The sequence below is a fragment of the Pristiophorus japonicus genome, chromosome 5 (assembly GCF_044704955.1).
Source record: "Pristiophorus japonicus isolate sPriJap1 chromosome 5, sPriJap1.hap1, whole genome shotgun sequence".
NCBI classification, from domain to species: Eukaryota; Metazoa; Chordata; class Chondrichthyes; family Pristiophoridae; genus Pristiophorus; species Pristiophorus japonicus.
Window position 1 is genome coordinate 133,040,517 of NC_091981.1, and position 144,179 is coordinate 133,184,695.

Here is a 144,179-nt window from a genome sequence, read left to right on the forward strand (position 1 = left end):
GGAACCTGTAAGGTCAGATAAATCTGTCGCTGCCGAGTATGAAGTTCACGCAACGTGCTCTGTCAAAACGTTGCACTCATTGTGACCTCTGATTAATCCAGTTGCTCCTCCTTTCAAATAGCCTCCAGGTATCACCTAAAGAAGTTGGGACTGCCTGGTTTCTCTGGCGTGTTCTGCGGCAGACACTAAATGAGGTGTAGACACCTAATTTTGTGAGCGGGACGCTAGTGGGTCATTGCACGTGTACTGACGTCATGATCTGACAGAAATTACACGGCGAGGCGGTCGCGATTTGCGCGGCTGATAAACCTGAACCAAATTTCCCAGCAGGGCGCTACAGCCTGTGCAGCCAGGCAGTAAGCGTTTCGAGGTGCTACACAATCGAATTTCTCCCCTTTGATATACATTTCTTTAATGGAACCCATTTTATGTTTCCAAATTCTAATATAGAATTTTGCAACACAAACAAAAGATATGAACTTATTTTCTATATTTGCAGATAAACTTAACCACTGCTTTTCTGTTTTGAAGGGGATACCTTCTTTCTTGAATAGAACTTTCTGATCTTGTTGTAGGACTTTGACTCATTCTAGGCTGACCTTGATCTACATTTTGGACTACACTTTCAAACTGTTTGTCTGTCTGATTCAGACTCAGACTTAAATTCTGACTTTCTTTTGGACTTGTTCCTGTCCATCTGATGTAAGATTTGCTACTGGTGCTCTACTTGTACAAGCCTATCTGACTCATCAGAATAAATCGAGTCATCCCAACTTTCAACTCCTTCCACATCTGTAGGTAAAATATGATCAATGTGAACAAACCTAACCTATCCAGATCAAACATCTTGACCAAATGTGTGCAAGGGCCACATCTTCACTCCACTTCCTCCAAAGCAAGTATATCCTTTCGTAAATATGGAAACCAAAACTGCACACAGTATTCCAGGTGAGGCCACAACAATACCCTGTACACCTGTAGCAAGACTTCCCTGCTTTTATACTCCATCCCCTTTGCAATAAAGGCCAAGATTCCATTGGCCTTCCGAATATGTCGGGGGCAGAAGACACTCCAAATGATAGCTATTGAATTGATATAGGCCTAGGTCAAACATGACTGGGACTCCTCATCTTGTTCGAGTTGTAAGTTGGCTTCTGTTAGATCTAACTTTGAGTAGAACTGGCCACCTGTCAGCATTGTGAACAAATCATCTACATTTGGCAATGTATTGGGGAGATTACATTCTGGAACCTGGTTTACGGTTACTTTATAATCAACACACCATCTGACTTAGGTACAACAACAATGAGTGTAGCCCAATTACATAAACATTATGAGATAAAGTTCTCAGTCTCTAGTCTTTTGAGTTCCTGCTCAACTTTCTCCTTGAGTGCATATGGTACAGGACGTGGCTTGCAGTAACTGGTCTTACGTTCTTCCACACTCTGACACTCGCCTTGATACCTTGGATCGGACTGCATTATTTTGCAGAACACCTTTGGATATTGCTTGATGAAATCATCTTTCGATGCAAATTTCGCTTCCACACGAAAAACCTCATTTCAATCCAGCTTCAGTAATCCCAACCAATTTCAACCTATCAAGGCAGGCTTGTCTCCTGACATTGCTATGGGAGGAAGCTCTGATACTGATCCTTGTATGTCACTGGTATTGTGAAATTCCTACTACACGGTTTTGCTCTTCTAAATAGCCTCGCAGCTCTACCCTAGATTTCGATAATCACGCAATTTGTGACATAGAAACATAGAAATATAGAAAATAGGTGCAGGAGTAGGCCATTTGGCCCTTCTAGCCTGCACCGCCATTCAATGAGTTCATGGCTGAACATTCAACTTCAGTACCCCATTCCTGCTTTCTCGCCATACCCCTTGATCCCCCTAGACAATATAGTGATTCCAGTATTAGGCTCATGGATGCACCAATGTCAATTTCCATGGGGATCCTGGTTCGTGCGACGTTTACTTGGAAAACAATACTTTGCGAATCGCTGTTCGATACCATTGTGCTCCTTATGACGTGAATCTTCAGAAACTCCTTGTCCTGCTGCTTCTCTTCAACGCTATGTGTCTGGCAATTTTTACTTCTAGCATTGCCAGTCAGTTTACTCTTCAGTTTGCATGATGCCCAGTTTTTCTGCAGAAGAAACATTCTGCCTTCACATATGGACAACTTTGAGCGAGGTGCTGTCCCAGACACCGATAGCACGACTTCAATGCGCTGTTACCTTGTCCAGTTGCTGAGGCCTTGGGGCCCAACTGCCTTTTACTTTTAGTCTGCAGCCGATTCATTTCGGTTGTCTGACGACTGGAAATGGTGCAAAATTCTCGGGAGTATTGGTCGGCCATATCCATCGACATAGCTGACTGACAAGCTAAATCAAAAGTCAAGTTAGGGGTTGTCAACAACCTTCTACGGATTGCTTCATTTTTCAACCCACAAACAAAACAATCACGCAATGCTTGGTCCTGAAAGTTTCCGAAATGACAGTGAATGGATAGCTTTTTTAAAGCTACACTGATACCCTCATCACATAATTGATCGCATGTTTCAAAACGATAACTTTCAGCAATTTCCAGGGGCTCAGGACTGGAGTGCTGTGGCGTGTCCTTCAGTTTCAGTTAAGAAAATAGCTTGTTTCCTTTCTAAAACCGCCAGGTTATGATTTGCATCATCAGAGACTTTGACGATACTATTCCCGGTTAAAAACAATTTTAGCTGATCTACATATGCTCCAAACATCTCTTGGTCATGATGGAGTTCACCCAAGTGCCCTATTATTCCCATAGACATGGCCATCTGGACTCTGGCAATGTTGACAGTTAAGCCATTTGTGCTCAAAATGTACCTTGGATTTTTAGGTTTTTCTGCAAAACAAAGAACCTCTAACAGCCATTTTCTTGGCCATTTTCTTAATCAGAGATAGGAGGAGATCTCTGTTTGTCCAGATTTTGATCTGGTGGGCTGTGATGGGGGAGCCTGCGCTGTCAAAGGCATCAACGGCCATGACCATCTCAGCGCTTTGTTCTGCTCCCCCCTCGGTGGTGGCCAGTGGAAGTCTGCTGAGCGCGTCAGCGCAATTTTCGGTGCCAGGCCGGTGCCAGATGGAGTAGTCATAAGCAGCCAGCGTGAGTGCCCATCGCTGTATGCGAGCTGATGCGTTGGCATTGACAGCCTTGCTGTCTGACAACAGGGATGTTAACGGCTTGTGGTCCGTTTCTAATTCGAACCTCCTGCCAAAAAGGTACTGATGCATTTTTTTTACACCATAGACACATGCAAGTGCCTTCTTCTCAACCATCCCATATCCCCATTCTGCTTGAGAGAGCGACCTGGAAGCATAAGCCACAGGTTGTAGTTGTCCCTCAGCGTTACTCTGCTGCAACACGCACCCAACCCCATAGGTGATGCATCACATGTCAGAACCAATTTCTTACAGGGGTCGTACAGGGTCAATAACTTATTTGAACAAAGTAGGTTCCGCGCCCGATTGAAAGCCCGTTCTTGACAGTCCCCCCAAAACCAATCACAACCCTTATGCAGGAGCACGTGAAGCGGCTCCAACAACGTGCTTAAGTTCGGCAGAAAGTTCCCGAAATAGTTCAAGAGTCCCAGAAATGAACATAACTCCGATGTGTTGCCGGGCCTGGGCGCTTGTCGAATCGCCTCTGTTTTGAATTCGGTGGACCGAATCCCATCTGCAGCAACCCTCCTGCCCAGGAACTCAACCTCAGGAGCCAAAAACACACATTTAGACTTCTTGAATCGCAGGCCTACCCGGTCTAGTCGGCGTAGCACCTCCTCCAGGTTGTGGAGGTGTTCCTCGGTGCCACGACCCGTGGTGAGGATGTCGTCCTGAAATACGATTGTTCCAGGAATGGATTTGAGCAGGCTTTCCATGTTTCTTTGAAAAATCGCGGCCGCTGATCGAATGCCAAATGGGCATCTGTTGTAAACGAACAGTCACTTGTGCGTAGTGATGGTGGTCAGTAGTTTAGATCCATCGGCCAGTTCTTGGGTCATGTAGGCTGAAGTGAGATCAGGTTGGAATAGTGACTCAAATTGTTGTAGGACTTGTGAGCACGAACTTTGCTCCACAGATGACATTGCGTGCACATCCCCCCCATTTCCACTTCATTTCAGCTAACCAGCTCCTCCCCAACAGTGCGGGACCATTGCTCGGACAATCCAGAGCGGCAGCCGGTTCACTGATCCATTGTGTGTGACCGCCAACATTGCACTGCCTAGTACTGGAATGATTTATTTGGTATACATCCGTAATTGTGTCTCAATGCGTTCTAGTTTGGGTCTACTGGCTTTGAGTGGCCATAGCTTTTCGAATTGTTGAACGCTCATGAGTGACTGGCTGGCCCCCGTGTCCAGCTCCATGCCATTTAATAAAACCTTCATCATCATTGGTGGCGTTTTGGTATATGAGCTATGAATGTTTGCCACATGAACCTGCTGAACTTCAGCGTCCATTGATTTGCCCCAAGAGTCATTCTGCCTCACAGACTGTGAAGGCTCACCAGACTGATTCCTGGAATGGCGGGACCTGACATATCAAGAAAGACTGGATCAACTGGGCTTGTATTCACTTGAGTTCAGAAGAATGCGAGGGGATCTCATAGAAACGATTAAAATTCTGACGCGTTTAGACAGGTTAGATGCAGGAAGAATGTTTCCAATGTTGGGGAAGTTCAAAACCAGGGGTCACAGTTCAAAACCAGGATAAGGGGTAAGCCATTTAGGACCGAGATGAGAAGAAACTTCTTCAGCCAGAGAGTGGTGAACCTGTGGAATTCTCTACCGCAGAAAGTTGTTGAGGCCAATTCACTAAATATATTCAAAAAGGAGTTAGATGTAGTCCTTACTACTAGGGGAAGAAGGGGTATGGCGAGAAAGCAGGAATGGGGTACTGAAGTTGCATGTTCAGCCATGAACTCATTGAATGGCGGTGCAGGCTCGAAGGGCTGAATGGCCTACTCCTGCACCTATTTTCTATGTCTATGTCTATGACCCCTCTTCTGGTCCATCCGCCTCATAACTTAGCCTGGTTACAGGCTTCTTGCACATTCGAGCTAAATGGCCACTGAGGTTGCAATTTCTGCAGACAAATTGTTGAAAGCTGCATGTCCTGGCAGAGTGTTTACCCCCACACCTCCATCATGAGCTGAGATTCCCATTGTTGTGAACACAGAAGCTATGGCCCGGCATTCCTCGCTGATTATCTCTTTGACTGCTCTTGAATACCTTGTTACTGGATGTCAATGGCCCCATCCCGGACTGCATTGTCCACTGTGATGGCATAAATGTCCGTTCAGCCTGCCATTGTCTCTGTTGAAAATCTACTCTGGGGTCGATTGCTGCCTGGGGTGTGTCGAACTGTCCTTGCCTGCCTGCGGGGCTCTGAGTCGCATTTATGATATTGACTCCCTGATCCCCCGCCGTGTTGGAGGCAGAATTGCGTGCCTATATTATATTGGTTTCCTCCTCCCCCGCCATGAAAGTCTGAGCCATCAACGCCGCCGCTTCCAAGGTCAAGTCCTTGGTCTCAATTAACTTTCGGAAAATCCCTGCATGACCGATGCCCTCAATAAAGAAGTCCCTTAACATCTCCCCCCTGCAGGCGTCTGTGAACTTACAGAGGATGGCCAAATGCCGGAGGTCTGCAACGAAGTCCGGTATGCACTGTCCTTCACGATGTCGGTGGGTATAGAATATAGAATCTGTGTCGGGCCATGTGTATGCTGCTCGCCAGTTTGAGGAGCTCACCGATTAGTTTGCTGAGCTCTTCAAAGGTTTTGTCCTCCAGCTGGTGCTAGTAGGTCCTTCATGAGCGCGTAAGTCTTAGGTCCGCAGCTGGTCAGCAGATGGGCCCTTCGCTTGTCGGCCGCTGCATCTCCCAGCCATTCTTTCATGACAAAGCTTTGCTGGAGCCTCTCAATGAAATCGTCCCAGTCCTCACCAACACAGTACTGTTCCTCTGTGCTACCGATGGCCATTCTCGTGGGTCGTTGATTCCCGTTTCTCGTCACCAATGTAATGTCCTTACTCAATGGCACAAAACCCACACAAGGCACATTCTATGGGCAGGGTCACTCTATCACCTGAATCTTTATTTACAGGACCAAGAAGTGATGACCCTGCGTGGGACCTCCCTTTATATACCTGGATGACCAGGTACGGAGTGTCTCCCACAAGTTCACCCCCTATGGTCAAGGTGTGCATTGCTTAATTATATACAGTATTGCAGTGATGTTACATAGAGGTTACATACATGACATCCTGATACACAGCAAACTCAGAGCGTGGAAACAACATGGCTCCCGGTTAGAATTGTGCAGAGCACATGGCTTTATTATTATATCATAGTACTCTAGGTGACTCTACAATCAGGATATTGTTGTAACATCAGAGCAGTCCATTGTGACATCAGAGCAGTCCATTATGACAATTGTTCCACTCTTCTCTCCTTTAAAATCCTTGTTGTCTTTTGCCTTTCACCCCAGGTTTCTCACCCACAAATTCACCCTGCTTTCCTCCTTCAGCCACTGCACTCAGTAACTCCTCATCCTTGGTTATTTCAATCTCCATCTCAACTCCCCTTATCCTTTGTCCTCTGATTGTAATGCCCCGCTGTTGTCCCTTAAACACTCCTACCCATCATGGCCATCCCCTCGACTTTGCCATCTCTCCTGGCCTCACTCCTTCTATGGTCTCAATCACTGACAAAGCCATCTCTGACCTATTCATTTTAACCCCCACCACCCCATTTCCACCTGCGTCCACCCCTGCAAAAAGCTCTCTCTGACAGGAAGATAAGAACAGAAGGAGGTCATTCAGCCCCTCTGGTTTGCTCCACCATTCAATTAGATCATCGCTGAGCTGTCCTCAGCTCCATTTACCCACCTTTGCTCCATATGCCTTTGTACCCTTAGCTAACCAAAATCTATCAACCTCAGTCTGGAAATCAATTGTCCTAAAATTTACAGGGCTAGATTTGACACTTTTATGCAGATCGCCCAAAAATGGGGGTTATTTCCGGCGTGGGCGGTTTTCAGATCGCCGGCTTGTCGCCCATTCTCAAAGCCCATAGTCTCCATTTTTGAAATTGGGCGTCACCACGAGCGATATGAAATGAGCGGTAGCGTTAAATCTCTCTGACCTTCTGCAGTAAAGTGTCGCCGTCCTTAGCAATGGCATGGCAACGCTCATTTCCTGCGATTCAGGAGGTCAGGGGTCATCATTACATGTGCAAAAGAGGAGACAGAGAGAGAGGGAGCAGAGAGGGACTGAAAGCGTGTGTGGGTGTGGTATGTACTTGTTTGGCTGTTGTGGGAGGCACAAGGGAGCCAGCAGCAAAAAGCCTACTAAGCACCAAGAGCATAGTTGGCACTGAGTTTTTGTCCAACAAATAATATATAACCTGGAAGGGATGGAGGAGGCCCGGGAGCTGGTAGCCAGGAGCACTGGCGGCAGAGGGGTCCCGGAGCGCGGCACTGCACTCCAGGATGCTGCAACCCCATTGCCAATGACACACGAGAGCCAGGAGCAACATCTTGCTTCTGGCTCGGAGCACATTCCCACCTCGGGACCGTCTTCTCCCATATCCGTCCAAGCAACGGTTTGGCCGTCATTCCCCCCCTCCCCAGCAATGAAGCATCGCCCGAGGAGCTCCTCAGCCAGGCAACTTGGAGTCAGGAGGGGGAGGGGAAAGGGTAGAGGTGGGGAGGAGAAGCGGGGAGTGGGGGGGAAGGGTTGGTTTTTACAGAAATACTTATGATTTCAGGCAAATGTTTGGTTTAAATGTTTTTTATTTAACAAAACCTGGATGCGCATTGGCTCAGATAACTGCACCGTTACATGCTGGTGATTCCTTAACATCAAAGGGTATAATTATACTTAACTTCAATCAACTTAAACTTTAACTGTCACCAAGGTGATGCCCACCATTGATGTATGACCTGCACACCCAGCAGTGTGTCAGCCTTGTAAATAACACCAACGTTCTTTCAGGCAAAGAGCTCTTTTATGAGCTTCTGACGTAAGAGTCTTGCAACTATCATGCCACCACAGGCCCTTTCATGTGATCTATAGGGGGGTGGGGGCATGGCTTCAGCATCAGCCTGATTGTCTGGCCCGATGTCAGCGTCCACTTCCTTGTCCCTTTCTCTGATGAGGTGGACTGTCAGACCCTTCTGGCATTCTTGTCCCCTCCTGATAGCCAAGTTGTGTAGCATGGAGCACACCACCACGAATTGAGCTACCTGCTCAGGGTAGTATTGGAGCTTGCCTCCTGAGTGGTCCAGGCATCTAAAGCGCTGCTTCAGCACTCCAATGGTTTTCTCCATGATATTGCGAGTGGCTCTTCGGCTCTTGTTGTACCGCCTCTCTGCTTCGGTATGGGTGTCACGAAGGGGGGGGTCATCAGCCAGGTGGTGAGGCCATATCCTTTGTCACCAAGCATCCAGCATTGTCCTTGCGGCTGACTGGTAAACAAGTCAGATACAGTGCTCTCACATAGGATGTGAGCATCATAGATGCTGCCCGGAAATTTAGCATTCACTGCCATCATAATTTGCTGGTGGTCGACAACAAGTTGCACATTCAGGGAGTGGAATCGCTTGTGGTTCCTGAAAATCTCTGCATCCTGAAAAAGTGCCCGCATCGCGATGTGGGTACAGTCTATTGCTCCCTGCATCTTGGGGAAGTTAGCAATTTGATAGAATCTTAAAGCCCTCTTAGTCTGAGCCTCCCTGGCCATAGGGAAGCTGATAAAGTCCATCCTGTGTGCGCAGTGACCTATCTAATGCAGCAATGTGTGGCATGCTGAGACAGACCGCAAATGTTGCCAGCTGAGGCCTGAAAAGAGCCTGATGTGTAGAACAACAGTGCCGCAATGACTTTAACCTCATTGGACAGTACAGTACTGATGGTGCTGGTAAGTTGCAGATCTCCCCTTATGAGCTGGCATACCTCAGTGATAACCTCTTTGTGGAAGCGCAGTGTGTTATCGGACAAGTTGAGGGAAGACCGCTTCTCCCTGTACTTGCGGGGTGATGTAACGCCTGGTCCTCCTCATCAGTCTGGCATGTCTTACATTGAGCGTACCTTCTACCATCTCGAGTCTGCAGCATGTAATTGGTCATCAAGAGAGGCTGAGAAAGGATAGGCCCCATTCCAATTGCTATCTGTTTTCCACCGATTGGTCACAAAGAATGAATGTCCCGACGAAGACACCTATTAAATTCTAATCATTCACAGTATGATAAAGATGTTTGTTCAGATGTTCACATCACCTCCAAAGACCTCCAGAGTACATCCAAACTGCCTGAGGTTAAAGCAGAGCAGCCTTTTAAATGATGCGACATGTGATTTAGAACATGGCGTTCATAATGCTGTGATTAGTTCTAGTTAATTCCACTTTTTCCTGACGGTTTTTTAGGTGAGCGATATTGTGGGCGAGATGTGTGCGAGGTGATGAAAGTAACACTGGGTGATCTCCTTGGCATTAGTTTTGGCAAATGTGATCTTTACAACAAAATAAAGTAGCCGTTCGGTATTATTGAATCTCGGCGTTAATTACGTGTGGAAAGTAACGCTGGGCGATATTATGGGTGTTGGTTTCACCCATTCTGATGATTCCGCCCCAAAAAAGTGGGCAGACGGTATTATTTTTCCCAGTGTTATGCACATGGGGAAAGTAACGCTCGGCGATAAGTGTCCGAAAAATGGGCGGCAGTTTCCATTTTGTGGCTAAATGGGCGCTATCTGGGCGTTATACGTCATTTCAGCATTAAGATGTACGTTAAATGGGTGTTATGCATGCAAAAAAAGTGTAACATCTAGCCCACAGTCTTTTTAAGGAAGGAGTTCCAGATTTCTACTACCCTATGTGTTAAAAAATTATTTCTGATTTCACTCTTGAATAGCTAATACAGGACTATACCTCTCCGCTCATTGATCAATGACACATATCCCATTATGTAGCATCTATTCAGATAGAGGTCTGTACCTCTCCATTCACTCAACAACAACAACAACAACTTGTATTTATATAGCAGTTTTTAAATCGTAAAACATCCCAAAGCACTTCACAGGGGTGTTATAAAATAAAAATTGACACATAAGGAGAAATTAGGGCAGCTGACCAAAAGCTTGGTCAAAGAGTAGGTTTTAAGGGGCTTCTTAAAGGAGGAGCGAGTGGTTGAGAGGCAGAGATGCTAAGGGACGTAATTCCAGAGTGTAGGGCCTTGGCAGCTGAAGGCACCAATGATTGAGTGATTATAATCAGGGATGCTCTAGGGGCCAGAATTATAGTAGTGCAAATATCTCGGGTTGTGGAGCTGGAGGAGTTTACAGAAATAGGGAGGGGTGAAGCTGTGGATAGATTTGAAAACAAGGATGAGAATTTTAAATTGGGGCACTGCTTAACTGGGAGCCAATGTAGGTCAGCAACCACAGAGATAACGGGTGAACGGGACTTGGTGTGAGTAAGTACATAGGTAGCCGAGTTTTGGATGAGCTGAAGTTTATGTAGGGTAGAACGTGGGAGACTAACCAGGAGTGCGTTGGAATAGTCAAGTCTAGAGGTAACAAAGACATGGATGAGGGTTTCAGCAGTGGATGAGTTGAGGTAGGGGAGGATTCATGCGATGTTCCGGAGGTGGAAATAGGCGGTCTTAGTTATGGCATGGATATATGGTTGGAAGCTCATTTCTTGGTCAAATATGACACCAAGCGGGATGGAGTCAATGGCTAGGTAATGGAATTTGTAGCTGGGACCGAAGACACTGATTCCCAATATTTAGTTGGCAGAAATTTCTGCTCATCCAGAACTGAATGTCGGCGAAGCAGTCTGACAATTTAGAGACAGTGGAAGGGTCGAGAGAGGTGGTGGTGAGATAGAGAACATAAGAACATAGGAATTAGGAGCAGGAGTAGGTCATTCGGCCCCTCGAGCCTGCTCCGCCATTCAATGAGATCATTGCTGATCTTCTACCTCAACTCCACTTTGCTACACTATCCCCATATCCCTTGATTCCCTAAATATCCAAAAATCTATCAATCTCTGTCTTGAATATACGCAAAGACTGAGCCTCCAAGCCCTCTGGGGTAGAGATTCACCACCCTCGGAGTGAAGAAGTTTCTCCTCATCTCCGTCCTAAATGGCTGACGCCTGATTCTGAGACTGTGACCCCTGCTTTGAGACTCCTCAGCCAGGGGAAACATCCTCCCTACATCTATCCCGTCAAGCCCTGTAAGAATGTTGCATGTTTCAATGAGATCACCTCTCATTCTTCTAAACGCTAAAGAATATAGGCCGAGCCTACTCAATCTCTCCTCATAGGACAATCATCCCAGGAATCAGTCTGGCGAACCTTCATTGCACTCTCTCAATGGCAACTTTACCCTTCCTTAGGTAAGGAGACCAAAACTGTACACAAGACTCCAGGTGCGGTCTCACCGGGGACTTTTTTTATTGCAGTAAGATGTCTTTACTGTTATACTCAAATCCTCTTGTAATAAAGGCCAACATACCATTTGTTTTCTTAATTGCTTGCTGTACCTGCTTGTTAACTTTCAGTGATTCGTTACAAGGACACCCAGGTCCCCCTGAATACCAACATTTCCTAATATCTCACCTTTTAAAAAATACTCTGCTTTTCTATTTTTCTTACCAAAGTGGATAACTTCACAATTTCTCCACATTATGCTCCATTTGCCATGTTCTTGCCCACTCACTTAGCCTGTCTATATCCCCTTGAATTCTCTTTGCATCCTCCTCACAACTTACATTTCCACCTAGCTTTGTATCATCAGCAAACTTGGATATATTACATTTGGTCCCCACATCCAAATCATAGATTGTGAATAGCTGGGGCCTTCCGGCACCTCACTAGTTACAGCCTGTCAACTCAAAAATGACCCGTTTAACCCTACTCTCTGTTTTCTGTCCATTAGTCAATCCTCAATCCATGTGAGTATATTACCCCCAATCCCATGAGCCCTAATTTTGTTTAATAACCTCTTGTCTGGCAACTTATCTTATGTCTTCAGAAAATCCAAATAGACTATATCCACTGATCCCCCTTACCTATTCTGCTAGTTACAACCTCAAACAACTCTCATGATTTCCCTTGCATAAATCCGCCCAATCTTATTACTCTTTTCTAAGTGTCCTGTTATCACATCCTTAATAATAGATTCTAGCATTTTTCCTACTACTGATGTCAGGCTAATTGGTCTGTAGTTCCCTGTTTTCTCTCTCCCTCCTTTCTTAAATAGTGGGGATACATTAGCTATCTTCCAATCTGCGGGAACCATTCTAGAATCTATGGAATTTTGAAAGATGACAAACAATACATCCATTATCTCTATAGCCACCTCTTTCAAAACCCTAGGACGTAGGCCATTGGGTCCTGGGGATTTATCAGCTTTCAGTTCAATTAATTTCTCCAGTACTATTTTTTTACTAATACTAATTTCTTTCATAAGAACATAAGAAATAGGAGCAGGAGCAGGCCATATGGCCCAGCGAGCCTGCTCCACTTTTCAATACGATCGTGGCTGACTGATCATGGACCCAGGTCCACTCCCCTGCCCGCTCCCCATAACCCCTTATTCCCTTATCGGTTAAGAAACTGTCTATCTCTGTCTTAAATATATTCAATGTCCCAGCTTCCACAGCTTTCTGAGGCAGTGAATTCCACAGATTTACAACCCTCTGAGAGAAGAAATTCCTTCTCATCTCAGTTTTAAATGGGCGGCCCCTTATTCTAAGATTATGCCCCCTAGTTCTAGTCTCCCCTATCAGTGGAAACATCCTCTCTGCATCCATCTTGTCAAGCCCCCTCATAATCTTATACATTTCGATAAGATCATCACTCATTCTTCTGAATTCCAGTGAGTAGAAGCCCAACCTACTCAACCTTTCCTTATAAGTCAACCCCCTCATCTCCGGAATCAACCTAGTGAACCTTCCCTGAACTGCCTCCAAAGCAAGTATATCCTTTCGTAAATATGGAAACTAAAACTGCATGCAGTATTCCCGATGTGGCCTCACCAATAACCTGTATAACTGTAGCAAGACTTCCCTGCATTTATATTCCATCCCCTTTGCAATAAAGGCCAAGATTCCATTGGCCTTCCTGATCACTTGCTGTACCTGCATAATAACCTTTTGTATTTCATGCACCAGGACCCCCAGGTCCCAATATACTGCAGCACTATGCAATTTTTCTCCATTTAAATAATAATTTGTTTTTTTATTATTTCTGCCAAAGTGGATAATCTTACACTTTCCAACATTATACTCCATCTGCAAAATTTTTGCCCACTCACTTAGCAGGTTTTTTGTGTCCTCCTCGCATTGCTTTTCCTCCCATCTTTGTATTGTCAGCAAACTTGGCTATGTTACACTCGGTCCCTTGATTCAAGTCGTTACTATAGATTGTAAATAGTTGGGGTCCCAGCACTGATCCCTGCATCACCCCATTAGTTACTGATTGCTAACACAAGAATGAACCATTTATCCTGACTCTCTGCTTTCTGTTGGTTAGTCAATCCTCTATCCATGCCAATATATTACCTCCAACCTTGTGAACTTTTATCTTGTGCAGTAACCTTTTATGGCATCATCATCATAGGCATTCCCTCGGAATCGAGGAAGACTTGCTTCCACTCTTAGCATGAGTTCTTAGGTGGCTGTACAGCCCAATATGAGAACCAGTCTCTGTCACAGGTGGGTCAGACAGTGGTTGAAGGGAGGATAGGTGGGGAGAGTGGTTTGCCGCACGCTCTTTCCGCTGCCTGCGCTTGATTTCTGCATGCTCTCGGCGATGATACTTGAGGAGTTCAGTGTTGTGTATGGAGAAAGAGTTAGACTGAACACCGTGAATTCAAAGTAAAGTGTGACCTTAGTCTTTTATTGCAGGTCTCCAGAGTGCCTCTCCAACCTGTGAAGCCTTCTTAAATACCTGTGCTCCCATTACGGGTTCCCTTGGGACTCCGGGGAATGAGCCCTCTAGTGGCTGTACAGAGTATCTACAAGTCCACATATATAACAACATTTGCCCCAAAGTTAATAGTGTAACTATTTACAATGTGAGTCGATCTGGGGCCCTTCTTGCCCTGGTTGATCGTCTCGGTGTGAAAGCTGATGTTGTTGAATCATTTGTTGGGCCCTCGCTGGGCTGCTGTGCAGCTGGCCTTGCTGGGCTGCCTGATGTGTTGGGCCCTGTAGGGCTGCTGTGGATGATGGGTTCTGCTTCGTGATCAACCGTGGTGTCGGTTGCCACTGGTGTGTGTGTTGAGGGATCAAAAAAGGTAGAGTCCAAGGTGGGTTGCTCAGGATAGTCTGTGAATCTGAGTTTGATTTGGTCCAAGTGTTTCCGGTGAATGAGTCCATTTGAAAGTTTGACCCGAAACACCCTTCTTCCCTCTTTGGCCATGACAGTGCCGGGAAGCCACTTGGGACCTTGTCCATAATTAAATACAAATACAGGATCAATCTCACGTGACACATTTGCGCTCTCATGGTATGCACTTTGTTGAAGCCGCCTGCTCTCTACCTGTTCAGAGTGAACTAATGAGAGCCTTGTCTTAAGTGCTCTTTTCATGAGCAGTTCAGCAGGTGGGATCCCAATGAGTGAGTGGGGTCTCGTGCAGTGGCTAAGCAGGACTCGGGATAGGCGAGACTGCAGTGAGCCTTCAGTTACCCTCTTCAAGCCTTGCTTAATGGTCTGCACTACTCTCTCTGCCTGACCATTGGATGCTGGTTTAAACGGGGCAGATCTAACATGTTTGATCTCGCTACGGGTCATGAATTCTTTAGCCCAAACAGGTATTGATGCATTTTCTTTACCCCATAGACACACGCTAACGCTTCTTTCTCAATCATGCTGTAGGCACTCTCAGCCTTAGACAGACTCCTGGATGCATAAGCAACCGGTTTCAGTTTCCCGAAATCATTAGCTTGTTGCAATACACATCCGACGCCATATCTTGACGCATCACATGCTAGTACCAAACGCTTCCATGGATCATACAACACAAGCAATTTGTTTGAGCATAACAATTTACTCGCTTTTACAAAGGCATTTTCTTGGCTTTTGCCCCAAACTCTTTCGCCCCCTTTTCATAGTAAGACATGTAGAGGTTCTAGCAGGGTGCTGAGACCCGGTAAGAAGTTACCAAAGTAGTTCAAGAGTCCCAGAAACGACCACAGCTCCGTCACGTTCTGTGGCCTCGGTGCGTTCTAGATTGCCTCTGTCTTCGCGTTGGTGGGCCTGATGCCGTCCGCCGCAATCCTCCTTTCCAGGAACTCCATTTCAGGCGCAAGGAAAACGCACTTCGAGCATTTTAACCTGAGCCCCACACGGTTGAGTCGACTAAGAACCTCCTCCAGGTTCTGCAGGTGCTCGACTGTGTTCCGACCTGTGACCAAGATGTCGTCCTGGAAGACCACGGTGTGTGGCACCAACTTCAGTAAACTTTCCATGTTTCTCTGGAATATCGCCGCTGGTGATCGGATTCCAAATGGGCATCTGTTATAAACAAAAAGACCTTTGTGCGTGTTGATGCAGGTGAAGGCCTTCGATGATTCCTCCAATTCCTGCATCATGTAGGCTGAAGTCAGATCTTTCCTCCTGCCAACATTGCAAAGAGGTCATCAGCTTTTGGTAGTGGGTATTGGTCCTGCAGGGAGAAACGATTGATAGTTACTTGGAATCGCCACAGATTCTGATGGTGCCATCTCCTTTGAGAACTGGGACAATAGGACTGGCCCACTTGCTAATCTCGATCGGTGAGATGATGCCCTCTCTTTGTAGCCGGTCTAGCTCGATCTCTACCCTTTTTCTCATCATGTACGGTACCGCTCTCGCCTTGTGATGGATGGGTCACGCCCCTGGAATTAGGTGGATCTGCACATTTGCTCCTTGGAATTTCCCGATGCCTGGTTCGAACAGCGAAGGAAATTTGTTTAAGACCCGGGCACACGAAGTGTCGTCAACGCGCGATAGCGCTCGGATGTCGTCCCAGTTCCAGCGTATCTTTCCCAGCCAGCTCCTGCCGAGCAGCGTGGGACCATCACCCGGTACCACCCAGAGTGGTAGCTTGTGCACCGCTCCATCATAGGAGATCTTTACGGTAGCACGGCCAATTACAGGAATAAGTTATTTTGTGTAAGTTCTTAGTTTCATGCGAATTGGAGTTAAAACTGGCCTTGAGGCTTTGTTGCACCACAACCTTTCGAAAGTCTTTTTGCCCATGATGGACTGGCTCGCGTCCGTGTCCAGCTCCATTGACACCGGGAGTCCATTTACTTCAACATTCAGCATTATCGGGGGACAATTTGTGGTGAATGTGTGTATCCCATGTATCTCTGCCTCGTCTATCTGAGGCTCTGTTTCGTCGTGATCCTCCTCTGCAACATGGTGGGTTTGCACGTTTAACAGGCTTAGCAGCTCGCCTGCACACTCTTTGGAGGTGTCCCATTGTTCCACAGCCCTCGCAAATGTATCCTTTGAATCAGCATGAATGGAAACGATGATCACCCCCGCAGCGCCAACAAGGTGTTAATGGCCTTGCATTCATCACCCTTGATGGTGGACTCTGAGACATCTGCGGACATGCAGCTGCAGGTATGTGTGACCTGCCCTGTATGTTACGATTCTAAAACAACATCACTTTGTTCACAGTACTTCTGGCAGCACTTGTGTGCTGAGAGATTTGCTTCGTATTTTCACTGGTGGCAAAGAACGCCTGGGCTATCGCTATGGCCTTACTCAAAGTTGAGGTCTCTACAGTCAAAAGCTTACGAAGTATGGTTTCGTGGCCAATGCCAAGCATGAAAAAGTCTCTGAGTATGTGCTCCAAATGTCCTTCAAATTCGCAATGTCCTGCAAGGCGTCTTAGCTCGGCGACATAACTCGGCACTTCCTGGCCTTCAGATCTTTTGTAGGTGTAGAACCGGTACCTCGCCATCGGAACGCTTTACTTCGGGTTCAAATGCTCTCGGACCAGTGTGCAAAAATGATCATATAATTTCTCCGTGGGTTTTGCTGGAGTGAGCAGATTATTCATGAGGCCATATGTTGGTGTCCCACAGACGGTGAGGAGGATCGCCCTTCATTTGGCAGTGCTCTCTTCCCCATCTAGCTCGTTGGCCACGAAATATTGGTCGAGTCGCTCCACAAAAGTTTCCCAATCATTTCCCTCCGAAAATTTCTCCAGGATGCCCACTGTTCTCTGCATCTTTGGGTTCGCTATCTGTATCTCGTCGCCAGTTGTTGTGTATGGAGAAAGAGTCTGACTGAACACTGTGAGCTCAAAGTAAAGTGTGACCTTAGTCTTTTATTGCAAGTCTCCAGAGTGCCTCTCCAACCTGTGAAGTCTCCTTAAATACCTGTGCTCCCAAGGGATTATGGGGTCCTTTGGGACTCCGTGGAATGAGCCCTCTGGTGGCTGTACAGAGTAAATACAAGTCCACATATATAAGATTCAGCACCCTCCCAGATGCACTTCCTCCACTTAGGGCGATCTTTGGCCGGGGACTCCCAGGTGTCCGTGGGGATGTCGCACTTTATCAGGGAGGCTTTTATGTGGCACCTTGTCAAATGCCTTCTGGAAGTCCAAATACACCACATCCACTGGTTCCCCTTTATCCACCCTGTCCGTTACTTCTTCAAAGAATTCCAGAAAATTTATCAAACATGACTTCCCCTTCATAAATCCATGCCAACTTTGCCTGACTGAATTATGCTTTTCCAAATGTCCTGCTACTGCTTCTTTAATAATGGACTCCAACATTTTCCCAACCACAGATGTTAGGCTAACTGGTCTATAGTTTCCTGCTTTTTGTCTGTCTCGTTTTTTAAATAAGAGCGTTACATTTGCAGTTTTCCAATTTGCTGGGATCTTACCAGAATCCACGGAATTTTGGTAAATTACAACCAGTGCATCCACTATCCCTGCCACAACTTCTCTTAAGACCCTAGGATGCAAGCCATCAGGTTCAGCGGAATTATTCGCCTTTAGTCCCATTATCCTACTGAGTACCACCTCCTTAGTGATTGTGATTGTGGTAAGTTTCTCCCCCCCTATAGCCCCTTGACTATCCACTTTTGGGATATTTTTAGTGTCCTCTACCGTAATGACTGATACAAAATATTTGTTCAGAGTTTCTGCCATCTCCATGTTCCCCATTACTAATTCCATAGTTTCATCCTCTAAGGGACCAACATTTACTTTAACCACTCTTTTCCTTTTATATACCTATAGAAATTCTTGTTATCTGTTTTTATATTTCATGCTCGCTTACTTTCATAGTCTATCTTCCCTTTCTTAATCAATTTTTTAGTCGTTCTTTGCTGGCTTTTAAAAGCTTCCCAGTCTTCTGTCCTCCCAGTAGTTTTGACCACTTTGTTTGCCCTTGTTTTTAATCGGATACCATCCTTTATTTCTTTAGTTAGCTACGGATAGCTATCTTTTCTTTTACACCATTTCCTCCTCAGTGGAATATATTTTTGTTGAGAATTATGAAATAACTTCTTAAATGTACACCACTGTTCATCAACCGTCCTACACTTTAATCTATTTTCCCAGTCCACTTTAGCCAACTCTACCCTCATACCTTTGTAGTCTCCTTTATTTAAGCTTAGTATGCTGGTTTGAGATCCAACTTTCTCGCCCTCCATCTGAATTTGAAATTTCAGTTCCTGATTCTCGCTAGAACCCTGATACGCCACTATTTCCGGGAGTTTTTTTATGTCTTCTTCTGTGACGACAGACGCAAAGTATTTGTTTCATTTCTCTGCCATTTCCTTATTCCCCATTATAATTTCTCCTGTCTCAGTCTGTAGGGGACCCACATTTACTTTCACTAATCTTTTCCTTTTTAATACCTGTAGAAGCTTTTACAGTCTGTTGTTATGTCTCTCGCTAGTTTATTCTCATTCTATTTTCCCTTTCTATAGCAATTTCTTGGTCCTCCTTTGTTGAATTCTAAAATCCTCCCAATCCTCAGGCTTTCTGCTCTTTTTGGCAACATTATAAGCCTCTTCCTTTGATCTCATACTTTCTTTAACTTCTCTTGTTAACCATGGTTGGATCACGTTTCTTGTGGGTTTTTGTGCCTTAAACGATTGTATGTTTGTTGTAAATTATGTATTAATTCTTTAAATTCTAGTCATTGCTTGTCTACCATCAGACCTTTTCGTGTAGTTTCGCAATCTACATTACCCAACTCTCCCCTCATACCTACGTAATTTGCTTTATTTAGATTTAAGACCCTAGTTTTAGATTTAACTAAATCACTTGCAAACTTACCGTTAAATTTTATCATATTATGGTCACTCTTCCCTTAAGGCCCCTTTACTACAAGGTTATTAAATAACCCTTTCTCATTGCACAATACTACATCTAAAATAACCTGTTCTCTAGTTGGTTCATCAACATACTGATCTAAATAACCATCTTGTATACATTCCATGAATTCGTCCTCCACACTGTTACTGCAAATTTGGTTTGCCCAGTCTATATGCAGAGGAACGTCCCCCCTGATTATTGTATTACCTCTGTTACATGCACCTCTAATTTCCTGATTTATACTGTGCCCTACATTGCCACTACTCTTTGGGGGCCTATAAACAACTCCCACCAATGTTTTCTGCCACTTGCTGTTTCTTAGCTCCACTCAAACTGATTCTACTTCTTGATTTTCTGAGCTAAAATCCTTTCTCTCTACTGTCTTTATCCCATCCTTTATTATCAGGGCTACCCTCCTCTTTGTCCATTTTGCCGATCTCTTCTAAAAGTTAAGTATACTGGAATATTTAGTTCCAAAACTTGGTCACTTTGCAACCACGTCTCCAGAATGACTATTTGATCAAACCTATTCATTTCTATCTCCGCTATTAATTCATCTGTTTTGTTGCAAATGCTTCTTGCATTCAGATATATGTGTCTTTAGCTTTGACTTTTTTCTATTTTTCCCTAATGTCACCTTAGTCAGAAATGCCCTATTACTTTTGTTACTCCCTCTGTCCCTTCCTGACCCATTCTGCTTATTTTTACCCAAAACTCTGCTCCGTTCTAGAGCCTTGAAATTTCTCTTGCAGCTATTAAATTTACTCTTTCCTGAATACTCTCACCCCTCCCCCCCACCCCCCACATTAAAGGGTAAGATAGTAGATAAGCAGTGGCAGACATTTAAGGTGATATTTCATAACTCTCAGCAAAGATATATTCCATTGAGAAAGAAAGACTCTAAGAGAAGGATGAACCATCCATGGCTAACTAACAAAGTAAAGGATGGTATTAAATTGAAAACAAAGGCATACAATGTTACGAAGATTAGTGGTAAGCCAGAGGATTGGGAAATGTTTCGAAACCAGAAAAAGATGACTACAAAAATAATGAAGAGAGAGAATGTAGATTATGAGAGTAAACTAGCAAGAAATATAAAAACAGACAACAAGAACTCCTACAGGTATATGAAAAGGAAGAGAATAGCTAAAGTGGTGCCTTACAGGATGAGACTGGGGAATTAATAATAGGGAACAGGGAAATGGCAGAGACTTTGAACAAATATTTTGTATCGGTCTTCACTAAAAGCATCCCAATAATAGATAATCAAGGAGCTATAGGGAGGGGGAACTTAAAACAATCTATCACTAGAGAAAAAGTACTAGGAAAACTAATGGGGCTAAAGGTGGACAAGTCCCCTGGACCACATGGCCTGCATCCTAGGGTCTTAAGAGAAGCAGCTGCTGAGATAGTGGATGCATTGGTTGTAATCTACTAACATTCCCTGGATTCTGGAGAGGTCCCAATGGATTGGAAAACTGCAAATGTAACGACCCAATTTAAGAAAGAAGGGATGGAAAGCAGGAAACTATAGACCAGTTAGCCTAACATCTGTTAACAGGAAAATGCTGGAGACCATTATTCAGGAAGCAGTAGCAGGACATTTAGAAAATCATAATACAGTCAAGCAGAGTCAGTATGGTTTTATGAAAGGGAAATCATATTTGATAAATTTGCTGGAGTTCTTTGAGGATGCAACGAGCAGAGTGCATAAAGGGGAACCAGTAGATGTCGTGTATTTGGATTTCCAGAAGGCATTCGATAAGATGCAACATAAAAGGTTACTGCATAAGATAAGAGCTCAAAGAGCTGGGGGTAATATATTAGCATGGATAGCGGATTGGCTAACTAACAGAAAACAAAGAGTCAGGATAAATGGGTCATTTTCAGGTTGGCAAACTGTAACTAGTGGGGTGCCACAGGGATCAGTGCTGGGGCCTCAACTATTTACAATCTATATTAATGACTTGGCTGAAGGGACCAATTGTAATGTAGCCAAATTTTCTGATGATACAAAGGTAAGTGGGAAAGCCAATTGTGAGAAGGACGCAAATAATCTGCAAAGGGATATAGATAGCTTAAGTGAGTGGGCAAAAATTTGACAGATGGAGTATAATGTCAGAAAATGTGAGGTTATTCACTTTGGTAGGAAAAATAAAGAAGCAAATTATTATTGAAATGGATAGAGATTAAAAAATGCTGCAGTTCAGAGGAATTTGGGCATCCTTGTACATGAAACACAAAAAGTTAGCATGCAGTTACAGCAAGTAATTAGGAAGGCAAATGGAAGGTTGGCCTTTATTGCAAGGGGGATGCAAGATAAAAGTAGGGAAGTCCTGCTACAACTGTACAGGGCATTGTTGAGACCACACCTGGAGTACTGCGTACAGTTTTGGTCTCCTTATTTAAGGAGGGATATACTTGCATTGGAGGCAGTTCAGAGAAGGTTCACTAGGTTGATTCCGGAGATGAGGGGGTTTACTTATGAGGAAAGGTTGAGTTGGTTGGGCCTCTTCTCATTGAATTCAGAATAATGAGAGGTGATCTTATTGAAACGTATAAGGTTATGAGGGGGCTTGACAGGATAGATGCAGAGAGGATGTTTCCTCTCATGGGGAAATCTTGAACTAGGGGGCATAATTTCAGAATAAGGGGCCACCCAATTAAAACTGAAATGAGGAGGAATTTCTTCACGCAGAGGCTCATGAATCTGTGGAATTCACTATCCCAGAGAACGGTGGAGCCTGGGTCATTGAATAAAGTTAAGGTGGAGATAGACAGATTTTTGAACGATAGCGGAGTCAAGGGTAATGGGGAGCAGGCAGGAAAGTGGAGTTGAGGACAATATCAGATCAGCCATGATCTTATTGAATGGTGGAGCAGGCTCGAGGGGCCGAATGGCCTACTCCTGCTCCTATTTCTTATGTTCTTATGTTCTTTTTATTTTAAAGCCCTGTCTACAGCGATTTGATTCACCAGGACACTGGTTCCAGCCCTGTTCAAGTGGAGCCCATCCCAACGGAACAGCTCTCTCTTTCCCAGTACTGGTGCCAGTGCCCCACAAAGCAAAACCCTGGCCTCCCACACCACTCTTTGAGCCACACATTTAACTTTCTAATCTGCTTATCCCTATACCTATTGGCATGAGGCTCAGGTAACAATCCAGAGATTGTTACCTTTGAGGTTCTGCTTTTTAATTTTGACCCTAACTCCTCAAATTCTTTCAACAGAACCTCATTCCTAGTTCTACCTATGTATTGGTTGCTACGTGGATCACGACAACTGAATCCTCCCCTTCCCACTCCAAGTTCTTCTCCAGCTGCGAGGATGTGTGTTTAACCCTGGCACCGGACAAGCAACACAACCTTTGAAACTCCAGTTCGTGGCTGCAGTGAACAGTACTTATCCTTCTGACTATACTGTCCCTTACCACAATTATATTCCCTTTCACTCCCCCGACTTGAATGACCTCCTGCACCATGGTGCCACGGTCAGCTTGCTCATCCATTCTGCAGGCTCTTCCTTCATCCACACAGGCAGCAAAAACCTCATACCTGTTGGGTAAGGGCAAAGGCCGAGGCTCCTCCAGTATTGCAAATGGGGTCCCCGTACCTGCCTGAGTTGCAGTCACACCCTCCTGTCCCTGTCCACTAACCAGACCTGCACCACGCCCTAACCTAAGCGGTGTGACTGCCTCCTGGTTCAAAGTGTCCAGACAACTCACCCCCTCCCTGATCTTCTTCTTAGGCAGTCCCTCAGAGTCGAGGATGACTTGCTTCCATACTAAAAATGAGTTCTCAGGTGATTAACGAGTCCGATGCGAGATCTACAGTCTCTGTCACAGGTGGGTCAGACAGTGGTTGAAGGAACATTGGTTGAAGGGTTGGGCGTTTGGGGTGCTTGGGTTGCCGAGTGTTCCTTCCGCTGTTTGCACTTGGCCTCCGTTTGCTCCCGGCGAAGAGACTCGAGGTGTTCAGCGCCTTCCCGGATGCTTCTCCTTCATTTTGAGCGGTATTGGACCAGGGATTCCCAGGTGTCGATGGGGATGTTGCACTTTTTCAAGGAGGTTTTGAGGGTATCCTTGAAGAGTTTTCTCTGCTCACCTGGGGCTCGCTTGCCGTGTTGAAGCTCCGATTAGAACATTTGTTTTGGGAGTCACGTATCGGGCATGCAGATGATGTGGCCCGTCCATTGGAGCTGATCGAGCATGGTCAATGCTTCGATGCTGGGGATGTGGGCCTGATCGAGAACACTGATGTTGGTGCGCCTATCCTGCCAATGGATTTGCAGGATCTTGCAGAGGCAGCATTGGTGGTTCTTCTCCAGTGCTTTGATATGCTTGCTGTACAAGATTCATGTCTCTGAATCATATAGGAGGGCGGGTATCATTACTGCGCTGTAGACCATGAGCTTGGTGTCGGGTTTGAGGTTCTGGTCTTCAAACACTCTCTTCCTCAGGTGATTGAAAGCTGCATTGGCACACACATTGGCAATGTTGGACTTCGTCATCGACATCCGCCCTTGTTGACAGTAGGTTCCCGAGGTATGGAAAATGGTCCACCTTGTCCAAGGCCTCATCGTAGATTTTGATAATCAGGGAGCAGTAATGTGTGACGGGGGCAGGTTGGTAGAGCGCCTTTGTTTTATGGATGTTTAATGTAAGGCCAATGCTCTCGTATTCTTCTGCAAAGGTGTTGACGATGGTTTGGAGTTTAGCCTCCGAATGTGGAGGTGATGGAGGTTGAACAATTTCCCGTTTGTTCTGTAGATTAGTTCCACTCCAACGATGAGCTCACTGAGGATGAGATGGAGCATTGCAGCAAGGAAGATCGAGAAGGGCGTTGGTGCGATGTCACAGCCTTGCTTGACCCCGGTCCGGACGTTGATTGGGTCTGTGGTGGATCCGTTGGTCAGGATCACGGCTTGCATGTCATCGTGAAGCAGGCGGAGGATGGTGACAAACTTTTGAAGGAAGCCAAACTTGAGGAGGACGGTCCATAATCCCTCACAGTTGACAGTGTTGAAGGCGTTTGTGAGGTCGAAGAAGGCCATGTAGTGAGGTTGGTGCTGTTCCCTGCATTTCTCTTGGATTTGATGCGCGATAAAGATCATGTCCATTGTGCCCCTTAGTGGGCGGAATCCGCTTTGCGACTCAGGGAGGAACTCTTCAGCCACTGGGAGAAGGCAATTGAGGACTTTCCCTATGGCAGACAGCATGGAAACTCCTCTGTAATTACTGTAATCGGACTTGTCACCTTTCTTGAACATGGTCACGATTGCAACGTCTCTCAGATCCCCTGGCATACTCTTCTCCTTCCAAATAAGAGAAATGAGATCAGAGATTCACGCCAATAGTGCTTCTCTGCCATGTTTTAGTACTTCGGCAGGGAATCCATCTGTTCCTGAGGCATTGTTGCTCTTCAGTTGTCGGATGGTCTTTGCAATCTCTTGCCGGGCTGGGGTTGTGCTGAGATGGTGGCCGGTAGCTTGCTATGGGATGGAGTTGAGAACACTCGCGTTAAAGACAGAGTCTTGATTAAGGAGATCTTCGAAGTGCTCTTTCCAGTGGGCACTGACTGCCTTTCTGCCCTTGCTAAGTACCTCTCCGTTCTTGGCCCACAGTGGAGTATGGCCTTGGGTGCTTGGGCTGTACGTAGTCTTGACTGTGCTAAAGAATCCTTGTACTTCGCAGTTGTCGGTTAGTTGCTGGATTTCCTGCAATTTCTCCACACACCATCTGTGTTATGTATGCATGCTTGTGTTGTTATATGATGTCTGTAACACTGCATGTACCTTACACTGTGCACACCTTACCTGTACACCAGAGGGTGCTGTTGCTGGAGACCTAAGTGTTACCTACACACTGCACACTGCAGGTAACCCAGTATAAAAGGGAGCTCACAGCTTGGTGTCCTCACTCGAGCAGCTGCAAATAAAGGACTACAGTCTGCACAGTTTAAGTACCATACCCTGTCTCGTGGAGTCATTACCAAAGGTGCCTACTGTTATACATGTATACTTGTATTTACTCTGTACAGCCACCAGATGGCCCATCTCCTGGAGTCCCAAAGGATCCTATAATCCCTTGGGAGCACAGGTATTTAAGGAGGCTTCACAGGTTGGAGAGGCACTCTGGAGACCTGCAATAAAAGACTAAGGTCACACTTTACTTTGAGCTCACAGTGTTCAGTCTGACTCTTTCTCCATACACATCAACTGGCGATGAGATACAGATAGCGAACCCAAAGATGCAGAGAACAGTGGGCATTCTGGAGAAATTATCGGAGGGAGATGATTGGGAAACTTTTGTGGAGCGACTCAACCGATACTTTGTGGCCAATGAGCTAGATGGGGAAGAGAGCGCTGCCAAACGAAGGGTGATCCTCCTCACCATCTGTGAGGCACCAACGTGTGGCCTCATGAAGAATTTGCTCACTCCAGCGAAACCCACGGTGAAATCATACGCCGATTTGTGCACACAAATTTGAACCTGAAGGAAAGCATTCTGATGGCAAGATACCGGTTCTACACCTACAAAAGGCCTGAAGGCCAAGAAGTGGCGAGTTATGTCGCCGAGCTAAGACGCCTTGCAGGACATTGCAAATTTGAAGGACATTTGGAGCACATGCTCAGAGACTTTTTCGTGCTTGGCATTGGCCACAAAACCATACTTCGCAAACTTTTAACTGTAGAGACCCCAACCTTGAGTAAGGCCATAGCGATAGCCCAGTCATTCATTGCCACCAGTGATAATACGAAGCAAATCTCTCAGCACACAAGTGCTGCTACAAGTACTGTGAATAAAGTGATGTTGTTTTCGAGTTGTAATGTACAGGGCAGGTCACACATTCCTGCAGCTACACGTCCGCAGATGTCTCAGAGTCCACCATCAAGGGTGATGAATGCAAGGCTATTAACACCTTGTTGGCGCTGCGGGGGTGATCATCGTTTCCATTCATGCCAATTCAAAGAGTACGTTTGCAAGAGTTGTGGGACAATGGGACACCTCCAACGGGTGTGCAGGTGAGCTGCAAAGGCTGTTAAATCTGCAAACCACCATGTTGCAGAGGAGGACAGATCCACGAAGGATCACGATGAATCAGAGCCTCAGATAGAAGAGGCAGAGGTACATGGGGTGCATACATTCACCACAAATTGTCCCCAGATAATGCTGAACTAAATGGACTCCCGGTGTCAATGGAGCTGGACACGGGCACGAGCCAGTCCATCATGGGCAAAAAATATTTTGAAAGGTTGTGGTGCAACAAGGCCTCAAGGCCAGTATTAATTACAGTTTGCATGAAACTAAGAACTTACACGAAAGAAGATTCCTGTAGTCGGCAGTGCTACCCTAAAGGCCTCTTACGATGGAGCGGTGCACAAGCTACCACTCTGGGTGATACCGGGCGATGGTCCCACGCTGCTCAGCAGGAGCTGGCTGGGAAAGATACGCTGGAACTTGGGACGACGTCCGAGCGCGATCGCCCGCTGACAACACTTCGTGTGCCCAGGTCTTAAACAAATTTCCTTCGCTGTTCGAACCAAGCATCGGGAAATTCCAAGGAGCAAAAGTGCAGATCCACCTAATTTCGGGGGCACGACCCATCCATCACAAGGTGAGAGCAGTACCATACATGATAAGAGAAAGAGTAGAGATCAAGCTAGACCGACTGCAAAGAGAGGGCATCATTTCCCCGATCGAGTTCAACAAGTGGGCCAGTCCTATTGTCCCAGTCCTCAAGGGAGATAGCACCATCAGAATCTGTGACGCTTACAAAGTAACTATCAATCATTTCTCCCTGTAGGACCAATACCCACTACCAAAGGCCGATGACCTCTTTGCAATGCCGGCTGGAGGAAAGACATTCACGAAGCTAGATCTGACTTCAACCTACATGATGCAGGAACTGGAGGAATCATCGCAGGCCCTCACCTGCATTAACACGCACAAAGGTCTTTTTATTTATTACAAATGCCCATTTAGAATCCGATCGGCGGTGGCGATATTCCAGCGAAACATGGACAGCTTACTGAAGTCGGTCCCGCACACCGTGGTCTTCCAGGACGATATCTTGGTCACAGGTCAGTACACAGTCGAGCATCTACAGAACCTGGAGGAGGTTCTTATTCAACTCAGCTGCGTGGGGCTCAGGTTAAAATGCCGAAGTGCATTTTACTGGCGCCTGAAGTGGAGTTCTTGGGAAGGAGGATTGCGGCGGATGGCATCAGGCCCACCAATGCGAAGACGGAGGCAATCGAGGATGCACCGAGGCCACAGAACGTGACGGAGCTGCGGTCGTTTCTGGGACTCCTGAACTACTTTGGTAACTTCTTACCGGGTCTCAGCACACTGTTAGAACCACTGCACGTCTTACTATGAAAAGGGGACAAATGGGTTTGGGGCAAAAGCAAGAAAATGCCTTTGTAAAAGCGAGAAAATTGTTGTGCTCAAACAAATTGCTTGTATTGTATGATCCATGTAAGCGTTTGGTAGTAGCATGTGATGTGTTGTCATATGGCGTCAGGTGTGTATTGCAACAAGCTAATGATTTCGGGAAACTGCAACCGGTTGCTTATGCATCCAGGAGTCTGTCTAAGGCTGAGAGAGCCTACAGCATGATTGAGAAAGTAGCGTTAGCATGTTTCTATGGGGTAAAGAAAATTCATCAATATCTGTTTGGGCTAAAATTCGAATTGGAAACTGCCCATAAGCCACTTATATCCCTGTTCTCTGAGAGTAAAGGGATAAATACCAACGCATTAGCCCGCATCCAGAGATGGGCGCTCACGTTGTCCGCATGCAACTACGCCATCCGCCACAGGCCAGGCACAGAAAACTGCGCCGATGCTCTCAGTAAGCTACCATTGCCCACCACACCCTCACTGGGATCCCACCTGCTGAACTGCTCATGAAAAGAGCACTTAAGACAAGGCTCTCGTTAGTTCACCCTGATCTACATGAACAGGTAGAGAGCAGGCGGCTTCAACAAAGTGCATACCATGATAGCACAAATGTGTCATGCGAGATTGAAATCAATGATCCTGTATTTGTATTAAATTATGGACAAGGTCCCAAGTGGCTTCCCGGCACTGTCGTGGCCAAAGAGGGGAGCAGGGTGTTTCGGGTCAAACTTTCAAATGGACTCATTCACCAGAAACACTTGGATCAAATCAAACTCAGATTCACGGACTATCCTGAGCAACCCACTTTGGACCCTACCTTTTTTGATCCCCCAACATACAGACCAGTGGCAACAGACACCACGATTGACCACGAAACATCATCCACAGCCCAGCAGGGCCCAAAACAGCAGGCAGCCCAGCGAGGCCAGCTGCACAGCAGCCCAGTGAGGGGCCCAACAAATGATTCAACAATACCAGCTTTCACACCGAGATGATCAACCAGGGCATAAAGGCCCCAGATCGACTCACATTGTAAATAGTTACACTATTGACTTTGGGGGGGGGGGGGGGGCGGGGAGGGGACGGGAGTGTTTTTAGAAATGTATACTTGTATTTACTCTGTACAGCCACTAGAGGGCTCATCCCCCAGAGTCCCAAGGGATCCCATAATCCCTTGGGATCACAGGTATTTAAGGCTGTCTCACAGGTTGGAGAGGCACTCTGAAGACCTGCAATAAAAGACTATGGTCACACTTTACTTTGAGCTCACAGTGTTCAGTCTGACTCTTTCTCCATACACAGCACCTACATACACAATAATCTGTTCTTTAGATTGAGTTTTTTGTTGGAATTTGGCCGTCATACATCTGTAGAACTGCTTTCTTGCTCTCGAGTTGTGTTGCTGTTTCCAGTTCAAGAATGCCTTGTGCTTGCGTGCTTATTAACTCCTGGATCTCCTGGTTGTTCTCGTCGATTCAATCTTGGTGTTTCCTGGTCGAGTGACCAAGCGTCTCTTCACAGGTGCTAATTATGGAGGCCTTGAGGGCAGACCAGGTGCTGTGGGCATTCTGCATCTCTGGGTCACTGGGAACCATCAGGTTGGAAGAGAGGTGCTGGCTGAATAGGGCTTTCTTAGCAGGATCTTTGAGTGCTCCAGCGTTGATTTTCCTGCGGCATTGTTTCTATTGCCACCAATGTTTTGTGGCTACGTTGATGGAAATGACGGAGCACATTAGGCGGTAGTCTGTCCAGCAGTCGTCGGCTCCTATCATGGCGCGGGTCCTTGTGGTCCTTGAATCGGGCGATGACATAGTTGAGCAGATGCAGTGCTTGGAGTGAGGGTGTCGCCATGAAGCTTTATATTTGTTCTTCTGATGGAACAGGGTATTGGTTATGACAAGGCCATGTTCTGAGCATTTTGTCAGGAGTTGGAGTTGGCTTTCCCTACTCCCTCTCTGCCGATCACACCTCCCCAGAGGTCAGTGTCCTTTCTAACTCTGGCATTAAAGTCGCCAAGAAGGATCAGCTTGTCGTCCATAGGGACACGGGACAGGGCAGGGATTGTTCAAGGCTGGAGTAGAATTCCTCTTTGGTCTCGTCTGTAGCTTCCAGTGTTGGGGCATATGCACTGATGACTGTAGCACACTGGTTCCAGGCTAGAGTGAGCCGAAGGGTCATGAGGATTCATTTATCCTGCAAAGAGAGTCTCTGAGATGCCAAACTAGCTCAATTTTTATGGTGAAGCTCAACCCATGGTTCTACTTCAGGTTTGCCTTACCAGAAGAGGGTGTAACCATCATCTTGTTCTTTGAGCTGGCCTTACCCTGCCTGCCGGGTCTCGCTTAGGGTGACAATGTCTGCATCGAAATGTCTGAGGTCCTGGACAACGATAGCAGTACGGTGTTCTGGTCTGTTGCTATTGGGGTTGTCCATGAGGGTCCAGATGTTCCAGGTCCCGAACTTCATCTTAAAGGGTGGAAGATGCCTGTGCGTGTTTTCTTTTAATGTGGAGTGGCTGTTACACACCAGCTACCACACGGGCTTGACAGAGCAAGGTCTTGGTCCAGTGACAAAGGGATTCAAAATGACTGGAGACCAGGCTCTGCTTCATGGGCCTAGTACACACACACAAAACTACTCCTACTGTCCTCCTTCCTCTTTCCCCGAGGTCCTCTCTCCCTGGGATTCATAGGATGCAGTGTAATCCTCATGACGTAGTTGGCCCATGCTGCTTCTTCCCTGGGCCACCCCTGGGCCCTGACATTGCCGCTACTGCAGGCCTCCATCTCCGACCTGCGCTCCTCCCTGGTTCCGATTTCTGCTCCTTGCTGCTCACGTTCTCCGCTCCTCGCCACACCCGACCTCCGCTCTCGACCTCCACTCCCATCCGGTCCCAACCTCCGCTCTCGACCTCCACTCCCCTCCGGTCCCAACCTCCGCTCCTCTCCACTTCCGGCTTTCAATCCCGACCTCCGCTTTCGACCTCCGCTCCTCGCGACTCACGTCCTGCGCTCCCTATCTCCACTCCTCTCCAGTCCCGACCTCCGCTCCTTACACTCCCGACTTTCACTCCTGACCTCCCGTCCCGACCTCCGCTCCTCTCCGCTCCTGACCTCCGCTCCTGACTTTCACTCCTGACCTCCAGTCCCGACTTCCGCTCCTCTCCACTCCCGACTTTCACTCCCAACCTCCGGTCCCGACCTCCGCTCCTCTCCACTCCTGACCTCCGCTCCTCTCTGGTCCAGACCTCCACTCCACGCCACTCCCAACCACCGGTCCCAACCTCTGGTCCCTTCCTCCGCTCCCGACCTCCAGTCCTGACCTCTGCCCCTCTCTGGTCCCGACCTCCGGTCCTGACCTCCGCTCCCGACCTTCAGTCCTGACCTCTGCCCCTCTCTGGTCCTGACCTCCACTGCTCTCCGCTCCCGACCTCCGCTCCTGGGTCCTGACCCCTCCGCTGGGCTCGACCTCGCTCCAAGATACGCCACCAATCAGCTATCCGGTGACATCAATTTTTGTCACCCTCTTCGCTTTTGTCACCCTCTGGGGATGGCTCACGCTTCTCCCTGCAGTGGCTGCTCCTGATGCTCCTGTGGTCAGGTCGGGTCAGTGCTGTGCTGTGTCCTGGGGCTGATCTTCTTATCCTGGGTGTTGCTACTCCTGGTGCTCCTGATGTTTCCACCCTGATCGGGTCGGGTCATGCTGTGCTTCCTGATTTGAAGGCGGAACGGCCTAGCTTTAATTTTAAGAATATGCCCCCTTGTTCTGAGCTCCCCCACCAGTGGAAATAATTCTGTAATTCTGTACTTCAGTCAAATAAATGATACCTGTCAAAATAAAAGTCTTTTAAAATTGCTTGGGGCCGAAATTTGGTACCGGCTCGTTTGGGAGCGGTAACCGAGGTAAGGTGGGACTTGCTGCACCTGGCACAGAAGTCCCATCCCGGCCGTGAAATTGGGGTTACAGCCCCTGAGAGGAAGTGGAGTACAATATCGGATGCTCCACTTCCTCTCGGGGGCAGAACCAGGTCGGTAAGGACAGGGTCCTCCCCTTCCATTAAAGGGGAAGGCATGCTGCGAGCTCTGCAGTGGGGCGAGGGACCATCACTTCTCCACCAGGCAGCCGCCCGGCACAGAAGCAAAGTGCTGGACTACAACATGGCGCACGGACCCTCAAAATCTTCAACCAAAGGCCGGACCGGTGGGTCGGTGCTTTAAACAAAATGGTGCCATGCACCTCCTCTTTAATTTTCGGCGTGCGGGACACTACCCACTGCTCCGGGGCGAAAATGGATCATCATCGCCAGCGCTGCGGCCAGAGGCGCTACAGGCGGGAGTGAGGCGCCGCCAGTTTGCGCCTTCGCTAACTCCCGTGCAATCTCGCGGGAAATGGTACTGAGCTTACGGCCCAGTGAGAAATTGCTTGTGCCACGTGAGCGCCCCCCGGTGTGAATGCGCATCCATGCAAATTTCTCCCTCCTCGTGCTTTACCCTGGAGTTCATTCGTGTGTTGCCAGAGCCTGTAACCTGAGGCATTTGTGTTTTGATGTACAGACTGTCACTCCTTCATCGTCACACTCATTCAATTCGGGTCAACTATGTTGCAAGTTTGTTGCTTTTCTTATGAGACAGGCATGTATGGTTAAACAAGTTTCGATCAGAAATCTCACTCCGAACGATGGCCAGAGTTCCATTTGTGTGAGATGGAAAATTCGGAAATTTAGACTCAGCTCTGTTCCCTGCACAGCCCTTCCCAAACTTCAGTTCTGCTCATCTGATATAACGACATCTGAATGTCAATTATATTAATAACCCACTGCAGGGCTTCCATTCGCACACGTGACATGATGTCGACCGTCAAGGTCTACGATGCAGCTACAAAATTTATAGACATCCTCTAATCAGATAACAAATTCAACACCACGCTAACTGTAATCTGATCTAACACACTCCCCGAGATCTGTATACTGATGTAACATACTCCCTGATATCTGTAATCTGATAAACACACTCCCCGATATCTGTATACTGATGTAATACACTCCCCTCTATCTGTAATCTGATGTAACCCACTCCCCATTATATGTAATCTGATGTAGCACAGTCCACACTATCTGTAATCTGATGTACACACTCCCTGATATTTGTAATCTGATTTAACACACACATCTTTACCTGTAATCTGATGTCACACATTCTCCGTTATCTGCAATCTGATGTAACACACTCCCCGATATCTGTAATCTGATTTAACACACAACCCGATATCTGTAAACAGATGTAACACACTCCCTGATATCTGTAATCTGATGTACACATAAACTTTTACCTGTAATCTGATGTAATCTGCTCCGCGATATCTTTAAGCTGACGTAAAACACACCTCTATATCTATATTCTGATATAACACACTCCCACATATTTGTAATCTGATGTAACACACTCCCCTCTATCAGTAATGTGATGTAACACGCACCCCAATATTTTTAACCAGATGGAATACACTTTCTTTTAACTGTTATCTGATGTAAACGCAATATCTGTAATCTGATGTAACGCACACCCCGATATCTGTAATCTGTAATCTGATGTAACATTCTCCACTCTACCTGTAACATGATGTGGCACACTCCCCAATATCAGTAATCTGATGTAACACAATCCCCGATACCTGTAATCCAATGTAACACAGCCCCCTCTATTTATAATCTGAAGTAACACACCCCCTGACATCTGTAATCTGATGTAACACTCTCCCGAAATATGTAATTTGATGTAACACACTCCCCACTATCAATAATCTGATGTAATACGCTCCCTGATAACTTTAATCTGATGTAACACACTCCCCTATATTTGTATTCTGATGTAACACACTCCAAGATATCTGCAATCTGATGTAACACAAACCCTGATATCTGTTAGCAGATGTAATACACTCTCCTCTAACTGTTATCTGATGTAGCCCACTCGCACTATCTGTAATCGGATGAAAAAAACTCCGTAATATCTGTAATTAGATGTAACACACTCCCCGATATTTGTAATCTGATGGAACACACTCCCTGATATTTGTAATCTGATATAATTTTCTCCCCAATATCTGTAATCTGATGTAATACACACCCCAATATTTATAATCTGATGTAACACACTCCCTGATATCTGTAATCAGATGTAACACACTCCCCGATATTTGTAATCTGATGTAACATTCTCCCCAATATCTGTAATCAGATGTAATACACACCCCGATATTTATAATCTGATGTAACACACTCCCTGATATTTGTAATCTGATGGAACACACACCCCAATATCTGTGATCAGATGAAACACACTCTCCAATATCTGTAATCTGATGTAACGCACTCCCCGATATTTGTAATCTGATGTAACACACTCCCCGATATCTGTAATTTGATGTAATACACTCCCAGATATCTTTAATATGATGTAACACAATGCCCACTGTTATGTATCGAGAAAGAGTCAGACTGAACATTGTGAACTCAAAGTAACGTGTGACCTTAGTCTTTTATTTGCAGATCTCCAGAGTGTCTCTCCAACCTCTGAGGCCTCCTTAAATATTTGTGCTCCCAAGGGATTATGGGATCACTTGGGACTCCATGGGATGAGCCCTCTGGTGGCTGTACAGTGTAAATACAAGTTTACATATATAACAACACTCCCCACCACCCGCACTCCACCCCACCCCCCGAACCCCCACAAAGTCAATAGTGTAACCATTTACATTGTGAGTCGACCTGGGGCCTTTTTGCCCTGGTTGATCGTCTCGGTGTGAAAGCTGGTGTTGAATCATTTGTTGGACCCTCGCTGGGCTGCTGTGGTGCCGGTTGCCACTGGTGTGTATGTTGGGGTATCAAAAAAGATAGGGTCCAAGGTGGGTTGCTCAGGATAGTCCGTGAATCTGAGTTTGATTTGGTCCAAGTTTTTCCGGTGAATGAGTCCATTTGAAAGTTTGACCCGAAACACTCTGCTCCCCTCTTTGACCACGGCAGTGCTGGGAAGCTACTTGGGACCTTGTCCATAATTCAATACAAATACAGGATCATTGATTTCAATCTCGTGTGACACATTTGCGCTATCATTGTATGCACTTTGTTGAAGCCGCCTGCTCGCAACCTGTTCATGAAGATCAGGGTGAACTAATGAGAGCCTTGTCTAAAGTGCTCTTTTCATGAGCAGTTTAGCAGGTGGGATCCGAGTGAGCGAGTGGGGTCTCGTGCGGTAGCTAAGCAGGACTCGAGATAGTCGAGTCTGCAGTGAGCCTTCAGTAACCCTCTTCAAACCTAGATTGATGGTTTGCACTGCTCTCTCTGCCTGACCATTGGATGCTGGCTTAAACGGGGCAGATGTGACATGTTTGATCCCGTTACGGGTCATGAATTCTTTGAACTCAGCACAGGTAAAACATGGCCCGCTGTTGCTCGCTAGGACATTGGGTAGGCCGTGTGTGGCAAACGTGGCCCGCAGACTTTTAATAGTGGCAGCGGACGTACTAGCCGACATTATCTCACATTCAATCCAGTTGGAGTACGTGTCTACAACCACAAGGAACATTTTACCCAAGAACGGGCCTGCATAGTCGACGTGTACCCTGGACTACGGTTTGGAAGGCCAAGACCATAAACCTAACGGCGCCTCCCTGGGTACGTTGCTTACCTGCGAGCATGTATTACATCAGTGAACACAGGACTCTAATTCCGCAGCGATACCGGGCCACCACATGTAGGATCTGGCTATCGCTTTCATCATTACGATGCCTGGGTGGGTACTGTGGAGATCATTGATTAAGGTATCTCTGCCCTTCTTGGGGACCACTACTAGATTGCCCCACAGAAGGCAGTCTGCCTGTATAGACATTTCATCTTTGTGCCGCTGGAACGTCTTTATCTCTTCCTGCATTTCCACTGAGACACTGGACCAGCTCCCATGAAGCACACAGTTTTTGACTTGGGATGATAAGAGGTCCTGGCTTGTCCAGGTTTTTATCTGCCGGGCAGTGACGGGTGATTGCTCACTCTCAAATACTTCCATAACCATGGCTAGATCTGCGGGATCCGCCATTTCCACCCCCGTGGTGGGCAATGGCAGCCTACTGAGAGCATCGGCGCAGTTTTCTGTGCCTGGCCTGTGGAAGATGGCATAGTTGTATGTGGACAACGTGAGCACCCATCTCTGGATGCGGGCTGGAGCATTAGTATTTATCCCTTTACTCTCGGAAAACAGTGATATAAGTGGCTTATGGTCGGTTTCCAATTCGAATTTTAGCCCAAACAGGTATTGATGCATTTTCTTTACCCAATAGACACACGCTAACGCTACTTTCTCAATCATGCTGTAGGCACTCTCAGCCTTAGACAGACTCCTGGATGCACAAGCAACCGGTTGCAGTTTCCTGAAATCATTAGCTTGTTGCAATGCACACCCAACGGTATATGACGTAACATCACATGCTAGTACCAAACACTTATATGGATCATACAACACAAGCAATTTGCTTGAGCATAACAATTTTCTCGCTTTTACAAAGGCATTTTCTTGGCTTTTCCCCCAAACCCATTCACCCCCTTTACATAGTAAGACATGCAGTGGTTCTAACAGTGTGCTGAGACCCAGTAAGAAGTTACCAAAGTAGTTCAGGAGTCCCAGAAACGACCGCAGCTCCATCACGTTCTGTGACATTTGATGCGTTCTAGATTGCCTCCATCTTCGCATTGGTGGGCTTAATACCGTCCACCGCAATCCTCCTTCCCAAGAACTCCACTTCAGGCACCAGGAAAATGCACTTCGAGCGTTTTAACCTGAGCCCCATGCGGTTGAGTCGACTAAGAACCTCCTCCAGGTTCTGCAGATGCTTGGCTGTGTTCCGACCTGTGAGCAAGATGTCGTCCTGGAAGACCACAGTGTGCGGGACCAACTTCAGTAAGCTTTCTATGTTCCTCTGGAATATCGCCGATGCTGATCGAATTCCAAATGAGCATCTGTTATAAATAAAAAGACCTTTGTGCGTGGTTGATGCAGGTGAGGCTCTTCGATGATTCCTCCAGCTCCTGCGTCATGTAGGCTGAGGTTAGATCCAGCTTCGTGAACGTCTTTCCTCCCGTCAGTGTTGCAATGAGGTCGTTGGCCTTTGGTAGTGGGTATTGGCCCTACAGGGAGAAATGATTGATAGTTATTTTGTGATCGCCACAGATTCTGACGGTGCCGTCTCCCTTGAGGACAGGAACGATCGGACTTGTCCACTCGTTGAACTCAATCGGTGAAATGGTGCCCTCTCTTTGCAGCCAGTCTAGCTCGATCCCTACCATTTCTCTCATCATGTACAGTACTGCTCTCACCTTGCGATGGATGGGTCATGCCCCTGGAATTAGGTGGATCTGCACTTTTGCTCCTTGGAATTTCCCGATGCCTGGTCCGAACAGCGAAGGAAATTTGTTTAAGACCTGAGCACACATAAGTGTCATCAGCAGGCGATAGTGCTCAGACACCATCCCAGTTCCAGCGTATCTTTCCCAGCCAGCTCCTGCCGAGTAGCGTGGGACCATCGCCCGGTATCACCCAGAGTGGTAGTTTGTGCACCGCTCCATCATAGGAGACCTTTAGGGTAGCACTGCCGACTACAGGAATCTTCTTTCGTGTAAGTTCTTAGTTTTGAGAGAGCTAGAGTTAAGACTGGCCTTGAGGCCTTGTTGCAGCACACTCTTTAGAAAGTCTTTTTGCCCATGATGGACTGGCTCGCGCCCGTGTCCAGCTCCATTGACATTGGGTGTCCATTTAGTTCAACATTCGGGATTATCGGGGGACAATTCGTGGTGAATGTGAGCACCCCATGTACCTCTGCCTCCTCGGTCTGAGGTTCTGGTTTGTCGTGATTCTCCGTGGATCTGTCCTCCTCTGCAACATGGTGGTTTGGAGGTTTAGCAGGGTTTGCAGCTCACCTGCACATACGTTGGAGGTGTCCATTGTTCCACAGCCCTTGCAAACGTACACTTTGAATCGGCATGAATGGAAACGATGATCACCCCCGCAGCGCCAACAAGATGTTAATGGCCTGGGATTAATCACCCTTGATGGTGGACTCTGAGACATCTGCGGATGTGCAGCTGCAGGCATGTGTGACCTGCCCTGTATGTGATGATTCAAAAACAGCATCACTTTGTTCACAGTACTTGTAGCAGCACTTGTGTGCTGAGAGATTTGCTTTGTATTGTCACTGGTGGCAATGAATGCCTGGGCTATCGCTATGGCCTTACTCAAGGTTGGGGTCTCCACAGTCAAAAGTTTGCGAAGTATGGTTTTGTGGCCAATGTCAAGCACGAAAAAGTCTCTGAGCATGTGCTCCAAATGTCCTTCAAATTCACAATATCCTGCAAGGCATCTTAGCTCGGCGACATAACTCGCCACTTCCTGACCTTCAGATCTTTTGTAGATGTAGAACCGGTACCTCGCCATTAGAACACTTTCCTTTGGGTTCAAATGCTCTCGGACCAGTGTGCACAAATCATTATAAGATTTCTCCGTGGGTTTCACTGGAGTGACCAGATTCTTCATGAGACCATACGTTGGTGCCTCACAGATGGTGAGGAGGATCGCGCTTCGTTTAGCAGCATTCACTTCTCCATCTAGCTCGTTGGCCACAAAGTATTGGTCGAGTCGCTCCACAAAAGTTTCCCAATCATCTCCCTCCGAGAATTTCTCCAGAATGCCCACTGTTCTCTGCATCTTTGGGTTCGCTATCTGTATCTCGTCACCAATTGTTGTGTATGGATAAAGCGTCAGACTGAACACTGTGAGCTCAAATAACATGTGACCTTAGTCTTTTATTTGCAGGTCTCCAGAGTGCCTCGCCAACCTGTGAGACCTCCGTAAATATCTGTGCTCCCAAGGGATTATGGGACCCCTTGGGACTCCAGGAGATGAGCCCTCTGGTGACTGTTTAGAATAAATACAAGTTTACATATATAGCACCCACTATCTGTTGTCTGATGTAACACACTCCCCGATATCTTTTATCTGATGTTACACACTCCCCACTATCTGTAATCAGATGTAACACGCTCCCCGATATCTGTAATCTGATATAACGCACTCCCCTGTTTCTGTAATCTGTGGTAATAGAATCCCTCTATATGCAATCTGATGAAATACATTCCGTGATATCTGTAATGTGTTGTAACAGACTCCCCACGATGTGTAATCTGATCTAACACACAGCCTGATATCTGTAATCTGATGTTACACACTCTCCACTATCTGTAAACTGATGTAACACAATCCCAGCTTTCTGTAATCTGATGCAATACGCTCCCTGATATCTGTAATCTGATGTAACACATTCCTCTCTATCGATAATCTGATGTACCACACTCCCCACTAACTGTAATCTGATGTAACACATTCCCGATACCTTTAAACTGATGTAACACTGTCCCCCATATCTGTAATCTGATGTAGCACTCTATAATCTATAATTTTGATGTAACACAATCGCCTATATCTGTAATCTGATGTAATGCACTCCCCTATATATGTAAATTGATGTAGCACACGCCTCGATATCTGTAAACAGATGTAACACATTCCCCACTATCTGTAATAAGAATTAGGAACAGGAGTAGGCCATCTAGCCCCTCGAGCCTGCCCCTCGAATCTGATATAATAAGCTCCCTGATGTCTTTAATCTGATATAACATATACCCCTCTTTCTGTAATCTGACAAAACACACTCCTCTCTATCTATAATCTGATGTGACACATTCTGCACTATCTGTAATCTGATGTTACACACTCCCCGATGTCTGTAATCTGATGTTACACACTGCCCGATGTCTGTAATCTGATGTTACACACTCCCAGATATCTGTAATCTGATGTTACACACTGCCCGATGTCTGTAATCTGATGTTACACATTCCCCGATGTCTGTAATCTGATGTTACACACTCCCCGATGTCTGTAATCTGATGTTACACACTGCCCGATATCTGTAATCTGATGTTACACATTCCTCATTATCAGTAATCTGAGTTAAAATACTCCCCGATATCAGTAATCTGATGTAATACTCTCCCCACTATCTTTACTCTGATGTTATACGCTTCCCGATATATTTAATCTGACGTAACTCTCTCCCCGATATTTGTAAACTGATGTAACACACACCCCTCTATCTGTAATCTGATGCAACAAACTCTCCAATGTCTGTAATCTGATGTAACAGATTCCCCGATATCTGTAATCTGATGTAACAGATTCCCAGTTTTCTGTAATCTGATGTATCACAATCGCCACTATCTGTAATCTGATGTAAAGCACTCCCCGATATCTGTAATCTGATATAATGCACACCCCACTAACTGCAATCTGATGTAACGCACACCCAAATATCTTTAAACTGATGTAACACACACCCCAACATCTGTATTCTGATGTAATGCACTCCCAGATATCTGAAATCAGACATATCACACACTCCTCTCGATCTATAATCTGATGTAACACACTCCCCACTATCTGTAATCTGATTTAACACACCTCTCAATATCTGTAATCAGATGTAACGCACTCCCCGATAACTGTAATCTGATGTAACACACTCCCCGATATCTGTAATCTGATTTAATCCACTGCCCAATGTCTGTAATATGCTCCCCAATATATTTAATCTGATGCAATATGCTCCCCGATATCTGTAATCTGATGTAACTCGCCCCCTGATATCTGTAATCTGATGTAACACACATCCAGTTTTCTGTAATCTGATGGATCACAATGCCCACTATCTGTAATAGAAACATATAAACTAGGTGCAGGAGCAGGCTATTCAGCCCTTCGAGCCTGCACCACAATTCAACAAGATCATGGCTGATCATTCACCTCAGTACCCCTTTCCTGCTTTCTCTCCATACCCCTTCATCCCTTTAGCCATCAGGGCCATTTCTAACTCCCTCTTGAATATATCTAATGAACTGGCATCAACAACTCTCTGTGGTAGAGAATTCCAGATGTTAACTACTCTCTGAGTGAAGAAGTTTCTCCTCATCTTGGTCGTAAATGGCATACCACCTTATCCTTAGACTGTGTCCCCTGGTTCTGGACTTCCCCAACATCGGGAACATTCTTGCTGCATCTAACCTGTCCAGTCCCGTCAGAATTTGATATGTTTCTCTGAGATCCGCTCTCCTTCTTCTAAACTCCAGTGAATACAGGCCCAGTCGATCCAGTCTCTCATCATACGTCAGTCCTGCCATCCCAGGTGAATCTTCGCTGCACTCCCTCAATAGCAAGAACATCTTTCCTCAGATTAGGAGATCAAAACTGAACACAATATTCCAGGTGAGGCCTCACCAAGGCCCTGTACAACTGCAGTAAGACCTCCCTGCTACTATACTCAAATCCCCTAGCTATGAAAGCCAACATGCCATTTGCCTTCTGCACCGCCTGCTGTACCTGTATGCCAACTTTCAATGACTGATGAACCATGACATCAAGGTCTCATTGCTCCTCCCCTTTTCCTAATCTGCCGCCATTCAGATCATATTCTGTCTTCGTGTTTTTGCCACCAAAATGGATAACCTCACATTTATCCACACTATACTGCATCTGCCATGCATTTGCCCACTCACCTAACCTATCCAAGTCACCGTGCAGCCTCTTAGCATTCTTCTCACAGCTCACACCGCCACCCAGCTTATTGTTGTCTGCAAACATTGAGATATTACACTCAATTCCTTCATCAAAATCATTGATGTATATTGTAAACAGCTGGGGTCCCAGCACTGAGCCCTGCGGTACCCCACTAGTCACTGCCTGCCATTCTGAAAAGGACCTGTTTATCCCTATTCTCTGCTTCCTGTCTGCCGACGAGTTCACTATCCACGTCAATGCATTACCCCTATACCATGTGCTTTGATTTTGCACACCAATCTCTTGTGTAGGACCTTGTCAGAGGCCTTTTGAAAGTCCAAATACACCACATCCACGGTTCTCCCTTGTCCACTCTACTAGCTATATCCTCAAAAAAGCTTGATTTTCCTTTCATAAATCCATGCTGACTTGGACCGATCCTGTCACTGCTTTCCAAATGCGCTGCTATTACATCTTTAATAATTGATTCCAACATTTTCCCCACTGCCGATGTCAGGTTAACCGGTCTATAATTCCCTGTTTTCTCTCTCCCTCCTTTTTTAAAAAGTGGGGTTACATTAGCTACCCTCCAGTCCACAGGAACTGATTCAGAATCGATAGACTGTTGGAAATTGATCACCAATGCATCCACTATTTCTAGGGCCACTTCCTTAAGTACTCTGGGATGCAGACTATCAGGCCCTGGGGATTTATCGGCCTTCATTCCCATCAATCTCCCGAACACAATTTCCTGACTAATAAGGATTTCCTTCAGTTCCTCCTCCTCGCTAGACCCTCGGTCCCATAGTATTTCCGGAAGGTTAAATGTGTCTTCCTTCGTGAAGACAGAACCAAAGAATCAGTTGTTCTGCCATTTCTTTGTTCCCCATTATAAATTCACCTGATTCTGACTGCAAGGGACCTATGTTTGTTTTCACTAATCTTTTTCTCTTCACATATCTATAGAAGCTTTTGCAGTCAGTTTTTGTGTTCCCAGCAAGCTTCGTCTCATACTCTGTTTACTCTCTCCTAATTAAACTGTTCCTCCTCCTCTGCTGAATTCTAAATTACTGCCAGTCCTAAGGTTTGCTGCTTTTTCTGGCCAATTTATATGCCTCTTTATTGGATTTAACACTATCCCTAATTTCCCTTGTTACCCATGGTTGAGCCACCTTCCCCGTTTTGTTTTTACTCCAGACAGGGATGTACAATTGTTGAAGTTCATCCATGTGATCTTTTAATGTTTGCCATTGCCTATCCACCATCAACCCTTTAAGTATCATTTGCCAGTCTATTCTAGCCAATTCACGTCTCATACCATCGAAGTTACCTTTCCTTAAGTTCAGGACCCTAGTCTCTGAATAAACTGTGTCACTCTCCATCTTAATAAAGAATTCTACCATATGATGGTCACTCTTCCCCAAGGGGCCTCACACAAGAAGATTGCTAATGAATCCTTTCTCATTACACATCACCCAGTCAAGGATGGCCAGCCCTCAAGTTGGTTCCTCGACAGATTGGTCTAGAAAACCATCGCGAATACACTCCAGGAAATCCTCCTCCACCATATTGCTCCAAGTTTGGTTAGCCTAATCTATATGTAGATTAGAGTCGCCCATTATAACTGCTGTACCTTTATTGCACGCTTCCCTAATTTCTTATTTGATGCTGTCCCCAAACTCACTACAACTGTTTGATGGTCTGTACACAACTCCCACTGCCCTTTGGTATTCTGCAGCTCTACCCATACAAATTCTGTTGTGTATCTGTAAAGCATGCACTCCCATGTTCTGCCACCAGGGAGCGCACCCCCTGAAGTCCCAAGGGATCCCAGCATTCCTTGGGAGCACCGTATATAAGCCAACCGCTAAGGCCTGTTACTCACTCTGGAGTGTCTTAATAAAGACTGAGGTCACTGTTACTTTATCGTCCCTGTGTGCAGTCTCATCTGTGTTAGGAACACAACAACTGGCAATGATTACACGAATCCAACGCAAAGATGCAGCAAACTGTGGGCATCCTGGAGAAGGTCTCGGAGGGTGAGGACTGGAAAGCCGATGTCAAACGGTTAGACCAGTACTTTGTAGCCAACGAGCTGGACGGAGAAGAAAGTGCTGCAAAAAGGAGAGCAGTCCTTCTCACAGTCTGCGGGGCACCGACCTACAGCCTCATGGAGAATCTTCTGGCTCCGGTGAAACCCACAGATAAGTCGTGTGAGGAGCTGTGTTCGGGAGCATCTTAACACGAGGGAAAGCGTGCTGATGGCGAGGTATCAGTTCTACACGTACCAGCGATCTGAAGGTCAGGAAGTGGCAAGCTTCGTCGCCGAGCTAAGGCGATTTGCAGGACAATGTGAGTTTGATGGCTACCTGGAGCAGATGGTCAGAGACTTTTTTGTACTGGGCATTGGCCACGAGACCATCTTACGAAAATTGTTGACTGTAGAGACACCGATCCTCAGTAAGTTCATTGCTACAGCACAGGCGTTTATGTCCACCAGTGATAACACAAAACAAATCTCTCAGCACACAAGTTGCAACGTTCATAAATTAACTGGAACTGTGTTTACAAGCAGAAATGTACAGGGCAGAAACCATGAGTCTGCAACTGCCAGCAGGCCTCAGGTGATCCAGATGACTCAGAGTCCGCAACAAAGGATGAATGCAAGGTAATTCACACCTTGTTGGCATTGTGGAGGCTTCCATTTAGCCTATTCAAGCCGCTTCAAAGGGTATGTTTGCGAGAGCTGTGGAATAATGGGGCACCTCCAACGAGCTTGCAGATAAGCTGCAAGCTCTGCAAAACCTGCTAACCACCACATGGAACAAAGCAATTTCGAGCCTCAGAGAGAGGAGGCAGATGCTGAAGTATACGGGGTGCACACATTTTCGATGAAATGTCCACCTATAATGCTAAACATAAAATTGAATGGCTTACCCGCAGCCATGGAACTGGACACTGGTGCTAGCCAATCCATCATGAGTAAAAAGATGTTTGAGAGACTGTGGTGCAACAAGGCACTCAGACCAGCCCTGAGCCCCATCCACATGAAACTGAGAATGTACAGCAAAGAGCTTATCACTCTCCTGGGCAGCGCTATGGTCAAGGTCACCTACGAGGGTACGGTGCATGAACTGCCACTCTGGATTGTCCCGGGCGATGGCCCCACACTGCTTAGAAGGAGCTGGCTGGGCAAAATCCGCTGGAACTGGGATGACATCCAAGCGCTATCACATGTCGATGAGGCCTCATGTACCCAGGTTCTTAACAAATTTCCTTCCCTTTTTGAGCCAGGCATTGGAAACTTTTCCGGGGCGAAGGTACGGATCCACTTGGTCCCAGAGACACGACCCATTCACCACAAGGCGCAAGCGATACCTCACATGATGAGGGAGAGAGTGGAAATCGAGCTGGACAGGCTGCAACGCGAGGGCATCATCTCCCCAGTGGAATTCAGAGAGTGGGCCAGCCCGATTGTTCCAGTACTCAAAAGTGATGGCACGGTCAGGATTTGCGGTGATTATAAAGTAACTATTAATCGGTTCTCGCTACAGGACCAATACCCGCTATCTAAGGCAGACGATCTATTTGTGACTCTGGCAGGAGGCAAGATGTTTACCAAGCTCGACCTGACTTCGGCCTACATGACGCAGGATTTGTAGGAGTCTTCGAAGGGCCTCACCTGCATCAACACGCACAAGGGACTGTTCATCTGCAACAGATGCCCGTTTCGAATTCGGTTGGCTGCAGCGATCTTCCAGAGAAACATGGAGCGCCTACTCAAATCGGTACCATGCACGGTGGTTTTTCAGGACGACATATTGGTCACGAGTCGGGACACCGCCGAGCACCTACAAAACCTGGAGGAGGTCCTCCAGCGACTGGATTGTGTAGGGCTGTGGCTGGAGAGGTCGAAATGCGTCTTCATGGCAACAGAAGTGGAGTTTATTTGGAGAAAGATCGCGGCGGACGGCATTCGGCCCATAGAGACCAAAACAGAGGCTATCAGGAACATGCCCAGGCCACAGAACGTCATGGAGCTGCGGTCGTTCCTGGGATTCCTCAACTATTTTAGTAACTTCCTACCGGGGTGAAGCACCCTCTTAGAGCCCATACATGTGTTATTGCATAAAGGTGAGAACTGGGTATGGGGAAAAAAAACAAGTAATTGCTTTTGAGAAAGCCAGAAACATTTTATGCTCCAACAAGCTGCTTATATTGTATAACCTGTGTAAAAGACTCATGCTAGCATGTGATGCGTCGTTGTACGGAGTCAGGTGTGTATTACAAGAAGCTAACATTGCGGGGAAGTTGCAACCTGTCGCCTATGCTTCCAGGAGCTTGTCTAAGGCCAACAGGGCCTACAGCATGTTTGAGAAAGAGGCATTAGCGTGTGTGTTCGGAGTAAAGAAAATGCATCAGTCCCTTTTTGGCCTCAAATTTGAGCTGGAAATCGATCACAAGCCCCTCATATCCCTGTTCGCTGAAAACAAGGGGATAAATACTAATGCCTCAGCCCGCATACAAAGGTGGGCACTCATGCTTTCAGCGTATAACTATTCCATCCACCACAGGCCAGGCACCGAGAACTATGCGGATGCTCTCAATCGGCTACCATTGCCCACCACGTGGGTGTAAATGGCGCAGCCTGCAAACTTGTTGATGGTGGCGCAGCCCGCAGACTTGTTGATGGTTATGGAAGCATTTGAAAATGATAAATCACCTGTCACAGCCCGCCAGATTAGGACTTGGACCAGCCAAGATCCTCTGCTGTCCCTAGTAAAAAACTGTGTACTGCATGGGAGCTGGGCCAGCATCCCCATTGAAATGCAAGAGCTAATCAAGCCGTTCAGCGGTGAAAGGACGAGCTGTCCATTCTGGCAGACTGCCTGTTGTGGGGTAACCGTGTAGTGCTACCCAAAAAGGGCAGGGATACGTTCATCTCGGATCTCCACAGCACACACCCAGGTATAGTAATGATGAAAGCGATAGCCAGATCCCATGTGTGGTGGCCCAGTATCGACTCTGACTTCGAGTCCTGTGTACGGCAATGCAGCATGTGTGCTCAGTTGAGCAACGTGTCCAGAGAGCCACCACTAAGTTTGTGGTCCGAGCACTCCAGACCATGGTCGAGGATCCATGTCGACTATGCGGGCCCGTTTCTCGGTAGAGTGTTCCTGGTGGTGATGGATGCTTTTCAAAATGGATTGAATGTGAAACAATGTTGGGAAGCACCACCACCGCCACCATTGAAAGCCTGAGGGCCTTGTTTGCCACCCACGGACTGCCTGAAATACTGGTCAGTGACAACGGGCCATGTTTCACCAGTGCCGAATTTAAAGAATTCATGACCCGCAATGGGATCAAACATGTCACCTTGGCCCCGTTTAAACCAGCCTCCAATGGGCAGGCAGAGCGGGCAGTACAAACAATCAAACAAAGCCTCAAATAAGTCACAGAAGGCTCACTCCAAACCCGCCTGTCCCGAGTACTGCTCAGCTACCGCACGAGACCCCACTCGCTCACAGTGGTGCCCCCGGCTGAGCTACTCATGAAAAGGACTCTTAAAACCAGACTCCCACTGGTTCACCTCAACCTGCATGATCAGGTAGAGCGCAGGCTGCAGCAACAAAATGTAAACGATGGTCACGCCACTGTGTCACGGGAAATTGATCTGAATGACCCTGTGTATGTGCTAAACTATGGACATGGTTCCAAGTGGATCGCGGGCACGGTGATAGCTAAAGAAGGGAGTAGGTTGTTTGACATCAAACTAGACAATGGACAAATTTGCAGAAAGCACCTGGACCAAATGAGGCTGCGGTTCACAGACTGCCCTGAACAACCCACAGCAGACACCACCTTTTTTGAGCCCACAACGCACACACAAAGGATCAACATTACCACGCCAGACCAGGAAATCGAACTCATCATGCCCAACAGCCCAGCAAGGCCAGGCTCACCCAGCAGCCCTGCAGGGCCAACAACATGCCAGCCCAGCGAGGGCACAGCCAACACACCAGAACAGACATTTGTACCGAGGCGGTCCACCAGGGAAAGAAGGACTCCCAACTGCCTCACCTTGTAAATAGTTTTCACTTGGACTTTGCGGAGGGAGTGATGTTGTATATCTGTAAAGCATGCACTCCCATGTTCCGCCACCAGGGTGCACATCCCCTGAAACCCCAAGGGATCCCAGCATCCCTTGGGAGGACTGTATATAAGCCGGCCCCTAAGGCTTGTTCCTCATTGTGGAGTGTCTTAATAAAGACTGAGGTCACTGTTACTTTAACCTCCATATGTGCAGACTCATCTCTGTTAGGAACACAACAGATTCCACATCATCCAAGCTAATGTCCTTCCTTACTATTGCGTTAATTTCCTCTTTAACCAGCAATGCTCCCCCACCTCCTTTTCCTTTCTGTCTCTCCTTCCTGAATGTTGTATACCCCTTAATGTTGAGTTCCCAGCCTTGTTCACTCTGGAGCCATGTCTCTTTAATTCCATTTTATCATATTCGTTGATAGCTGCCTGTGCAGTTAATTTGTCCACCTTATTGCGAATACTCCTCGCATTGAGGCACAGAGCCTCAAGCTTGTCTTTTTAACACACTTTGTCCCTTTAGAATTTTGCTGTAATGTGGCCCTTTTTGATTTTTGCCTTGGGTTTCTCTGCCCTCCACTTTTACTTTACTTCTTTCTATCTTTTGCTTCTGTCCCCATTCTACTTCCTTCTGTCTCCCTGCATAGGTTCCCATCCCCCTGCCATATTAGTTTAACCCCTCCCCAACAGCACTAGCAAACACTCCCCCTCGGACATTGGTTCCGGTCCTGCCCAGGTGAAGACCGTCCGGTTTGTACTGCTTCCACCTCCCCCAGAACCGGTTCCAATCTCCCAGGAATTTGAATACCTCCCTCCAGCACCACTGCTCAAGCCATGTATTCATTTTAACTATCCTTCTATTTCTACTGGTAGCAATCCTGAGATGTCGATCTTTGAGGTCCTACTTTTTAATTTAACTGCTCGCTCCCTAAACTCAGCCTGCAGGACCTTATTCCATTTTTTTACCTATATCGTTGGTACCACAACAGCTGGATGTTCACCCTCCCCCTCCAGAATGCGCTGAAGCCGTTCCAAGACATCCTTGACCCTTGCACCAGGGAGGCAACATACCATCCTGGAGTCTCGTTTGCGGTCTCAGAAATGCCTATCTATTCCCCTTACAATAGAATCCCCTATCACTATAGCTCTCCCACTCTTTTTCCTGCCCTCATGTGCAGCAGAGCCACCCATGGTGCCATGGACTTGGCTGTTGCTGCCTTCCCCTGATGAGTCATCTCTCCCAACAATATACAAGGTGGTTTATCTGTTTTGGAGGGGGATGCCCACAGGGGACCCCTGCACTAGCTCTTCCTGATGGTCACTCATTCCCGATCTGCCTAAGTAACCTTTACCTGCGGTGTGACCAACTCACTAAACATGCTATTCACGACATCGTCAGCATTGCGGATGCTCCAGAGTGAATCCATGCGCAGCTCCAGTGCTGCAATGAGGTCTGTCAGGAGCTGCAGCTGGATGCACTTCCTGCACATGTTGTCGTCAGGGACAATGGAAGCGCTCCTGGCTTCCCACATAGCATAGGAGGAGCATGACACGCGTCTGGGCTCTCCTGCCATGACTTAACCCTTAGATTACTTAATTTGGCAACAATGAAAGGTTTCTTACTGCTAAGAACAAGAAGAAAGATAAATGAAGAGAAAACTACTCACCACTCAACCAGCCAATCACTTACCCTCTTGGCTGTGACGTTACCCTTCGATTACTTTTTACTTCTTTCTTACTTCTGACCCTGTTGCAGCTAGCTGCTCCAATGCCTGCCGCTGATCCCCGTATATAGGCCTCTCCTCACTCCTCCTCTGGTCGCTGCTCCAACGCCTGCAGCATCTGATGTAACACTCTCCCTGATATCTGTAAGATAATGAAACACACACCCCGATATCTGTAAGATAATGAAACACACACCCCGATATCTGTAATCTGATGTAACACACTCCCCACTATTAGCAATCTGATGTAACACACTCCCCAATATCTGTAATCGGATGTAACACACTCCCCAATATCTGTAATCGGATGTAACGCACTCCCCGATATCTGTAATTTGATGCAACACATAGAGCGATAGCTGCAATCTGATGTAATACGATGCCCAAATTTTTAATTTGATCTAACACTCTCCATGATATCTGTAAACTGATTTAGCACACACCCCGATATCTGTAATCTGATGTAACGCACTTCCTGATATCTGTAATCTGATGTAACACACTCCCCGATATCTGCAATCTGATGTAACGCACTCCCCGGTATCTGTAATCTGATGTAACACACACCCCACTATTTGCAATCTGATGTAACACTCTCCCCAATATCTGTAATTTGATGTAATGCACGCCCCGATATTTGTATTCTGATGTAACACAATCCCAGATATCAATAATCTGATGTAACACTCTCCCCGACATCTGTATTCTGATGTAACACAATCCCAGATATCCGCACTATTTGTCATCAGAAGTAACAAACTCCCCGATATCTGCAATCTAATGTAACTCACTCAGCACTCTCTGTAATCGGATATAATATACTTGCCGATATCTGTATTCTGATGTAACACCATCCCAGATATCTGTAATCTAATGTAACACACTCCGTGATTTCTATCATCTGATGTAACACACACCACAATATCTGTAATCTGATGTAACACACTCAGCACTATCTGTAATGAGAAGTAATATACTCCCCGATATCTATAATCTGATGTAACACTATCCCGGATATCTGTAATCTGTTGTAACACACTCCCTACTATCTGTAATCTGATGTAACACACTCCCCGATATCTGTAATCTGATGTAACACCCTCGCCGAAATGTGTAATCTGATGTAACACACTCCCCAGTGTCTGTAATCTGATGTAACACACACCACAATATCTGTAATCTGATGTAACACACTCAGCACTATCTGTAATGAGAAGTAACATACTCCCCGATATCTGTAATCTGATGTAACACACTCCCTACTATCTGTAATCTGATGTAACACGCTCCCTGATATCTGTAATCTGATGTGACACAATCCCAGATATCTGTAATCTGATGGAACACACACCTCTCTATATGTAATCTAATGTAACGCATTCCCCGATATCTGACATCTTAAGTAACACACTCCCCTTTATGTGTAATCTGATATAACACGCAACCCGATATCTGTAATCTGATGTAATACGCTACCCGATATCTGTAATCGGATGCAACACACTCCCCGATTTCTGTCATTTGATGTTACGCACTCCACTATATCTGTAATCAGATGTAACACACTCTCCGATATTTGTATTCTGATGTAACACAATCCGAGATGTCTGTAATCTGATGTAACACACATCCCGATATCTGTAATCTGATGTAGTATACCCCCCGATATCTGTAATCTGATGTAACACACTCACTGACATCTGTAATTTGATGTAACACACATCCCGATATCTGTAATCTGATGTAGTATACCCCCCGATATCTGTAATCTGATGTAACACATTCTCTGATATCTGTAATCTGATGTAACACTCTCCCCAATATCTGTAATTTGATATAATGCACGCCTCGATATTTGTATTCTGATGCAACACAATCCCAGATATCAGTATTCTGATGTAACACAATCCCAGATATCCGCACTATTTGTCATCAGAAGTAACAAACTCCCCGATATCTGCAATCTAATGTAACTCACTCAGCACTCTCTGTAATCGGATATAATATACTTGCCGATATCTGTATTCTGATGTAACACCATCCCAGATATCTGTAATCTAATGTAACGCACTCCGTGATTTCTGTAATCTGATGTAACATACTCCACTATAACTGTAATCTGATGTAACACATTCCCCGATATCTGTATCCGTTGTAACACACACCCCGATATCGGTAATCTGATGTAACGCACACCCCGATAACTGCAATCTAATGTAATACGCTTCCCGAATTCTTTCATCGGATGTAACTTACTCCGCTATATATGTAATCTGATGTAATCCCCTCCACAATATCTGTAATCTGTAGTAACACTCTCCCCGATATCTGTAATCAGAAGGAACGCACTCCCCGATATCTGTCATTTAAAGTAGCACACTCCCTCGATCTGTAATCTGATGTAACACACACCCCGACATCTGTAATTTGATGTAACACACCGCTCGAAGTCTGTAATCTGACGTAACCCATTCCCCGATATCTGTAATCTCATGTAACATTCTCCCCGACATCTGTATTCTGATGTAACACACACCCCAATAACTGCAATCTGATCTAATACTCTGCCCGTATTGTTTAATCGGATGCAACACACTCCCCACTATCTGTAATCTGATGTAACACAATCCCAGATATCTGTAATCTGATGTAACACACTCACTCATATCTGTAATTTGATGTAACGCATTCCGTGATTTCTGTAATCTGATGTAACAGACTCCACTATATCTGTAATCTGATGTAACACATTCCCTGATGTCTGTATTCTGACATAACACAATCCCAGATATCTGTAATCTGTTGTAACACACTCCCCACTATCTGGAATCTGATGTAACACTCCCCCGATATCTGTAATCTGATGTAACACACACCCCGATAACTGCAATCTGATGTAAGACGCTGCCTGAATTATTTAATCGGATGTAACACACTCCCAGCTATCTGTAATCTGATGTAACACTTTCCCCGATATCTGCAATCTGATGTAACACACGTCCCGATATCTGCAATCTGATAGAAACATAGAAACATCGAAAATAGGTGCAGAAGTAGGCCATTCGGCCCTTCGAGCCTGCACCGCCATTCAATAAGATCATGGCTGATCATTCCCTCAGTACCCCTTTCCTGCTTTCTCTCCATACCCCTTGATCCCCTCAGCCGTAAGGGCCATATCTAACTCCCTCTTGAATATATCCAATGAACTGGCATCAACAACTCTCTGCGGCAGGGAATTCCATAGTTTAACAACTCTCTGAGTAAAGAAGTTTCTCCTCAACTCAGTCCTAAATGGCTTACCCCTTATCCTAAGACTATGTCCCCTGGTTCTGGACTTCCACAACATCGGGAACATTCTTCCCGCATCTAACCTGTCCAGTCCCGTCAGAATCTTATATGTTTCTATGAGATCCGCTCTCATCCTTCTAAACTCCAGTGAATAAATACCCAGTTGATGCAGTCTCTCCTCATATGAAAGTTCAGCCATCCCTGGAACTAGTCTGGTAAACCTTCACTGCACTCCCTCAATAGCAAGAACGTCTTTCCTCAGATTAGGAGACCAAAATTGTAAACAATATTCCAGGTGAGGCTTCACTAAGTCCCTGTACAACTGCAGTAAGACCTCCCTGCTCCTATATTCAAATCCCTTAGCTATGAAGGCCAACATACCATTTGCCTTCTTCACCGCCTGCTGCACCTGCATGACAACCTTCAATAACTGATGAACCATGACACCCAGGTCTCGTTGCATCTCTCCTTTTCCTAATCTGCCGCCATTCAAATAATATTCTGCCTTCGTGTTTTTACCTCCAAAATGGATAACTTCACATTTATCCGCATTATACTGCATCTGCCATGCATTTGCCCACTCACCTAACCTGTCCAAGTCACCCTGCCGCCTCTTAGCGTCCCCCCTCACAGCTCACACTGCCACCCAGTTTAGTGTCATCTGCAAACTTGGAGATATTACACTCTATTCTTTCATCCAAATCATTAATGTGTATTGTAAATAGCTGGGGTCCCAGCACTGAGCCCTGCGGTACTCCACTAGTCACTGCCTGCCATTCTGAAAAGGACCCATTTATCCCGACTCTCTGCTTCCTGTCTGCCAACCAGTTCTCTATCCACGTCAGTACGTTATCCCTAATACCACGTGCTTTGCTTTTGCACACCAATCTCTTGTGCGGGACCTTGTCAAAAGCCTTTTGAAAGTATAAATACACCACATCCACTGGTTCTCCTTAGTCCACTCTGCTAGTTACATCCTCAAAAAATTACAGAAGCTTCATCAAGCATGATTTCCCTTTCATAAATCCATGCTGACTTGGACCGATATAATGCACTCCCGATATCTGTAATCCAATGTAACGCACTCCCCCATACCTGTCATCAGAAGTAACACACTCCGCACTGTCTGTAATCGGATGATTCTCACTACCCGATATCTATATTCTGATGTAACACCATCCCAGACATCTGTAATCTGATGTAACACACTCCCTTTTATCTGTAATCTGATGTAACACACTCCCTGATATCTGTAAAGTGATGTAACACACAACCCGATATCTATAATCTGATGTAACATATTCTCTACTGTCTGTAATCAGTTGTAACACATTCCCCAATATCTGTAATCTGATGTAACACATTCCCCGATACCTGTATTCTTATGCAACACACACCCCGATATCTGTAATCTGAAGTAACACGCTCCCCACTATCCGTAATCTGGTGTAACACACGCCCCAATATCTGTAATCTGACGTAACAGACACTCCGATATAAGTATACTGATGTAACACACACGTTCTATCTGTAATCTGATGTAATACACTCCCCGATATCTGTAATTTGATGTAACACACTCCCTAATATCTGTAATCTGATGTAATACACTCCCCGATATCTGTAATTTGATGTAACACACTCCCTGATATCTGTAATCTGATGTAACACATTCCCCGAGATCTGTAATTTGATGTAACACACTGCTCGAAGTCTGTGATCTGACGTAACATACTCCCCAGTATCTGTAATCTGATGTAACACTCCGCCTGATATCTGCAATCAAATATAATACGCTGCCCGAATTTTTAATCTGATGTAACACTCAACCTGATATCTATAATCTGATGTAACACACTTCCTACTGTCTGTAATCAGTTGTAACACATTCCCCAATATTTGTATTCTAATGTAACACAATCCAAGATGTCTGTCGTCTGATGTAACACACTCCCTGATATCTGTAATCTGATGTAACACACTCCCCGATGTCTGTAATCTGATGTAACACACTGACTGATATCTGTAATCTGATGTAACACACTCCCCGATATCTGTAATCTGATGTAACACACTCCCCGATATCTGTAATCTGATGTAACACACTCCCCGATGTCTGTAACCTGATGTAACACACTCACTGATATCTGTAATCTGATGTAACACACTCCCCGATATCTGTAATCTGATGTAACACACTCCCCGATGTCTGTAATCTGATGTAACACACTCACTGATATCTGTATTCTGATGTAACACACTCCCCGATATCGGTAATCTGATGTAATACACTCTGCACTATCTGTAATCTGATGTAACATACACCCGATATCTGTAATCAGATGCAATGCACACCACGATATCTGTAAGCTGATGTAATGCACTCCGTGATTTCTGTAATCTTCTGTAACATTCTCCGCACTGTGTGTAATCTGAGGTAACCTACTCTCCAATATTTGTAGTCTGATATTACACACTCCCCACTATCTGTAATCTGATGTAACACACTCACCGATATCTGTAATTTGATGTCACACACTCTGCACTATCTGTAATCTGATGTAACATACACCTGATATCTGTAATCTGATGCAATGCACTGCCCTGTATCATTAATCTATGGGAACACACACCACAATATTTGTAATCTGATGTAACACACTCCCCGATATCTGTAATCTGAAGTAACACACACCTCTCTATATGTAATCTAATGTAATGCATTCCCCGATATCTGACATCTTAAGTAACACACTCCCCTTTATGTGTAATCTGATATAACACGCAACCCGATATCTGTAATCTGATGTAATACGCTACCCGATATCTGTAATCGGATGCAACACACTCCCCGATTTCTGTCATTTGATGTTACGCACTCCACTATATCTGTAATCAGATGTAACATACTCTCCGATATTTGTATTCTGATGTAACACAATCCGAGATGTCTGTAATCTGATGTAACACACTCCCTGATATCTGTAATCTGATGTAACACACTCCCCGATGTCTGTAATCTGATGTAACACACTCACTGATATCTGTAATCTGATGTAACACACATCCCGATATCTGTAATCTGATGTAGTATACCCCCCGATATCTGTAAGCTGATGTAATGCACTCCGTGGTTTCTGTAATCTTCTGTAACATTCTCCGCACTGTGTATAATCTGAGGTAACCTACTCTCCAATCTTTGTAGTCTGATATTACACACTCCCCACTATCTGTAATCTGATGTGACACACTCCCCGATACCTGTATTCTTATGTAACATGCACCCCGATATCTGTAGTCTGATGTCACACACTCACTGATATCTGTAATCTGATGTAACGCTCTCCCTGATATCTGTAATCGGATGTAATCCCCTCCCCAATATCTGCAATCCGATGTAACACACACCCCTCTATCAGTAATCTGATGTGACATAATCCCAGATATTTTAATCTGATGTAACACACACGCTCTATATGTAATCTGATGTATCACATTCCCCGTATCTGTAAGCATATGTAACACATTCTCCGATATCTGCAATGTGATGTAACACACTCCCCACTATCTGTAATCTGATGTTGCACACTCCTCGATAACTGCAATCTGATATAATATGCTGCCCGAATTATTTGATCGGATGTAACTTACTCCGCTATATATGTAATCTGAAGTAACACACTCCCCTCTATCTACAATCTGATGTAACATACACCCCAGTGTCTGTAATCTGATGTCGCACATACCCAAATATCTGTAATCTGATCTAACAGACTCCCCACTGTAATTTGATGTAACACCCACCCCAGTATCTGTAATCCGATGTAACACACACCCCGATGTCTGTAATCTGATGTAACACAGACCCGGAATTCTTTAATCTGATGTACCACACTCCCTGATATCTGTAAAATGATGTGCACCCACCCCAGTATCTGTAATCTGAAGTAACACACACCCCGATATCTGTAATCTGGTGTAACACACATCCCGATAACTGCAATCTGAAGTAATATGCTGCGCGAATTCTTTAATCTGATGTAACACACAACTTCTATCTGTAATCTGATGTAACACACTCCTTGATATCTGTAATTTGATGTAACACCCACCCCAGTATCTGTATTCCGATGGAACACACCCCGATATCTGTAATCTGATGTAACACACATCCCGATATCTGCAATCTGAGGTAATATGCTGCCCGAATTCTTTAATCTGATGTAACACACACCCTCTATCTGTAATCTGATGTACCACACTCCGCACTATCTGTAATCGGATGTAACACAATCCCCTCTATCTCGAATTTGATGGAACACACTCCCCGCTATCTGTAATCTGAAGTAACACACACACCGATATCTGTAATTTGATGTAACACACAACCCGAATTCTTTAATCTGATGTAACACCCACCCCTCTCTCTCTGTAAAATGATGTAACACACATCCCAGTATCTGTAATCCGATGAAACACACACCCCGATAACTGCAATCTGATGTAACACACACCCCGATAACTGCAATCTGATGTAATACACTGCCCGAATTCTGCCCGGAGTGCGAGCAGCAGGAGTCCAGGGACGTCGGAGCAGCCTATAAAGGCCAAGCAGTCATCCAGGAGGCCGATTGGTGCAGCTGCAGCAGGGAGGCAAAAAAGAAGTAGAAAGAAATCGAAAGGTGACGTCACAGCCATGGGGTAAGTGATTGGCTGGTGAGTGCTTTTCATTTTTCTTTTTTCCTTTCTATATCAGTAAGTAAACTTTAGCATTGTTGTTGCCAAATTAAGTTTATCTAAGGGTTAAGTCATGGCAGGAGAGCTCGGACACGTGTTATGCTCCTCCTGTACTATGTGAGAAGTCAGGGACGCCTCTGGTGTCCCTGACGACTACATGTGCGGGAAGTGTATCCACCTGCAGCTTCTGACGGACCGCGTTGCGGAGCTGGAGCTGCGAGTGGATTCACTCTGGAGCATGCACGATGCTGAGAATGACGTGAATAGCACATTTAGTGAGTTGGTCTTACTGCAGGTAAAGGGTCCACAGCCAGCTAGGGAATGGGAGACCAACAGGAAGAGCAGTGCAAGGAAGGTAGTGCAGGGGTCCCCTGTGGTCAACCTCTGCAAAACAGATACACCGCTTTGAGTACTGTTGAGGGGGATGACTCATCAGGGGAGAACAGCAGCAGCCAAGTTCATGGCACCATGGCTGGCTCTGCTGCACAGAAGGGCAGGAAAAAGAGTGGGAGAGCAATGGTGATAGGGGATTCAATTGTAAGGGGAATAGATAGGCGTTTCTGTGGCCGGTACCGAGACTCCAGGATGGTATGTTGCCTCCCTGGTGCAAGGGACAAGGATGTCTCAGAGCGGGTGCAGGACATTCTGAAAAGGAGGGTGAACAGCCAGTTGTCGTGGTGCATATCGGTACCAAAGATATAGGTAAAACAGGGGATGAGGTCCTACGAGACGATTTAAGGAGCGAGGAGTTAAATTAAAAAATAGGACCTCAAAAGTAGTAATCTCAGGATTGCTACCAGTGCCATGTGCTAGTCAGAGTAGGAATCGCAGGATACCTCAGATGAATACGTGGCTTGAGTAGTGGTGCAGAAGGGAGGGATTCATATTCCTGGGGCATTGGAACCGGTTCTGGGGGAGGTGGGACCAGTACAAATCGGACGGTCTGCACCTGGGCAGGACCGGAACCAATGTCCTCGGGGGAGTGTTTGCTAGTGCTGTTGGGGAGGAGTTAAACTAATATGGCAGGGGGATGGGAACCGATGCAGGGAGTCAGAGGGAAATAAAATGGAGTCAGAAGCAAAAGATAGAAAGGCGAATAGTAAAAGTGGAGAGCAGAGAACCCCAAGGCAAAAAACAAAAAGGGCCACATTACAGCAAAATTCTAAAGGGGCAAAGTGTGTTAAAAAGACAAGCCTGAAGACTTTGTGCCTCAATGCGAGAAGTATTCAGAATAAGGTGGACGAATTAACTGCGCAGATAGCAGTTAATGGGTATGATGTAATTGGCATCACGGAGACATGGCTCCAGGGTGACCAAGGCTGGGAACTCAACATCCAAGGGTATTCAGCATTTAGGAAGGATAGACAGAAAGGAAAAGGAGGTGGTGTGGCGTTGCTGGTTAAAGAGGAAATTAATGCAATAGTAAGGTGGGACATTAGCCTGGATGATGTGGAATCGGTATGGGTGGAGCTGCGGAATTCCAAAGGGCAGAAAATGCTAGTGGGGAGGTGTGTACAGACCACCAAACAGCAGTAGTGAGGTTGGGGACAGCATCAAACAAGAAATAAGGGATGTGTGCGATAAAGGTACAGCAGTTATCATGCGCGACTTTAATTTACATATTGATTGGGCTAATGAAACTGGTAGCAATGCGGTGCAGGAGGATTTCCTGGAGTGTATTAGGGATGGTTTTCTTGACCAATATGTCGAGGCACCAATGAGAGAGCTGGCCATCCTAGACTGGGTGATGTGTAATGAGAAGGGACTAATTAGCAATCTTGTTGTGCGAGGCCCCTTGGGGTAGAGTGACCATAATATGGTAGAATTCTTTATTAAGATGGAGAGTGAAACTAGGGTCCTGAACTTAAGGAAAGGTAACTTCGCCGGTATGAGGCGTGAATTGGCTAGAATAGACTGGCAAAGGATACTCAAAGGGTTGACGATGGATAAGCAATGGCAAACATTTAAAGATCACATTGATGAAATTCAGCAATTGTACATCCCTGTCTGGAGTAAAAATAAAATGGGTAGGTGGCTCAACCATGGCTAACAAGGGAAATTAAGGATAGTGTTAAAGCCAAGGAAGAGGCATATAATTTGGCTAGAAAAAGCAAAAAATCTGAGGATTGGGAGAAATTTAGAATTCAACAGAGGAGGATTAAGGGTTTAATTAAGAGGGGGAAAACAGAGTACGAGAGGAAGCTTGCAGGGAATATAAAAACTGACTGCAAAAGCTTCTAAAAATATGTGAAGAGAAAAAGATTAGTGAAGACAAACATAGGTCCCTTGCAGTCGGATTCAGTTGAATTTATAATGGGGAACAAAGGAATGGCAGGCGAATTGAACAAATACTTCGGTTCGGTCTTCACGAAGGAAGACACAAATAGCCTTCTGATTGTACTAGGGGACAGTAGGTCTAGTGAGAAGGAGGAACTGAAGGATATCCTTATTAGGCAGGAAATTGTGTGAGGGAAATTGATGGGACTGAAGGCCGATAAATCCCCGGGGTCTGATAGTCTGCATCCCAGAGTACTTAAGGAAGTGGCCCTAGAAATAGTGGATGCATTGGTGATCATTTTGCAACAGTCTATCACCTCTGGATCAGTTCCTACGGACTGGAGGGTAGCTAATGTAACACCACTTTTAAAAAAACGAGGGAGAGAGAAAACGGGTAATTATTGACTGGTTAGCCTGACATCAGTCGTGGGGAAAATGTTGAAATCAATCATTAAGGATGAAATAGCAGCGCATTTGGAAAGCAGTGACAGGATCGGACCAAGTCAGCATGGATTTATGAAAGGGAAATCATTCTTGACAAATCTTCCGGAATTTTTTGAGGATGTAACTAGCAGAGTGGACAAGGGAGAACTGGTGGATGTGGTGTATTTGGACTTTTAAAAGGATTTTGACAAGGTCCCGCACAAGAGATTGGTGTGCAAAATCAAAGCGCATGGTTATGGAGGTAATGTACTGATGTGGATAGAGAACTGGTTGTCAGACAGGGAGCAGAGACTTGGGATAAATGGGTCCTTTTCGGAATGGGAGGCAGTGACTAGTGGAGTGCCGCAGGGCTCAGTGCTGGGACCCCAGCTCTTTACAATATACATTAACGATTTAGGTGAAGGAATTGAGTGTAATATCTCCAAGTTTGCAGATGACACTAAACTGGGTGGCAATGTGAGCTGTGAGAAGGACGCTTAGAGGCTGCAGAGTGACTTGGACAGGTTAGGTGAGTGGGCAAATGCATGGCAGATGCAGTATAATGTGGATAAATGTGAGGTTATCCATTTTGGAGGCAAAAACACGAAGGCAGAATATTATCTGGATGGCGGCAGATTCGGAAAAGGGAAGGTGCAATGAGACCTGGGTGTCATGGTTCATCAGTCACTGAAAGTGGGCAGGCAGGTACAGCAGGCGGTGAAAAAGGCAAATGGTATGTTGGCCTTCATAGTTAGGGGATTTGAGTATAGGAGCAGGGAGGTCTTACTGCAGTTGTACAGGGCCTTAGTGAGGCCTCAGCTGGAATATCGTGTTCAGTTTTAGTCTCCTAATCTGAGGAAGGACGTTCTTGCTATTGAGGGAGTTCACCAGACTGATTCCAGGGATGGCTGGACTGTCATATGAGGAGAGACTGGATCAACTGGGCCTTTATTCGCTGGAGTTTAGACGGATGAGAGGGGATCTCATAGAAACATATAAGATTCTGACGGGACTGGACAGGTTAGATGCGGGAAGAATGTTCCCGATGTTGTAGAAGTCCAGAACCAGGGGACATAGTTTTAGGATAAGGGGTAAGCCATTTAGGACTGAGATTAGGAGAAACTTCTTCACTCAGAGAGTTGTTAACCTATGGAATTCCCTGGCGCAGAGAGTTGTTGATGCCAGTTCATTGGATATATTCAAGAGAGAGTTAGATATGGCCCTTCCGGCTAAGGGGATCAAGGGGTATGGAGAGAAAGCAGGAAAGGGGTACTGAGGGAATGATCAGCCATGATCTTATTGAATGGCGGTGCAGGCTCGAAGGGCCGAATGGCCTACTCCTGCACCTATTTTCTATGTTTCTATGTTTCTATGTTTAATTGGATGTAACATAGCCGCTATATATGTAATCTGATGAAACACACACCCCGATATCTGTAATCTGATGAAACACACACCCCGATATCTGTAATCTGATGTAACACACTGCCACGATTAGCAATCTGTTGTAACACACTCCCCAATATTTGTAATCTGATGTAACACACTCCCCGATATCTGTAATCTGATATAACACAATCCCTGTTCTCTATAATGTGATGTAATACACTCCCCACTATCATCAATTTGATAAAACACGCACCCCACTATCTGTAATCTGATGTAACACACATCACAATATCTGTAATCTGAAGTAATATGCTGCCCGAATTCTTTAATCTGATGTAACACACACCCTCTATCTGTAATCGGATGTTACACAATCCATGATATATGTAATCTGATGTCCCACACTCCACACTATCTGTAATCTGATGTAACAAACTCATTGATATCTGTAATCGGGTGTAACACACACCCCGATATCTAATCTGCTGTAACACACTCCCCACTATTTGTAATCTGATGTAACACACACCGTGATATCTGTAATCAGATGTAACGCACTCCCCGATATCTGTAATCTGATGTAACACACACCCTGATAACTGCCATCTGCTGTAATACGCTGCCTGAATTCTTTAATCGGATGTAACATACTTCAATACATGTGTTATCTGATATAATCTGCGTATTGATTGGGCTAACCAAACTAGTAGCAATACTATGGAGGAAGATTTCCTGGAATATATAAGCGATGGTTTTCGAGAACAATATTTCGAGGGACCAACTAGAGAGCAGGCCACCTTAGACTCATGTAACGAGAGAGGACTAATTAGCAATCTGGTCATGCGGGCCTTCTTGGGGAAGAGTGACCATAATATGGTAGAATTCTTCATTAAGATAGAGAGTGACACAGTTAATTCAGAGTCTAGGGTCCTGAACTTAAAGAAAGGAAACTTCGAAGGGTGTGAGACGTGAATTGGCTAGGATAGACTGGCGAATGATACTTAAAGGGTTGACGGTGGATAGGCAATGGCAGACATTTAAAGATCACATAGATGAACTTCAACAATTGTACATCCCTGTGTGGTGTAAGAATAAAAAGTGAAGGTGGCTCAATCGTGGCGAACAAGGGAAGTTAGGGCAAGTGTTAAATCCAAGGAAGAGGCATAGAAATTGGCCAGAAAAAGCAGCAAACCTGAGGACTGGGAGAAATCTAGAATTCAGCAGAGGAGGACTAAGGATTTAATTAGGAGGGGGAAAATAGAGTATGAGAGTAAGCTTGCAGGGAACATAAAAACTGACTGCAAAAGCTTCTATAGATATGTGAAGAGAAAGAGATTAGTGAAGACTAATGTAGGTCTCTTGCAGTCAGAATCAGGGGAAATCATAATGGGGAACAAGGAAATGGCAGACCAATTGAACAAATACTTTGGTTCTGTCTTCACTAAGGAAGACACAAATAACCCCCTGAAATTCTAGGGCATCAAGTGTTATATATGTGGACTTGTATTTATTCTGTACAGCCACCAAGGGATCCCATAATCCCTTGGGAGCACAGATATTTCAGGAGGCTTTACTGGTTGGAGAGGCACTCTGGAGACCTGCAATAAAAGACTAAGGTCACACTTTATTTTGAGCTCACAGTGTTCAGTCTGACTCTTTTGCCATGCACAACAACTGGCGATGAGATACAGATAGTGAACCCAAAGATGCAGAGAACAGTGGGCATCCTGGAGAAATTTTCGGAGGGAGATGATTGGGAAACTTTTGTGGTGTGACTTGACCAATACTTCGTGGCCAATGAGCGAGATGGGGAAGAGAATGCTGCCAAATGAAAGGCGATCCTCCTCACCATCTGTGGGGCACCAACGTATGGCCTCATGAAGAATCTGCTGACACGGAGAAATCGTATGACGATTTGTGCACACTGTTCCGAGAACACTTGTACCCGAAGGAAAGCATTCTGATGGCGAGGTACCAGTTCTGTATCGACAAAAGGCCAGGAAGTGGCGAGTTATGTCGCCGAGCTAAGATGTCTTGCAGGGCATTTCGAATCTGAAGGACATTTGGAGCACATGTTCAGAGACTTTTTCGTCCTTGGCATTGGCCACGAAACCATACTTCGAAAACGTTTGACTGTAGAGACCCCAACCTTGAGTAAGGCCATAGCGTTAGCCGAGGCGTTCATTGCCACCAATGACAATATGAAGCAAAATTTTCAGCACACAAGTGCTGCTGCAAGTACTGTGAACAAAGTAATGTTGTTTGCGAATCGTAATATACAGGGCAGGTCAGACAAACCTGCAGCTGCACGTCCGCAGATGACTCAGAGTCCACCATCAAGGGTGATGAATGCAAGGTCATTAACACCTTGTTGGCGCTGTGGAGGTGATCATCATTTCATAGAAACAGAGAAACATAGAAAATAGGTGCAGGAGTAGGCCATTCGGACCTTCGAGCCTGCACCACCATTCAATGAGTTCATGGCTGAACATGCAATTTCAGTACCCCATTCCTGCTTTCTTGCCATACCCCTTGATCCCCCTAGTAGTAAGGATGACATCCATCTCCTTTTTGAATATATTTAGTGAATTGGCCTCAACAACTTTCTGTGGTAGAGAATTCCACAGGTTCACCACTCTCTGGGTGAAGACGTTTATCCTCATTTCGGTCCTAAATGGCTTACCCCTTATCCTTAGGTTGTGACCCCTGGTTCTGGACTTCCCCAACATTGGGAACATTCTTCCTGCATCTAACCTGTCGAAACCCATCAGAATTTTAAACGTTTCTATGAGATCCCCTCTCATTCTTCTGAACTCCAGTGAATAAAAGCCCAGTTGATCCAGTCTTTCTTGATATGCCAGTCCCGCCATCCCGGGAATCAGTCTGGTGAACCTTCCCTGCACTCCCTCAATAGCAAGAATGTTCTTCCTCAAGTTAGGAGACCAAAACTGTACACAATACTCCAGGTGTGGCCTCAACAAGGCCCTGTAGAACTGTAGTAACACTTCTCTGCCCCTGTACTCAAACACCCCAGCTATGAAGGCCAACATGCCATTTGCTTTCTTAACCGCCTGCTGTACCTGCATGCCAACCTTCAATGACTGATGTACCATGACACCCAGGTCTCCTTGCACCTCCCCTTTTCCTAATCTGTCACCATTCAGATAATAGTCTGTCTCTGTTTTTACAACCAAAGTGGATAACCTCACATTTATCCACATTATACTTCATCTGCCATGCATTTGCCCACTCACCTAACCTATTCAAGTCACTCTGCAGCCTCATAGCATCTTCCTCGCAGCTCACACTGCCATCCAACTTAGTGTCATCCGCAAATTTGGAGATACTACATTTAATCCCCTCATCTAAATCATTAATGTACAATGTAAACAGCTGGGGCCCCAGCACAGAACTTTGCGGTACCCCACTAGTCACTGCCTGCCGTTCTGAAAAGTACCCATTTACTCCTACTCTTTGCTTCCTGTCTGCCAACCAGTTCTCAATCCACGTCAGCACACTACCCCCAATCCCATGTGCTTTAACTTTGTGCATTAATCTCTTGTGTGGGACCGTGTCGAAAGCCTTCTGAAAGTCCAAATGCACCACATCAACTGGTTCTCTCTTGTCCACTCTACTGGAAACATCCTCAAAAAATTCCAGAAGATTTGTCAAGCATGATTTCCCTTTCACAAATCCATGCTGACTTGAACCTATCATGTCACCTCTTTCCAAATGCGCTGCTATGACATCCTTAATAATTGATTCCACCATTTTACCCATTAGCGATGTCAGACTGACCGGTCTATAATTTCTTGTTTTCTCTCTCCCTCCTTTTTTGAAAAGTGGGGTTACATTGGCTACCCTCCACTCTATAGGAACTGATCCAGAGTCTATGGAATGTTGGAAAATGACTGTCAATGCATCCGCTATTTCCAAGGCCACCTCCTTAAGTACTCTGGGATGCAGACCATCAGGCCCTGGGAATTTATCGGCCTTCAATCCTATCAATTTCCCCAACAGAATTTCCCGACTAAGATGGATTTCCCTCAGTTCCTCCTTCTTACTAGACCCTCTGACCCCTTTTATATCCGGAAGGTTGTTTGCGTCCTCCTCAGTGAATACCGAACCAAAGTACTTGTTCAATTGATCTGCCATTTCTTTGTTCCCCGTTATGACTTCTCCTAATTCTGACTGCAGGGGACCGACATTTGTCTTTACTAACCTTTTTCTCTTTACATATCCATTGCAGCTTTTGCAGTCCGTCTTAATTTACCTGCAAGCTTCCTTTCGTACTCTATTTTCCCTGCCTAAATCAAACCCTTTGTCCTCCTCTGCTGAGTTCTAAATTTCTCCCAGTCCTTGGGTTCGTTGCTATTTCTGGCCAATTTGTATGCCACTTCCTTGGTTTTAATACTATCCCTGATTTCCCTTGATAGCCGCGGTTGAGGCACCTTCCCTTTTTTTTTACGCCAGACAGGTATGCACAATTGTTGTAGTTCATCCATGTGGTCTCTAAATGTCTGCCATTGCCCATCCACTGTCAACCCCTTAAGTATAATTCGCCAATCTATCCTAGCCAACTCACGCCTCATACCTTCAAAGTTACCCTTCTTTAAGTTCTGGACCATTGTCTCTGAATTAACTGTTTCTTTCTCCATCCTAATGTAGAATTCCACCATATTATGGTCACTCTTCCCCAAGGGGCCTCACACAACGAGATTGCTAATTAATCCTCTCTCATTACACAATACCCAATCTAAGATGGCCTTCCCCCTAGTTTGTTCCTCGACATATTGGCCTAGAAATCCATCATGCTGATTCAAAGAGTACATTTGCAAGGGCTGTGGAACAATGGGACACCTCCACGATTGTGCAGGCGAGCTGCTAAGCCTGTTAAACCTGCAAACCACCATGTTGCAGAGGAAGACAGATCCACGGACAATCACGACGAACCAGAGCCTCAGATAGAGGAGGCAGATGTACATGGGGTGCACACATTCACCACGAATTGTCCCCCGATAATGCTAAATTTTGAACTAAATGGATTCCCGATGTCATTGGAGCCGGACACAGGTGCGAGCCAGTACATCATGGGCAAAAAGACTTTCAAAATGTTGTGATGCAACAAGGCCTCAAGGCCAGTCTTAACTCCAGTTCGCACGAAACTAAGAACTTATACAAAAGAACTGATTCCTGTAATCGGCAGTGCTACCATAAAGGCCTCCTACGATGGAACGGTGCACAAGCTACCACTCTGGGTGATCCTGGGCAATGGTCCCACACTGCTCGGCAGGAGCTGGCTGGGAAAGATTCATCCACATTATACTGCATATGCCATGCATTTGCCCACTCACCTAACCTGTCCAAGTCACCCTGCAGCCTCTTAGTGTCCTCCTTCCAGCCTACACTGCCACCCAGCTTAGTGTAATCTGCAAACTTGGAGATATTACATTCAATTGCTTTGTCTAAATCATTAATATATATTGGAAATAGCTGGGGTGCCAGCACTGAACCTTACGGTACCGTGCAAGTCACTGCCTGCCATTCTGAAAGGGCCCGTTTATTCCTATTCTTTGCTTCCTGTCTGCCAACCAGTTCTTTATCCACGTCAAAACATTACCCCAATACCATGCGCTTTAATTTTGCACTCTAATCTCTTGTGTGGGACCTTGTCAAAAGCCTTTTGAAGTCCAAATACACCACATCCACTGGTTCTCCCTTGTCCACTCTACTCGTTACATCCTCAAAAAATTCGAGAAGATTTGTAAGCATGATTTCCCTTTCATAAATCCATGCTGACTTGAACCGATTCTGTCACTGCTTTCCAAATGTGCTGCTATTACATCTTTAATAATTGATTCCAATATTTTCCCCACTACTGATGTCAGGATAACCGGCCTATAATTCTCCATTTTCTCTCTCCCTCCTTTTTTAAAAAGTGGGGTTACATTGCGTACCCTCCATTCCATAGGAACTGGTCCAGAGTCTACAGAATGTTGCAAAATGATCACCAATGCATCTACTATTTCTAGGGCCACTTCCTTAAGTACTCTGGGATGCAAACTATCAGACCCTGGGAATTTATTGGCCTTCAATCCCATCAATTTCCCTAACACCATTTCCTGACTAATAAGGATTTCCTTCAGGTCTTCCTTCTCGCTAGCCTCTCGGTTCCCTAGTATTTCCGGAAGGTTATTTGTGTCTTCCTTAGTGAAGACAGAACCAAAGTATTTGTTCAATTGGTCTGCCATTTCTTTGTTCCCCATTATAAATTTACCTGATTCTGATTGCAAGAGACGTACATTGGTCTTCACTAATCTTTTTCTCTTCACATATCTATAAAAGATTTTGCAGTCAGTTTTTATGTTGCCTGCAAGCTTACTCTCATACTCGATTTTCCCCCTCCTAATTAAACCCTTTGTCCTCCTCCACTGAATTCTAAATTTTTCCAAGTCATCAGGTTTGCTGCTTTTTCTGGCCAATTTATATGCCTCTTCCTTGGATTTAGCACTATCCCTAATTTCCCTCGTTAGCCACGATATCTGTAATCTCATGTAACACACTCCCCAATATCTGTAATCTGATGTAACACACTCCACGATATCTGTAATATGATGCTACAAACACCCCGATATTTGTAATCTAAGGTAATACACACCCCACTACCTGTGATCTGATGTAACATACTCCCCGATAGCTGTAATCTGATGTAACAGACTCCTCACTATCTGTAATCTGATGTATCACACACCCCACTATCTGTAAACTGATGTAACACACTCACTAATATCTGTAATCTGATGTAACACACCGCCCACTATCTATAATCTGATATAACATACTTCCCGATATGTGTAATCTGATCTAATGCTGTAATCTGATGTAACACAATCCCCGATATCTGTAATCTGATGTAACACACTTACCACTATCTTTAAACTGATGTAACACATTCCCCGATATCTGTAATCTGATGTAACGCACGACCAGTTTTCGGTAATGCGATCTATCACACACCTCACTGACTATAACCTGATGTAACACACACCCCGATATCTGTAATCTGAAGTAACACACACCCTGATATATGTAATCAGATGTAACACATTCCCTCTGACTGTAATCTGATGTAACACACTCCCCATTATCTGTAATTGGATGTAACACACTCCCCGATATCTGTAATCTGATGTAACACACTTCCCGATATCTGTAATCTGATGTAACACACTCCCCGATATCTGTAATATGATGCAACATTCTCCCCGATATTGAAATCTGATGTAACCTACTCCCAAATGTCTTTAAGCTGATGCAACACTTTATGCACTATGTAATCTGATGTAACACACTCCCCACTGTTAGTAATCTGATGTAACACAGTCCTCTCTATCTATAATCTAATGTAACACACACCCCTCAAGCAGTAATCTGACGTAACACACTCCTGGATATTTGTAATCAGATGTAACACACTCCCCGATATCTGTAATCTGATGTAACATACTCCCCACTATCTGAAATCTGATGTAACACACTCCCCGATATCTGTAACTGATGTAACACACATCCCACTATCAGTAATCTGATGTCATCATCATCATAGGCAGTCCCTTGGAATCGAGGAAGACTTGCTTCCACTCGTGAAGTGAGTTCTTTGGTCATTGAACAGTCCAATAGGAGAGCCACAGACTCTGTCACTGGTGGGACAGATAGTCGTTGAGGGAAGGGGTGGGTGGGACTGGTTTGCCGCACACTCTTTCCTCTGTCTCCGCTTGATTTCTGCATGCCCTCGGCTTTGAGACTCAAGGTGCTCAGCGCCCTCTCGGATGCACTTCCTCCACTTAGCGCTGTCTTGGGCCAGGGTCTCCCAGATGTCTGTTGTGATGTTGCACTTTATCGGGGAGGCTTTGAGGATGTCCTTGTAACGTTTCCGCTGCCCACCTTTGGCTCATTTGCCACGAAGGAGCTCCGAGTGGAGCACTTGCTTTGGGAGTCTCGTGTCTGGCATGCGGACAATGTGGCCTGCTCAGCGGAGCTGATCGAGTGTGGTCAGTGCTTCAATGCTGGGGATGTTAGCCTGGACGAGGATGCTGATGTTGGTGTGCCTGTCCTCCCAGGGGATTTGTAGGATCTTGCGGAGACATCGTTGGTGATATTTCTCCAGCAACTTGAGGTGTCTACTGTATATGCTCCAGGACTCTGAACCATACAGGAGGGCAGGTATTACTGCAACCCTGTATACATGAGCTTGGAGACAGTTTTGAGGGCCTGGTCTTCAAACACTCTTTTCCTCAGGCAACCGCAGGCTGCACTGGTGCATTGGAGGCAGTGTTGGATCTCGTCGTCGATGCCTGCTCTTGTTGATAGGAGCCTCCTGGGATATGGGAAGTGGTCCATGGTGTCCAGGGCCATGCTGTGGATCTTGATGACTGGGGGGCAGTGCTGTGCGGTGAAGACAGGTTGGTGGAGGACCTTTGTCTTACGGATGTTTAGCGTAAGGCCCATGCTTTCATATGCCTCAATAAATATGTCGACTATGTCCTTGAGTGTGGCCTCTGTATGTGTGCAGACGCAGGCGTCGTCCGCTTACTGTAGCTTGACGACAGAGGTTGGGGTGGTCTTGGATCTGGCCTGGAGATGGCGCAGGTTGAACAGGTTCCCACTGGTTCTGTACTTTAGTTCCACTCCAGCGGGGAGCTTGTTGACTGTGAGGTGGAGCATGGCGGCAAGAAAGATTGAGAAGAGGATTGGGGCGATGACACAGCCCTGTTTGACCCTGGTCTGGACGTGAATTGGGTCTGTGATGGATCCGTTGGTAAGGATCACGGCCCTCATGTCGTCGTGGAGCAGGCAGAGGATGGTGACGAACTTTTGGGGGCATCCGAAACGAGGAGGACGCTCCATAGACCCTCACAGTTGCCAGGGTCAAAGATCTTTGTAAGGTCGAAGAAGGCCATGCATAAAGGCTGGTGCTGCTCCCTGCATTTTTCCTGTAGCTGTCACGCTGCAAAAATCATGTCCGTTGTGCCCCGTAGGGGACGAAATCTGCACTGTGACTCCGGGAGGAGCTTCTCGGCCACGGGAAGAAGTTGGTTGAGGAGGACTCTAGCGACGACTTTCCCAGTGGCTGATAGCAGGGAGTTTCCTCTGTAGTTGCCGCAGTCAGACTTGTACACAGTCCTCTCTAATCATAATCTAATGTAACACACACCCCTCTCGCAGTAATCTGACGTAACACTCTCCACACTATCTGTAATCTAATGTAGCACACTCCTCGATATCTGTAATTTTATGGAACACATACCACGATATCTGTAATCTGATGTAACACACTCCCCACTATCTGCAATCTGATGTAATACACTCGCCGATATCTGTAACCTCATGTAACACACTTCCCGATATCTGTAATCTGATGGAACACACTCGCTGATATCTGTAATCTGATGTAACACACTCCCCGATATCTGTAATCTGATGTAAAACACTCCCCGCTATCTGTAGTCTGATGCAACACATTCTGCGATATCGGGAACCTAATATAACACATTCCACACTGACTGTAATCTGATGTAACACACTCTCTGATATCTGTAAACTGATGTAACACACACCGTGATATCTGTATTCTGATATAACACGCTCCCCACTATCTGCAATCTGATGTAACACAGTCTCCATTATCTGTAATCTGATGTAACGCACTCCACGATATCTGCAATCTGATGTAACGCACTCCCGGATATCTGTAATCAGATGTAAAACACTCCCTGTTATCTGTAGTCTGATGTAACACGTTTCCCGATATTTGTAATCTGATGTTACACACTCCCCAATATCTGTAATCTGATGTAACACACACTGCTATATCTGTAATCGGAGGTAACGCACAACCTGATATCTGTAATCTGATGTAACACATTCGCAGTTTTCTGTAGTCTGATGTAACACACTCCCCGATATCTGTAATCTGATGTAAGACAATCCCCGATATCTGTAATCTGATGGAAGACAATCCCCGATATCTGTAATCTGATGTAAGACAATCCCCGATATCTGTAATCTGATGTATCACATACCCCACTATCTGTAATCTGATGAAACACACTCCCAGTTTATTATAATCTGATGTAACACACAACGCACTGTCTGTAATCTGATGTACACAATCCCCGATATCTGTAATCTGATGGAACACAATCATCGATAGCTGTCATCTGGTGTAACACAATCTCCGTTTTCCATAATCTGATGTAACACACACTCCGATATCTGTGATGTGACATAACACACACCCCGATATCTGCAATCTGATGTGAGACACAACCCACTATCTGTAATCTGATTTAACACACTCGCTGATAACTGTAATCTGATGTAACACACTCCCTACTATCTGTAATCTGATTTAACACACTCGCTGATAACTGTAATCTGATGTAACACATGCCCCACTATCTGTAATCTGATTTAACATGCACCCTGATATCTGTAATCCGATGAAATACACTCCCAGTTTTCTGTAATCCGATGCAACACACTCCCCGATATCTGCAATCTGATATAACACAGACCCCTTTATCTTAAATCTGATGTAACATACAACCCTCTCTCTATAAACGGATGTAGCACACGCCCCGCTATCTGGAATCTGTTGCAACACATTCCCAGTTTTCTGTAATCTGATGTAGGACACTCCCCGATATCTGTACTCGAAAGTAACACATACCCCGATATCTGTAATCTGGTATAACACACTCTCCACTGACTGTATGCTGATGTAACACAATCCCCGATATATGTAATCTGATATAATACGCTCCCCAATATGTTTAATCTGATGTAATACACTCCCCACTATCTGCAATCTGAAGTTGCACACTATCCTCTATCTGTAATCTAATGTAACACACTCCCCGCTATCTGTAAACTGATGTAACACATGCCCTACTATCTGTAATCTGATGTGACCCACGCCCCGATATCTGTAATCTGATGTAACACACTCTATTGACTCGGGACTAGTTCCTATGGACTGAAGGGTAGCTAATGTTACACCACTTTTTAAAAAAAGGAGAGAGAGAGAAAACAGGGAACTATAGACCGTTTAGTCTGACATCGGTGATGGGGAAAATGTGGGAATCAATTATTAAAGAAGAAATAGCAGCATATTTGGAAAGCAGTGACAGGATCGGTCCAAGTCAGCATGGATTTATGAAAGGGAAATCATGCTTGACAAATCTAGAATTTTTTGAGAATGTAACCAGTAGAGTGGACAAGGGAGAACCAGTGGATGTGGTGTATTTGGACTTTCAAAAGGCTTTTGACAAGGTCCCACACAAGAGATTGGTTTGCAAAATTAAGGCACATGTGTATTGGGGGTAATGTACTGAATAGAGAACTGGTTGGCAGACAGGAAGCAGAGACTCAGGATAAACGGGTCCTTTTCAGAATGGCAGGCAGTGTCCAGTGGGGTGCCGCAGGGTTCAGTGCTGGGACCCCAGCTATTTACAATATACATCAATGATTTAGATGAAGGAATTGAGAGTAAAATCTCCAAGTTAGCAGATGACACTAAGCTGGGTGGTGGTGTGAGCTGTGAAAAGGATGCAAAGAGGCTGCAGGGTGACTTGGACAGGTTAGGTGAGTGGGCAAATGCATGGCAGTTGCAGTATAATGTGGATAAATGTGAGTTTATCCATTTTGGTGGCAAAAACATGAAGGCAGAATATTATCTGAATGGCAGCAGATTAGGAAAAGGGGAGGTGCAGTGAGACCTGGATGTCATGGTTCATCAGTCATTGAAAGTTGGCATGCAGGTACAGCAGGTGGTGAAGGAGGCAAATGACATGTTGGACTTCATAGCTAGGGGATTTGAGTATAGGAGTAGGGAGGTCATACTGCAGTTGTACAGAGCTTTGGTGAGGCAACACCTGGAAAATCGTATTCAGTTTTGGTCTCCTAATCTGAGGAAGGACGTTCTTGCTATTACATAGAAACATAGAAAATAGATGCAGGAGGAGGCTATTCAGCCCTTCGAGCCTGCACGCCATTCAATGAGTTCATGGCTGAACATGCAACTTTAGTCCCCCATTCCTGCTTTCTCGCCATACACCTTGATTCCCCGAATAGTAAGGAATACATCTAACTCCTTTTTGAATATATTAGTGAATTGGCCTCAACAACTTTCTGTGGTAGAGAATTCCACAGGTTCACCACTCTCTGGCTGAAGAAGTTTCTCCTCATCTCAGTCCTAAATGGCATACCCCTTATCCTTAGACTGTGACCCCTGGTTCTGGACTTCCCCAACATTGGGAACATTCTTCCTGCATCTAACCTGTCTAAACCCATCAGAATTTTAAACGTTTCTATGAGATCCCCTCTCATTCTTCTGAACTCCAGTGAATACAAGCCCAGTTGATCCAGTCTTTCTTGATAGGTCAGTCCTGCCATCCTGGGAATCAGTCTGGTGAACCTTCGCTGCACTCCCTCAATAGCAAGAATGTCCTTCCTCAAGTTAGGAGACCAAAACTGTACACAATACTCCAGGTGTGGCCTCACCAAGGCTCTGTACAACTGTAGTAACACATCCCTGTCCCTATACTCAAAATCCCTCGCTATGAAGGCCAACATGCCATTTGCCTTCTTAACCACCTGCTGTACCTGCATGCCAACCTTCAATGACTGATGTACCATGGCACCCAGGTCTCGTTGCAGCTCACCTTTTCCTAATCTGTCACCATTCAGATAATAGTCTGTCTCTGTTTTTACAACCAAAGTGGATAACCTCACATTTATCCACATTATACTTCATCTGCCATGCATTTGCCCACTCACCTAACCTATCCAAGTTGCTCTGCAGCCTCATAGCATCCTCCTCGCAGCTCACACTGCCACCCAACTTAGTGTCATCCGCAAATTTGGAGATACTACATTTAATCCCCTCGTCTAAATCATTAATGTACAATGTAAACAGCTGGGGCCCCAGCACAGAACCTTGCGGTACCCCACTAGTCACTGCCAGCCATTCTGAAAAGTACCCATTTACTCCAACTCTTTGCTTCCTGTCTGCCAACCAGTTCTCAATCGATGTCAGCACACTACCCCCAATGTCATGTGCTTTAACTTTGCACATTAATCTCTTGTGTGGGACCTTATCGAAAGCCTTCTGAAAGTCCAAATACACCACATCAACTGGTTCTCCCTTGTCCACTCTACTGGAAACATCCTCAAAAATTCCAGAAGATTTGTCAAGCATGATTTCCCTTTCACAAATCCATGCTGACTTGGACCTATCATGTCACCTCTTTCCAGATGCGCTGCTATGACATCCTTAATAATTGATTCCATCATTTTACCCACTACCGATGTCAGGCTGACCGGTCTATAATTCCCTGTTTTCTATCTCCCTTCTTTTTTAAAAAGTGGGGTTACATTGGCTACCCTCCACTCCATAGGAACTGATCCAGAGTCAATGGAATGTTGGAAAATGACTGTCAATGCATCCGCTATTTCCAAGGCCACCTCCTTAAATACTCTGGGATGCAGACCATCGGGTCCTGGGGATTTATCGGCCTTCAATCCCATCAATTTCCCCAACACAATTTCCCGACTAATAAGGACTTCCCTCAGTTCCTCCTTCTTACTTGACCCTCTGACCCCTTTTATATCCGGAAGGTTGTTTGTGTCCTCCTTAGTGAATACCGAACCAAAGTACTTTTTCAATTGATCTGCCATTTTTTTGTTCCCAGTTATGACTTCCCCTGATTCTGATTGCAGGGGACCGACGTTTTTCTTTACTAACCTTTTTTCTCTTTACAGATCTATAGTAGCTTTTGCAGTGCATTTTAATGTTCCCTGCAAACTTCCTCTCGTACTCTATTTTCCCTGCCCTAATCAAACCCTTTGTCCTCCTCTGCTGAGTTCTAAATTTCTCCCAGTCCCCGGGTTCGCTGCTATTTCTGGCCAATTTGTGTGCCATTTCCTTGGCTTTAATACTATCCCTGATTTCCCTTGATAGGCACGGTTGAGCCACCTTCCCTTTTTTATTTTTATGCCAGACAGGGATGTACAATTGTTGTAGTTCATCCATGTGGTCCCTAAATGTCTGCCATTGCCCATCCACTGTCAACCCCTTAAGTATCATTCGCCAATCTATCCGAACCAATTCACGCCTCATACCTTCAAAGTTACCCTTCTTTAAGTTCTGGACCATGGTCTCTGAATTACCTGTTTCCTTCTCCATCCTAATGTAGAATTCCACCATATTATGGTCACTCTTCCCCAAGGGGCCTCGCACAACGAGATTGCTAATTAATCCTCTCTCATTACACAACACCCAGTCTAAGATGACCTTCCCCCTCGTTGGTTCCTCGACATATTGGTCTAGAAAACCAAACCTTATGCACTCCAGGAAATCCTCCTCCACCGTATTGTTTCCAGTTTGGTTAGCCCAATCTATATGCATATTAAAGTCACCCATGTTAACTGCTGCACCTTTATTGCATGCACCCCTACTTTCCTGTTTGATGCCCTCCCCAACATCACTACTACTGTTTGGAGGTCTGTACAGAACACCCACTAGCGTTTTCTGCCCTTTGGTATTCCGTAGCTCCACCCATACCGATTCCGCATCATCCAAGCTAATGTCTTTCCTTACAGTTGCATTAATTTCCTCTTTAATCAGCAACGCCACCCCACCTCCTTTTCCTTTCTATCTATCTTTCCTAAATGTTGAATATCCTTGGATGTTGAGTTCCCAGTGTTGGTCACCCTGTAGCCATATCTCCGTGATGCCAACCACATCGTATCCGTTAACTGCTATCTGCATAGTTAATTCGTCCACCTTATTCCGAATACTCCTCGCATTGAGGCACAGAACCTTCAAGCTTGCCTTTTTAATACACTTTGACACTTTAGAATTTTGCTGTAAAGTCGCCCTTTTCGTTTTTTGCCTTGGGTTTCTCTGCCCTCCCCTTTTACTCATCTCCTTTCTGTCTTTTGCTTCTGTCTCCATTTTGCTTCCCTCTGTCTCCATGCATTGGTTCCCATGTCAGCGAAGGTTCACCAGACTGATTCCCAGGATGGCAGGACTGACATATGAGGAGAGACTGGATCAACTGGGCTTGTATCCACTGGAGTTTAGAAGAATGAGAGGGGTTTGTATCGAAACATATAAAATTCTGATGGGATTGGACAGGTTAAAGGCAGGAAGAATGTTCCCATTGCTGGGGAGTTCCAGAACCAGGGGTCACAGATTAAGAATAAGGATTAAGCCATTTAGTACCGAGATGAGGAGAAACTTCTTCTCTCAGTGAGTGGTTAACCTGTGGAATTCTCTACCGCAGAAAATTGTTGATGCCAGTTCATTCGATATATTCAAAAGGAGTTAGATATGGCCCTTACGGCCAAAGGGATGAAGGGACAAATTAGGAAAAGGGGAGGTGCAACGAGACCTGGGTGTCATGGTACATCAGTCATTGAAGGATGGCATGCAGGTACAGCAGGCGGTTAAGAAAGCAAATGGCATGTTGGCCTTCATAGCGAGGTGATTTGAGTACAGGGACAGGGAGGTGTTGCTACAGTTGTACAGGGCCTTGGTGAGGCCACACCTGGAGTATTGTGTACAGTTTTGGTCTCCTAACTTGAGGAAGGACATTCTTGCTATTGAGGGAGTGCAGCGAAGGTTCACCAGACTAATTCCCGGGATGGCGGGACTGACCTATCAAGAAAGATTGGATCAACTGGGCTTGTATTCACTGGAGTTCAGAAGAATGAGAGGGGACCTCATAGAAACGTTTAAAATTCTGACGGGTTTAGACAGGTTAGATGCAGGAAGAATGTTCCCAATGTTGGGGAAGTCCAGAACCAGGGGTCACAGTCTAAGGATAAGGGGTAAGCCATTTAGGACCGAGATGAGGAGAAACTTCTTCACCCAGAGAGTGGTGAACCTGTGGAATTCTCTACCACAGAAAGTTGTTGAGGCCAATTCACTAAATATATTCAAAAAGGAGTTAGATGAAGTCCTTACTACTAGGGGGATCAAGGGGTATGGCGAGAAAGCAGGAATGGGGTACTGAAGTGCATGTTCAGCCATGAACTCATTGAATGGCGGTGCAGGATAGAAGGGCTGAATGGCCTAGTCCTGCACCTATTTTCTATGTTTCTATGTTTCTATGTATGGAGAGAAAGCAGGAAAGGGGCACTGAAGTTGAATGATCAGCCATGATCTTATTGACTGGCGGTGCAGGCTCAAAGGGCCGAATGGCCTGCTCCTGCACCTAATTTCTATGTTTCTCTGTTTACTCCCCGATATCTGTAATCTGATGTAACACACTCCCCAATATCTGCAATCTGATGTAACACACTCCCCACTATCTGTAATCTGATGTAACACACTCCCCGATGTCTGTAATCTGATGTAACACACAACCCAATATCTGTAATCTGATGTAACACATTCCCCACTATCTGTAATCTGATGCAGCTCTTTCTACACAATCTGTGTGACCATAATATGGTAGAATTCTTTTATAAGATGGAGAGTGACACAGTTAATTCAGAGACTAGAATCCTAAACTTAAGGTAAGGTAACTTCGATGGTATGAGACTTGAATTGGCTGGAATAGACTGGCAAATTATACTTAAAGGGTTGACGGTGGATAGAAAACATAGAAAAATAGTTGCAAGAGTAGGCCATTTGGCCCTTCTAGTCTGCACCGCCATTCAATGAGTTCATGGCTGAATATGCAACTTCAGTACCCCATTCCTGCTTTCTCGCCATACCCCTTGATCCCCCGATTAGTAAGGACTTCATCTAACTCCCTTTTGAATATATTTAGTGAATTGGCCTCAACAACTTTCTGTGGTAGAGAATTCCACAGGTTCACCACTCTCTGGCTGAAGAAGTTTCTCCTCATCTCGGTCCTAAATGGCTTACCCCTTATCCTTAGACTGTGACCCCTGGTTCTGGACTTCCCCAACATTGGGAACATTCTTCCTGCATCTAACCTGTCTAAACCCGTCAGAATTTTAAACGTTTCTATGAGGTCCCCTTTCATTCTTCTGAACTCCAGTGAATACAAGCCCAGTTGATCCAGTCTTTCTTGATAGGTCAGTCCCACCATCCCGGGAATTAGTCTGGTGAACCTTCGCTGCACTCCCTCAATAGCAAGAATGTCCTTCCTCAAGTTAGGAGACCAAAACTGTACACAATACTCCAGGTGTGGCCTCACCAAGGCCCTGTACAACTGTAGCAACACCTCCCTGCCCCTGTACTCAAATCCCCTCGCTATGAAGGCCAACATGCCATTTGCTTTCTTAACCGCCTGCTGTACCTGCATGCCAACCTTCAATGACTGATGTACCATGACACCCAGGTCTCGTTGCACCTTCCCTTTTCCTAATCTGTCACCAGTCAGATAATAGTCTGTCTCTCTGTTTTTACCACCAAAGTGGATAACCTCACATTTATCCACATTATACTTCATCTGCCATGCATTTGCCCACTCACCTAACCTATCCAAGTCACTCTGCAGCCTCATAGCATCCTCCTCGCAGCTCACACTGCCACCCAACTTAGTATCATCTGCAAATTTGGAGATACTACATTTAATCCCCTCGTCTAAATCATTAATGTACAGTGTAAACAGCTGAGGCCCCAGCACAGAACCTTGCGGTACCCCACTAGTCACTGCCTGCCATTCTGAAAAGTACCCATTTACTCCTACTCTTTGCTTCCTGTCTGACAACCAGTTCTCAATCCATGTCAGCACACTACCCCAATCCCATGTGCTTTAACTTTGCACATTAATCTCTTGTGTGGGACCTTGTCGAAAGCCTTCTGAAAGTCCAAATGCACCACATCAACTGGTTCTCTCTTGTCCACTCTACTGGAAACATCCTCAAAAAATTCCAGAAGATTTGTCAAGCATGATTTCCCTTTCACAAATCCATGCTGACTTGGACCTATCATGTCACCTCTTTCCAAATGCGCTGCTATGACATCCTTAATAATTGATTCCATCATTTTACCCACTACCGATGTCAGGCTGACCGGTCTATAGTTCCCTGTTTTCTCTCTCCCTCCTTTTTTAAAAAGTGGGGTTACATTGGCTACCCTCCACTCGATAGGAACTGATCCAGAGTCAATGGAATGTTGGAAAATGACGATCAATGCATCCGCTATTTCCAAGGCCACCTCCTTAAGTACTCTGGGATGCAGTCCATCAGGCCCTGGGGATTTATCGGCCTTCAATCCCATCAATTTCCCCAACACAATTTCCCGACTAATAAAGATTTCCCTCAGGCAATGACAAACTTTTAAAGATCACATGGATGAACTTCATAAATTGTACATCCCTGTCTGGAGTAAAAGCAAAACTGGAAAAGTGGTTCAACCATGGCTAACAAGGGCTAACAATGGAAATTAGGGATAGTGTTATATCCAAGGAAGTGGCATATAAATTGGTCACAAAAAGCAGCAAACCTGAGGACTGGGAGAAATTTAGAATTCCGCAGAGGAGGACAAAGGGTTTAATTAAGAGAGGGAAAATAGAGTATGAGAAGAAGCTTGTTGGGAACGTAAAAACTGGCTGCAAAAGCTTCTATAGATATGTGAAGAGGAAAAGATTAGTGAAGACAAACATAGGTCCCTTGCAGTCAGAATCAGGTGAATTTATAATGGGGAACAAAAAAATGGCAGACCAATTGAACAATACTTTGATCCTGTCTTCACTAAGAAAGACACAAATAACCTTCTGGAAATACTCGGGGACCGAGGGTCTATCAAGAAGGAGGAACTGAAGGAAATCCTTTGCCAGGAAATTGTGTTAGGGAAATTGATGGGATTAAAGGCCGATAAATCCCCAGGACCTGATAGTCTGCATTCCAGAGTACTTAAGGAAGTGTCCCTAGAAATAGTGGATGCATTGGTGATCATTTTCCAACAGTCTATCACCTCTGGATCAGTTCCTATGGACTGGTGGGTAGCTAATGTAACACCACTTTTAAAAAAAGTAGGGAGAAAGAAAATGGGTAATTATAGGCCGGTTAGTCTGACATCAGTTGTGGGGAAAATGTTGGAATCAATTATTAAAAATGAAATTGCAGCATATTTGGAAAGCAGTGACAGGATCAGTCCACGTCAGCATGGATTTATGAAAGGGAAGTCATGCTTTACAAATCTTCTGGAATTTTTTGAGGATGTAACTAGTAGTGTGGGCAAGGGAGAACCAGTGGATGTGGTGTATTTGGACTTTCAAAATGCTTTTGACAAGGTCCCACACAAGAGATTAGTATGCAAAATTAAAACACGTGGTATTGGGGGTAATGTATTGACATGGATAGAGAACTGGTTGGCAGACAGGAAGCAGAGAGTCAGGATAAACGGGTCCTTTTCAGAATGGCAGGCAGTGACTTGTGGAGTGCCGCAGGGCTCAGTGCTGGCACCCCAGCTATTTTCAATATACATCAATGATTTAGATGAAGGAATTGAGAGTAATATCTCCAAGTTTGCGGATGACACTAAGCTGGGTGGTGGCGTGAGCTTTGAAAAGGATGCTAAGAGTCTGCAGGGTGACTTGGACAGGTTAGGTGAGTGGGCAAATGCATGGCAGATGCAGTATAATGTAGATAAATGTGAGGTTATCCACTTTGGTGGCAAAAACATGAAGGCAGAATATTATCTGAATGGCGGCAGATTAGGAAAAGGGGAGGTGCAACGAGATCTGGGTGTCATGATACATCAGTCATTGAAGGTTGGCATGCAGGTACAGCAGGTGGTGAAGGAGGCAAATGGCATGTTGACCTTCATAGCTAGGGGATTTGAATATAGGAGCAGGGAGGTCTTGCTGCAGTTGTACAGGGCTTTGGTGAGGCTTCACCTGGAATATTGTGTTCAGTTTTGGTCTCCTAATCTGAGAAAGGACATTTTACTATTGAGGGAGTGCAGCGAAGGTTCACCAGACTGATTCCCGGGATGGCAGGACTGATAAATGAAGATAGACTGGATCGACTCGGCTTATATTCACTGGAATTTAGAAGAAGGAGAGCGGATTTCATAGCAGCATATAAAATTCTGATGGGATTGGACAGGTTAGATGCAGGAAGAATGTTCCCGATATCAGGCCCTGGGGATTAATTGCCTTCAGTCACATCAATTTCCCGAACACAATTTCCTGACCATTAAGGATTTCCTTCAATTCCTCCTTCTCGCTAGACACTAGTATTTCCCCTTGTATTTCCGGAAGATTATTTGTGTCTTCCTTAGTGAAGACAGAACCAAAGTATTTGTTCAATTGGTTTGCCATTTCTTTGTTCCCCATTATAAATTCACCTGATTCTGACTGCAAGGGACCTACATTTGTCTTCACTAATATTTTTCTCTTCACATATCTATAGAAGCTTTTGCAGTCAGTTTTTATGTTCCCTGCAAGTTTACTCTCATACTCTATTTTCCCCCTCCTAATTAAACCCTTTGTCCTCCTCTGCTGAATTCTAAATATCTCCCAGTCACAGGTTTGCTGCATCTTTTCACAAATTTAGATGCCTTTTCTTTGGATTTAACACTGTCCCCAATTTCCCTTGTTAGCCATGCTTGTACCACTTTCCCCCTTTTATTTTTTACGACAGGCAGTGATGTACAATTATTGTAGTTTATCCATGTGATCTTTAAATGTCTGCCATTGCCTATCCACCGTCAACCCTTTAAGTATCATTCGGCAGTCTATCCTAGTCAATTCACGTCTCATACCATCCAAGTGACCTTTTTTTAATTTCGGGATACTAGTCTCTGAATTAACTGTGTCACTCTCCATTTTAATGAAGAATTCTACCATTTTCTGGTCACTCTTCCCCAAGGGGCTTCGCACAAGATTGCTAATTAATCCTCTCTCATTACACAACACCCAGTCTAGGATGGCCAGCTCTCCAGTTGGTTCCTCGACATATTGGTCTAGAAAACCATCCCTAATACACTCCAGGAAATCCTCCTCCACCCCATTGCTACCAGTTTGGTTAGCTCAATCTGTATATAGACTAAAGTCGCCCATGATTACTGCTGTACCTTTATTGCACACATCCCTTATTTCCTGTTTGATGCTGTCCCCAATCTCGCGACTGCTGTATGATGGTCTGTGCACAACTCCCACTAGCGTTTTCTGCCCTTTGGTGTTCCGCAGCTCTACTCATACAGATTCCACATCATCCAAGCTAATGTCCTTCCTTACTATTGCGTTAATCTCCTCTGATGTAGCACACTCCCAACTATATGTATTCTGATGTAACACACTCCCCGATATCTGTAATTTGATGCAATATAACCCCCGATATCTGCAATCTGATGTAACACACCCCCCATGAGTTGTAATCTGATGCAACATATTCCCCGATATCTGTAATCTGTTGTCACACAATCCCAGATTTCTGTAATCTAATGTAACCCACTCCCCACTATCTGTAATCTGATATAACACACTCCACGATATCTGTAGTCTGATGTAACACACTCCCCACTAGCTGTCATCTGATGTAACACACTCCACGATATCTGTAATCTGATGTAACCTACTGCCCGATATCTGTAATCTGATGTAACACCCCCCCCCAATATCTGTAATCTGATGTAACACACTCCCCACTGACTATAATCTGATGTAACACAACCTCCCGATATCTGTAATCTGACGTTATATGCATCCCGATATCTTTAATCTGATGTAACACACTCCCCACTATCTGTAATCTGACATAATGTGCTCCCCAATATCTTTAATCTGAAGTAACACTCACCCCGATATCTGTAAAGTGATGTAACATACACCCCGATATCTGTAATCTGATGTAAGGTACTCCACTATATCTGTAATCTGATGTAACACAGTCCCCGATATCTGTAATCTGATGTAACACACTCCCGATATCTGTAATCAGATGTAAGGTATTCCACTATATCTGTAATCTGATGTAACACACTCCCCGATATCTGTAATCTGATATAATACACTCCCCGATATCCTTAATCTGACGTAACAAACTCCCCACTGATGCGTTCATAATAAAGGATGAAACTGAGTACTGTGTACAATGAGCAAGTGTGACCTTAGCTCCTTTAATAAGATTCGGAGTACAGGTGCTGGGATCCCTTGGGCCTGCAACAGGTAGGCCCTCTGGTGGTAGTGTAATACAGGTTGCAAAGGGTTAAATACATAACATCACTACCCTGTACAGTAAATAGTGTACTTATTTTATTTACAAAGTGAGACGATCTGGGGCTTTTTGTTCCCTTGTCGATCGTCTCGGTACGAATGTGGGCAATTCAAAGGTTGTGGGTGAGTTGGTTGGTTCTTCACTGGGCTGCTGGGCAGCTGGCCTTGCTGGGCTGCTGAGGTTGGAGAGTTCAGCTTCGTGGTCAACCATGATGTCAGTTGCCACTTGTGCGTGTGTTGGAGGGTCAAAGTTGGTGGTGTCTTCTTCGGGTTGTTCGTAGCTGTTGGTAAACCGCAATTTGATTTGGTCCAATTGTTTTCTGCACATTAGTCCTTTGGCCAATTTGACCTGAAACATGCGATTCCCCTCTTTGGCTATGACCGTGCCAGCGAGCCATTTGGGACCACGTCCATAACTGAGTACAAACACAGGATCCTTGACCTCAATATCGCATGACAAATTTGCGCGGTCATGGTACACACTTTGTTGATGCCGCCTGCCCTCCACATGATCATGGAGATCAGGGGGGACAAGAGAGAGCCTTGTTTTAAGCACCCTTTTCAAGAGCAGCTTGGCTGGGGGAACCCCGGTGAGTGAGCGGGGTCTGGTGCAGTCGCTGAGCAGCGCTCGGGATAGTCGGGTCAGCCTTCCAACACGTGTTTCAAGCTTTGCTTGATGGTCTGAACTGCCCGTTCTGCCTGGCCGTTGGATGCAGGTTTGAACGAGGAAGATGTGACGTGTTTGATCCCATTGCGGGTCATGAATTCCTTGAATTCAGCACTGTTGAAACACAGCCCATTGTTGCTGACTAGGACATCAGGCAGGCCTTGCGTGGCAAACATGGCTCGTAGGCTTTCAATAGTGGCCGTGCTTAAAGACATTATTGCACATTTAATCCATTTTGAGTAAGCATCCACAAAAACCAAGAACATTTTGCCGAGAAATGGGCCTGCATAGTCCATGTGGTACCTTGACCACGGTTTGGATGGCCATGAACACAAACTTAGCGGTGCCTCTCTGGGTGTATTGCTCAGCTGAGAGCAAGTGTTGCACTGGCACACAAATGACTCGAAATCTGAGTCGATGCCTGGCCACCACATATGGGATCTGGCTATGGCTTTCATTATTACAATGCCTGGGTGGGTGCTGTGCAGTTCACAAATTAACGTATCTCTGTCTTTTTTGTGCAAGACCACGCGATTGCCCCACAACAGACAGTCCGCCTGCAGGGACATTTTGTCTTTGCGCCTGTGGAATGGCTCAATTGCCTCCTGCATCTCCGTTGGAACACTGGGCCAGCTCCCATGGAGGACACAGTTTTTTTACCAAGGACAGTAAAGGATCCTGGCTGGTCCAGGTCCTGATCTGGCGGGCCGTAACGCGGGACTTTTCGTTTTCAAATGCATCCATTATCATGAGCAAGTCTGCAGGCTGTGCCATTTCCATCCTGGTGGTGGGCAATGGCAGCCGACTGAGAGCATCAGCGCAGTTCTCTGTGCCCGGTCTTTGATGGATTACATAGTTGTATGCCGACAGCGTGAGTACCCATCTTTGGATGCGGGCAGAGGCATTTGTGTTAATCCCTTTGCTCTCAGTGAACAGCAATATGAGCGGCTTGTGGTCAGTTTCAAGCTCAAACTTGAGGCCATATCTGTACTGGTGCATTTTCTTTACCCCGTAAACGCACGCCAGATGCTCTTTTTCAATTATGCTGTAGGCCCTGTCGACCTTGGAGAAACTCCTGGACGCATAAGCGACCGGTTGCAAAATCCCCGATTCATTAGCCTGTTGTAACACACACCCGACGCCGTATGATGACGCATCGCAAGCTAGCACTAATTTTTTACAAGGGTTATGCAAGACAAGCAGTTTATTTGAACACAACAGATTTCTGCCTTTCTTAAAGGCAGCCTCTTGTGAATTCCCCCATACCCTGTTGTCTCCCTTGCTCCGTCACATTCTGTGGTCTCGGCGCGTTCTTGATGGCCTCCATCTTGGCATCGGTGGGTCTGATGCCGTCTGCCGTGAATCTTCTTCCCAAGAACTTGACCTCCGGTGCCAGGAAAACACACTTCAAGTGTTTCAACCTGAGTCTCACGCGATCCAACCGACTAAGAACCTCTTCCAGATTCTTCAAGTGTTCAATGGTGTCACGACCTGTAACCAGTATGTTGTCCTGGAAAACCACGGTGCGAGGAACCTGTCACGTATTCAACCAGCATTGTAACGCATGTATAATCTGACCTAAGTTGTACACTGTGAGAACAATGACCACTAGGTAGTGAACTTGTGGGAGACACCCACCTTCATCACTTGAGTGCTAAGGAATAAAGGACAGGTCACAGACTGACCTTCTCTCAAGCATGGGCCTCATGTGCATTTATACTGTATAGTAAGGACCTATCAATGGTGACGAGAAACTGGGATTTAAACCACGCGAGCATGGCCACTAGCAGAACAGATGAGAGGAAACTGTGTTAAGGAATGGTTGGGATAGAGATTCAACATTGTGAAAGCAGCACACAGTTCTCCAGGCAGACAAGGGCAATCGGGCATGCCCCAACATATAGTCGAGCCCAGAGGGGGGAGTTCGACAGAGACAATGGCAAGCTGAACGGCGATTCACGCCATTGCAAGGGACAATGCGGCCAGTAATGGGGCCATAAACACCTGTTAATGGCACATTCAAGGACAGTCACAGGGATAGTCAGGGAAGATCGACTGGCAAGGGACCTTTTGTTTCCAACAACAGCTCATATTGGAGGTGTGGAGGCACACACTCAGCCGGAGTTTGCAGAGATGAGCAAAGTATGTGCAGAAATTGCAGAAATGAACGCTGGGGGAAATCGCTGGAAGCTGAAGTTCAGCGAGTTCATGTGGAGCACGTATACAGTTCATACACCAGAACGCCACCGATAATGATGAAAGTGCTCCACAATGGCATCCCAGTATCAATGGAGCTGGACACGGGGGCCAGCCAGTCCCTGATGGGTATCAAACAGTTCGAAAAGTTGTGGGCGTCCAAGGCCAGGAGGCCAAAATTATTGCCGATTGACGCACAGCTACAGACATACCCAAAGGAGATCATTCCGGTGCTGGACAGCGCCACGGTAGTTGTGACCCACAAAGATTCGGAGAACAGGTTGCCACTCTGGGTTGTCCCGGGGGATGGTCCCGCACTACTGGGGAGGAGTTGGCTTGTTGTCATGAACTTGAAATGAGGTGATGTCAATGTAATTTCCTCTGTGGAGCGAGTATCATGCTCACAGATCCTGGACAAATTTGACTCACTGTTTCAACCCGGCATTGGCACTTTCATGGGGGCCAAGGTAGTGATTCACATAAACCCAGACGCCAGGCCAGTACACCACAAGGCCAGAGCGGTGCCGTACGTGATGCAGGAAAAGATAGAAGGCGAATTGGATCGCCTGCTGAGGGAAGGCACCATCTCGCCAGTCGAATTCAGTGACTGGGCGAGCCCGATTGTGCCGGTGCTCAAGGCGGATGGGTTGGTCAGGATATGTGGTGATTACAAGGCCACCATCAATCGGGTATCACTCCAAGACCAGTACCTGCTACCGAGAGCGGAGGACCTCTTTGCGACGCTATCCGGTGGCAAACTTTTTTCAAAATTGGACCTGACGTCAGCTTACATGACCCAGGAGCTGGCGAGTGAGTCAAAGAAGCTGACCACCATCACGACACACAAAGGATTGTTTGAGTACAGCAGATGTCCGTTCAGGATTCGCTCGGCCGCCGCGATCTTCCAACGAAATATGGAAAGCCTCCTCAAGTCGATTCCAGGGACGGTGGTTTGTCAGGACGACATCCTCATCATGGGTTACGATACTGAAGAACACCTCCACAACCTGGAGGAGGTGCTACGCAGACTGGACTGGGTAGGGCTGTGACTGAAAAAGGCGAAGTGCGTCTTCCTAGCTCCAGAGGTAGAATTCCTGGGGATGAAGGTAGCAGCAGACGGGTTCAGCCCGACTGCGTCCAAGATGGAAGCAATCCAGAGAGCACCCAGACCCCGTAACACGACGGAGCTGCGTTCGTTCCTGGGGCTCCTGAACTATTTTGGTAACTTTCTTCCAAAATGAACATGCTGCTAGAGCCGCTACACGTGCTCCTACGCAAAGGTCGCGAATGGGTCTGGGGGGACAGCCAGGAAAGGTCTTTTAATAGAGCATGCAATTTGTTATGTTCCAACAATCTGTTAATGCTATATGACCCATGGAAGAAACTTGTGTTAACGTGCGATGCGTCGTCTTATGGTGTCGGTGTGTGTTGCAGCATGTCAATGCCAAGGGTCAATTACAGCTGGTAGCTTATGCCTCCAGAAGTCTGTCCCAGACAAAAGGGGCTATGGGATGGTAGAAAAGGAGGCGCTCGCATGTGTATATGCGGTAAAGAAAATGCACCAGTACCTGTTTGGCTGGAAATTTGAGCTGGAGACAGATCACAAACCCCTAACATCCCTTTTGGCCGACAAGAAGGCCATCAATGCAAACGCATCGGCCCGCATCCAAAGGTGGGCACTCACGTTAGCCGCCTATGACTATACAATTCAGCACAGACCGGGCACTGAAAACTGCGCCAATGCACTCAGCAGGCTCCCACTAGCCACCACTGAGGGGGCTACCGAGCACGCTGCTGAGATGGTCATGGCTGTTGAAGCTTTCGGAAGCGAAGGCTCACCCGTGACAGCCCGTCAGATTAAAGTCTGGACAAATAGAGACCCGCTATTGTCTCTAATCAAGAAATGTGTCCTGAATGGGGACTGGGCAGCCACGTACAGGGCATGCCCTGAGGAATTTAAACCATTTCACAGGCGCAGGGATGAACTCTCGATTCAGGCCGATTACCTACTGTGAGGAAACCGCGTAGTCATGCCCCAGATGGGCAGAGAGGTGTTCATAGAGAACTCCACAATGAGCACCCGGGCATTGTCATGATGAAGGCAATTGCCAGGTCACACGTTTGGTGGCCAGGGATAGACGCAGATCTGGAACTTTGTGTTTGCAGGTGCAATACATGTGCCCAGCTGTGCAATGCGCCCAGGGAAGCCCCCCTTAGCCCCTGGCCATGGCCCGCCAAACCTTGGTAACGCATTCATGTGGACTACGCAGGTCCTTTGATAGGAAACATTTTTTTGGTTGTAGTCGACGCCTACTCCAAATGGATCGAATGTGACATTTTAAATTCAAGCACATCCTCTGCCACGGTAGAAAGTCTATGGGCAATGTTCGCCGCCCACGGTCTACTGGATATCTTGGTCAGCGACAATAGCCCGTGCTTCACAGGCACTAAATCCAGGACTTCATGACAGGCAATGGAACTAACCATGTCAGAACGGCACCGTTTAAGCCGGCCTCAAACGGCCAGGCAGAACGAGCAGTGCAGATAATCAAACAGGGGATCCTTAGAATCCAAGGGGATTCCCTACAAAGCTGCTTATCATGCTTCCTGTTGGCCTACAGATCCTGACCACACTCGCTCACAGGGTTCCACCCACAGAGCTGCTAATGAAAAGGACGCTCAAAACCCGGTTATCCCTTATACACCCCACCATGAAAGAAATTGCTGAGAGCAGGCGCCAGTCACAATGTGACGTCCTTGACAGGAATGTGAGGGCGCGATGTATTGATGTAAAGGACCCTGTTTTTGTCCTCAACTACGCTGCAGGGCCCAAATGGCTCGCAGGCACTGTGGTTGCCAAAGAGGGAAATAGGATTCTGGTAGTTAAACTTACCAATGGACAAATCTGCCGCAAACACGTGTATCAAACAAAAAGGAGGTTCAGCAACCCCATAGAAGAAGCAGAGGAAGAACACGATATAGAGTTCACTCCACCACAGGTAACCGAATACCGGAACCAAAGGGAGGAGAACCCAGTCACTGTGGGCAGTCCGGATAGGCCTGAGGAACCGCAAACAGCAGACACTCAGGCCAGCGCCCAACAACCGGAGCCCCAACTCAGGCACTCTACAAGGGAGCGTAAACCACCAGAGAGACTCAACCTGTGGTCCCAATAAGACTTTGGGGGGGAGGTGATGTCATGTAATCAATCAGCATTGTAACCCATATATAATCTGACCTAAGTTGTACACTGTGAGAACAATGACCACTAGGTGGTGAACTTGTGGGAGATACTCCTAACCTGGACCTTCAGGTAGAAAAGGGGTAGCTCCACCCACCTTCATCACTTGAGACTTGAGTGCTAAGGAATAAAGGACAGGTCACAGACTGACATTCTCTCAAGCATGGGCCTCGTGTGCATTTATACTGTATAGTAAGGATGTATCAGGCTCTCCATGTTCCGTTGGAAAATTGCCGCGGCCGACCGAATCCCGAATGGGCATCTGTTATAAATGAACAGACCTTTGTGCATGTTGATGCAGGTGAGGCCTTTTGAAGACTTCTCCAGCTCCTGCATCATGTAGGCCGAGGTCAGTTCCAACTTGGTGAATGTCTTCCTTCCAGCCAGGGTCGCAAATAGGTCGTCTGCCTTGGGTAGCGGGTACTGGTTCTGTAACGAAAAACGATTAATCGTTACTTTATAGTCCCCACAAATTCTGACCCTGCTGTCCTCTTTAAGTACTGGGACAATCAGACTGACCCACTCATTAAATTCCACTGGCGCGATGATGCCTTCTCGCTGCAGCCTGTCCAGCTCAATTTCCACTTTCTCATGCATCATATACGGTACCGCCCATACCTTATGGTGGATGGGTCGCGTACCAGGAACCAAACTGATCTGCACTTTCGCCCCCGAGAAGCTTCCAATGCCTGGCTCGAACAACAATGGAAATCTGCTCAGAACCTGGGCACATCATCAACGGACGAAAGCACTCGGATGTCGTCCCAGTTCCAGCGGATTTTTCCCAGCCAGCTTCTGCCTAACAATGTGGATCCATCTCCTGGCACAATCCACAGCGGGCGTTCGTGTACTGCTCCATCATAGGAGACTTTGACTTCTGCACTGCCAATTACAGGGATCAATTCCTTGGAGTAAGTCCTTAGTTTGGTGTGAATGGGGCCGAGCTTGGGCTTGTGTGCCTTGTTGCCCCACAACCTGTCGAAGGTATTTTTACTCAGAATGGACTGACTCACACCCGTGTCCAGTTCCATAGATACTGGAATTCCGTTCAGTTCAACTTGGACATTTCGTGGTGAATGTGTGTACACTTCTGCCTCCTCGGTACGAGACTCCAATTCAGCCTGACCCACAGTGTATCGATCTTCCTCTGCAATGTGGTGGTTTGCAGGGTTTGCAGGGTTTGCAGCTCACCTACACATTCGCTGGAGGTGTCTCATTGTTCTGTAACCGTTGCATGCATAGTGCTTGAAGCGGCATTGAGGGGCCGATGATCACCTCCACAACGCCAACAAGATGTTAACTGCCTCGAATTAACGATTGATAGTGGACTCTGGGTTATCTGAGGTCGTGAAGCAGCAGCCGGCGTGTACGTTGTGCCATGTATATTCCTGCTCGAAAGCACCGTTACTTTGTGCACAGTACTGGCCGAAACTTCTTAAATTTGCGAAATCTGTTTGGTGCTGTCGCTGGTGGACATAAATGCTTGGGTTTCCTTAGATTTGGAGTTTCAACAGTCAAAAGTTTGCGAAGTATTACCTCATGGCCAATGCCCAATACAAAAAAGTCTCTAAGCATTTGTTCTAAGAATCCCTCAAATTCGCAATGTCCTGACAGGTACCTTAGTTCGGCGACATAGCTCGCCACTTCCTGGCTCTCCGACCGTTGACACGTGAAGAACCGATATCTCGCCATCAAAACGCTTTCTTTAGGATTTAGGTGCTCCCGGACCAGCGTACACAATTCTTCATAGGACTTAGCTGTTGGTTTTACCAGAGCTAGGAGATTCTTCATGAGGCCATAGGTTGTTGCCCCACAGACAGTTAGGCGGATCACCCTTCGTTTGGCAGTGTTCTGATCCCTTTCCAGCTCGTTGACCAGAAGGTATTGGTCGAGTCTCTCCACGAAGCCCTCCCAATCATTCCTTTCTGAGGACTTCTCCAGGATACGAAATGTTCTTTGCATTGTCTCCAATTGATGCATTCATAATAAAGGACAAAACTGAGTACTGTGTACAATGAGCTAGTGTGAACTTAGTTCCTTTAATAAGATTCCAGAGTGCAGGTACCTCGTGGGTGGCCTGCTTATATACCGTGCTTATACACCCCGATATCTGTAAGCTGATGTAACACAATCCCCAGAATCTGTAATCAGATGTAACACAGTCCCCACTATATGTAATCTGATGTAACACACACCCCGATATCTGTAATCTGATGCAATAAACTCCCTGATATTTGTAAACTGATGTAACACGCTCCCCACGAGATGTAATATGATGTAACACATTCCCTGATATCAGGAATCTGATGTAACACACTACCAGTATTCTGTAATCTCATGCAACGCACTCCCCAGTATGTGTAATCTGTTGTCACACAATCCCAGATTTCTGTAATCTGATGTAACACATTCCCCACTCTCTATAATGTGAGCCAACACACTCCTCTATATCTGTAATCTGACATAACACACACCCCGATATCTGTAATCAGATGCAACACACTGCCCACTATCTGTAATCTAATGTAACACACTCCCCGTTATCTTTAATCTGATGTAACACACAACCCGATATCTGAAATCTGATGTAACGCACTCCCCACTGACTGTAATCTGATGTAACACACTCCCTGATATCTGTAAGATGAAGTAACACACTCCCCAATATCTGTAATCTGATGTAATGCACTCCCCGATATCTGTAATCTGATGTAATGCACTCCGCGATATCTGTAATCTGATGTAACGCACGCCCCACTATCTGTAATCTCATGTAACACACTCCCCACGAGCTGTAATCTGATGTAACATATTCCCCGATATCTGTAATCGGATGTAACACACTTCCCGATATCTGTAATATGACGTAACACACAGGCCAATATCTGTAATCTGTTGTAACTACACCCGGATATCTGTAGTCGGCTGTTACAAATTTCCTGATATCTGTAATATGATATAACACACTCCCCGATATCTATAATCTGAGGGAACACACTCCACAATAACTGTAATCTGATGTAACACACCTCACTATTTGTAATCTGATGTAACTCACTCCCCACTATCTGTAATATGATGTAACACACCACCTGATATCTGTAATCTGATGTAAAGCATTCCCCGATATCTGTAATATGACATAACACACAGCGTGATATCTGTAATCTGTTGTAACTCACACCCCAATATCTGTAATCTGATGTAACGCACTCCTCGATATCTGAAGTCTAATGTAACAGATTCCCTGATATCTGTAATCTAATATAACACGCTCCCCGATATCTGTAATCTGCTGTAACACACTCCCCGATATCTGTAATCTGATGTAACACACTCCCCGATATCTGTAATCTGCTGTAACACACTCCTCGATATTTGTAATCTGATGTAACACATACTCCGAAATCTGTAATCTGCTGTAACAGATGCCCCGATATTTGTAATCTAATATAACACACTCCCCAATATCTGTAATCTGATGTATCACACATCCGCTATCTGTAAACTGGTGCAACACAGTACAGGCAAATAAAACCAAACATATCACTTGAATACCAGAAGATTCCGACAGTGATATTCATTACAGTATAAGGAAACTATGGCAAGAAGGCCTCACTTTGTGCTGCTTCAGCAGGGCACATTTAACTGCAAATTATATTCAATTTCAAGGTTGAAATTACATGAGCCAAAGCGTGGAGTGGACAGTGCTATGTCCACAGAGCAAAAAGCTAGAGAGTTAAAAAAAAATGGGAATATTCGACCATTACACGTATATAGTGGGCAGCGCTGAACACGGGGTTCCTTCATGCCAGGACCAGACCCCGCCTTGCTCCCATCGCATGGTTCTTTCTCTCCTTCCGTTCTTCCACAAACTTCTCTCGTCGACTCGCCCTGGTCTTTAACTGTGGCTGCTTATGATCCTTTTGGTGAGCATAGGCACTCGTCTCCAGCGACTTATTTTCAGCCACCTTGTTCTTTTTCGTGGCCTCCCAAGCTTTCAGCTTTCTTTTAATCTGGGCAGGGTTAGTAATGCTGGTGTCTGCTGCTTTTTCTTTCTGGCCTTCAGGTTTTTTGGGTCCTACTGATCTGACTTTCTTCACCTCTTCAGTGCCTGTATCACAGGGCGGTTCGGTGTGCACTGACATCCTGGCAGGAGTCTTCATCGCCAAGCGCTTGTTAACATTGTCCTTGGTAGCATCTGTAAGCCTGACATTCATTTTGGTGACAGAGTACAAAGAAGGCTCGAAGACTAATTTTTCATTCAAGGTGCTGGCTTCGGCTGCAGCAGCAGAGCTACGTGGTGGGAGAGGCAGTCGGGGAGCAGCGTCAGTGAGGCCTATAAAAGGCCCAGCGGCAGCAGCATCATCGGAGAGCCCAGCCAGTGCAGCTGCAGCAGGGAGGCAAAAAAGAAGCAGAAAGAAATCGAAAGGTGATGTCACAGCCAAGGGGGTAAGTGATTGGCTGGTGATTGGGAAGTAGTTTTTTCTTTTTCTTTATCAGTAAGTAACCTTTTGCATTGTTGTTGCTAAATTAAGTTTATCGAAGGGTTAAGTCATGGCGGGAGAGCTTGGACACGTGTTATGCTCTTCCTGTACTATGTGGGAAGTCAAGTGTCCCTGACGACTACGTGTGCGGGAAGTGCATCCGCCTGCAGCTCCTGACAGACCTCATTGCGGCACTGGAGCTGCGGATGGATTCAGTCTGGAGCCTGCACGATGCTGAGGATGTTGTGAATAGCACGTTCAGTGAGTTGGTCTTACTGCAGGTAAAAGGTACAGAACCAGACAGGGAATGGGTGACCAACAGGAAGAGCAGTGCAAGGAAGATATTGCAGGGGTCCCCTGTGGTCATCCCCCTGCAAAACAGATACACCGCTTTGGGTACTGCTGAGGGGGATGACTTATCAGAGGAGGGCAGCAGCAGCCAAGTTCAAGGCACCCAAGCTGTGGCTCTGCTACACAGCAGGACAGGAAAAAGAGTGCGAGAGCTACAGTGATAGGGGATTCAATTGTAAGGGGAATAGATAGGCGTTTCTGCAGCCGGAACCGAGACTCCAGGATGGTATGTTGCCTCCCTGGTGCAAGGGTCAAGGATGTCTCAGAGCAGGTGCAGGACATTCTGAAAAGGGAGGGTGAATAGCCAGTTGTTGTGGAGCATATAGGTGCCAACGATATAGGTAAAAAACGGGATGAGGTCCTACGAGATGAATTTAGGGAGCTGGGAGCTAAATTAAAAAGTAGGACCTCAAAAGTAGTAATCTCAGGATTAGAAGGATGTTGGGAAATTCCAGAACCAGGGGACAAGGTCTTAGGATAAGGGGTAAGCCATTTAGGACTGAGATGAGGAGAAACTTCTTCACTCAGAGAGTTGTTAACCTGTGGAATTCCCTGCAGCAGAGAGTTGTTGATGCCAGTTCATTGGATATATTCAAAAGGGACTTAGATATGGCCCTTAAGGCTAAAGGGATCAAGGGGTATAGAGAGAAAGCAGGAAAGGGGTACTGAGGGAATGATCAGCCATGATCATATTGAATGGTGGTGCAGGCTCAAAGGGCCGAATGGCCTACGTCTGCACCTATTTTCTATGTTTCTATGTTTCTACGTGAAACACTCCCCACTATCTGTAACCTGATGTAACACACACCCCTTTATCTGTAATCTGATGTAACACACTTCCCACTATCTGTAATCTCATGTAACACACTTCTGAATCTGCATTCTGATGCAACAAAGATCCCGATATTTGTAATGTGATGTAACACACTCCCCACTATCTGCAATCTGATGTAACACAATCCATGATTCTTTAATCTGAGGTAACACACACGTAAATATCTGTAATCTGATATAACACACCCCGATATCTGTATTTTGATTTAACACACACCCCGATATCTGGAATCTAATGTAACACATTCTGCACTATTTCTAATCTAATTTTGCACATTCCCCGATATCGGTAATCTGATGTATCACACTCCCTGATATCTGTAATCTAATGCAACAGACTCTGCGATATCAGTAATCTGAAGTAACACACTCCCATCTATTTGTAATCTGATGTAACAGATTCCCACTATCTGTAATCTGATATAACACAGTCCCCACTATCTGTAAACTGATGTAACTCAACTCCCCGATATCTGTAATCTGATGGAATACACTCCATGATATCTGTAATCTGATATAACGCACTCCCCACTATCTGTAATCTGATGTAACACACAGCCACACATCTGTAATCTGATGTAACACTCTCTGCACTATTTGTAATCTGATTTTACACATTCCCCGATATCTTGTAATCTGATGTAACACAGACCCAATATCTGTAATCTGACGCAACAAACTCCCCGATATCGGTGATCTGAAGTCACACACTCTCCTCTATCTGTAATCTGATGTTACATCCTCCCCACAATCTGTAATCTGATGTAATGCACACCCTGATATCTGTAATATGATGTAACGCACTCCCTGATGTCTGTAATCTGATGAAACACACTCCACTATATCTGTAATCTGATGTAACACCCTCCCCGATATGTGTAATCTGATGTAACACACTCCCTACTATCTGCAATCTGATGGAACACACACCCCGATATCTGTAATCTGATGTAACACGCTCCCCACTATCTGTAATCAGAAGTAACGCACTCCCCTACAACTGTAATCTGAGGTAACACACACCCAGATATCTGTAATCTCATATAATACACACACCCCGATCTGTAATCTGATTTATCACTCTCCACACTATTTGAAGTCAGATGTAACACACTCCCTGCAATCTGTAATCTGATGTAATACACTCCCCGGTATCTGTAATCTGATGTAACACACTCCCTGATATCTGTAATCTGATGTAACACACTCCCTGATACTTGTAATCTGATGAAACACACTCCCCGATATCTGTAATCTGATGAAACACACTCCCCGATATCTGTAATCTGATGTAACACACACCTCACTGACTGTAATCTGATGTAACACACACGCCGATATCTGTAGTCTGATGTAACACACTTCCCACTTTCTGTATTCTGATGTAACCAACACTCTGATATCTGTCATCTGAAGTAACATACTCCCCTCTATCTGTAATCTCATGTAACACACACCCCGATATCTGTAATCTGATGTAAATATCTGTAATCTGATATAACACACTCCCCACTGACGGTAATCTGAGGTAACTGTTATGTATGGAGAAAGAGTCGGACTGAACACTGTGAGCTCAAAGTAAAGTGTGACCCTTACTCTTTTATTGCAGGTCTCTAGAGTGCCTCTCCAACCTGTGAGGCCTCCTGAAATACCTGTGCTCCCCAGGAATTGTATGACCCCTTGGGACTCCAGGGGATGAGCCCTCTGGTGGCTGTACAGAATAAATACATGTTTACATATATAACAACACTTCCCCCCAAAGTCAATAGTGGAAGTATTTACAATGTGAGTTGATCTGGGACCCTTCTTGCCCTGGTTGATCGTCTCAGTGTGAAAGCTGGTGTTGTTGAATCATTTGTTGGGCTCTCGCTGGGCTGCTGTGCAGCTGGCCTTGTTGGGCTGCCTGGTGTGTTGGGTCCTGCTGGGCTGCTGTGGATGATGGGTTCTGCTTCGTGGTCAACCGTGATGCCGGTTGCCACTGGTGTGTATGTTGGGGGATCAAAAAAGGTAAGGTCCAAGGTGGGTTGCTCAGGATAGTCCGTGAATCTGAGTTTGATTTGGTCCAAGTGTTTCGGGTGAATGAGTCCATTTGAAAGTTTGACCCGAAGAACTCAGCTCCTCTCTTTGGCCATGACAGTGCCGGGAAGCCATTTGGGCCCTTGTTCATAATTTACTCCAAATACAGGATCATTGATTTCAATCTCGCATGACACATTTGCGCTATCATGGTATGCACTTTGTTGAAGCTGCCTGCACTCTACCTGTTCATGTAGATCAGAGTGAACTAACGAGAGCCTTGTCTTCAGTGCTCTTTTCATGAGCAGTTCAGCAGGTGGGATCCCAGTGAGTGAGTGGGGTCTCGTGTGGCAGCTGAGCAGGACTCGGGATAGGCGAGTCTGCAGTGAGTCTTCAGTTACCCCCTTCAAGCCTTGCTTGATGGTTTGCACTGCTCTCTCTGTCTGACATTGGATGCTGGTTTAAATGGGGCAGATGTGACATGTTTGATCCCATTTCGGGTCATGAATTCTTTGAACTCAGCACTGGTGAAATATGGCCTGTTGTCGCTCACCTGGACATCGGGTAAACCGTGAGTGGCAAACATGGCCCGCAGGCTTTCAGTAGTGGCGACGAACGTGCTAGCCGACATTATCTCACATTCAATCCACTTGGAATACACGTCTACAACCAGAAGGAACATTTTGCCCAAGAACGGGCCTGCATAGTCAACGTGTACCCTAGACCACGGTTTGGAGAGCCACGACCATAAACTTAGGGGCGTCTCCCTGGATACATTGCTTAACTGCGAGCATGTGTTACACTGTGAACGCAGGACTCTAAGTCCGCATCGATACCGGGCCACCACATGTGGGATCTGGCTATCACTTTAATCATCATGATGCGAAGTTAGGCGCTGTGGAGGTCATTGATGAAGGTGTCTCTGCCTTTCTTGGGGACCACTACTCGATTGCCCCACAGAAGGCAGTCTGCCTGTATAGACATTTCATCTTTGAGCCGCTGGAACAGCTTTATCTCTTCCTACATTTCCACTGGGACACTGGACCAGCTCTCGTGAAGCACACAGCTTTTGACTAGAGATAATAAGGTGTCCTGGCTTGTCCAGTTTTGATCTGCCGGGCAGTGACGGGTGATTGCTCACTCTCAAATGCTTCCATAACCATGGCTAGATCTGAGGGCTGCGCCATTTCCACCCCCGTGGTGGGCAATGGCAGCCTACTGAGAGCATCGGCGCAGTTTTCTGTGCCTGGCCTGTGGCGGATGGTGTAGTTGTGTGCGGACAACGTGAGCGCCCATCTCTGGATGCGGGCCGATACTCTCGGAAAACAGGGATATAAGTGACTTATGGTCGGTTTCCAATTCGAATTTTAGCCTAAACAGATATTGATGCATTTTCTTTACCCCATAGACACACGCTAACGCTTCTTTCTCAATCATGCTGTAGGCTCTCTCAGCCTTAGACAGACCCCTGGATGCATAAGCAGCTGGTTGCAGTTTCCCAAAATCATTAGCTTGTTGCAATACACACCTGATGCCATATGACGACGCATCACATGCTCGTACCAAACGCTTACATGGATCATACAACACAAGCAATTTCTTTGAGTATAACAATTTTCTTGCTTTTATGAAGGCATTTTCTTGGCTTTTGCCCCAAATCCATTTGTCCCCTTTCCGTAGTAAGCCATGCAGTGGTTCTAACAGTGTGCTAAGACATGGTAAGAAGTTACCAAAGTAGTTCAAGAGTCCCAGAAATGACCACAGCTCTATCACGTTCTGTGGCCTCGGTGCATTCTCAATTGCCTCTGTCTTCGCGTTGGTGGGCCTGATGCCGTCCACCGCAATCCTCCTTCCCAAGAACTCCACTTCAGGTGCCAGGAAAACGCACTTTGAGCATTTTAACCTGAACCCCACGCGGTTGAATCGACTAAGAACCTCCCCCAGGTGCTGCAGATGCTCGACTGTGTTCCGACCTGTGAACAAGATGTCGTCCTGGAAGACCACGGTGTGCGGGATTGACTTCAGTAGTCTTTCCATGTTTCTCTGGAATATCGCCGCCGCTGATTGGATTCCAAACGGGCATCTGCAATAAACAAAAAGACCCTTGTGCGTGTTGATGCAGGTGAGGGCCTTCGATGATTCCGCCAGTTCCTGCATCATGTAGGCTGAAGTCAGATCCAGCTTCGTGAACGTCTTTCCTTCCGCCAGCGTTTCAGAGAGGTTGTCGGCCTTTGGTAGTGGGTATTGGTCCTGCAGAGAGAAACGATTGATAGTTACTTTGTAATCGCCACAGATTCTGTCAGTCCCATCTCCCTTGAGGACTGGGATGATAGGACTGGCCCACTCGTTGAACTCGATCGGTGAAATGATGCCCTCTCTTTGCAGCCAGTTTAGCTCGATCTGTACCCTTTCTCTCATCATGTATGGTGCTGCTCTCACCTTGTGATGGATGGCTCGCGCCCTCGGAATTAGGTGGATCTGCACTTTTGCTCCTTGGAATTTCCCGATGCCTGGTTTGAACAGCGAAGGAAATTTGTTTAAGATCTGGGCACATGAAATGTCATCAGCAGGCGATAGCGCTCGGACGTCGTCCCAGTTCCAGCGTATCTTTCCCAGCCAACTCCGGCTGAGCAGCGTGGGACCATCGCCCGGTACCACCCAGAGTGTTAGCTTTGTGCACCGCTCCATCGTAGGAGACCTTTAAAGTAGCACTGCCGATTACAGGTATCAGTTCTTTCGTGTAAGTTCTGAGTTTCTTGTGAATTGGAGTTAAGACTAGCCTTGAGGCCTTGTTGCACTACAGTCTTGCCAAAGTCTTTTTGCCCATGATGGACTGGCTCGTGCCTGTGTCCAGCTCCATTGACACTGTGAGTCCATTTAGTTCAATATTCAGCATTATCAGGGGACAATTCGTGGTGAATGTGTGCATCCCATGTACCTCTGCCTCCTTGGTCTGAGGCTCTGGTTCATCGTGATCCTCCGTGGATATGTTCTCCTCTGCAACATGGTGGTTTGCAGGTTTAGCAGGATTTGCAGCTCGCTTCACACTCGTTGGAGGTGTCTCATTGTTCCACAGCCCTTGCAAACGTACCTTTTGAATCGGCATGAATGGAAATGATGATCACCCCTGCAGCGCCAACAAGGTGTTAATGGCCTTGTATTCTTTACCCTTGATGGTGGACTCTGAGACATCTTCGGACGTGCAGCTGCAGGCACGTGTGACCTGCCCTGTACATTACGATTCGAAAACAACGTCGCTTTGTTCACAGTACTTGTAGCAACACTTGTGTGCTGAGAGATTTGCTTCGTATTGTCACTGGTGGGGCAATGAACACCTGGGCTATCGCTATGTCCTTACTCAAGTTTGGTGTCTCTACAGTCAAAAGTTTGCGAAGTATGGTTTCGTGGCCAATGCCAAGTACGAAAAAGTCTCTGAGCATGTGCTCCAAATGTCCTTCAAATTCGCAATATCCTCCAAGGCATCTTAGCTCGGCGACATAACTCGCCACTTCCTGACCTTCAGACCTTTTGTAGGTGTAGAACCGATACCTCACCATCAGAACGCTTTCCTTCGGGTTCAAATGCTCTCGGACCAGTGTGCACAAATCGCCGTACGATTTCTCCATGGATTTTGCTGGAGTGAACAGATTCTTCATGAGGCCATACGTTGGTGCCCCACAGATGGTGAGGAGAATCGCTGTTCATTTGGCAGAATTCTCTTCCCCATCTAGCTCGTTGGCCACGAAGGATTCGTTGAGTCGTTCCACAAAAGTTTACAATCATCTCCCTCTGAGAATTTCTCCAGGATGCCCACTGTTCTCTGCATCTTTGTGTTCGCTATCTGTATACCGTCGCCAGTTGTTATGTATCGAGAAAGAGTCAGACTGAACACTGTGAGCTCAAAGTAAAGTGTGACAGTCTTTTATGGCAGGTCTCCAGAGTGCCTTTCCAGCCTGTGAGGCCTCTTAAAATACCTGTGCTTCCAAAGGATTATGGGATCCCTGGGGAATCCAGGGGATGAGCCCTATGGTGGCTGCACAGAGTAAATACAAGTTTACATATATAACAGTAACACACTCCGGAATATCTGTAATCTAAGGTAATATGCTCCCCGATGCCATTAATCTGATGTAACACATGCCCAGAAATCTGTAAATTGATATAACACGCACCCGATATCTGTAATCTGATGTAACACATTCCCCGATATCTATAATCCGATATAAAACACTCCCCACTGACTGTAATCTGGTGCAACAAACACCCCGATATCTGTAATGCGATTTAACACGCTCCTCGCTATCTGTAATCTGATGTAACGCACTCTCCCATAGTTGTCAATTGGTACAACACATTTCCTGTTATCTGTAATCTGATGTAAAACATTCACAGTTTTCTGTTATCTGATGTAATGTACTCCACTATAACTGTAATCTGAGGTAACACTCTCCCCGATATCTGTCATCTGATGTAAAACACTCCCCGATATCTGTAGTCTGATGTATCACACTCCCCACGATCTGTAATCTGATCTAACACACTCCCCTATATCTGTAATCGGAGGTAACACACACCCCACTATGTGTCATCTAATGTAACGCACCCCTCTATATCGGTACTTTGATGTGACTTTCTCGTCGATATCTGTAATCTGATGTCACATATACCCCTCTATCTGCAATCCGATCTAACACTCTCCCCGATATCTGTAATCTGATGTCACACACTCTCCAATATCTGTAATCTGATGTAACTTTCTCCCCGATATCTGTAATCTGATGTAAGACACTCGCAGTTTTCTATAATCTGATGTAAAACACTTCCCGATATCTGAAATGTGATGCATCAAACTCCCTGATATCTGCAATCTGATATAAAACACTGCCCACTGACTGTAATCTGATGTAACACACTCCTCGATATCTGTAATCTGACGCAACAAACACCCCGATATCTGTAATGTGATTTAACACACTCCCACTCTCTGTAATCTGATGTAACACACTCACAGTTTTCTGTAATCTGATGTAACGTACTCCCCATAACTGTAATCTGAGGTAACACATACCTCTCTAAGTGTAATCTGATCTAACACTCTCCCCGATATCTGTAATCTGATGTAACACACTCCCTGATATCTGCAATCTGATGTAACACACTCCCTGATATCTGCAATCTGATGTAACACACTCCGCAATATCTTTAACCTGATGTAACTTTCTTCCGATATCTGTAATCTGATGTAACACACACCCCATTATCTGTTATCTGATGTAACTCAGTCCTTGATATCTGTAATCTGGTGTAACACACGCCCCGATATCTGTAATCTGGTGTAACACACGCCCCGATATCTGTAATCTGGTGTAACACACGCCCCGATATCTGTAATCTGGTGTAACACACGCCCCGATATCTGTAATCTGGTGTAACACATGCCCCGATATCTGTAATCTGGTGTAACACACGCCCCGATATCTGTAATCTGGTGTAACACACGCCCCGATATCTGTAATCTGGTGTAGCACACACCCCGATATCTGTAATCTGTTTGACCCCGGTCCGGACGTGGATTGGGTCTGTGATGGATCCGTTGGTAAGGATCACAGCCTGCATGTCGTCATGGAGCAGCCGGAGCATGGTGATGACCTTTTGGGGCCTTCCGAAATGGAGGAGGACGCTCCACAAACCCTCGCAGTTGACAGTGTCAAAGGCCTTTGTAAGGTTGAAGAAGGCCATGTATAAGGGCTGGCGCTGATCACCCCAACCCTCTTCTCCATCTTCCTCACTGCCATGCTCCACCTCACAGTCAACAAGCTCCCCGCTGGAGTGGAACTAAACTACAGAACCAATGGGAACCTGTTCAACCTTCGCCGTCTCCAGGCCAGGTCCAAGACCACCCCAACCTCTGTCGTCGAGCTACGGTACGCGGACGATGCCTGCATCTGCGCACATACAGAGGCCACAGGCCGCAGTAAAGGATATAGTCGACATATTTACTGAGGCGTACGAAAGCATGGGCCTTACGCTAAACATCCATAAGACAGATGTCCTCAACCAGCCTGTCCTCATTGCACAGCATTGAGCCCCAGTCATCAAGATCCATGGCACGACCCTGGACACCATGGACCACTTCCCATATCTCGGGAGCTTCCTATCAGCAAGAGCAGGCATCAACGATGAGGTCCAACACCGCCTTCAGTGCGCCAGTGCAGCCTTCGGCCGCCTGAGGAAAAGAGTGTTTGAAGACCCTCCAAACTTCCACCAAGCTCATGGTCTACAGTGCTGTAGTAATACCTGCCCTCTTGTATGGTTCAGAGACATGGACCATGTACAGTAGACTCCTCAAGTTGCTGGAGAAATATCACCAAAGATGTCTCCGCAAGATCCGACAAATCCCCTGGGAGGACAGGCGCACCAACATCAGCGTCCTCATTCAGGCTAACATCCCCAGCATTGAAGCATGACCATACTCGATCAGCTCCGCTGGGCAGGCCACATAGTCCGCATGCCAGACACGAGACTCCCAAATCAAGTGCTCTACTCGGAGCTCCTTCGCAGCAACGAGCCAAAAGTGGGCAGCGGAAACGCTACAAGGACACCCTCAAAGCCTCCCTGATAAAGTGCGACATCCCCACTGACACCTGGGTGTCCCTGGCCAAAGACCACCCTAAGTGGAGGAAGTCTCAACACCAAGAGAATGCAGAAATCAAGTGCAGGCAGCAGAAAGAGCGTGCCGCAAACCAGTCCCACCCACCCCTTCCCTCAATAACTATCTATGTCACCTGTGACAGAGTCTGTGGCTCTCGTATTGGACTGTTCAGCCACCAAAGAACTCACTTCAGGAGTGGAAGCAAGTCTTCCTCGATTCCGAGGGACTGCCTATGATGATGATGATGATGATCTGCAATCTGATGTATCACACACCCCGCTATCTGTAAACTGATGTAGGCTACTGCCTGAAATCTGTAATCTGATGTAACACACTCCCCCATAACTGTAATCGGAATTAACACACACCATGATATCTGTAATCTGATGTAACCTACTCCCCAATATCTGTAATCTGATGTAATATGCTCGCCGATATATTTAATCTGATGTAACACACTCCCCACTATCTGTAATCTGATCTAACACAATCCGTCTGTAATCTGATGTAACATAGTCCCAGTTTTCTGTAATCTGATGTAACACACTCCCCACTATCTGTAACCTGATGTAACACACACCCCGATATCTGTAATCTGATGTAACACACTCCCCGATATCTGTAATCTGATGTAACACACGCTCGATATCTGTAATCTGATGTAACACACTCCTCGATATCTGTAATCTGATGTAACACACGCTCGATATCTGTAATCTGAAGTATCACACACCCCGCTATCTGTAAACTGATGTAACACACTCCGTGATATCTGCAATCTGATGTAACACACTCCCGAATATCTGTAATCTGATGGAACACACGCCCCACTAACTGAAATCTGATGTAACACACTCCCCGATATCTGTAATCTGATGTAACACTCTCCGCACTATCTATAATCTGATTTTACACACTCCCCGAAACATGTAATCTGACGTAACATGCCCCCCGTTATCTATAATCTGATGTAAGACATTCCCCATTATCTGTAATACGATGTAACATACTCCCTGATATCTGTAACCTGATGTAACACGCTCCACAATATGTGTAATCTGATGTAACACACACGCAATATCTGTAATCTGATGTAATATGCTTCCCGATATCTTTAATCTGATGTAACACACTCCCCGATATCTGTTAGATGATGCAACTATCATCATCATCATAGGCAGTCCCTCGGAATTGAGGAAGACTTGCTTCCACTCCCAAAGTGAGTTCTTTAATGGCTGAACAGTCCGATAGGAGAGCCACAGACCCTGTTACAGGTGGGACAGACATTCGTTGAGGGAAGGGGTCAGTTGGGCTGGTTTGCTGTGCGCTCTTTCCGCTGCCTGCGCTTGGCCTTCATGCTCTTTGCGTTGGGACTCAAAGAGGTCGACACCCTCCTGGATGCACTTTCTCCACCTCGGGTGGTCTGTGGCCAGGGTCTCCCAGGTGTCAGTGGTGATGTCGCACTATACCAGGGAGGCTTTGAGGGTGTCCTTATAACATTTCCGCTGTCCTCCTTTGGCTCGTTTACCATGAAGGAGCTCCGCATAAAGCATTTGCTTTGGGGGTCTCGTATCTGGCATGCGAACTATGTGGCCTGCACAGTGAAACTAATCGAGTGTGGTCAGTGCTTCAATACTGGGGATGTTAGCCTGGACGAGGACACTGATGTTGGTGCGCCTGTCCTCCCAGGGGATTTGCAGGATCTTGCGGAGACATCGTTGGTGATATGTCTCCAGCGACTTGAGGTGCCTTCTATACATCGTCCATGCCTCAGATCCATACAGGAGGGCGAGTATTACTACAGCCCTGTAGACCATGAGCTTGGTGGTAGATTTGAGGGCCTGGTCTTCGAACACTCTTTTTCTCAGACGACCGAAGGCTGCACTGGTGCACTGGAAGCGATGTTGAATCTCCGCATCAATGTCGGCCTTTGTTGATAAGAGGCTCCCGAGATATGGGAAATGGTCCACGTTGTCCAGGGCCATGCCGTGGATCTTGATGACTGGAGGGCAGTACTGAGCGGCGATGACAGGCTGGTGGAGGACCTTTGTCTTACGGGTGTTAAGCGTAAGGCCCATACTTTAATATGCCTCAGTGAATACATTGACTATATCCTGGAGTTCAGCCTTTGAATGTGCACAGACGCAGGCATCGTCCGCATACTGCAGCTCAACGACAGAGGTTGGGGTGATCTTGGACCTGGCCTGGAGGTGGCGTAGGTTAAACAGCTTCCCAAGGTTCTGTAGTTTAGTTCCACTCCAGCGGGGAGCTTGTTGATTGTGAGATGGAGCACGGCGGCGAAGAAGATTGAGAAGAGGGTCGGAGCGATGACGCAGCCCTGTTTGACCCCGGTCCGGACGTGGATTTGGTTTGTAATGGAAACGTTGGTAAGGATCACGGCCTGCATGTCATCGTGAAGCAGGCAAAGAATGTTGACAAACGTTTGGGGGCATCCGAAACGGAGGAGGACACTCCATAGACCCTCACGGCTGACAGTGTCAAAGGCCTTTGTAACATCAAAAAAGGCCACGTATAAGGGCTGGCGCTGTTCCCTGCATTTTTCTTGCAACTGTTGCGCTGTAAAGATCATGTTTGTTGTGCCCCATAGGGGACGAAATCCGCATTGTGATTCCGGCAGGAGCTCGTCGGCCACAGGGAGAAGACGATTGAGGAGAACTCTAGCGACAACTTTCCCAGTGACTGATAGCAGGGAGATTCCCCTGTAGTTGTCCTTTTTAAAAAAAATGGTCACAATCGCTGCATCTCCCGGCATGCTCTCCTCCCTCCAGATGAGAGAGATGAGCTCATGTATCCGTGCCAGCAGTGCCTCTTCGTCATATTTTAGCGCCTCAGCAGGGATTCCATCCGCACCTGTAGCCTTGTTATTCTTGAGCTGTTTTATGGCTTTGCCTACCTCATACAACGTTGGAGTTTCACTGAGTTGGCGGGTCGCGTGATGCTGGAAGGAGCTTCAAAGTGCTCCTTCCATCAGGCCCTGACAGCCTCGATGTCCTTGATAAGTGTTTCCCCGTTCTTGGCTAGGAGTGGGGTGGGGCCTTGGGAGTTTGGGCCGTAGGTGGCCTTGACTGCAGCGAAGAATCCTCGTATATCGTGACTGTCGGCCAGTTGTTGTATCTCCTGTGCTTTCTCTATCCACCACCTGTTCTTTAGGTCCCGGGTTTTTTGTTGGACCTCAGCCTTGAGCCGTCTGTAATGTTATTTTGCAGCTCCCGAGTTGGGTTGTTGCTTGAGGCTCAGAAATGCTTTGCGCTTGCGATCTATTAGTTCTTCGATCTCCTGATCCTTTTCATCAAACCAGTCCTGATGTTTTCTGGTTGAGTGACCAAGTGTCTCTTCACAGGCACTGGTTATAGAGGCCTGGAGGGCAGACCAAGCACTGTGGGCATTCAGCATCTCAGGGTCATCAAGGCACGCCAGATTGGCTGTGAGGCGCTGGTTGTATAGGGCTCTCTTAGCTGGGTCTCTAAGTGCCCCGGCATTAACTTTTTTGCGGAACTGCTTCTGCTGTTCCCTCTGCTTTGGGGCAATGTTAATGTTGATGATGGATTGGATTAGGTGGTGGTCCGTCCAACAGTCGTCAGCTCCTGTCATGGCGCGGGTGATGCGCACATCCTTGCGATCCCTGGGTCGGACGATGACATAGTCAAACAGGTGCCAGTATTTGGAGCGAGGGTGTTGCCACGATGTCTTGTATTTGTCCTTCTGGCGGAACAGGATGTTGGTAATGAGGAGTTCATGTTCTAGACATTTTGTCAGGAGTAGGGTAGCACTGGAGTTGGCTTTCCCTGCCCCCTCTCTGCCAATCACGCCGCCCCAGAGGGCTGTGTCTTTGCTGACTCTGGCATTAAAATCACCCAGGAGGATCAATTTGTCGCCCGTGGGGAAGCGGGACAAGGATGGCTCGAGGTTGGATTAAAAACCCTCTTTAGCCTCATCCGTTTCATCGAGTGTGGGGGCGTACGCACTGATGACTGTGGCTCATTGGTTCCGGGATAGGGTAATACGAAGAGTCATGAGGCGTTTGTTTACCGCACAGGGGGAGTCTTTGAGGCGGTCGACCAGCTCATTCTTGATGGCAAAGCCGACTCCATGAAGGCGGCGTTCTGCCTCTGGTTTCCCTTTCCAGAAGAAGGTGTAACCTCCACCATGTCCCTTCAACTGGCCTTCCCCTGCCTGACGGGTCTCGCTTAGGGCGGCAATGTCAATGTCAAAGCGTCTGAGTTCCCGGACAACTATGGCAGTGTGGCGTTCCGACCTGTTGCTGTTGGGATTGTCCGTGAGGGTCCTGACGTTCCAGGTCCCGAACTTCATATGGACGAAGTGGAAGATGCCTGTGCGTGAGCGCTTTTAACATGGGGTGGCCGATGCACACCGGCAACCACATGGGCTTAGCTGAACAAGGTCTTGGTCCAGTGGCAATGGAGGTCCAAGACAACTGGAGACCAGGCACAGATCTATAAGCCTAATTGCATACGGCGAAGTGTTGGCTGCAAACTTGGCTCTGAGTAGTACCATTGATGGTAGATGGCCCAAGGCTTGGTTGGGGGACAGGCATGAGGAAGGTGACTTCCAAAGTTATTTTAAAAGTTAAAAATTGATAAAGATTCCCAATTTGTTTAAAAAGTTTCTAAGAATTGTTAAAAGGTCAAAGATGTAGTAGGTCAATAATAGATGTTTAAAAATATTTTGATTAAAAGTATAAAATGTAAGCTGATGTAACACCCACTCGATATCTGTAATCTGGTGTAATACAATCCCTGATATTTGAAATCTGATGCAACAAATTCCCCGATATCTGTAATCTGATGGAACACACTTCTCTCTATCTATAATCTGATGTAACACACTCTCCGATATCTGTAATCTAAGGTAACACGCACCCAGATATCTGTAATCTGATGTAACACACTCCGCACTATCTGTAATCTGATTTAACACACTCCCCGATATCTGTAATCTGATTTAACACTCTCAGCACGATCTGTAATCTGATTTTACACGCTCCCCGAAACATGTAATCTGATGTAACACACTCCACGATATCTGTAGTCTGATATAACACACTCCCGATACATGTTATCTGATGGAACACACTGCCCGATGTCTGCAATCTGATGTGACACACCCGCCAATATATATAATCTGATGTAACGTACTACCTGACATCTGGAATCTGATTTAACACACTACCCGCTAACACTAATCTGATGTAACACACTTCACGCTATGTGTAATCTGACGTAACACACTCCCCGATATCTGTAATCTGATGTAAGACATTTCCCGATATCTGTAATCTGGTGTAACACACACTCCAATATCTGCAATCTGATGTAGCACACTCCACGCTATGTGTAATCTGATGTGACACATGCCCCAATATCTGTAACCTGATGCATTGCACTCCACGATATTTGTTTTCTGATGTAACACATTCGAACTGTTGTGTATCTGTAAAGCATGCACTCCCATGTTCCGCCACCAGGGAGCTCATCTCCTGAAGTCCCAAGGGATTCCAGCATCCCTTGGGAGCACTGTATATAAGCCGGCCCCGAAGGCCTGTTCCTCATTCTGGAATGTCTTATTAAAGACTGAGGTCACTGTTACTTTAACCTCCCTGTGTGCAGTCTCATCTGTGTTAGGAACACAATAACTGACGACGAGTATACGAATCCAACGCAAAGATGCAGCAAATTGTGGGCATCCTGGAGAAGTTCTCAGAGGGTGAGGACTGGGAAGCCTATGTCGAACGGCTAGACCAGTACTTTGTAGCCAACGAGCTGGACGGAGAAGGAAGCGCTGCAAAAAGGAGAGCGGTTCTCCTCAAGGTCTGCGGGGCACCGACCTACAGCCTCATGAAGAATCTTCTGGCTCCGGTGAAACCCACAGATAAGTTGTATGAGGAGCTGTGTTCACTGGCTCGGGAGTATCTTAACCTGAGGGAGAGCGTGCTGATGGCGAGGTATTGGTTCTATATGTATCAGCGATCTGAATGTCAGGAAGTGGCGAGCTACGTCGCCGAGCTAAGGCAACTTGCAGGACAATGTGAGTTTGATGGCTACCTGGAGCAAATACTCAGAGACTTTTTTGTACTGGGCATTGGCCACGAGAGCATCCTACGAAAACTTTTGACTGTAGAGACACCGACCCTCAGTAAGGCCATTGCGATAGCACAGGCGTTTATGTCCACCAGTGATAACACCAAACAAATCTCTCAGCACACAAGTGCGAGCAATGTTCACAAATTAACTGGAACTGTGTTTGCGAGCAGAAATGTACAGGGCAGAACCCACGAGTCTGCAACTGCCAGCAGGCCTCAGGTGACCCAGATGATTCAGAGTCCACAACAAAGGATGAATGCAAAGCAATTCACACCTTGTTGGCGTTGTGGAGGCTTCCCATTCAGCCTATTCATGCTGCTTCAAAGGGTATATTTGTAAGAGCTGTGGAACAATGGGACACCTCCAACGAGCTTGCAGACGAGCTGCAAGCTCTGCAAAACCTGCTAACCACCACGTGGCAGAGGAAGATCGATCCATGGTGGATCAAGGCAATTTTGAGCCTCAGAGGAGGTAGATGATGAATTACACGGGGTGCACATATTTTCAACGAAATGTCCACTTATAATACTAAACGTAAAATTGAATGGCTTACCCGCAGCCATGGAACTGGACACTGGCACTCGCCAATCCATCATGAGTAAAAAGATGTTTGAGAGACTGTGGTGCAACAAGGCACTCAGACCAGCCCTGAGTCCCATCCACACGAAACTGAGAACATACACCAAAGAGCTTATCACTGTCCTGGGCAGCGCCATGGTCAAGGTCACCTACGAGGGTACGGTGCATGAACTGCCACTCAGGATTGTCCTGAGCGATGGCACCACACTGCTTGGAAGGAGCTGGCTGGGCAAAATCCGCTGGAACTGCGATGACATCCGAGCGCTAACACATGTCGATGAGGCCTCATGTACCCAGGTTCTTAACAAATTTCTTTCCCTTTTTGAGCCAGGCATTGGAAACTTTTCCGGGGCGAAGGTGCGGATCCATTTGGTCCCTGAGGCACGACTCATTCACCACAAGGCGCAAGCAGTACCTCACATGATGAGGGAGAGAGTGGAAATCGAGCTGGACAGGCTGCAACGCGAGGACATCATCTCCCCAGTGGAATTCAGAGAGTGGGCCAGCCCGATTGTTCCAGTACTCAAAAGTGATGGCACGGTCAGGATTTGCGGCGATTATAAAGTAACTATTAATCGTTTCTCGCTACAGGACCAATACCCGCTACCTAAGGCAGACGACCTATTTGCGACGCTGTTCACCAAGCTCGACCTGACTTTGACCTACATGATGCAGGAGCTGGAGGAGTCTTCGAAGGGCCTCACCTGCATCAACACGCACAAGGGACTGTTCATCTGCAACAGATGCCCGTTTGGAATTCGGTCGGCTGCAGCGCTCTTCCTGAGAAACATGGAGAGCCTACTGAAGTTGGTACCACACACGGTGGTTTTTCAGGACGAAATTGGTCACGAGTCAGGACACCGTCGAGCACCTAGAAAACCTGGAGGAAGTCCTCCAGCGACTGGATCGCGTAGTGCTGCGGCTGAAGAGGTCAAAATGCGTCTTCATGGCAATAGAAGTGGAGTTTTTTGGGAGAAAGATCGTGGCGGACGGCATTCAGCCCACAGAGGCCAAGACAGAGGCTATCAGGAACGTGCCCAGGCCACAGAACGTCACGGAGCTGCGGTCGTTCCTGGGACTTCTCAACTATTTTGGTAACTTCCTACCGGGGTTAAGCACCCTCTTAGAGCCCCTATATGTGTTATTGCGTAAAGGTGAGAACTGGGTATGGGGAAAAAAAACAAGTAATTGCTTTTGAGAAAGCCAGAAACATTTTATGCTCCAACAAGCTGCTTGTATTGTATAACCCATGTAAAAGACTCGTGCTAGCATGTGATGTGTCGTCGTACGGAGTCGGGTGTGTATTACAACAAGCTAACATTGCGGGGAAGTTGCAACCTGTCGCCTATGCTTCCAGGAGCTTGTCTAAGGCCAAGAGGGCCTACAGCATGATTGAGAAAGAGGCATTATCGTGTGTGTTCGGGGTAAAGAAAATGCATCATTATCTGTTTGGCCTCAAATTTGAGCTGGAAACCGATCACAAGCCCCTCATATCCCTGTTCGCTGAAAACAACGGGATAAATACTTATTCTCAGCTCACATACAAAGGTGGGCACTCGCGCTATCAGCATATAACTATACCATCCGCTACAGGCCAGGCACCGAGAACTGTGCGGATGCTCTCGGTCGGCTACCATTGCCCACCACGAGGGTGGAAATGGCGCAGCCTGCAAACTTGTTGATGGTGACGCAGCCCGCAGACTTGTTGATGGTCATGAAAGCATTTCAAACTGATAAATCACCCGTCACAGCCTGCCAGATTAGAACTTGGACCAGCCAAGATCCTCTGCTGTCCCTAGTAAAAAAACTGTGTACTGCATGGGAGCTGGGCCAGCATCCCCGTTGAAATGCAGGAGCTAATCAAGTCGTTCCAGTGGCGAAAGGACGAGCTGTCCATTCAGGCAGACTGCCTGTTGTGGGGTAACTGCGTAGTGCTACCAATAAGGGCAGGGAGACGTTCATCTCGGATCTCCATAGCACACACCCGGGTATAGTAAGATGAAAGCGATAGCTAGATCCCACGTGTGGTGGCCCAGTTTCAACTCTGACTTAGAGTCCTGTGTACGGCAATGCAGCATTTGTACTCAGTTGAGCATTGGGCCCAGAGATGCACAACTAAGTTTGTGGTCCTGGCCCACCAGACCATGGTCAAGGATCCATGTCGACTATGCTGGCCCGTTTCTCGATAAAATGTTCCTGATGGTGGTGGATGCTTTTTCAAAATGGATTGAATGTGAAATAATGTTGGGAAGCACCGCCACCGCCACCATTGAAAGCCTGAGGGCCATGTTTGCCACCCACGGCCTGCCTGACATATTGGTCAGTGACAACGGGCCATGTTTCACCATTGCCTAATTTAAAGAATTCATGACCCGCAATGGGATCAAACATGTCACCTTGGCCCCGTTTTAAACTAACCTCCAATGGGCAGGCAGAGCGGGCAGTACAAACCATCAAACAGAGCCTTAAACGAGTCACAGAAGGCTCACTCCAAACCCGCCTGTCCCGAATACTGCTCAGCTACCGCTCGAGACCCCACTCGCTCACAGGGGTGCCCCCGGCTGAGCTACTCATGAAAAGGACACTTAAAACCAGACTCTCGCTGGTTCACCCCAACCTGTATGATCAGGTAGAGAGCAGGCGGCAGCAACAAAATGTAAACGATGGTCGCGCCACTATGTCATGGGAAATTGATCTGAATGACCCTGTGTTTGTGCTAAACTTTTGACATGGTCCCAAGTGGATCGTGGGCACGGATAGGTAAAAAAGGGAGTAGGGTGTTTGTAGTCAAACTAGACAATGGACAAATTTGCAGAAAGCTCCTGGACCAAACGAGGCTGCGGTTCACAGACTGCCCTGAACAACCCACAGCAGACACTACCTTTTTCGAGCCCACAACACACACCCAAAGGATCAACAACACCACGCCGGACCAGGAAATCGAACCCATCACGCCCAACAGCCCAGCAAGGCCAGGCTCACTCAGCAGCCTTGCAGGGCCAACAACACACCAGCCCAGTGAGGGCACAGCCAACACACCAGAACAGACATTTCTACCGAGGCGGTCCACCAGGGAAAGGAAGGCTCCAGCCCGCCTCACCTTGTAAATAATTTTCACTTTGACTTTGGGGGGGAGTGATGTTGTTTATCTGTAAAGCATGCACTCCTATCTTCCGCCACCAGGGAGTGCATCTCCTGACGTCCCAAGGGATCCTCGGGCCTGTTACCCACTCTGGAGTGTTTTAATAAAGACTGAGATCACTGTTACTTTAACCTCCCTGTATGCAGTCTCATCTGTGTTCGGAACACAACACTAATGATATCTGTAATCTGATGTAACACACACTCGATATCTGGAATCTGATGTAACACACTCCTAGATATCTGTAATCTGATGTAACACACTCCCAGATATCTTAATCTAATGTAACACACTCCCCACTATCTGTAATCTGATGTGACACACAGCCCGATATCTGTAATCTGAGGTAACACAGTCCCCGATATCTGTAATCTGATGTAACACACTCCCAGATATCTGTAATCTGATGTAACACACTCCACGTTAACTGTAATCTGATGTGACACACTCCCAGATATCTGTAATTTGTTGTAACACACTCCCCGTTATCTGTAATCTGATGTAACAAACTTTCCGATATCTGTAATCTGATTTAATACACTTCCCGATATCTGTAGTCTGATGTAACACACTCCCCGATATCTGCAATCTGATGTAACACACTTTCCGAATTCTGTAATCTGATTTAACATACTCCCCGCTATCTGTAATCTGGTGTAACACATTCCTAGCTGTCTATAATCTGATGCAACTCACTCCCATTATGTGTAATCTGATGTAACACACTCCATGATATCTGTAATCTGATGCAACAAACCAACCGATAACTGTAATCTGATGTCACACACTCCCCATTATCTGTAATCTGATGTAACACATTCCCCGATATCTGTCATATGAAGAATCACACACCCCGATATCTGTAATCTGATGTAACACACTCCCACTATTTGTATTCCAATGTAACACACTCCCCTCTATTGTAGGGTTGGTGTGTCTATCAGCTTGCCTTCCTGACTAGATCGGTTGCGAGTCGCTCCCACTCCCTGGTTCTCGAGCTTGGATCCATTAATCAGGATGTAATAAAGTACAGCATACAGATGTTTTGTACAATGAAGACATGGGTTTTATTCAAGAAAGCAAATAACACAAATACACTCCAATAAAACTGTGAAATCTTACAAAAAGGTTCTAAACAATGGGGAATACTTTATTACAGGTAATAAAACACAACAGAAATACCTCCCACCTCCCACTCACTCTCTAACTAAGTTAGACTCTAGGGCAACAGGGATAATGCTCATCAATCCTTCCTTTGACAGTTAGGGCTGTCTCGCAGTTTCGGGGTTCTTTGGTTGTATCCGGTTTGCCTTGCCGTACCCCGGACATGGTAGAAGACCTCTGCTGCGTATTGAAGCCAGTTGGGGCGAGTTCTTTTCTCCGATGTCGCGATGTTTCTTCCTGTGGTTTCTCATCGTGTGCTCTCGGTCTTGTTGTTCCGAAGTGCTGGTCAGAATAGTTCTTTCTGTGATGGTCAGAACAGAGATAGTTCTCTTGGTACGAGAGGCCCTTAATTCGTGCCAAATCTAACGTTTCTTTTGTTTAAGTTTTGCTGTCCAGCTAACTGGAACTTGATTAAGTTTTAATCTGGCGTTGATAAACTTTTCTCAGTTGATGAGCTCTTGTCCATTGTGATAGCACCGCTTTTGCTTCAGGAAGTCTGGCCTGAGACAGATATTTCTATGCCTGTTGAAAAGGTGTTGGAATATGTATGTGACATTTGGGTCCTGTGGGTGAGGTAGATAATGTTTCTTCCGTGATCGATTGTTTAAATGCTAATGTTTTCTGGGAGGCTGACTAAGGTTAAACAGTTTCCCCAGACAATTTGATTAACTCCAATATCCAAACTGCCTTTTCAGAGGTCGATCCCATCCCCTGGTTTTGCAGCCTTTTTCCTCACAGACCCAATATTCACCTTTTAAAAATCCCAAACTTGGTTAAAACGCGTAGATTTCTTCCATAAGCATTTTAAGATCCCAAACTTTCTCATTAATAATCCCAAATCGAATTTCCTTTTCAATGAGTCCAAACACTGGGAGGTGGGGTTTCCATGAATTTTGAAATCTTGCAGTCCCCTACTTGACACTCTTCACTACATAGTGTCATCCTAAGTGAACAGAATTCCTGATTCCCGAGAGCTAACCTTCCCCTGTAATTTACCTAGCTAAACCTAAACATAATTCCCCTTTGAAATGTATTACTGTTTACAAGTAAATTCAGTCTTAAGTTACATTACAGCATAGAGGGGTCCAATGCCCCTCCATTACTCCAGTTTCACAAAAATACACAGTAAAACACACAGAGTAAAACTTTTTAACACTTGACCTCTATGTTTTCTTTACAGCAGGTGGAATCTAAACCAGACCTCACCGGGTGACTGCAAATTTTCTGCAGTGTCCTATCATATTTTGTGTTTTCCTCCCTGATACAACCCTTAAGTTCAGCTAGGGCTTGTCCAACACCCTCTGGTGCTGGGACCAATGACCTCTGCCTCTCACCCTGCAGGTAGTACACCATAGATAAAGAATAATCGCGAGCTGGCAGACAACCAAAACGTGGGAAGCTATTCTGATCCCAGCGGTGACCTCTATATTTCTCAAAATATCTCACCAGGGTGGAACTATGATCTCTGAAATCTCGACCCCTGTCTCAATTGTTCTAAAGTATAGAAATGTTTCTGTGATACTTCTACAGCTTTCAGTAGGACGGTAAGATGTTCAGGTAGAGGGGGGATTTCATATCCGAAATGTGCAACATATTCTTGCAGGTTTGTTATGTTGTCACTTACAGTGAGGTGAACAGTGGAGGGTTCAGGAATGGAGCAATCCGTTCCTGGGTCACTTGAACTTCTGCCTCGGGTTTAAAACAGAAACTGCTGTCACTTACCGGACACCACATGTGCTGTCCATGCTGGTAATGGGACGCACTTATGGTGACACAATATGTCCCACCCCCTATGTATGCTACCTGTGGAGGAACATGGTCTTGTGCCATCACCTCCATGGTACAGTTGATAGGCTGTGCGCCAGCAGCCTTTAACACGCATTGTGGTCTAGAATAGGCATTCAAATGCTGGGGGCACAGTATTATGTGTGCACCCCGGCTCTGGCACCCGGAGAGGTCAGTACCTGTCATAGTGTGCTCCCACTTTATGAGATAAGGTGAGACCGCTGTGAAACGAACATGTGCACCTCCTTGAATTACCCCAATGTTCTCCACCCTGTATACCGGTCCGGGTTGGGCTGTTCCACCCATGACCGGCATCCTCACTACTATTCCCATGGTAGTGTGATTGGAATGCCCGCAATCCATTGGGGCAGGGTAGGCTTCAGAAGCTAGACGGAGCTGACATGGGCTTAGCGAATTACTAAACGGGTGCAGGGCTTGTTGCTGATCCAGAAGGGGACTAAACCTTGCTTTAAATCCTCCAGATTGCTGCGGCCTCGTCCAGCAACCATACCCCATACAGCACACACACCTCATTCCTCGCAGCCTGATCCGGGGCATTCCTATCCTCCCGTATAAGTGCATTTACTGTTTTTGCAAGTCTTTCCAGCTCAGCAATAATCTCCTTTAAATGGACTGTCATAGCCTGGTCCTCATGTAGCTCTGAGCCTACCACTGTGTTCTCTTCCCTTAGGATCTTCTGTAGTTGTTTTTTTTTAGACCATTTGTATGCGTTTGCAGTTCTATATCGTCCATGCTATTTATCACAGAGGATCCTGTATTATATGCAGCGAAAATGTTGTTCCAGGTTCCCCTTCTTTGTCTCCCTGTGCCCATAGTGTTCCCAGTGTATAGTATGTATAAATCTGCTCTGTCTCCTTCGTGCACCATGCAGGTAAGTGTACTTCGGTAAGGTTTCCTCGATGTCACCTCTGTGACCCGTACTTGCCCCCATTAGGGCGAGCAGAAGCAAGGCCCTCTCATCATTTGGTTCCTGCCCTGTAGGGATACAAAATAGATAGCCTTGCCCTTGAGAAGAACAGTTCTCTGGCTTGGCAAAGGTGATCCAGTTCGACAATCTTAAACTTACTTCTAAAATAATTAAATTCTAAAACTGAAACTATCAAAAATCTTAAAACACACTTAAATCATCAGAAACGCGATGTACATCCACCGCCCGTCTCCGGATGGCCAAGCTAAATCCTGTTCTGCTCCTTTCTTTTGCAGCCTCTGGGTAGCTTGTATGGCTGGATGTAAGGTGGACTGTATCGCAGGACCCAGAGAGTTCTAACCGAGGGTTTCCCTGAGTCCCATATGATCGGGGGAATGGCCCCTCCTGCACTACAGCACACTACCCCCTTGTGTTGCTGCTGAGTCCGTGTTGTTCCCTGTGAGTTCCGCGCAGCCTGAGGCCGCAGGCTGGGGACCCTTGTCGTTAGAATGATCCTTGACCCTGGGCATTCTTTTACGGGCTGCAATCCTCCCAGGGCTGAACCACTGAAACTGGAGCGCTGGTGACCATGGTATCTTTGGCCGTGGCGTATGGGGAGTCCTTCTTAGGGCTCCGGCTACTGGGGGTGCGTCCGAGTCCCAAACAATTGGTGGGATAGCTCCTCCAGTAATACAATTCACCGCCCCCATCTGCACGGTCTGTGAGTCTGCAACGCCCCTTGTGGGCCTTCCATAGTCGGAGGCTGCTGGCTAAGGATCCCTGCCCTGAGGACGGTTCACTGCCCCCAATGGTAGCGGGATGTAGAATGACCCAGCCTGTTCATTCCCTGTGAGATCCACTAGACTGTATGGGACTCCGTTAGATAGAGGTGAGGCAGTTGGGTTATCTGCATATACAATGGTGCTCCAGTATCTAGCAGATAGGTCCCTGTCACCTTCTCCACCTCCATCTTAACGCACGGTCTCTTGTGTGCATTGTATTCTAGGGTACACAAATAGACAGGCGGTGCCGGTTCTAGTCATGGGTCGGGATTTGGCGGGGCGGATGGGGTTCCCCTCCCGCTGGCCATAGCTACCTTCCCTGGGACGTCCAATATGGACCGGAGCGTGGCCACGAACTCCTCGAAGGAAGAGGGAGAGTTCTGCGCTCCGGGTTAGGGTCCGGCCTTTTGGGCAGGTGCTGGGGGTTCCTTAGCTTCATCATCCTTCCAAGGGTTCCTACAATCCTTTCTCCAATGCCCACTTTTCCCGTGCCCAAAGCAGTTACGCTTGGTGTCGGAAGAGATACCCTCTTCCTGGTGCCATTCCCTCTTTGCTTGGTGGGGCCTTAACTCATGTACCCTCCCCTTGGGTGGGTTCTCTTCCGTCCCTCGGCCGTTTCTAAAAGCCAGGGTTAGTTGCCTAATCATTGACTCGGTGGCATTGGGATCCCTAGGATAGAATCACAGCTCGGCTTTGGCCTCCACCCGTGGCAAACTATTTGCCACCAGACTCTGGAACCAGTGGGACCTCTCATCCCGTGTCAAGTGATCTCAGTTCAGGCACTCTCGTAGACGGGCCACGGCCTGTCAGTGAAAGCTTGTGGGGTCCCCCCTGCCTGTTGCATCGTCTTCTCCACTCGGGAGAAGGGACTCCTGTCATTTAGACCCATAACTTCCAAGACTTCTTCCTTGACAGTAGCGTATGTACTCTGCCCTCTCTTGCTTTCCGCAGAGAGAGATGGGAATACTCTACTGTCTTGGGAGAATAGGAACATTTTTGCCGTTTCGGAGTCGTCGCACCCATTGATGCCTGCCGCTTGGTCTACTTCCGTAAAGTGAACCGAAGGGTCCCCTTTATGGGTGAGCTTGTCCAGGTGGGCTACCATGGCTCTAAGCTGCTGGGTGCTGTGGGGGACCACGAAGTTACTTTCGAGGGGCCCTGCTGCCCCACCGAGAGTGGACGCACCGTACTTCTGCTGCCATACCAGGCACATCGGCCCTGGTCCCGGCCCTTGTCATACTGGTGTCGCTCGCACCTCTCCCTGCTGCCAAGCCGAGTTACAACCCAACGCCACAGATGGTGGTGCACTGTGCCCATCTGCCCGCAAGCTGTTCGCCCCTCCTGCTGCCAGACTGGGCTAAGCCCCGGCGCCACAGGTACGGGGTGAACAGTTCCCCTCTACACTTCCAGGTCTGCCCGAGCCGTACTCGGGTTTATTAGGCAGAACATGCTTTTGGCCTTGGAAAGAGCAAGGTTCAGACTCTCAATTTGCTTTTGACAGGGATCGTGGTCTCCAGTCTCGAACTCGCTGCTGCTTGTTACGTTATAAGCGGCCTGTACATCCCTGAATTTCTCCTCCTGCTCTTTAATTATCCTGGTGAGGCGGGTGTTTTCCTCCCACATGACCAGTTTTTGACCCTTCGCTTCGGTGACCTGGCACTGAAGGTAATCCTGGCGGTTTCTATGTGTTTCCACTAACCGTAATTTCCCTTGCTGTTGCTTGCCTAACTCCTCAAATAATCTCTCCCCCATGATTGCTCTGGCACTCAAGTGTTCCTCGGACTCCCTGAGGTCTGCCTCCAATGACTCGACTTTCTTGTCCAATTGCTGGACCTGTCGCTGTAGGCAGACTAACCATATTGCTATCTCCACAGCGCGCTTATGGTCCACAGGACACTCAGCGCGCAAAGGTTCAGTACTCATTTCTTTGTTATATTGACTTTCTTGAATATGTAAGAGGAAATCCTCTCTTCCATTTTGCTTCTTTCCCCAAAAACAGTGTCTACTGCATCACACGCTTTTGACTAAGCTCCTACCTGGCTCGCCATTCTGTAGGGAGTGGTGGGTCTGTCAGCTTGCCTTCCTGACCAGAGCGGTTGCGAGTCGCTCCCACTCCCTGGTTCTCGAGCTTGGATTTATTAATCAGGGTGTGATAAAGTGCAGCAGACAGCTGTTTTATACAAAGAAGGTATGGATTTTATTCAAGAAAGCAAATAACACAAATACACTCCAATAAAACTGTGAAATCTTACAAAAAGATTCTAAACAATGGGAAATACTTTTTTACAGGTAATAAAACACAACAGAAATACCTCCCACCTCCCACTCACTCTCTAGCTCAGTTAGATTCTAGGGCAACAGGGATAATGCTCACCAATCCTTCCTTTGACAGTTAGGGCTGTCTCGCGGTTTTGCGGTTCTTTGGTTATATCCGGTTTGCCTTGCCGTACCCCGGACATGGTAGAAGACCTCTGCTGTGTATTGAAGCCAGTTGGGGTGAGTTCTTTTTTCCGATGTCACGATGTTTCTTTCTGTGGTTTCTCACTGTGTGCTCTCGGTCTTGTTGTTCCGAAGTGCTGGTCAGAATTGTTCTTTCTGTGATGGTCAGAATAGAGATAGTTCTCTTGGTTCGATAGGCCCTTAATTATAATCTGAGAGCCTGTTTAATCTTCGCGCCAAATCTAATGTTTCTTTTGTTTAAGTTCTGCTGCCCAGCTAACTGACACTTGATTAAGTTTTAATCTGGCGTTGATAGATTTTTCTGAGTTGATGAGCTCTTGTCCATTGTGAAAGCACTGCTTTTGCTTCGGGAAGTCTGGCCTGAGATAGATATTTCTATGCTTGTTGAAAAGGTGTTGGAATATGTATGTGACATTCGGGTCCTGTGGGTGGGGTGGAAAATGTTTCTTCCGTGGTCGATTGTTTAAATGCTAATGCTTTCTGGGAGGCTGACTGAGGTTAAACAGTTCCCCAGACAATTTGATTAACTCCAATATCCAAAAATTGGCTTTACTGAGGTCGATCCCATCCCCTGGTTTTGCAACCTTTTTCCTCACAGACCCAAAATTCACCTTTTAAAAATCCCAAACTTGGTTAAAACTCGTAGATTTCTTCCATAACCATTTTAGAATCCCAAACTTTCTGTTTAATAGTCCCAAATCGAATTTCCTTTTCAATGAGTCCAAACACTGGGGGGGTTTCCATGAATTTGGGGATCTTGCACTATCTGTAATCTGATGTAACACACTGCCTGATATCTGTAATCTGATGTTACACACACCCCGATATCTGTAATCAGATGTAATATACACTCCACTATCTGCATTCTGAGGTAACACAAACCCCAATATCTGTAATCTGATGTAACACACTCACCACTATGTGAAATCTGATGTAACACACTCCCCTCTATCTGTAATCTGTTGAAACATACTCCCCGATATCTGTAATCTGATGTATCACATTCCCAGTTATGAGGTAACACACTCCCCACTATTTATAATCTGATGTCACACACTCCCCAATATCTTTAAACTGATGTAACACACACCCAATATCTGTAATCTGATGTAACGCACTTCCCAATATGTGTAATCTGATGTAACATAATCCCCACTATCTGTAATCTGTTGCAACACAATCCTCGATATTTGTAACCTGTTGAAACACTCTGCCCAATATCTGTAATCTGATGTAACACACTCCCCAACATCTGTGATCTGATGTTACACACTCCCGGATATCTGTAATCTGATGTCACATGCTCCCTGATACCTGTAATCTGATGTTAGACACTCCCTGATACCTGGAATCTGATGTAACACATTCCCCGATATCAGTAATCTGATATAATACAATCCCACTGATGGTAATCTGATGTGCCATATTCCTGGATATCTGTAATCTGGTGTAAAATGTCCCCCAATTTGTGTAACACATGCCCCGATGTCTATAATCTGATGTAACACACTCGACAGTATCTGGAATCTGTAGTAACACAAACGCCGATATCTGTAATCTGATGCAACAAATTCCCCGATATCTGTAATCTGATGTAACACACTCCCCAATATATCTAATCTGATATAACACACGCCCCGATATCTTTATCATAGAAACATAGAAACAGAGAAAATAGGTGCAGGAGTAGGCCATTCGGCCCTTCGAGCCTCCACTGCCATTCAATAAGATCATGGCTGGTCATTCCCTCAGTACCCCTTTCCTGCTTTCTCTCCATACCCCTTGATCTCTTTAGCCGTAAGGGCCATATTTAATTCCCTCCTGAATATATCCAATGAACTGGCATCAACAACTCTCTGCAGCTGGGAATTCCACAGGTCAACAACTCTCTGAGTGAAGAAGTTTCTCCTCATCTCAGTCTTCAATTGTTGACCCCTTACCCTAAGACTATGTCCCCTGATTCTGGGCTTCCCCAACATCGGGAACATTCTTCCCGCATCTAACCTGTCCAGTCCCATCAGAATCTTATATGTTTCTATGAGATCCCCTCTCATCCTTCTAAACTTCAGTGAATAAAGGCCCAGTTCATCCAGTCTCTCCTCATATGTCAGTCCAGCCATTCCTGGAATCAGTCTGGTGAAGCTTCACTGCACTCCCTCAATAGCAAGAATATCCTTCCTCAGATTAGGAGACCAAACTGAACACACTATTCCAGGTGAGGCCTCACCAAGGCCCTATATAACTGCATTAAGATCTCCCTGCTCCTATACTCAAATCCCCTAGCTATGAAGGCCAACATACCATTTGCCTTCTTCACCGCCTGCTGTACTTGCATGCCAACTTTCAATTACTGATGAACCATGACACCCAGGTCTCATTGCACCTTCCCTTTTCCTAATCTGCCGCCATTCAGATAATATTCTGCCTTCGTGTTTTTGCCCCCAAAATGGATAATGTCACATTTATCCACATTATACTGCATCTGCCATGCATTTGCCCACTCACCTAACCTGTCCAAGTCACCCTGCAGCCTCTTAGCATCCTCCTCACAGCTCACACCGCCACCCACTTTAGTGTCATCTGCAAACTTGAAGATATTACACTCAATTCCTTCATCTAAATCGTTAATATATATTGTAAATAGCTGGGGTCCCAGCACTGAGCCCTGCAGCACTCCACTAGTCACTGCCTGCCATTCTGAAAATGACCCATTTATCCCGACTCTCTGCTTCCTGTCTGTCAACCAGTTCTCTATCCACGTCAGTACATTACCCCCAACACCATGTGCTTTGATTTTGCACACCAATTTCTTGTGTGGCACCTTGTCAAAAGCCTTTTGAAAGTCCAAATACACCACATCCACTGGTTTTCCCTTGTCCACTCTGCTAGTTATATCCTGAAAAAATTCCAGAATATTCGTCAGCCATGATTTCCCTTACATAAATCCATGCTGACTTGGACCGATCCTGTCACTGCTTTCCAAATGCGTTGCTATTTCATCCTTAATGATTGATTCCAACATTTTCCCCACTACTGATGTCAGGCTAACTGATCTATAATTACCCGTTTTCTCTCTCCCTCTTTTTTAAAAAGTGGTGTTACATTAGCTACCCTCCAGTCCATAGGAACTGATCCAGAGTCGATAGACTGTTGGAAAATTATCACCAATACATCCACTATTTCTAGGGCCACTTTCTTAAGTACTCTGGGATGCAGACTATCAGGCCCTGGGGATTTATCGGCCTTCAATCCCATCAATTTCCCGAACACAATTTCCCACCTTATAAGGATATCCTTCAGTTTCCCCTTCTCACTAGACCCACTGTCCCCTAGTACATTCGGAAGATTATTTGTGTTTTCCTTTGTGAAGACAGAACTGAAGTTTTTGTTCAATTGGTCTGTGATTTCTTTGTTCCCCATTATAAATTCACCTGAATCCGACTGCAAGGGACCTACGTTTGTCTTCACTAATCTTTTTCTCTTCACATATCTTTAGAAGCTTTTGCAGTCAGTTTTTATGTGACCTGCAAGCTTCCTCTCCTACTCTATTTTCCCCTTCTTAATTAAACCCTTATTCCTCCTCTGTTGAATTCTAAGTTTCTCCCAGTCCTCAGGTTTGCTACTTTTTCTAGCCAATTTATATGCCTCTTCCTTGGTTTTAACACTATCCTTAATTTCCCTTGTTAGCCACGGTTGAGCCACCTTCCCCGTTTTATTTTTACTCCAGACAGGGATGTAGAATTGCTGAAGTTCATCCATGTGATCTTTAAATGCTTGCCATTGCTTATCTACTGTCCACCGTTTAAGTATCCTTTGCTAGTCTATTCTAGCCAATTCACGCCTCACACTGTCGAAGTTACCTTTCCTTAAGTTCAGGACCCTAGTTTCCGAATTAACTTATCACTCTCCATCTTAATAAAGAATTCTACCATATTATGCTCACTCTTCCCCAAGGGGCCTCGCACTACAAGATTGCTAATTAGTCCCTTCTCATTACACCTCACCCAGTCTAGGATGGCCATCTTTCTAGTTGGTTCCTCGACATATTGGTCTAGAAAACCATCCCTAATACACTCCAGAAAATCCACCTCAACCGCATTGTTACCAGTTTGGTTAGCCGAGTCAATATGTAGATTAAAGTCGCCCATAACTGCTGAACCTTTACTGCACACATCCCTTATTTCTTGTTTAATGCTGTCCCCAACCTCACTACTACTGTTTGGTGGTCTGTACACAACTCCCACTAACGTTTTCTGCCCTTTGGTATTCCGCAGCTCCACCCATACCGATTCCACATCATCCAGGTTAATGTCCCTCCTTACTATTGCATTAATTTCCTCTTTAACCAGCTCCCAGGTATCTGTAATCTGATGTAACACACTCCACAATATCTGTAATCTGATGTAACACCCACCTCCCGATATATCTAATCTGATAGAACACACTCCCCGAAATCTGTAATCTGAGGTAACAAACTCCTATATCTCTAATTTGATGTAACTCACTATCCTATATCTGTAATCAGAGAGAGGCGGGAGTCGAGAGAGGCAGCGGCCTATAAAAGGCTCAGCAGTCCGGGGAGCGTCGAGAGAGGCAGCGGCCTATAAAAGGCTCAGCAGTCCGGGGAGCGTCGAGAGAGGCGGGAGTCGAGAGAGGCAGCGGCCTATAAAAGGCTCAGCAGTCCGGGGAGCGTCGAGAGAGGCGGGAGTCAAGAGAGGCAGCGGCCTATAAAAGGCTCAGCAGTCCGGGGAGCGTCGAGAGAGGCGGGAGTTGAGAGAGGCAGCGGCCTATAAAAGGCTTAGCAGTCTGGGGAGCATCGAGAGAGGCGGGAGTCGAGAGAGGCAGCGGCCTAAAAAAGGCTCAGCAGTCCGGGGAGTCGAGAGAGGCGGGAGTCGAGAGAGGCAGCGGCCTAAAAAAGGCTCAGCAGTCCGGGGAGTCGAGAGAGGCGGGAGTCGAGAGAGGCAGCGGCCTAAAAAAGGCTCAGCAGTCCGGGGAGTCGAGAGAGGCGGGAGTCGAGAGAGGCAGCGGCCTATAAAAGGCTCAGCAGTCCGGGGAGCGTCAAGAGAGGTGGGAGTCGAGAGAGGCAGCGGCCTATAAAAGGCTCAGCAGTCCGGGGAGCGTCGAGAGAGGCGGGAGTCGAGAGAGGCAGCGGCCTATAAAACGCTCAGCAGTCCGGGGAGCGTCGAGAGAGGCGGGAGTCGAGAGGGGCGTACTTGTGCAGCTCCAGCTGAGAGAAGTCAAAAAAGAAGTAGAAAGAAATCAAAAGGTGACGTCACAGCCAACGTGGTAAGTGATTGGCTGCTGATTGGTGAGTAGTTTTTCTTTTTCTTTATTAATCAGTAACTTTTAACATTGTTGTCGGCAATTTAAGTGTATCTAAGGGTTAAGTCATGGCAGGACAGCTCGGTCACGTGATATGCTCCTCCTGTACCATGTGGGAACACGGGGACAACACCAGTGTCCCTGACGACTACATGTGCGGGAAGTGTGTCCACCTCCGGCTACTGACGGTCCGCGTTGTGGAGTTGGAGCTGAAGGTGGATTCACTCTGGAGCATCCACGATGCTGAGAATGACGTGAGTATCACGTGTAGCGAGTTGGTCTTACCGCAGGAGAAGGGTCCACAGCCAGCGAGGGAATGGAAGACCAGCAGGAAGAGTAGTGCAAGGAAGGTAGTGCAGGGGTCCCCTGTGGTCATCCCACTGCAAAACAGATACACTGCTTTGAGTGCTGTTGAGGGGGATGACTCATCAGGAGCGGGCAGCAGCAGCCACGTTCATGGCACCGTGGCTGGCTCTGTTGCACAGGAGGGCAGGAAAAAGAGTGGGCGAGCGATAGTGATAGGGGATTCAATTGTAAGGGGAATAGATAGGCATTTCTGCGGCCGCAACCGAGACTCCAGGATGGTATGTTGCCTCCCTGGTGCAAGGGTCAAGGATGTCTCGGAGCGGGTGCAGGACATTCTAAAAAGGGAGGGAGAACAGCCAGTTGTTGTGGTGCACGTTGGTACCAATGACATAGGTAAAAAAAGGGATGAGTTCCTACGAAATGAATTTAAGGAGCTAGGAGCTAAATTAAAAAGTAGGACCTCAAAAGTAGTAATCTCGGGATTGCTACCAGTGCCACGTGCTAGTCAGAGTAGGAATCGCAGGATAGCTCAGATGAATACGTGGCTTGAGCAATGGTGCAGCAGGGAGGGATTCAAATTCCTGGGGCATTGGAACCGGTTCTGGGGGAGGTGGGACCAGTACAATCCGGACGGTCTGCACCTGGGCAGAATCGGAACCAATGTCCTCGGGGGAGTGTTTGCTAGTGCTGTTGGGGAGGAGTTAAACTAATATGGCAGGGGGATGGGAACCAATGCAGGGAGATAGAGGGAAACAAAAAGGAGGCAAAAACAAAAGACAGAAAGGAGATGAGGAAAAGTGGAGGGCAGAGAAACCCAAGGCAAAGAACAAAAAGGGCCATTGTACAGCAAAATTCTAAAAGGACAGAGGGTGTTAAAAAAACAAGCCTAAAGGCTTTGTGTCTTAATGCAAGGAGTATCCGCAATAAGGTGGATGAATTAACTGTGCAAATAGATGTTAACAAATATGATGTGATTGGGATTACAGAGACGTGGCTCCAGGATGATCAGGGCTGGGAACTCAACATCCAGGGGTATTCAACATTCAGGAAGGATAGAATAAAAGGAAAAGGAGGTGGGGTAGCATTGCTGGTTAAGGAGGAGATTAAGGCAATAGTTAGGAAGGACATTAGCTTGGATGATGTGGAATCTATATGGGTAGAGCTGCAGAACACCAAAGGGCAAAAAACGTTAGTGGGAGTTGTGTACAGACCTCCAAACAGTAGTAGTGATGTTGGGGAGGGCATCAAACATGAAATTAGGGGTGCGTGCAATAAAGGTGCAGCAGTTATAATGGGTGACTTTAATATGCACATAGATTGGGCTAACCAAACTGGAAGCAATACGGTGGAGGAGGATTTTCTGGAGTGCATAAGGGATGGTTTTTTAGACCAATATGTCAAGGAACCAACTAGGGGGGAGGCCATCTTAGACTGGGTGTTATGTAATGAGAGAGGATTAATTAGCAATCTCGTTGTGCGAGGCCCCTTGGGGAAGAGTGACCATAATATGGTGGAATTCTGCATTGGGATGGAGAATGAAACAGTTAATTCAGAGACCATGGTCCAGAACTTAAAGAAGGGTAACTTTGAAGGTATGAGGCGTGAATTGGCTGGGATGGATTGGCGAATGATACTTAAGGGGTTGACTGTGGATGAGCAATGGCAGACATTTAGAGACCGCATGGATGAACTACAACAATTGTACATTCCTGTCTGGCATAAAAATAAAAAAGGGAAGGTGGCTCAACCGTGGCTATCAAGGGAAATCAGGGATAGTATTAAAGCCAAGGAAGTGGCATACAAATTGGCCAGAAATAGCAGCGAACCTGGGGACTGGGAGAAATTTAGAACTCAGCAGAGGAGGACAAAGGGTTTGATTAGGGCAGGAAAAATGGAGTATGAGAAGAAGCTTGCAGGGAATATTAAGACGGATTGCAAAAGTTTCTATAGATATGTAAAGAGAAAAAGGTTAGTAAAGACAAACGTAGGTCCCCTGCAGTCAGAATCAGGGGAAGTCATAACGGGGAACAAAGAAATGGCGGACCAATTGAACAAGTACTTTGGTTCGGTATTCACGAAGGAGGACACGAACAACCTTCCGGTTATAAAAGCGGTCGGGGGGTCTAGTAAGGAGGAGGAACTGAGGGAAATCCTTATTAGCCGGGAAATTGTGTTGGAGAAATTGATGGGATTGAAGGCCGATAAATCCCCAGGGCCTGATGGACTGCATCCCAGAGTACTTAAGGAGGTGGCCTTGGAAATAGTGGATGCGTTGACAGTCATTTTCCAACATTCCATTGACTCTGGATCAGTTCCTATGGAATGGAGGGTAGCCAATGTAACCCCACTTTTTAAAAAAGGAGGGAGAGAGAAAACAGGGAATTATAGACCGGTCAGCCTGACATCGGTAGTGGGTAAAATGATGGAATCAATTATTAAGGATGTCATAGCAGTGCATTTGGAAAGAGGTGACATGATAGGTCCAAGTCAGCATGGATTTGTGAAAGGGAAATCATGCTTGACAAATCTTCTGGAATTTTTTGAGGATGTTTCCAGTAGAGTGGATAAGGGAGAACCAGTTGATGTGGTATATTTGGACTTTCAGAAGGTGTTCGACAAGGTCCCACACAAGAGATTGATGTGCAAAGTTAGAGCACATGGGATTGGGGGTAGTGTACTGACATGGATTGAGAACTGGTTGTCAGACAGGAAGCAAAGAGTAGGAGTAAATGGGTACTTTTCAGAATGGCAGGCAGTGACTAGTGGGGTACCGCAAGGTTCTGTGCTGGGGCCCCAGCTGTTTACACTGTACATTAATGATTTAGATGAGGGGATTAAATGTATTATCTCCAAACTTGCGGATGACACTAAGTTGGGTGGCAGTGTGAGCTGCGAGGAGGATGCTGTGAGGCTGCAGAGCGACTTGGATAGGTTAGGTGAGTGGGCAAATGCATGGCAGATGAAGTATAATGTGGATAAATGTGAGGTTATCCACTTTGGTGGTAAAAACAGAGAGACAGACTATTATCTGAATGGTGACAGATTAGGAAAAGGGCAGGTGCAAAGAGACCTGGGTGTCATGGTACATCAGTCATTGAAGGTTGGCATGCAGGTGCAGCAGGCGGTTAAGAAAGCAAATGGCATGTTGGCCTTCATAGCAAGGGGATTTGAGTACAGGGGCAGGGAGGTGTTGCTACAGTTGTACAGGGCATTGGTGAAGCCACACCTGGAGTATTGTGTACAGTTTTGGTCTCCTAACCTGAGGAAGGACATTCTTGCTATTGAGGGAGTGCAGCGAAGGTTCACCAGACTGATTCCCGGGATGGCGGGACTGACCTATCAAGAAAGACTGGATCAACTGGGCTTGTATTCACTGGAGTTCAGAAGAATGAGAGGGGACCTCATAGAAACATATAAAATTCTGACGGGGTTAGACAGGTTAGATGCAGGAAGAATGTTCCCAATGTTGGGGAAGTCCAGAACCAGGGGTCACAGTCTAAGGATAAGGGGTAAGCCATTTAGGACCGAGATGCGGAGGAACTTCTTCACCCAGAGAGTGGTGAACCTGTGGAATTCTCTACCACAGAAAGTTGTTGAGGCCAATTCACTAAATATATTCAAAAAGGAGTTAGATGAGGTCCTTACTACTAGGGGGATCAAGGGGTATGGCGAGAAAGCAGGAATGGGGTACTGAAGTTGAATGTTCAGCCATGAACTCATTGAATGGCGGTGCAGGCTAGAAGGGCCGAATGGCCTACTCGTGCACCTATTTTCTATGTTTCTATGTTTCTATGTTTCTATGTAACACATTCCTCGATATCTGTAATCTCATGTAACATACACCCCTCTATCTATATTCTGATGTAACACACTCCCCGAAATCTGTAATCTGATGTAACACACTCCCCGATATCAGTAATCTGATGTAATGCACTCCCGGATATCTGTAATCTGATGTAATATGCTCCCCAATATCTGTAACCTGATGTAACACACTCCGTGATATCTGTAGTCTGATGTAACCCACTCCCCGAAATCTGTAATCTGATGGAACACTCTCTGCACGATCTGCATTCTGATGTAACACACTCGCCAATATCTGTAATCTGATGTAACATACTCCCCGATGTCTGTAATCTGTTGTTACACACAACCCGATGCCTGTAATCAGATGTAACACACACCCCACTACTTGCAATCTGAGCTAACACACTCACCAATATCTGTAATCTGATGTAACACACTCCCCGATATCTGTAATCTGATGTAACACACTCCTCTCTATCTATTATCTGTTGTAACACATTCCCTGATATCTGTATTCTTTTGTAACACACTCCCCGATATCTGTAATCTGATGTAACTCACTGCCCGATACATTTAATCTGATGTAACACACTCCCCATTGACCCTAATCTGATGTAACACAAACCCAGATATCTGTAATCTGATGTAATATGATCCCCAATATCTGTAATCTGATAAAACACAATCCCCTCCATCTGTATTCTGATGTAACAGACTTCCCGATATCTGTAATCTGTTGTAACGCACTCCTCACTATCTGTAATCTGATGGAACAAATTTCCCACGATCTGTAATCTGGTGTAACACCCCCCCGATATCTGTAATCTGATGTAACATACTCCCCGATGTCTTTAATCTGTTTTAACACACTCCCCACTGTTATGAATTTAACCCCTTGACCTTCCAACACACACACAAGTGACAACTGACATCACAGTTGACCACGAAACCGAACTCACCATCCCCAGCAGCCAGGTAAGGTCGGCTGCCCAACAGCCCAGTGAAGAACTGACCAACCCACCCACACCAGCATTTGTACCGAGACGATCGACAAGGGAGCGCAGAGCCCCAGATCGTCTCACCTTGTAAATAAGTGTATTGTTCACTTCATGGGGAAGTGATGTCATGCATTTAACCGATTGTAACCTTGTAACCTGTATCACACCTGACCACCAGAGGGCCTACCTGTTGGAGTCCCAACAGGGATCCCAGTATCCCTTGGGAGTACAGTATATAAGCAGGCCACCTACGAGGTACCTGCATTCTGGAACTACAATAAAGGAGCTAAGGTCACACTTGCTCATTACACACAGTACTCGGTCTGACCATTTATTATGAGTGTAACATCCACTATCTTTAATCTGATGTAACACATTCCCCGATATCTGTAATCTGATATAACACACTCCCCGTTATCTGTAATCTTATGCAACACACACCATGATTTCTGTAATTGGATGTAACACACTCCCCGATATCTGTAATCTGATCGAACACGCTCCCCACCATATGCAATCTGATGTAACACACTCACCTTTATCTGTAATCTGATGTGGCACACTCCTCAATATCTGTAATCTGATGTAACACACTCCCCGATATCTGTAATCTGATGTATTAAAATCCACGACATCTGTAATCTAATGTAACACTCTCCCGACTATCTGTAATCAGATGTAATACAATCCCCATGATCTGTAATCTGATGTAACACACTCCCTGATATGTTCAATCTGATGTAACACACTCCCAACTATTTGTAATCTGATTTAACATAGTACCAACTATCTGTAATCTGATTGAAACAGAGAAACATCGAAAATAGGTGCAGGAGTAGGCTATTCGGCCATTCGAGCCTGTACCACCATCAATAAGATCATGGCTGATCATTCAACTCAGTACCCCTTTCCTGCTTTCTCTCCTTTGATCGCTTTAGTCGCAAGGGCCATATCTAACTCCCTCTTGAACGTATCTAACGAGCTGGCATCAACAACTCTCTGCGGTAGAGAATTCGACAGGTTAACAACTCTCTGAGTGAAGAAGTTTCTCCTCATCTCGGTCCTAAATGGCTTACCCCTTATCCTTAGACTGTAACCCCTGGTTCTGGACTTCCCCAACGTCAGGAACATTCTTCCTGCAGCCAACCTGTCCAGTCCCGTCAGAATTTTATATGGTTCTATGAGATCCCCTCTCATTCTTCTAAACTCCAGTGAATAAAGGCCCAGTCGATCCAGTCTTTCCTCATATGTCAGTCATGCCATCCCGGAAATTCTTCTGGTGAACCTTCGCTGCACTCCCTCAATAGCAAGAACATCCTTCCTCAGATTAGGAGACCAAAACTGAACACAATATTCCAGGTGAGGCCTCACCGAGGCCCTGTACAACTGCAGTAAGACCTCCGAGATCCTATATTCAAATCCCCTAGCTATGAAGGCCAACATGCCATTTGCCTTCTTCACCGCTTGCTGTACCTGCATGCCAACTTTCAATGACTGATGTACCATGACACCCAGGTCTCGTTGCACCTCCCCTTTTCCTAATCTGTCGCCATTCAGATAATATTGCGCCTTCATGTTTTTGCCATCAAAGTGGATAACCTCACATTTAGTGGTGAGGTTGGGGACAGCATCAAACAAGAAATTAGGGATGCATGCAATAAAGGTACAGCGGTTATCATGGGTGACTTTAATCTACATATAGATTGGGCTAAGCAAACTGGTAACAAAACGGTGGAGGAGGATTTCCTGGAGTGTATAAGGGATGGTTTTCTAGACCAATATATCGAGGAACCAATTAGAGGGCTGGACATCCTAGACTGGGTGATGTGTAATGAGAAAGGACTAATTAGCAATCTTGTTGTGCGAGGCCCCTTGGGGAAGAGTGACCATAATATGGTAGAATTGTTTATTAAGATAGAGAGTGACACAGTTAATTCAGATACTAGGGTCCTGAACTTGAGGAAAGGTAACTTCGATGGTATGCGATACATTCTTGCTATACAGTATAAATGCACACGAGACCCCTGCTTGAGAGAAGGTCAGTATGTGGCCTGTCCTTTATTTCAGCGCACTCAAGTGATGAAGGTGGGTGGATTTTCCCTTTCATACCTGAAGGTCCAGGTTAGGAGTGTCTCCCACAAGTTTACTACCTAGTGGTCATTGTTCTCACAGTGTACAACTTGTCAGTTTATACATGGGTTACAATGCTGGTTGAATTCATGACATCACCTCCCCGCTGAAAGTCTTCTTGGGATCACAGGTTGAGTCTCTCTGGTGGTTTACGCTCTCTTGTAGAGTGCCTGAGTTGGGGCTCTGGTTGTTGGGTGCTGGCCTGAGTGTCTGCTGTTTGCGGTGCCTCAGGCCTATCCGGACTGTCCACAGTGACTGGGCTCTCCTCCCTTTGGTTCCGGTGTTCAGTCACCTGTGGTGGAGTGAACTCTATATCGTGTTCTTCCTCTGCTTCTTCTATGGGGTTGCTGAACCTCCTTTTTGTTTGATCCACGTGTTTGCGGCGGATTTGTCCATTGGTAAGTTTAACTACCAGAATCCCATTTCCCTCTTTTGCAATCACTGTGCCTGTGAGCCATTTGGGCCCTGCAGCATAGTTGAGGACAAAGACAGGGTAATTTACATCAATACATTAAGCCCTCGTATTCCTGTCATGGTAGTCACATTGTGACTGGCGCCTGCTCTCAAAAATTTCTTTCATGGTGGGGTGTATAAGGGATAACCTGGTTTTGAGCGTCCTTTTCATGAGTAGCTCTGCGGGTGGAACCCCTGTGAGCGAGTGTGGTCGGGATCTGTAGGCCAACAGGAAGCGTGATAAGTGGCTTTGTAGGGAACCCCCTTGGATTCTGAGCATTGCCCTGTTTGATTATCTGCACTGCTCGTTCTGCCTGGCCGTTTGAAGCCGGCTTGAACAGTGTCGTTCTGACATGGTTAATTCCATTGCCTGCCATGAAGTCCTGGAATTCAGTGCTTGTGAAGCATGGGCCATTGTCGCTGACCAAGATATCCAGTAGACCGTGGGCGGCCAACATTGCCCATAGACTTTCTACCATGGCAGAGGATGTGCTTGAATTTAAAATGTCACACTTGATCCATTTGGAGTAGGCTTCGACTACAAGCAAAAACATTTTTCCCATGAAAGGACCTGCGTAGTCCACATGGATGCGTGACCAAGGCTTGGCGGGCCATGGCCAGGGGCTAAGGGGGGGTTTCCCTGGGCGCATTGCCCAGCTGGGCACATGTGTTGCACCTGCGAACACAAAGTTCCAGATCTGCGTCTATCCCTGGCCACCAAATGTGTGACCTGGCAATTGCCTTCATCATGACAATGTTCGGGTGCTCATTGTGGAGTTCTCTGATGAAGACCTCTTTGCCCATCTGGGGCATGACTACACGGTTTCCCCACAGTAGGCAATCGGCCTGAATCGAGAGTTCATCCCTGCGCCTGTGAAATGGTTTAAATTCCTCAGGGCATGCCCCGTACGTGGCTGCCCAGTCCCTATTCAGGACACATTTCTTGACTAAAGACAATAGCGGGTCTCTATTTATCCAGACTTTGATCTGACGTGCTGTCACGGGTGAGCCTTCGCTTCCAAAAGCTTCAACAGCCATGACCATCTCAGCAGCACGCTCGGTAGCCTCCTCAGTGATGGCTAGTGGGAGCCTGCTGAGTGCATCGGCGCTGTTTTCAGTGCCCGGTCTGTGCCGAATTGTATAGTCATAGGCAGCTAACGTGAGTGCCCACCTCTGTATGCGGGACGATGTGTTTGCATTTATTGCCTTGTTGTCAGCCAAAAGGGACATTAGGGGTTTGTGATCTGCCTCCAGCTCAAATTTCCTGCCAAACAGGTACTGGTGCATTTTCTTTACCACATATACACATGCAAGCGCCTCCTTTTCTACCATCCCGTAGCCGCTTTCTGCCTGGGACAGACTTCTGGAGGCATAAGCTACCAGCTGTAACTGACCCTTGGCATTGACATGCTGCAACACACACCCGACACCATAGGACGACGCATCGCACGTTAACACAAGTTTCTTACATGGGTCATATAGCATTAACAAATTGTTGGAACATAACAAATTGCGTGCTCTATTAAAAGCCCTTTCCTGGCTGTCCCCACAGACCCATGCACGGCCTTTGCGTAGGAGCACGTGTAGTGGCTCTAGCAGCGTGCTCAATTTGAGAAGAAAGTTACCAAAACAGGAGCCCCAGGAACGAATGCAGCTCCGTCGTGTTACGGGGTCTGGGTGCTCTCTGGATTGCTTCCATCTTGGACGCAGTAGGGCTGATCCCGTCTGCTGCTACCCTCATCCCCAGGAATTCTACCTCTGGAGCTAGGAAGACGCACTTCGCCTTTTCCAGTCGCAGCCCTACCCAGTACAGTCTGCGTAACACCTTCTCCAGGTTGTGGAGGTGTTCTTCAATATCGTAACCCGTGATGAGGATGTCGTCTTGAAAAACTACCGTCCCTGGAATCAACTTGAGGAGGCTTTCCATGTTTCGTTGGAAGATCGCGGCGGCCGAGCGAATCCCGAATGGACATCTGTTGTACTCAAACAACCCTTTGTGTGTCGTGATGGTGGTCAGCTTCTTCGACTCACTCGCCAGCTCCTGGGTCATGTAAGCTGAGGTCAGGTCCAATTTTGACAAAAAGTTTGCCACCGGATAGCATTGCAAAGAGGTCCTCCGCTCTCGGTAAGCGGGTATTGATCTTGGAGTGACACCCGATTGATGGTGGCCTTGTAATCACCACATATCCTGACCAACCCATGCGCCTTGAGCACCGGCACAATCGGGCTCGCCCAGTCACTGAATTCGACTGGCGAGATGATGCCTTCCCTCAGCAGGCGGTCCAATTCACCTTCTATCTTTTCCCGCATCATGTACGGCACCGCTCTGGCCTTGTGCTGTACTGACCTGGCGTCCGGGTTTATGTGAATCACTACCTTGGCCCCCATGAAAGTGCCAATGTCAGGTTGAAACAGTGAATCAAATTTGTCCAGGATCTGTGAGCATGATACTCGCTCCACAGAGGGAATTGCATTGACATCGCCCCATTTCCAGTTCATGACAGCAAGCCAACTCCTCCCCAGTAGTGCGGGACCGTCCCCCGGGACAATCCAGAGTGGCAAGCTGTTCTCCAAATCTTTGTGGGTCACGACTACCGTGGCACTGCCTAGCACTGGAATGATCTCCTTTGTGTAAGTCCGTAGCTGTGCGTCAATCGGCGATAATTTTGGCCTCCTGGCCTTGGACGCCCACAACTTTTCAAACTGTTTGATACTGATCAGGGACTGGCTGGCCCCCGTGTATCGCTCCATTGATACTGGGATGCCATTGAGGAGCACTTTCATCATTATCGGTGGCGTCCTGGTGTATGAACTGTGTCCGTGCTCCACATGAACTCGCTGAACTTCAGCTTCCAGCGATTTCGCCCAGCGTTCATTTCTGCAGGTAATTTGCTCATCTCTGCAAACTCCGGCTGAGTGTGTGCCTCCACACCTCCAACATGAGCTGTTGTTGGAAACAAAAGGTCCTTTGCCAGTCGATCGTCTCTGACTGCCTCTGTGACTGTCCTTAAGTGCGCCATTAACAAGTGTTGATGGCCGCATTACTGGCCACATTGTACCTTGCAATGGCGTGAATCGCCGTTCAGCTAGCCATTGACTCTGTCGAACTTCCCCTCTGGGCTTGACTACATGTTGGGGCATGCCCAGTTGCCCTTGTCTGCCTGGAGAACTGCGTGCTGCTTTAACAATGTTGATTCTCTGTCCCAACCATTCCTTAACACAGTACCTCTCATCTGTTCTGCTCATGGCCATACTTGCATGGTTTAAATCCCAGTTTCTCGTCGCCATTGATATGTCCTTACTATACAGTATAAATAAACATGAGGCCCATGCTTGAGAGAAGGTCAGTCTGTGACCTGTCCTTTATTTCACAGCACTCAAGTGATGAAAGTGGATGGAGCTTCCCCTTTTATATCTGAAGGTCCAGGTTAGGAGCGTCTCCCAAAAGTTCACCACCTAGTGGTCATTGTTCTCACAGTGTACAACTTGTCAGTTTCACATGGGTTACAATGCTGGTTGAATACATGTCATCATGAGACGTGAATTGGCTAGAATAGACCGGTGAATGATACTTAAAGGGTTGATGGTGGATAGGCAATGGCAGACATTTAAAGATCACATGGATTAACTTCAACAATTCTACATCCTTGTTTGGAGTAAAAATAAAACAGGGAAGGTGGCTCAACCGTGGCTAACAAGGGAAATTAATGATAGTGTTAAATCCAAGGAAGAGGCATATAAATTGGCCACAAAAAGCAGCAAACCTGAGGACTGGGAGAAATTTAGAATTCAACAGGGGAGGACAAAGGGTTTAATTAATAGAGTATGAGAGGAAGCTTGCTGGGAACATAAAAACTGACTGTAAAAGCTTCTATCGATATGTGAAGAGAAAAAGATTAATGAAGACGAACGTAGGTTCCTTGCATTCAGAATCAGGTGAATTTATAACGGGGAACAAAGAAATGGCAGAACAAATTGAACAAATACTTTGGTTCTATCTTCACGAAGGAAGACACAAATAATGTTCCGGAAATACTAGGAGACCGAGGGTCTAGCGAGAAGGAGGAACGGAAGGAAATCCTTATTCGTCAGGAAATTGTGTTTGGGAAATTGATGGGATTGAAGGCCAATAAATCCCCAGGGCCTGATATCTGCATCCCAGAGTACTTAAGGAAGTGGCCCTAGAAATAATGGATGGATTGGTGATCATTTTCCAACAGTCTATCGATTCTGAATCAGTTCCTATGGACTAGAGGCTAGCTAATGTAACACCACTTGTTAAAAAAGGAGGGAGAGAGAAAATGGGGAATTATAGACCAGTTAACCTGACATCGGTAGTGGGGAAAATGTTGGAATCAATTATTAAAGGTGAAACAGCAGCACCTTTGGAAAGCAGTGACAGGATCGGTCCAAGTCAGCATGGATTTATGAAAGGGAAATCATGCTTGACAAATCTTCTAGAATTTTTGAGGATGTAACTGGTAGAGTGGACAAGGGAGAACCAGTGGGTGTGGTGTCTTTGGACTTTCAAAAGGCTTTTGACAAGGTCCCACACAAGAGATTGGTGTGCAAAATTAACGCACATGGTATTGGGGGTAATGTATTGATGTGGATAGAGAACTGGTTGGCAAACAGGAAGCAGAGAATCTGGATAAACAGGTCCTTTTTAGGATGGCAGGCAGTGAATAGTTGGGTGCCGCAGAGCTCAGTGCTGGGACCCCAGCTATTTGCAATATACATCAATGATTTAGATGAACAAATTGAGTGTAATATCTCCAAGTTTGCAGATGACACTAATTTGGCAGTGTGAGCTGTGAGGAGGATGCTAAGTGGCTGCAGGGTGACTTGGACAGGTTAGGTGAGTGGGCAAATGCATGGCAGATGCAGTATAATGTGGATAATGTCCCAACTATCTGTAATCTGTTGTAACGCACACACCGATACCTGTAATCTGATGTAACACACTCGCTACTATCTATAATCTGATGTAACACACTCTCCTCTATCAATAATCTGATGTAACACACTCCCCACTATCTGTAATCTGATGTAACACACTCTCCTCTATCTATAATCTGATGTAACACACTCTCCTCTATCTATAATCTGATGTAACACACTCCCCACTATCTGTAATCTGATGTAACACACTCCCCTATATCTATAATCTGATGTAACACACTCTCCTCTATCTATAATCTGATGTAACACACTCCCCACTATCTGTAATCTGATGTAACACACTCCCCACTATCTGTAATCTGATGTAACACACTCCCCTATATCTGTAATCTGGTGTAACCTGGTTAAGAAAGCAAATGGCATGTTGGCCTTCATCGCGAGGGGATTTGAGTACGGGGGCAGGGAGGTGTTACTACAGTTGTACAGGGCCTTGGTGAGGCCACACCTGGAGTATTGTGTACAGTTTTGATCTCCTAACTTGAGGAAGAACATTCTTGCTATTGAGGGAGTGCAGCGAAGGTTCACTAGACTAATTCTCGGGATGGTGGGACTGACATATCAAGAAAGACTGGATCAACTGGGCTTGTATTCACTGGAGTTCAGAAGAATGAGAGGGGTTCTCATAGAAACGTTTAAAATTCTGACGGGTTTAGACAGGTTAGATGCAGGAAGAATGTTCCCAATGTTGGGGAAGTCCAGAACCAGGGGTCACAGTCTAAGGATAAGGGGTAAGCCATTTAAGACCGAGATGAGGAGAAACTTCTTCACCCAGAGAGTGGTGAACCTGTGGAATTCTCTACCACAGAACGTTGTTGAGGCCAATTCACTAAATATATTCAAAAAGGAGTTAGATGTAGTCCTTACTACTAGGGGGATCAAGGGGTATGGCGAGAAAGCAGGAATGGGGTGCTGAAGTTGCATGTTCAGCCATGAACTCATTGAATGGCGGTGCAGGCTCGAAGGGCCGAATGGCCTACTCCTGCACCTATTTTCTATGTTTCTATGTTTCTATTCCCCGATACCTGTAATCTTATGTAAAACACTCCCGATATCTATAATCTGATATAACACACTCCCCACTATCTGCAATCTGATGTAACACACTCCCCGATATCTGTAATCTGGTGTAACCCATTCCCCGATATCTGTAATCTTATGTAACACACTCCCCGATATCTGTAATCTTATGTAACACACTCCCTGATATCTGAAATCTGATGTAACACACTTTCCACTATCTGTAATCTGATGTGGCACACTCCCCGATGTCTGTAATCTGAATCACAGAATGGTTACAGCACATGAGGCTATTCAGCCCCTCAAGCCCTTGCCTGCTCTCTGCAAAAGCACTTCAGCTAGTTGCACTCTTCCACCCTTTCCCTGTAGCCCTGCAAGTCTTTTTCCTTCAGGTACTTATCCAATTTCCTTTTGAAATCCACAATTGAATCTGCCTCCACCACCCTCCCAGTCAGTGAATTCCAGATCCTAAACACTTGTTGCATAAAAACGTTTTTCCTCACGTGACTTTTGGTTCTCCTGCCAGTCACCTTAAATCTGTGAGCCTTGGTTCTCGAGCTTTCTGCCAATGGGAACAGTTTCTCTCTCTCTACTCTGTCTAGACTCCTCATGATTTTGAACACCTCTATCAAATCTCCTCTCAACCTTCTTTGCTCTAAGGAGAACAACCCCAGCTTCTCCAGTCTATCCATGTCACTGAATTCCTTCATCCCTGAAACCATTCTTGTAAATGTCTTCTGTAAGACCTTCTGTAAGGCCTTCACATCCTTCTTAAAGTGCAGTGCCCTGAATTGGACACAATACTCCAGTTGAGGAGTATTTATAAAGATTCATCATAACTTCCTTGCTTTTGTAATCTATGCTTCTATTTATGAAGCCCAGGATCCCATCTGCTTTCTTAATCGCTTTCTCAACCTGCCCTGCCACCTTCAACAATTTCTGAACATATACTCCCAGATCTCTCTATTCCTGCACCCCCTTTAGACTTGAACCCTTTAGCTTATATTGCCTCTCTTCGTTCTTCCTACCAAAATGTAACACTTTGCACTTTTCCACGTTAAATTTTGTCTATGTCCTTTTGAAGTTTATCACTATCCTCCTTACTGTTCACTATACTTCCAAATTTTGTGTCATTTGTAAATTTTGAAATTGGGCTCTGTACACCCAAGTCCAATGGTTAGTCTTTCCCTAAAGGCCCTCAATGCCCAATTGCCTGCTGGGAAGAACCTCTAACGTTCAGCGAAAAAAGCTGGCGAGAATTTCCACTTTAATGTTTAAAATAAGTAAAACTAATCGCCCGGCGAGAAAATGGGCGTTGCACACTCATTGTCAGCGCTTTTCTCGGCGGTTAAGTGGAAAGTTAGTAACATGGGAGGTTGTGACTGGAATGGACGGTAATTAGGAAAATTTAGTCCAAGGCTGTGGTTGGGCCTAGGGAGGAGGGAAAACTTAAAAAAAAAATGTTCATTAAAAAAAATAAAAACGTACAAAGCATTCCCAAGACAGTTTTAACCCTAATCGCCATTTTAAAATAAAAAAAAATAATAAAAGAACCTTTAACTTACCTTTCTTTGTAGGGTCCCCCCCTTACCGCTCTGTTTAAGCAGCTTTGACAGGGCGGTTTTTTCGGCAATCTGGAAGTCGGCGGTTGAGGCCAAACTTACGCCCTGGCAGTTGTTCTCGCCGTTGCATGTGGGCGGTTTGGTCCCGGTGGGCAACTTCAGACGTGGGTGATACCAAGGCAAAAACTTACGTGGAAACTCTCGCCGGGCGGAAAACCAGCTGTAATGTCGAGAAAATCGCCGACAGTGAAGCCAAAAGTCTAGCCCCAAGTCATTAATATACATCAAGAAAAGCAGTGGTCCTAGTACTGACTCTTGGGAACACCACCAGTCCGAAAAACAACCATTCACCACTACTCTCTGTTTCCTGTCACTTAGTCAATTTCGTATCCATGCTGCACTGTCCCTTTTATTCCATGGCTTCAATTTTGCTGGCAAATCTATTATGTGACACTTTATCAAACGCCTTTTGGAAGTCACCACATCAACTATATTGGCCTCATCAACTCTCTCTGTTACCTCATCAAAAAACTCAACCAAGTTAGTTTCATGATTTTCACTTTGCAAATCCATACTGGATTTCCTTAAATAATCCACACTTGTCCAAGTGACTGTTAATTTTGTCCCGGATTATTGTTTCTAAAAGCTTCCCCACCACCGAGGTTAAACTGACTGGCCTGTAGGTGCTGGGTTTATCCTTACACCCTTTTTTGAACAAGGGTGTAACATTCGTAATCTTCCAGTCCTTTAGCACCACCCCCGTATCTAAGGAGGATTGGAAGATTATGGCCAACAACTCTGCAATTTCCGCCTTTACTTCCCTCAGCATCCTCGGATGCATCCCATCTGATCCTAGTGACTTATTTACTTTAAGTACAGCCAGCCTTTCAATGTTTCCTCTTTATCAATTTTTAGCCCATCCAGCACCTCCTTCACCTCCTCCTTCACAATGTCTATGGCAGCATCTTCTTCCTTGGTGAAGGCAGATGCAAAGTACTAATTAAGTATCTCAGCCATACCTTCTGTCTCCATGCGTAGGTCTGCGTTTTGGTCCCTAATCAGCCTCACCAGTCCTCTTATTACCCGTTTACTATTTATATGCCTCCAGAAGACTTTTGCGGGATAAAATAGGGTTGGAAACAATAATACTCCCCGGGAGACACTGACGGGAGGTACAATTAACCAAATTTCTAGGCCTTGGATTCATTTTATGTTAGCTGCCTATCTATTCACATACTCTCTCTTTGCCCATCTTATTTACTTTATCACTTCCCCTCTGAACTTTCTATATTCAACCTGGTTCTCCCTTGTATTTTCAACCTGACATCTGTCAAATGCCTCCTTTTTCTGCTTCATCTTACTCTCTATCTCTTTCATCATCCAGGGAGTTCTGGCTTTGGTTGCCCTTCCTTTCCCCCTCGTGGGAATGTACCTCGACTGCATCCGAACCATCTCCTCTTTAAAGGCAGCCCATTGTTCGATTTAGTTTTGCCCACCAATCTTTGATTCCAATTTACCCAGGGCATATCCATTCTCAACCCACTGAAATTGGCTTTCCTCCAATTAAGTATTTTTTACTCTAGATTGCTCCCTGTCTTTTTCCATAGCTAGACTAAACCTTGTGATACTATGATCACTGTTCCCCATCACTATTCCCCTACTGACACTTGCCCCACTTGCCCCACCTCATTCCCCAGAACCAGATCCAGCAATGCCTCCTTCCTTGTTGGGTTGGAAAGGTACTGGTCAAGAAAGATCTCCTGAACACACCAGAAATTCTTCCCCCTCTCTGCCCTTTACACTATTACTATCTCAGTCTTGAAGTGACTCATTATCACTACTCTAAAGTTCTCTGTAACTTCCCTGCAAATTTGCTCCTCTATATCTTTCCTACGAGTTGGGTGGCCTATAGAATATTGTGGTAATGTAATGGCACTTCTATTGTTTCTTAATTCTAACCAAATACATTTTGTTCTTGACCCCCCCAGGACATCCTCTCTCTCCAGCACATTAACATTCAGGAATATTTAGTACCCAATCCTGTCCTTTTTGAGCCAGGTCTCCATTATCTCTGACATCATATTCCCATGTGGCAACTCAACAACTTTATTTACCACGTGTTGTACATTTACACACATGCACTGTAAACCTATCTTAGACCTTCTTGTATTCTCTCTTAGCCTGACCATGCCTAATACCATACTATCCATTACTCGAGTGCAGTCTGTCTCTCCCAATCCATTGTGCACATTGTTACTCCTTTCTAATGCTAGATTAAGGTGCCCATTCCCCTGCCAAATTAGTGTAAACCCTCCCTGACAGCACGAGCAAACCCCCTCCCCCTCGTGAGGATATTGGTCCCAGCTCTGTTGAGATGCATCCCGACCAGACTTTACAAGTCCCAGCTCCCCCAGAACTGGTCCCAATGTCCCAGCAATCTAAAGTCCTCCATCATGCACCATCTCCAGGCATGCATTCATCTGCACTATCCTTCTATTTCTATACTCACTAGCTCATGGCATCGGGAGAAATCAGGAGATTATTACCTTTGAGGTCCTGATTACTAATCTCTTTTTAATCTTTGTCCTAGCTCCCTAAAATCTGCCTGCAAGAGCTCATCC